The 144,179-nt window shown below is 37.9% G+C and overlaps 7 protein-coding genes, 1 long non-coding RNA gene, 1 other non-coding gene and 1 pseudogene across 14 annotated transcripts; 4 read left to right on the forward strand and 6 right to left on the reverse strand.

Moving 5' to 3' along the window:
* Positions 1–2,262: 2,262 nt before the first annotated feature.
* Positions 2,263–28,643, reverse strand: LOC104597038 (uncharacterized). 5 transcript variants are annotated; one of them, XR_016082365.1, is made up of 10 exons: positions 28,304–28,584; positions 27,113–27,335; positions 26,810–27,025; positions 23,609–26,714; positions 22,309–23,492; positions 21,767–21,954; positions 21,460–21,655; positions 15,490–15,593; positions 7,652–8,155; positions 2,263–2,537 (listed from the first exon to the last, which is right to left on the reverse strand). XR_016082365.1 is itself a non-coding variant. In XM_010258425.2 (7 exons), exons 2-7 carry the CDS (start codon positions 27,317–27,319, stop codon positions 21,574–21,576), a joined length of 4,983 nt encoding a protein of 1,660 aa, XP_010256727.1. In that variant the 5' UTR covers positions 27,320–27,335; positions 28,509–28,643; the 3' UTR covers positions 21,267–21,573. The 5 variants fall into 5 exon arrangements, 2 of the variants coding, with proteins under 2 accessions (XP_010256727.1, XP_088753709.1); XR_016082367.1 differs by lacking the exon at positions 7,652–8,155; XR_016082366.1 differs by lacking the exons at positions 2,263–2,537; positions 7,652–8,155; positions 15,490–15,593 and adding an exon at positions 21,267–21,390.
* On the reverse strand, positions 5,336–5,425 carry LOC148801953 (small nucleolar RNA snoR26). Its single transcript, XR_016083327.1, has one exon. It is a non-coding gene; the product is annotated as a small nucleolar RNA snoR26 (small nucleolar RNA).
* Positions 28,644–38,812: 10,169 nt separating the features above from the next.
* Positions 38,813–43,097, reverse strand: LOC104597037 (uncharacterized). The gene is made up of 2 exons (XM_010258424.2): positions 42,941–43,097; positions 38,813–39,207 (listed from the first exon to the last, which is right to left on the reverse strand). Exon 2 carries the CDS (start codon positions 39,202–39,204, stop codon positions 38,971–38,973), a length of 234 nt encoding a protein of 77 aa, XP_010256726.1. The 5' UTR covers positions 39,205–39,207; positions 42,941–43,097; the 3' UTR covers positions 38,813–38,970.
* Positions 43,098–43,144: 47 nt separating this feature from the next.
* FLN1 (fructokinase-like 1) lies at positions 43,145–45,593 on the forward strand. The gene is made up of 2 exons (XM_010258422.3): positions 43,145–44,315; positions 44,433–45,593. Exons 1-2 carry the CDS (start codon positions 43,383–43,385, stop codon positions 45,123–45,125), a joined length of 1,626 nt encoding a protein of 541 aa, XP_010256724.1. The 5' UTR covers positions 43,145–43,382; the 3' UTR covers positions 45,126–45,593.
* Positions 45,594–60,419: 14,826 nt separating this feature from the next.
* Positions 60,420–64,577, reverse strand: LOC104597034 (O-fucosyltransferase 19-like). Its single transcript, XM_010258421.3, has 8 exons — positions 63,744–64,577; positions 62,878–62,950; positions 62,716–62,786; positions 62,504–62,592; positions 62,288–62,420; positions 61,965–62,197; positions 61,411–61,887; positions 60,420–61,274 (listed from the first exon to the last, which is right to left on the reverse strand). The coding sequence occupies exons 1-8, from the start codon at positions 64,275–64,277 to the stop codon at positions 61,019–61,021; spliced, it is 1,866 nt and encodes a 621-aa protein (XP_010256723.1). The 5' UTR covers positions 64,278–64,577; the 3' UTR covers positions 60,420–61,018.
* A 35,232-nt stretch (positions 64,578–99,809) lies between these two features.
* On the forward strand, positions 99,810–100,624 carry LOC104597033 (uncharacterized). 2 transcript variants are annotated; one of them, XR_735134.3, is made up of 2 exons: positions 99,810–99,935; positions 100,046–100,624. It is a non-coding gene; the product is annotated as an uncharacterized LOC104597033 (long non-coding RNA). The 2 variants fall into 2 exon arrangements; XR_002022634.2 differs by having other exon boundaries at positions 99,819–99,920.
* Positions 100,625–109,323: 8,699 nt separating this feature from the next.
* On the forward strand, positions 109,324–112,099 carry LOC104597032 (large ribosomal subunit protein eL33y-like). The gene is made up of 5 exons (XM_010258420.2): positions 109,324–109,432; positions 109,546–109,581; positions 109,702–109,930; positions 110,036–110,078; positions 111,935–112,099. Exons 1-4 carry the CDS (start codon positions 109,401–109,403, stop codon positions 110,075–110,077), a joined length of 339 nt encoding a protein of 112 aa, XP_010256722.1. The 5' UTR covers positions 109,324–109,400; the 3' UTR covers position 110,078; positions 111,935–112,099.
* A 2,335-nt stretch (positions 112,100–114,434) lies between these two features.
* LOC109114693 (FHA domain-containing protein FHA2-like) lies at positions 114,435–117,124 on the reverse strand (annotated as a pseudogene).
* A 76-nt stretch (positions 117,125–117,200) lies between these two features.
* LOC104597031 (DNA sliding clamp PCNA-like) lies at positions 117,201–118,748 on the forward strand. Its single transcript, XM_010258419.3, has 4 exons — positions 117,201–117,761; positions 117,886–118,038; positions 118,129–118,226; positions 118,369–118,748. The coding sequence occupies exons 1-4, from the start codon at positions 117,443–117,445 to the stop codon at positions 118,597–118,599; spliced, it is 801 nt and encodes a 266-aa protein (XP_010256721.1). The 5' UTR covers positions 117,201–117,442; the 3' UTR covers positions 118,600–118,748.
* Positions 118,749–120,370: 1,622 nt separating this feature from the next.
* Positions 120,371–127,542, reverse strand: LOC104597030 (putative sugar phosphate/phosphate translocator At3g11320). Its single transcript, XM_010258417.3, has 4 exons — positions 126,484–127,542; positions 125,832–125,935; positions 125,495–125,723; positions 120,371–121,090 (listed from the first exon to the last, which is right to left on the reverse strand). Exons 1-4 carry the CDS (start codon positions 126,922–126,924, stop codon positions 120,944–120,946), a joined length of 921 nt encoding a protein of 306 aa, XP_010256719.1. The 5' UTR covers positions 126,925–127,542; the 3' UTR covers positions 120,371–120,943.
* Positions 127,543–144,179: the final 16,637 nt, after the last annotated feature.

The raw sequence follows: 144,179 nt of genomic DNA on the forward strand, positions 1-144,179 counted from the left end.
AAACATAAGATCTCATACTTACATACATGGACAACTATCAAACCATTAAACTATCATTCAAGCTCTGAGACTTGAACCGTGGTCATTTTCTAAAAAAAAATAATAATAACAATAATAACTGATCATTTATGTAAAAAAATAGCACTTCAATCATCCAAACGCCACTTACATTTGAGTAGTAAATTACAAAATTTATTATTTGTACTTCTTGTGCAACCCATGGCCGAAGAGTTTTTTGCCCATGAACCGGAAAACTTCCGGTTCGAGTCTTGAAACACTGTCTCGAATAATGGCAAAGTGATAACAGCAATAAGGTATCCTTTCAACTTTGCAAGGCCCAAAAGAGATCTGAAGCAGAATGGAAGGCCCTACCGCCCTACTAACAGGTTTATAAAAAGCAATGAGAAGGAAGACCAGTGTTATGTCTGATACTCAGTCATAGGCTCATAGCTAATCAATCATGTTTCAACATTTCCCGATTTTTTTACTTGAATATTTCTTAGGATATGCATCTGTATCCTAATTTTTTTACAATACCCAAAGCGTAATCCCATTTAAATCTTAAAATTGCCTACTCAACATTTCAAAGCCATGGATAAAACTAGATGAATTAGAGAAAAACTCACCACAATTGTTGTTCCAAGTCCAGTTGTTGGAATTTTAGCAAATAGAAAATTTACAAAGTCCAGACGAAACAGAATTTGACTAATTAACAGGCTTGCTTCAGTTTTACGAACTCGTTGGCATGAAAATCAAATCGTCCAAACCATCACCCGATAATAATTTCGGCTCAGGTTAAGTTGACCTAGAAATCGTCCAAACCATCACCCGATAATTTCGTCCAAACCGTTGACCTAGAAATCCATGAACACACGGATGCTTCAACCATCAAAAAGGATTATGTGAAGGATTACAACTTAAACTATGTTCTTTTTTTCGAAAATGTATTTTCTTAATCATCTTTTACCCGATACCCTGTTCGAAATGTATTTTCTTGATCATGTTTTCCCTAGGAATTAAGAAGATAAAAGCTTGAAGCAAGAATGAAGCTCTTTTAACTTTTGAAATGATTTCTTGCAAGGCGCCAACCCAATCGTGCCAATTCATTCCAGTTCACAATCTTAAGTTCTATTTTGTTCTTCTTCGCACAAGCACAAAGTTAGCCTCAGAAAATCACACTCTAATCTTCCCCTTGGCCGACAACTGAGATGGGGCTCTTACCGCCAAAGAACAGGAAAGATGACCAAAGAAAACAAGCTGTGACCCTGTACAACCGAGCCTGGATCCCTGCAAGAAATAACTCTGTTTAATCTGTTTATAGGGAACTGATGTGCAGCTGACTTCCTATGCTATCATAAATCATTGTGTACAAGATTTTGCGTTCAGGGAATCTTTGTCGATGCATTGCCTGATTGCCTCCACCCCCTGTCCAACACATACCGACACTTGCACCAAAATACCAATCGCTAAAAAGACTTTGTTTTTCCCTCTCGAGGCTAGGCCGGCTTTCCAACCATTTTTCTCCAGCCCATCCATCTATCAGACACTACATGAGACTCCGGTTTTTATTTTCAAACAGTCATAAGTAGTAATTCAGTAGGTATGTTACTGAAATTGGGAATGCTTTGTTTCATCCTTGGAATATGAAAATAAACAACTTTGGTGAGACATTTGCTAAGGCTGTGTTTGGTTCAATTTTATTTGCACAAGTCCAAAGGCATGGGAGTGGAAATGAAAAAAAAAATTGCAAATTCACCTTTAATTTTATTTTGGATTTTACTTTATTCCGCTTCATGTCTTAATTTACTTCATTTGCACTGCAAAAAAAAAAGTAAAATCTAAAAAAAAAAAATAAGTCGGAATTTACATTCAAATCATTTGCACTGCCAAAGTTTGAATCAGTGCAAATTTATTTGAATTGCAACCAAACACAGCCTGGGAAATACGAACGCATGATATAGGTTTCCCAGAAATAGCGAAACCTTTCAAAGATTTCTCATACATTCAAGAAAAGACAAATGAATGAGAGCTCACACCAACTTCATATATCTTTACCCTTATGGCGAATCTGGATCTTGCTCCTCACACCAACTACACAGGCATCCAGCCACACCAGAAACATGTCCCGTACTTCACATCCATGCGGAACGAGATCTTTGAGGAACAAATCCGATTTCACTGGATCTGGAAGGGATACATTATAACTACTGTTGTTGGGGGCTTACTCGTCACATCAAACGCTTCACAGTAGATAACTTCCAATTATTTTAAAAGCACATATATTCAGCTATCAATCGTATAAAAATCCGGTTATACATTTTAATGTACATTCCAAAGGGCAAACCAACCAAATTAAGACGCGACCTTAAATCTAATAATACAATTTTGATACTACAAGAAACTAAGGACCCGTTAAACCAGAACATGGAAATGAGAGAGAGAAAGAGAAGCCCACACCCTACAGCTATACAAAAGGTTCATGACGTCTTCTACAAAAGCGATTACCTAGGCACGATCTGACATACCTTGCAGGCTTGCTGGAAAAAACGGTAAAAAAACTAGGAAAAATTAGAAAAAAAACACAAGTTCAAACAATGTTAGCCACTTAAGTAATCAATCATCCTGGACTCTATATATCCAAAATAAAGTTGGCTTTGTTACTAAATGACGGTTGTTAAAAGATCAAATCATACTTTAATATTAAGTCACTAAAACCACATATCCTTCAAATATGAAATCATTAGATGTGATTACTTAATATTAAGTCGCTAAAACCATGAGTACACAAGTTTCAGTTAGGCTAATAGTTTAGAAAGAGTGATCCAGTTGTGCTTCTTCAAGTTGAAGCCACCTACGAAAATGTATTTAATACAGGGAACAAGTTGTTCCACCATGGCACCATCCCACCCCCTCAACAGAAGCCCTGTTTTTCTAGAGCAATACTTATATTCTCTAGTCCACTAGGTCTCCACTCCCAAATTACAATTTATAAACTCTAATTCAGTAACAGTCTCCCTTCCACCTATAAACATCATTTTATAAGTAGCTATAAACGCCATTTAACCTTTTTTTTTGATAAATCTTCACATGTATTAGACGTCATTCAACCTTTTGGTAATAACGATATCAAATCTCTCAAATCCCAATAATTCTAGAAGGCAGAAACAAACAAGGATTTGACCCAAAACAACCACATAAGGTTGTTAGCAACCATACCATAATACAAGAATTTAAATTAGCAAGAGATTTAACTTGCGAGCTACCTATACATTCACCTTTCAAAAAAAAAATTAAAAAAAGATACTAATATATTCAATATGCATCATATTAGGTTTCTTCTACCATCTAATCTATTTTTTCAAGTCTCAAAATTGTAACCTGAGGTAGTTAATCCTTAAATAAACAACAAAAAATGTTTATTCATCTTATTAGTATTCATTTCTATTTCTTCACGTCTCATCATCATTTCAGCCTTACACTTGGTGAATTAATTTATTATAAAGAATTATCTAAGATTCCCTGGTTTAACCACATATAATAACCCTAATCTTTATTTAAATATGCCTCCTCCAAAATCATTACAATATCTAAACTTTAAAACCCCGGGTATTGGATCTCCAAAATTAAAGCATCCAATTGCCACTACTACCCTTCAAAATTGGATCTCCAAAATGAAATTCACTACCGTAGAACCTCACAGGAGCCAAGTCTACTTCAAACTCTAAACCTATTATTCCTGACAATAACATCCAATTGCCACTACTATTCAAAATTTCAAGATCATCAATGGATTGGTCTGAAAGCACCCACCAAAACCACTGTTGAGATCACAAGGAAGCTTTCTTAATAATTTAAGAGAAGCAAATTCAATGTCTTATAACTCCATAAACACAAGCGTTATTCACAAGAAACCGCAACAAAAAATATCTTCTCCATAGTTTTCACCTTTATATACTCGTAAAGCAATTGAAAAGAAGGCCAGGGTTAACATCAATCTATCCATTAACTGCCACAAAACGTTGCTCAATCTTGCCAAGAATCAAGAATCAAGAATGAAAGCCCAACTAAATGAATTATTCTGGAGTGTGTGGAATGGTGCAAACAAAAGCCTCACTGCATATGAAAATGTGGACTTCATGGCACCATAAAGGGCACATAAAACATTGCGACTATGGAATGCTTTGCCTCTAGGGGATTCCTTTGACAGAATGGAGAGAAGGGAACTTCAAATACCAAGTTCTGCCCCGACACTAGCACAAAAGGCCATATATGTAGCAGACACCTCTGTGACATTCCTCGTCTTTCTCTTTCAAAAAATGCAATTATTCAATTCAGAAAATTATTTTATTATAATGCTATGTTTCGTTTGAAGAAAAATACATTCCCCATCTTTCCTTTCCATTCCCTACATTTCCTTCAAACTAAACATAGCCTAAAGGAAAGGGTTCGACTATGATATGGAAAAGAAATGATATCGGAAAAATGTCTGACCAATCAACTGGAATCATAACCGTGGTAGCGAATAAGGTGTTATTTATCAAAATTCATGGGTGGGTTTTGATTGGTCAAACCATACCATGTCTTTTCCGCATCATAGATTTTCCCCAAGGCTGTGTTTGGTTTGAAGGAAAGAGCAAGGAAAGGAAGGGAAAGTTAAGAAAGCCTTCATAAATCTTGTATAAGTTTTCCTACCTTTCTCTTCTTTTCCCTACCTTTTCCTCAAACCAAACATAGCCTAAAGGAATTCAATGTTTTTAACCCACAATTGTCTGACCAGGCGAACCATTAGAACTGTCACCCGGTCAAAATTCTGGGTCAAGTTTTGCATGAAACCTGCCATTTGGTCAAAAAACCTTTGACCTGGTCAAAAGCCATTCAACCCAGGCAGTTGAACTGTTTACCCATTCAACCCAGTCACTGGGTCACAATTTTTTAGCATATTTATATATACATACATTACATCAAAAAAATAATTACACATTTTTTATTGACAAAATGCATGTTCATACATACATACACACACATGTTGTCATGGCACAGTCTCACCCATTTTACCCAGACAGTCCAACCGGTGACCCGCAATAAACCTGAGGCAAAAACGGATTGGCCTCTGGGCCATTTTTTAAAACATTGATGGAAATAGAAGAATTTTAGATAAAAATTAAATTATTTTCATGGTTCTCAGCTAATTAATGACTACAAGTATACTGAACCGATTACTGACATTGCAGACATAATAACCCCCATTTATTTTAGGCAAGTTATAATAATTAATAACCACCATTACCTTTAGGCAATTACAGACACAAAGATCATACAAAATGAAGAAAGAAAAGAGCATCTCAGAATGTTTTCCCCATTAGTTTCTTCACTAACAATCAAAGTGCAAGGATAACAAGTGGATGTAACACATCATTGATGCTCCTCACAGAAAAAAAAAAAAAAAAATGAGTTATCAACAAGAAAGAAAATAGACTGGAAGATAAAATAGACTATAAGGCAAGGAAATGTAAAAAGACAAAAAAACGCATCAACTATCTAGGGAGGTTTAAAACAGTCAGCCTACTGCCAAAGCTCTATGAAGGTAGAAAATATTATTCTTGGCAAGATTGAGCAACTATATTGGAAAGTAGATAATATTCGACCAGCTTCTACAATGAAGATCTTCTGGATGTGAGAACCAGGTAAGACTTATCTTTTTTCATGGAAGGCCACCAGTCATGCAGACAGGTGGGGGTTTGGAGGAGAGGAATAATCAAATCTTTGAAGGAAAAGTCTCATCCTCCAAAGCTCTATCAGGAAGGGTTCTTCACATGGCCATCCCATGGGTGCTGACCCATCAAGGAATATCATTAAATTTCCCTCAAACAGAGGTAGCGGAGATCCTTCTCGTATGTTATGCCATTCTATTTGAAGGAGCTTATGCCATCTAATCCTAGAGATAACAATGCTGTCCAAAGGCATTTCCAGGGATTTGAAATCAGTACATGAAAACCTGGTTCGAGCACAATGATGGGACAGATCCTTGTAGCCAATCTCAACTAATAGACTAAGACAACATTTCTAATGTCGAATGAAGGCTCACTAGCTTTTTTTATGAACAAACAAACAAGCATGCATTACAATACATCAGGAAGTATAGAAAAGTTAGCAGGATGCTTCAGGAACCACCAAAGTTCGTTTCTGGGAGGATATCTGGCTTGGGGACATTCCTCTCAAAGACAGATTTCCACCTATTTATTCTTTGTCCCTCAACAAAGGAAAAGTGATTTCTACAGTGCTTGTTAATGAAAACTCTTGGGATCTAAGATTAAGGAGATGGTTAAGGGAACATGAAATGAGCTTAGTAGATGAACTAATCTCCCTTCTTAATACTGCATTCCTGGACCTCTCTTGTCAGGACAGCAGGATCTGGTAAAAGTCCCGCTCTGGCTCCAATACGCCTCTTTTTTCTCCGCCCTCCTTCAATCCTCACACCCAAGAGGCTCCTTTCCTACAAAGGAAGTCCTGGTGTAGTCCTGTACCCCCAAAAATAAGAGCCTTTTTTGGGAGGTGGTGTTCCAGAAAATTAATACTCTTGATAATTTACAAAAAAGATGGCCAAATCATTGCCTCTCCCCTCATGTTTGTTGCCTTTGTATGGGAAATGGTACAGTTACACATCTTTACTTTCTTGTCCTTTTGCTTATTGCATGTGGAATTGGTTTTCTTCCTTATTTGGCTGCAGGTGGACTCCTCCAGATGTGACAAGTCTTTTCAACCCAAGTTTCTTCCTACTATCAATGAAAAGGGGAAGAGTGATGTGGAGGGCAATAAGAGCAACCATTCTTTGGTCCTTATGGGAAGAAAGGAATAACGGAATATTCCAAGGGGCACAAAGATCAATAGAACAAATCATTGATTGTGTAGCCATTGAAGTCATACATTGGCTGAAAGTAAGTGACTTATTTAAAAACTTTTCAATGGATGATATACAAAGGGGTTGGTCAGCAGTGGCAAACTCTTCAACCAGAGAGCCTATCCTTCAACCTTCTTGGACACCTGCAGCACAACAAATGGTGGCACTATACTCTGGTCCCATAGGAGTGGGAGACTATAAGAGCTGAAATTTTGGCTCTCCTACAAGGCCTGAGATTTGCCAAGCAATGGGAATTTCAGAACTTGGAGGTGGGAGGGGAATCTAAATTGTTAATAGGGTGGCTGCAAACAAAGAAGTTGTGTATGGAAGTTTAGACAACAAATAAGGGAAATAATCTGCTTGGCAAGGGAAGTTGGAGTGACATTCAAATGGGTGAGGAGATCAGCAAATTCTGTGGCAGATAGCTTGGCAAAACAGGGGACTTTCAGGGAAAACTTCTTTTGGGCTGTACTGTAATTCTTGATGTTATTTTGGGGTCAACACTCTTTGTCTGAGTGGTTGACAGTGCAAGATGTTTATTTGATATCCTTAATGAAAGTTACTGTTTCAAATCAAAATAAAATAAAATAAAATGCTTTAGGAACCACCCAAAACATGTCTCCACTTTATGTTTAACAAACATGTTAAGAACTCTAGATGGAGTTTCATATTAGTGGAAAATAGCAAAGAGAATAAAGAAAATCAGAACAAAACTCTCATTTATGCAGATCCTAGAAGAGAAAAGAAACGAACCCCTATGTGGCTAGGAAGAACTACATTGTGACTCTTATATTGGAAGGGTTAAATCTGCCTGCCCAAGTTTGGACTTGTATCCTTTTGCTGAACCAGAGGGATACAATTAGTAAAAATTCCTCTTGCAGGATGGAAGACAGCGGAAAATGCAAATTAGAAGGAACACAAATAATCTCGCCAAGAAAAAAAGCAAGAAATAGTTGTACTGCCACAAATGGCACTGACAAAGCAGCCTCTAATGAAACATCAAATAAAGGGTTATAATTTGAGTACAAAGAGATCAAAACTCTAATGAACACAACTATCATGCTCGGCCAATATCCTGCAATGACCAAAGAGATCAAAACTGACAAGAGATGTGTAAAGAACATACCAAATTTCGTAAGGAGTCACCTTTTATTTGAGGATGAAGAAGAGGAGGATTCGTGTGCAACTGTGCATTGAAAGGCCAAAATTCTAACTCTCCCTAGTCCACTTTTGAAGAGCATACTATTTGAAACTTCCCTGTATAAGGAGACAACATGACTGAAAAGAGGTTTTACAGAGCAGAACATGGATGCCAAAATATTGGCATGTATGCTACAAGTATGATATGTAATTGTGTGCGTTTATGACCAGGCCACTTCCTACACATTAGTCATTTTTCCTTATTCTTCTTCAGAAAACATTCCAATTTTAGCTTATAAGTACATAAGACTAAAATCCAGATAGAGGATGTGGCATTAGTACCTTTATTTCAATTTCACTTGCAACTTTATATACACAAGGACCACTAAACTACAATAACAGGAGAAGATATTGGGGAGAAAGGAATCTAAGGAATACATTACTCAAACTCCTAAGAGTACATCAAGAAATCAAATAAAAAATAGACCAAATCTAAATTAAAAAGAAAAAAAGCAGTAGTTTTGCAGAAGACAAGAATCAGAAATTTCAATAAGCTCAAATCTCCTATTCTGACCTTATAGTGAATACTACTGAGTTCTTTGAGGTGGCTACAAAACCAGCAACATTGCATGGAGCTGTATCTTGGACATCTCAAGCAGAACATATTAGAAGGTAGCAAAAAAAAATAGAAATAGAATGACTGGCAGTGGCTAGAAATGGTAGACCTCACAGGGAAACAAGAATGCAGGGAGCAATCATCCATGTGATGGTAAGATCTCAGTATGTCTAACGTTGTGGTATCCTGTCCACTCATACCAAGACCCTTAATAGCCAGGACCAAAATTGGGTAATGGACATGTTCAAGGAAGAATACCTATTTTCACTAGCAAAATAGATTACCAGATATGTTGTATGGAGTAGAATGTTCGGCAGTCAAGAAACATGTCCAAAATATGAGTATTGCAGAAATTTGTATAATGAGATGGATCGGTGGAAAACTAGAATGGATAGGGTCAGAAAAAAAGACATTCAAAAGAAAGTAGGAGTAGCTCCAATAGACAATAAAATGAACTATGATGGTTTTGCTACATGCTGGCCACCTGTCCATCAACAGATCTCGTAAGAAAAAGTAATCTGTTGTAAGTTGAAGGGGATAGAAGGGCTAGTAGTAGACCAAAAAAGACAAGGACAATGTAGTTAGAAATAGTGTAAGTGCACATAATTTAACACTGGATATGGCTTTAAAACAGAACAGAATGGCAGGACAGGATTCATGAAGCCAACTCCATATAGTTGGAATGAGGCTTGGATGATGATGATGAGAGTGCACAGTTACAGACAAAAGCTGGAGGACAAAAATAAAAGGACAGACATTAACTCCATACATGAGATTTTTTTTTTGTTGAGAAGTAACTCCATACATGAGGAGTTGATGATTGAAATTTTAACAAAGGATATGGCCCTTTGGAGGTGGTGTGCAAGAGTGGTCTAGAAATTAATACTTAGGTTGAGAAGGAGGTGGAGTAAATCGTTGGGTCTGTTTTTTGGGGAGGAGAAGGTTTTGCAAGGAGGGCTTTAGAACAGTTTGAAAAGCGAAGAGGAAGGCAAGGTTGAGAGAGAGAGACAGAGGAAAGGCAGTTTTTTCACCAGAACCAATTCAACATGCCTAAAGGATTAGCTTTCAAGGATGGTGTAGTGAGGAGTGGTTGGAACCAGAGGTTTTTCAGGAGGTGTTTTAAATCCTTTGAGGTGCTGGTGGCTTTGCTTGGGCATCGCATCTCCAATTGGAATCTAGCGTCCTCAGAATTTGAATAGAGTTTATGTCCAGTTTTGGGGAAGCCTTGGTGGGCTGTGTTCGTTCTGCATATTTGTATTCAGTATTCAGATTGTTTGTATCGGTGTTATGCTGGTGTTTTGTTGTTTTGTAGTGCTGAGGTGCCTTCTTGTCACCTTCTACTCTGTAACCTATTTTCTTTTTATAAAATCTTTTATTTACTCTTCAAAAAAAGGCCCTTGGTAGAATAATCTTCCTCTAGATTATTGATTGTAGTTGCTAGTTTTCTTCTCCTTCCTAGTCCTAGTTGTGTATTTATACTTGCTTTAATACTCCTTGAGGTGTCAAAATTTTCAGGTTTCCACCATCATTATACACACACAAGCACACTTATTTCCCTAATGTTCAGTGTACCTATGCCCAATACTATGATTTTGCCATATACCCTAACAGTGATTACTTGGCTGTAAATCTGGATTTAACGAACACAATAACCATATTGACGAATTTTTTTACCAATGGGTCCAGTTCTTATCGTGCAATTTTGTTCAATTGATACATCAGTAGTTCAACCAGTAAATGAAGCAGCCCATCCATCTAATAAACAAGAATCTTATTAAATCACCTGCTAATATTCATTTCTTAATGAAGCAACATGTTTCAGACCTTACACTTTGTTGTGGAAGGCAGAATCTTACCATTCAACCAAATACTTGTGAATTTAAGATGAAAGGGAAATTCCTACAATTTAAACGAGTAAATAAAGCGGGACAAAAGCATATTTCCATTCATCCAAAATTAACCACAAAACATAATGTTAATAAAAAGATTGTAACACAGACCCCTGATCTGGTTTACACAATACAAGATTGTACCCTGCAGCAACCCCTGATCTAGCTAAAGAGCCTGTCAGGCTATTAGCAGATCTTGAAAAGGCCACTACTTCTCTAACACAGACCGTAGTGCCTATGGTGTTTCCTCCCTTCACATCATCCAATGAACCACAACTTGACAGTTCCTACTTGCCAATATGTCCATCTTTCAGTTAGTTGGGGCAAACCATAGACCATGTCATATGGCTAAAAGATTTCCTCTCAAAAAGTTTCAATCACCAACAGGCCCTGAGAAGGTACCTCCAAACAGAGCATACCATTATGAAATTTAAAATTTTCCCTAATATCATATTTCTGAAGTTCTTTACACAATGACCAAATTGAGAATGGTAAAAATTATCAATATCAATAGCATACCATATATAATTGGTACCATACAGACATTAATTCACAGTTCAAATCAGGAAGCCATAGCATGACTCGTGCATTTGATATACTTCAACACTGACTAACGCAGTGTTTAAAAGCGCAAGGCGCGGCGCGCCTTTTCAAGAAAGGCGCAAAATTACAAAAAAAAAGATAAAAAAATAAAAAAAGTCAGAAAATTCCAAAAAAAATGCCAATTTTTTTTTAAAAATGCAAAAATATTAAAAATATTAAAACATAATGCTAATAAAAATATAAACTTAAATTTTAAGATAAATGATTTAAAAAGCCTATTACCTAAAATTAAAATACATAAACATAACATGTAAAGTGTATTTAAATGAAAATTTAAAAATAAAAGCAAACATATAAAGCATTTTCAAGCATGTAAAACCCACAATCTCTTTTTTTTCCATAATTGCATTGCTTCAAGTAGTTAATGTGATGTAAAACATATTGCATTCTTGATTCTATGAGTCGCCTTTGTAGCACGCCCCTCAAGGCAAGCCCGAACAAGTCTATGGTAGGGTTTGAAATTCTTACTTCTCACATAAAAAATAAGAATTTCAGACCCTAACATAGACTTGTTTGGGCTTGCCTCGAGGGACGTGGTCGGGGGTTCGAGGGCAGAGCCCCCAACCCAGCCATTAGACTCAAAATTGAGCAAAAGGCGCAAAATTTTAAAAAGGTGCACGCCTAGGCTGAGGCGCAAGGCACATCATTTCTTCAAGTAAAAAACATATATCCTAGGGAAGTTCCCTAGGTCCCATAACCATATTTCCTTAAGGGTAAATTTCTTAAACTACCTTTATGGTTTAGCTAAGTGACTAAGTGTACCCTTACTGTTTGAAAATTGTTCGACGCTACCCCTACTGTTTCTGACAATTGACTATTTCTTCCCTTACCGTTAGCATCCGTTGTTATTCCATCAAAACCAATATACGCGTGGGACCACGTGATGTTTAAAATTCCTTTAAAACCCAATATTGCCCCTCCCTCGTCCCAATTCCCATGGAGCTATAGAAATCAGTGTTCCTGGAGAACTTAGATGTCATTATTGGTGAAAGAATAGAGAATGTTGGAGCCTGAGTTTTTTACAAGGTGGAATCTAGAATTTACCTCTATAATCTAGAGCCATTGCTTAGAACAGAGTCATGCTTTGACCTTCATATTGGGATTAAAAATGAAACCCTAAACCCCTTTTCAGCAACCCACAATCATGAACTGGAATATGTTCTCCTAACAGTCTCCTTAGTTTGCCACTGATGAAAGGGGGCTAAGTGTACACACAGATCTCCCTTGTAAACAAAACCCACAACGTAGGCCTCAAGATCTGGAAATGGAAATTGTAATACACGAGGGTGCGGCCCTGGAAACAGAACTACTTTCTACAAAATCTGGATACCTATCTCTGAAACACTCGCTTTCCTTCATCCCATAGAAGACCGAAAAAAAACAAGATTTTAGAATTTTATTGTTTCCAAAGTTGATTCAAGAAACCCAATTGAAAATTCCTAAAATGTCAACCAATTCCAGGAGCTCCAACAGGGTTTGACGAACCAGCGTTTATTTCCCCTTTTCCCAGTTTTATTTTGAAAATTTGAAGAATAAAGGGTAAAATAGTCCCTTTTGTCTTTCTGTTAATGGGTGCTAACGGTAAGGGATGTATTAGTCAATTGTCAAAAGCTGTAGGAATAGCATTAGTTAATTTTCAAACAGTAAGGGTACACTTAGGTGGCGTTTGATAAATCTGAAAATTCAGATCTGAAAAGTTAAAAAGATATTAAATGTATCTGAAATGTGAAAAGAGGTATAGTTGCTTTTCTACTTCTTAGAAGATCTGAATCCATGAGTTTATTTGTGTTGGATCAACCTTTTACCATCTGAAATTTATTGATTTTACTATTTTAACTCTAGAATATACGATTTGAAAATGTTGGATTCAATTTACATTATCTCATAAAAAATAATTTTCAACCTCAAAATAATATTGAAACAATATAAATAAAAATTTAATAATTACTAATTACTAATTAATAAATGAAACAATTAAATTTAAAAAAAAATAAACAATGATTATAAAAATATTAAAATAATTAATAATTTTCACGAATAAAAATTAAAATAATTTTTAAAAATTAATGAAATAACTAAAATTTTTTAGTTAATAAAAATAATTATTAATTAATAAATAAGACAACTAAATTTAATAAAAAATAATTAATGCTTAATAAGAAATATTAAAATAATTAATAAAAATATTTTATAATTAATAAATACATTGTTATTCACCGAAGTACCGAACCACCACTGTTGCTTGTTGAAGCGGCGGTGGCGGTGGTGAGAAGACATGGAAGGGAGAGAGAGAGAGAGAGAAGATAGTGGCGGTGGAAGTGGTGGGAATACAGGGGAGAGAGAGAGAGAGGGAGAGAAGACGAGAGGGGAGACAGCCGCCACTACAAGTTGCAACGACGGTGGCGAGAATACAGGGGGCGAAGAGAGAGAGCGAGAACGAGAGCGAGAGAGAGAGTGAGAAGACATGGGGAGAGAAAGCCGCCACTGCAAGTTGCAGCGGAGGTGGCAAGAATACAGGGGGCAAAGAGCAAGAGAGAGAGAAGATAGGGGAGAGAGAGCCACCGCTACAACTTGCGAAGAGCAAGAGCGAGCGAGCGAGCGAGCGAGAGAGAGAGAGAGAGAGAGAGAGAGAGAGAGAGAGGTTTGGGGTATCAAGGGTAACTCGGGTCATTTACAAAAAATTGTAAGGATATTTTGGATATTGGACCGGCTTTGAAACGCATCTAAGTGCATTAAGAGCCAGCCCAAGGTCTATGATTTTCAGATCTGAAAATTAGTTTCACACCCAAATTAAGAGGTACAACCAAACAAGGGGTGAGGTCTGAAAAAATAGCATGTTCAGATTCAGACCTCTAAAAAGTGCAATCAAACGGCACCTTAGTCAATTAGCTAAACCATAAGGGTAGTTTAAGAAATTTACCCTTTCCTTAATAATTATTCAGAATTTTAATAAGAAAAGTAAATATTTTATTTTAGAGTATAGAAAATCAACATGTTCATGAGAATAAAAAGAAGAAAGAAAAGAAATTCAAAAAAGAAAATGTGTTGACTAGACAAAGTTTTTTAATTTCTTCCTTACTTATTGGTTCAGGTTTCAAAGTCTTTGAGGGTTCAATACGGCATATAGCAATGTTTGTGTTGATTAAGCCCTACTAAATAAGAAAATAATAAAAAGAAATTAATATATAAAAAACGAAATGAATATTTTAATATAATATTTTATAATTATAATCTCAAAAATTAAGAATATAAAAGTATTTATAACAGTGTACGGAACTCATTGGCGATTAAGCAAGGTGAGCTTCCAAGGGCACCTTGTCGCCTAGGTATCACCTTGACAACAATATTAAGAGCATGTGTGACAAATAATCACAAGTGTAATGAAGACACTTACAAAACAAGAAATGCCTTCAATAAAGTAGAAATTGCTTCAAAGCAGTATTGACAATGTAGTGAAGCAACAAATAGTAGATTTTGCCTCTGTAAGTGAAGCTGAGACCAGTCAGCGCCTAGGTATTGACTAGTTGATAATCTAAATTTAAGATAATGATCTAATATAATAAGTCAATATAAGCTATAAATATACGACAAAAGAATGAAATAGAACATTTTGTTTACACTTTGTGGTTGACTTGACCAACAAGTCATTAGTTGAACTAATTGATATAGTTGATGCTTAGACACCATACCACATCACAAAGTACCAACTGACTAATTAGTAATTCAGTCGTGATGACCCTAAAATAACAAGTAATCACTTTGATAATACCGATTTGAAAATAATAACCTACTTATGACCTAATTTAGACACCATACCACATCACAAAGTACCAACTGACTAATTAGTAATTCAGCCGTGATGACCCTAAAATAACAAGTAATCACTTTGATAATACCGATTTGAAAATAATAACCTACTTATGACCTAATTTAGACACCATACCACATCACAAAGTACAAACTGACTATTTAGTAATTCAGTTGTGATGACCCTAAAATAACTAGTAATCATTTTGATAATACCGATTTGAAAATAATAACCTACTTATGGCTTAATTTAATGCACAACAGATTGATATCATAATTGCACTACTATAACTTCCAAAAACCTATTGTCAGATGGAGTTGAGTTATTAAAATGTGCACATAGTACTGTTAATCCCTGCAGTTTATGTTTATACATCTCATTACATTTTATTGACAGAATAGGAACATTCTCACCAATATTGGTTCAACAACGACAATTGGTTATAACTGAGAACCAAGAACACAAGTAACACAAAAGTCTAGTCTAAGAATTAAAGGTAGCTAAGAAAATAAGGGCAGATTGAACATAATCTTACCAAATTGGTAAAAGGAAAGGAGAGTGAATCCATCAAGCTGAACCTTTAAGCATTTCTAGGCCTGCTTCGCCAACATAAATGCAGGACACAAGGATTGGAGAAATCTAAAATGAAAAGATCAACCAACAACAATCAACTACAAGTCAAATTATCTCCAAGGTTGTAAAGTAACCAGTGATTGCATTGTGTACCAATCCCGAACTTATTGCATAAGAAACAAAAAGTGGAAATAATTTTTCCGGTTTCAAAACTAACTAGCTTCAATTTTTCTAATTTATCCTTGGGATGCTAGAGACAACTTGGATGCAACATAAACTTAGAAATAACTACGTTCATCTGAAAAGACATAAGTAATTTCATCTTTTTTCCTCTCATCAATTTATTTTCCATCTAAAATCTCCTTCTATGTATCATGGAACAGCAAAAAGTGAAACAATCAACATACTCACACAGGGTTGGAGAATAAACTAACGGATCTTAAAATTCAATAAATGCAAAAAAGAGGAAAGAGTCTGGCATTTTGGTTTTAGAAAAGGTCCTGAACTAGTGAGGGTTTGACATAGTTCAATAATTCCCACAAAGATGTTTTCCTTCTCTCTAAGCACCAAGATCTTAGACAGCGAGCACTTATTCACTTATAAGCATTTCTTTCTCCTCGATTTTTTTTAGTTGGATGAAACCCTCCCTCTCATCTCTCTTCCTAATAAAGCCAAGTGATGGCCTTCCAAGTACCACTTTGAAAATTATCAATACCAATGAGAAGCTCTAATGTATGCAAAAAACTTAGTTTCTCTCACACTACATGCATGCATCGTATGTCTTGGAGAAAGCATAATTCACATACTCCTCTCATGCTCCTATTGTTTACCAATAAAAAAAGCCTATGATTTTATTCATACCAAGGTAAAAACTTCCCTCCAAAAGTAAGGTTAGAAAAGACAGTTTACAAAAGACAGCTCACGCTTGGCAGCCAATGTACATGTTTCCAGTGACCTACAAATCCACTGTCCCGGAACACCTCAAACTAATCCAATTCTCACAACACCTTCCCTTACAAGTGAATCAACATTGTCAGTAAGAGCTAAGGGTCCAATTGAGCAAAAAGTTTGTGCTTGTTGCCACTGTCTTTGCCTCTCCTACATATTCCCAAGAATCCAAAGGCTGAAATCGTCAAGACGAACCAAGACAATACCACTTGGCAAATCAACTTCTATGGTAAGATAGTTGTAAATTGAAGAATATGGCAGCCTTAGCCATTACTTGATTGGTTCTTGGTGAACCACTCTTTCTGATGTTTCACGGTAACCACTTGCTGATATTGTGGATAGTTTATGTGTGTCTCTCATAAGATGAAAAATCTCATATGGGATACACACAATGCACTCAAACAGTAGTTCATTTGGATTGTAAAACAAAAGGAATTCTAGAATATTGAATTATGGCATGGAAGTTCAAGCTAGTAATGATTTAATTGGTACTAGGAAAGAGTTCAAGTAGTTCTTATAAAACTCCATATTTTTTAGAAAAAGTTAACAAGATTTCATTAAATAGAACAAGGAGTACATGAGCAGATGTACTGAACCAGATTTCTGCTGTATAAAAATCCATATTGAGAGACTAGCAAGCAGTTGCAGGTTTTGGCCAAAATATACAGATCTCGAGCTAGGACCAGATTGCTCTGGTCTAGGAGGTCAGGAGGTGAGATAAAATTTAACTGTAATGGCTACTCAATAGGCAATCCCAGATCTTCTGGAGAAGGATTCTTCAAGAACCAGAAAGGCAACATCTTGAATTTCTTTACAGCTATCCATGTAGGAAAACTCCCTCAGAACTGAGCAGCTTGCCCTTTTACATGGGCTTAAACTGGTCTATTCTTTTCAGATAGGAATAAACTTGTGATAAAAGGAGACTAATATCATGTAGTTATTGATTGGATGAACAATATGAGATGATTTGGACCCTCGGATTGGATGAAAGATGTTCTTTTTCGCTTATTCAGGATTGGATAAATTGGATTCTCTAGCTAATTCCTTCAAGAGGCAGTGTGGTGATACAGAATTTGGTGGGGGAGTCTAGGGCGATCCAGATAATTCACTGGATTGTATATAATCATGTATTAGGCCAGCTTTGCCATATGTCTTTTGCCTTTTATTCTAGTTTACCGTTTGTGTTGCAACCTCTCAATATTGGTTCTAGTTTACTCTTTGTATTGCAATCCCTTAATATTACTGATGTTTAATGATTAAAAAAAGCGATTAGATTTTACCCATTAGACTATCCATTCACAAAAAAACAACTAATTATGAATATGAGTGTACTGTCCTATCAGCATCACAACTAAGTGCAAAAAAAGCAAAGCACCATGACTCTATCAATCACTATGTCTTTCATGACTACAACATCTAATTTAGGCTCTGCTATTTTTTTGTAACTAGGCTTCGGTATGTTTCACCATTGCTATTTTCTTAAATGTTACAACATATAGGCAACATTTTCTAGATAAAATCATCCCACATTCCACCTATACGGAAACATGCAGTTTTTAAGTGCCAACATATTGCGAACAAAGCTTCACAAGAAAAATAATCTACTTTCAAGACCTAAACTAATGGTTCCTTTACAGTCATGTATATAACCCATAGAGGTAGAATGTGGGATGATTTTATATAGAAAATGTTGCCTATATGTTGTAACATTTAAGAAAATAGCGATGGAAACGTGCAGTTTTTAAGTGCCAACATATTGCGAACAAAGCTTCACAAGAAAATTAATCTACTTTCAAGACCTAAACTAATGGTTCCTTTACAGTCATGTATATAACGAAGGGACCCATTTTCCCAACCCCCCACAAGTCAAAGATCATCCAAGAAGAGAACCTGGTATTCCCAAATCCTAACTCTAAAGCTTCTAAAACCCCAAAATCTTCATCAGATTCAAAACAAAATGGACCCTTTTCCTGCATTATTGCTACCAATGGGAACAATACCAGACCTGGACAAACTTGATACACATCCAATCCTTTATTGAGTTACAAAGAACAGGAAGAAAATTATCTACAGCACCTGCCTATGAACAGAGAATCACTTTGCTCAATTAACACGATAACAAAGAATTGTGATTTCCATGACCTTGAGAACAAAAATACTTTTGGTGGAGGGAGGCGATTTAGGGGGAAGAGGATATCTAACACTAGTATTTCATAATTGTAACTTAAGAATTGAGGCCAATTTGCAACAGCTTTGGTCTTCTCCTCCAACCTCCCTGGGAAGGTAAAGTACACTTTCGTGTCATTAACATTCATATTAAGATCATTGGCTGCACCCAACAATAACTGTTCATCAATCTTATTCAGCTAATGCTGCACCTTCTTAAGCTTGTTCATAACTGTAACACAATCCAGACCAGGTATTTGAATTAGCAAACTGACAAGATATTACCATGTTCATTATTGCAGCATCACCATATTCATTCATTGTCAGGTGAGTGATGTAATTAAACCAATATCCCAATTCAGCTTTCAGCCATTCCCAACCAAGTATTCATGGTTGGAGGTGGTCAACATCACTAAAAGTTTGATGATGGCTATGACAAATGGTCCAAGTCTGCAACCTTTCAGATACTTATTTTTGTCCACATTATATGAGATTGAATGGTGCCAAAATGTAAAAACATGAATTAAAAGTATAGTAGATCTCATAAAAAAAAAAAGAAGAAAAGTGAAAGATGTTTTTTTTTCAAACAGGAAAAGTTAAAGATGTTTCAATGACCTTTTTCCCCTCAACTTTTTATGAATAAACCAAAAAAAAAAGCTATCATATTAAAGTATGAACATGTTAAACAATCCTTTTACAGAGTGGTAATTGAGGCACTAAAATATAGAACTACACATAAAATGGCAAGCTACCTAATACAAAATTCTCTCTCTTGAAATAGCATTAAATCTTTTAAGAGTTCAGGCCTATTGAAGTACTACTAGCATCAGGGCAAACATGTGATAATTCCTGAATTTTCAAATGGGCCAACAAGTGACGCTTAGAACCAGAGCCCTAAGCCCACAAGATAGCACACAAGTTTCAAAAACCACTGCAAGCAACCAAGGATAATTTCTCCAACCAAGTGAAGAGACAGCAACAAGAAACTGAATACAAAGAACTTCCCCCTTTCAATATATAGTTACCATATTCCACTACAACCAAATATCAGCTTCTCCAAAAGTTATCTCCAATCGATATACTGCCCCAGAAAACCCTTATAGACTAGATCATCAAAGTTTATGTTGTATATAATGCTTTCTTTTTTTTTATCAGCTATAAAATGCTGTCTTTTTGAACATTAAATGAAAGTATTTGACACCTTAATTATCAACTTTTATATGATGTATTGGACAAAATTAAATTTTCCATCATTGCCATGATTAGCTACACAAGCTGGAAGTAGGGGTTGTATATTTCTGCCTAAATTTCCACCAAGGGTGGAGGGTAATTCCAGTTTGGATAATGAGATGGCCATAATATCGCAAAAACTTTTTGCATCATTGTAGCAAAATTTCCAGTTTTTTTTTTTTGCAAGAGAGTGAAGGTGAAGATGGGTGGAGAAAACTTGCAACTTTCCACACTTTTTTTATCAGTAGAGCATATTCCCACTTTTTGCTCAGAAGATGACAGAAGAGGAAAGAAAAAAGAGCCCCATGTTCAACCCTTTGCACTGAACAGGAAAGAATAAGCAAAAACAGTGTCTAAACAAAGTAAATAGGACAAATTGAAAAGTAATGGTAATGATTTGAACTTTGAAGCCAAAGTACAAAAATATTTAATAGATTACTAGAATACGATTGACCACAAAGCCAGAGTTTTTAGCTAATATCTTATATACTTATCCAACATTCTTGAAGACATAAGCATGTTTGAGAATATTTACTTATATGAAAGAAAGACGAAGCGAACTGTAATATATATTAAATAAGGAAACAAAAGCTCGCAAATTTGCAACTACGTCGTTACATCACAAAGAACACAGGGTAAAAGACCACATAATGTCACGTGTGGTGATGTACCAGAATGATATGAATAAACAGAATGAGAATATTGGAGCATAATCATAAAAACTCTCATTCCCAAGAAATAACAAGTATGTAACATTTTCTATCTTCAAAAATGGTGTGGCCAATCCAAAATGCAGGATAAACTGACCAAACAAAAGCAACAGAGCTAAGGCACTAATGTGAATGGAGTTTTTTAAGCCAAAAGCCAATAACAATGGGAGTATGAGAAATTGAGAATAGAAATTATGTGAGTAGGGATATCCCCAGGAAATATGGTAAGCACTGAGATCGAACACGGAGCATCAGAAGACATTGGACACTAATGCAAACTGGCGAGACATCAAACGTGGTTCAAACACCTATGGTAGCTGGTCACTCTCATGGAAGAAAGTGAACATGAGAAATTCATTATAATGCAAAACAAAATCATCATTTTTCCAAAGTGGTTACAAATGAGGATTTTATAATATCTGCAAAAATCATTTAAACAAAAATTAAAAGGACTCATTAAAGGGATTCAAGCAACATGTGGACAGATCAATGCCCTCAACAGTGTCTGAACAAAAAGACCGATAGCAATGACACTGAGACAATGACGCTATTGCCAGGGACATCACCAGGTGATATGGCCAAAGTGGTGCACTGAGCCATGAGGTAACTATCAAGGTAAAAGAATGGCATCTAGGCATTAAAATCTAATAAAAACTACATCTTAGTACCATTACCAAGAAAAAGATACAGCATTAATATTAGCCAATTCCATTGAAAGCTAAAGAAGTCGCAGCTATAAACAAGACCAACTTAACTTGCCACAGAAACTTCAGTTCCAAAAATAACCATCTTCATTAAACAGCAACAACCTGAAACACCAAAACTAGCATAAACCACCCTGAAAGTATAAGGCAGACATAAGAGGGTGAATCACCTACATGTCTCCATAACCAACGCAAAATTACTGATGAAATAACATATGAATCACAGTCAGCATCCAATAAACTTCTCTAGCATTGCCAACAATGCATGTTGCAGTAGTCCATATTGCCCTAATGCTTGCTTCCACGACTCTCAAAACTGGCCTTCCTGGACTTGCTTGTGTCATCCACTGAGGCATTGTCATCTGATGCTCTGCACGGATTGCCAATAACATGGAAACAAAAACAATACGTGTTCATACAAGGACAAAAGAATTAAGATGTGGAAAAATAGAAGCCATAAATGAATGAGAAAATGCCCTACGGCTTATGTTTCTTTGCATTGTCCTGTTTGATGCTTAAGACCATGTCCATTGCCATCTTTTGGTGCTCTCTGGTTTGTGAATGGAGGTCAAGACCCTCAACTGTTTCACAGTCAACTTTGCATATGCGACACCATCCCATGCTCCCAGGCTTCCTCTTTCTTGAATGATTGAACAACTCCTTATCTCCCTGAAAAGAATGGAAGAGATAAATACAAATGCACGAGAAAGAAACCTATTAATAAGAATAAAATTATGCACACATTATCTGCTTTCACTAGTCAGAGTATGCATTCTTTTATCCATCTAAAATCTAAATAAAATTTAAAAAAAAAAAGGAATACACCAACATAAATAGCATTTAGAAATATAAGTTTACAGATTCAAAGTGCATGCCCCAAATCCACAAGGCATGACCACAAGTGAAGTATGTTTGGGCACACCATGAGAAAAAATTGCATGCGAACAACTGATGAAGTGAAGTGAGTAGTGTTCCAGCACAAAGAAATGATAAAATAAACAATACTGTCAGACTAATACTTACAGGGTAAAATCCACCATCACTTGGATATCCCTGCATAGAGTAATTGTTGCCAAAACCAGGCTCACCACGCCTTGAATGAGTTGACAAGTTGCCTCCTCCAATTGCTTCACCAATACGGAGACGTGAAGGTAAATTTCCAGGGCCAGCCAATTCTCCCATTCGTAAGTGTGCAGGCAAGGCACCAAAACCAGCTGTCTCCCCCATATGCAAATGACTTGGCAAACCACGAGGGCCTACATGTTCTCCGCTGCGCAAATGACTCAGAGCTCCATGTCCAACAGGCTCACGGCTCCGTAAATGACTAGGAAGGATATCAGAACCCACTAAATCACCACCCCTCAAGTGGGGAGGCAGGGCCCCAGGCAATATCTGCTCACCAGTACGCAAGTTGCCAGGACCATCAGGTTCACCCCGCCGCAAATGGCTGGGCAAAAACCTACGTTCATGAAATGCACTACCAACTGGATCTTGAGGAAGATTGAAGGAATTGGATCTTTCACCAAATGTATGTGATTCCCTCTCTTCAATATTATCCAGATGAGATGCCCCCCCAAATCTACCAGTAGGAATGCCAGGATAATCTCTACCAGGACTTCTCGGAGACAAACCATCAGCACGATGCCGACCAAATTCAGAAACAGGTCTAAGAAAATCTGAGTTAGACCCTGCAGGATCTGGTTTCCTCCCCATGATGTCATCATGAAAACCAATTGGCCTTGATCTTTCTCCCACGTCCAAAGGATGCATTGATGGTCCACCAGGCTGATAAGGAGGCAACAGTCTCAAAGATGAACCACTGGCACTACCATCCAACTTGGATCCAGCATCGAGACCAAACCCAGGTGCCCTATCAAGAGGTTTTGTTGTAGAATCCATGTTAAAACCATGAGGACCCCTGTCAAGAGTCCGTGATGAGGAAAAGTAATTCTCAAACTTTGAGACAGGCTCAGCATCAAGACGAGTGGGTCTAGGAAACTGTTTGAGATCCTCTTCAAATTCTCTTCGATCAATAAGGCATCTACTAGGCTCCATAGCAAAAGGCTTAAAGCATTCCTCTGTCAGTGGATTGAATCCCTCCTCCGGCATATGTTTATACCTCTCCTCTGGCAATCCCTTTCCCGGCACACCATTAATCTTCACCGTATTGTTTTGGATTCCAGAAGTCTGCCCAAATGGTACCTTCTCTGCAGAATCAAGGAGATAAAAATCAGGTTTCAAAATAATCATACCTCTTAATTGAAAAAAAAAAGGAAAAAAACAACATTTATAGGGATAACAGGGTAAGGTTGACTTTCAGTACCATGTGGTGCTCCTGCAACAAATACACCTCCCTGAGGATCAAATGCCCCAGGTGGTGGCCCAACAAATGGTGGTCCTCTTACTGGCTCACCTTGAGGAATTCTTGGGCCACCAGATAGGGGAGGGGGCACATTTCCTAGATTATGATGCCCTTGAATTGCAAAAGGTTGTGATTCAAAATTTCTAGCAGAACCCAAATTAACTGGCCCCCTCCCAAATGAGGATGAGGATCCAGGGCCTGAAAAGCCACTTGGCAGAATTTCTTGATGAAAAGTAACATGAGGCTGCTTTGCCAGTGAAGACTGAAGATGTTCTGGTGGATTTGGAGGCTGCCCTTGCTGAGGTAGATGTCCAATTGGTCCTTGAGGCCTCATCTGGTTTGGAGGTTGCATTTGATGTGGAGGCACTGAAGACTGTAGAATATGATCAGGCACATGAGGCCTTTGCTGGTGAGGAGGACCATAATGCATAGGCAGCTGTTGATCAGGAGCTGGACCTACATGAGGCTGCAGGAGACCCTTACCCTGCATTTGACTAGGTGGAAGCAAGTTCCTGTACTCATCTGCATGGGGTCCTTGCCTAGGATACTGGGCCTGGGGTAAGTTTCTTTCTGGATAACCAGTATGAGATAACATCTGTTCATGATGTGGACCATAATTTTGGAGAGAAGGCCGGAGCAAAGGATCTCTGTTCATTTGAGGAGCCTGCAAAATCCTTCTATCATTTCCACTGGCCTGCCCAGAACCTTGAATACTGGTATTAGATGCTATGCTTGAAGAGTGTGGTGCCCCACCAGCACCTGCAACATCCTTCTGCAACTTCACATCCTGTGCCTCTGAAGTTTCCCTTTTCTGCTCATGAACAGAGACATCCTGAATTTTCTTGTCTTCACTGTCTTCAGCCATAGGATCATTACCACCTTGTGAAGGCTTCATGGAAATTCCAGCATCTTCTTTCACCATTTCCTTAATTACAGGCTCCTCTGACCCATCTTCTGGTACATGGGACTTGGTCTTTGCTTCCAATGTCTCGGAGGAGCCACTTATCTCTTTGACAGTTGCTTCCAGCTTGCTACTCTTATCTTCAGCATTATGGTTTGGCTTCTCCTCATCAACCAAGGACTTCAAATCATTTTCAGATTTCTGGATCTTTGCCTCTGTTGAATCTGCAGTTTCAGAAAGCATGGCCTCCGAGCCATTTGCCTCCTTCCCACCTATATTTCGAGAGACTACTTCAGCCTCAAGTTCAGTTGTACTTTTCTCAGTCAAGGTGTCACCTTGTCTATCAAATACAGTTGGTTTTGTGGTAGCTCTATTAGGTGTTTGTGCATTTGATCCAGGCAGTGGGGCAGGCAAAGCAGGGATAGAAGCATTTTGGTTCCCAGATTGGGCAAGTGGAGGTTGTTGCATGTAACCAAGCTGTTGTTCAGAAGATAATTGCAGTCGGGCATTGGTTGTTGGTGGATAATTTTGATTTAGTAAAGGCTGGTTTGCACTGAGATGTGTTGGCTTAATCTGACCCACTACTGCAGCTCCACCAGGTGACTGAAGGAATGGTGGTTGTTGCACCCCTCCTTGACTTGGCATCATGGGCCTTGCTGCGTTACTTTGAGATAGATGGGGTTGTAGAGGGGCATGAACATGCTGCTGTGTGGATGGTGGACCCTGAGGGCGCAAGTGAGGCTGCATGGACTGCTGCTGCATGAAAACACCTTGCTGATGAGGCTGATTATGAACCAAACCATGTGTTTGTCCTGGAAAAGGCTGAGAATGCTGCAAATGTCCTTGCAACTGTGGTTGTGGCACACTCTGTTGTTGCTGTTGAGGTGGTGGCACACCTGGGTGCTGAAGGACTGGTTGACCTGATTGAGGAGCATGAGGATGCATAGATAGTTGTGCAGGAGCAGCAGCATTTGAATGTTGACCTTGTGGAAGTGGCATGGCTGGCTGTTGCTGATGCTGATACACTGGCATATGAGCTTGGGGTGGTCGCATCTGATGTGGTTGTTGAGGAGGAAATTGATTTTGCATTTGAACAGGATGCTGAGGTGGCTGGTGTGGTATACCGGGTTGCTGCTGAGTGTGCATGTAAGCAGGATGTTGTTGTGGACCAACTGGAGGCATTTGCTGATGAGGCTGAGGTTGCACATAGGACTGGTGACCAGTCACTGCATGGACTGATGGTTGTGGTGGTTGAGGCTGTGTTGGGAGCTGGTGTTGAGTATGAGGCTTGGTCTGAGGTTGTGTCTGCACCTGGGGAAGTTGCTGAGGCTGTGGTTGTTGCTGTGGCTGTGGGTGTGCAGGAGGAACTTGGGGATGGGAGTGATGCTGGGGATGAGAAAGAGACTGGGGTTGAGCATAGGGTTGTGGCTGGAGCTGAGGCTGTTGAATCTGGGGAAAGGTTTGCTGATGTTGCACCTGTGGATTTTGTTGCATATGAGGTTGAGTTGGATAAGTCTGTGTTTGAACCTGAGTTTGGGGATATAGTTGAGGTTGTTGCCCCTGGGTTGGTGGCTGAGTTTGTGGATGGATTTGAGGTTGTGAATGTGCAGTAGGTTGAAGTTGCTGCTGCAAATTAATCTGTGATTGCATTTGGGTTTGCACAGCCACAGGGGCTTGTGGATGTGCAAGGGGGGCTGGAGGTTGGACCTGGGGTTGAGGCTGAGGCTGTAGCTGGGGTTGAGACTGAGAGAGTGGTTGGGGCTGGGGCTGCATGTAGACCTGAGGTTGATGCTGCCCTTGTACATGTTGAGGATGTTGTTGATATTGTTGATAAGCTTGTTGATATGGATCATAATGCTGATACTGTTGTTGATAAGGGTCATACCCAGGATACTGCTGGTAATATTGTTGGTACTGTGATTGCTGCTGATACCACTGTTCTGGTGTTGGAGCAACCTGATTTACAGCTTGTGTCTGAACATTTGTACTTGCTTGATTTTGTTCTTGTCCAGAAGGCAAAGATACAGTAGGCTGGGAAGGCTGGCCTTGAGAAGCAGGAGCCCCTGCTTGAGCAACAGCTTGGACCTGATCAGCACCGGATGATGTACTTGGGGCAGTTGTTGCATCCTGAACACCCTCTGCCTGCTGTGCCTGTGGCTGCACACCCTGTAATTATCAGAAACATAGAAATTATATCAGAAACAAGAACCAACCAAACAAGATTGACCAAAAAAAGCAAGTGTGACTTTTTTTGTGCTCACCGGGCAATTCTGTGCATGTTCCTGCACTTGGCGGTGCACAATTTGGGCCCCACACCTGTTGCATACAACAGGCGAATTACCATAGGGACATCCAGCACAGTGAGAGGTGCAGTCTGAAAATGTGCCCTGCCATGTACACCCACTCCTGTGATAAAGACAGTGAACAGCTATTTTGCCTATAGTTTCTGCAAGTGCCTTGTTTGATTCAATCAGAGGCTGCAAACAAAGGTTATAACACTGATTTATTGTACAGTTTGTAGAAACCTCAAATGGAGGTAAAAAAAGTGGGGATAGGGGGAAAACCTTTGAATCTGCTTCCGTCACCAAGTAACCATCATAGGGGCAGGCATGTGTCGTGCTTACTACGTAGGTTAAGCAGGGTTTACAATATAGATGAGTGCATTGAGATTGTATGGCTTCATTGGGGTAGACAAGAAGACGACAAACAGGACAGAAGTATTCACCAGCAAGTGATTGAATGTTCAGTATACACTCATTATCAAATCCCATGTTGACTTGAAGTGCCCTGTTCAACAAAATGATTCAAAAACTATATACCATTTGCATAAAAACCAACACATTTAATAATTTTTCTGAAACAAATAATATATTCTCCTTTTATTTTCTATTCTTTGTTGGGTCCTTAATATGGGCTTGAGAACAAGACTATTTCAACTAATTAGGTACAGGGGCTCCACTTAAGCAAGTGATCCCTTTTGTTTTACCAGGAAATATTGCTTTCTGCATAGAAATAAGCTAAAGGGACATGTACAACCCATGTAAATATTATTTTGTCTCGGTCTTCCATTTAACCAATAAATTGATCGAAATCATCACCGGACTTTCGTGAATTTAAAAAGAAGAAGAAGAAGAAAAAGAATTAATCTTACATTATCAACTTGTGCATTCAAATGGCATGAAAATCCTAAATTTAATCATATCATTCAAGGCGACCTCCAGAAACACACAAAAAGTTAACCGTACCACAACCAGATTCTAATTTTATTGTAACAATCCGCACAAAATGACTACAGGAGTCAAGCAGCAGCTGGAAAGGATGCGACAAGTTTTAAACTCATGTAGCACGATGAGAAGAAAACACCAACTCTAACACACTAGTCAAATCAATTCCAAGTCGATTAGATTAATGTAGCTGCGGTTTTAGATTCAAGTTAAGGAATAGATAACCTGGACCTGAAACCTAACTGACGAATGGACAGTTGGAGGTAGTCCATCCTGGAAGTAACAGACGCGAACGCCGTAATGGGGGAAACAGAAACGGAAAAGCATCAAATTTTGAAGAATATCCCTTTCGGTGACGAGACATTCGAAGAAAATGCTCAACACAAATCATTGCATAGAGAGCAATGAAGTCGAACAAAATACATTCTTTTATATGTATAATATAATATAACCGAATACATCATTGCTAATAGCAGTATATTGCATTAATGGAGGATGACTGGATATTGAGCTCGTCGAAATAAAACATACCTGAAACTCTGCTGCCACAGCTAAACACGATTTAATCAAAAACGCTTAAACCCTAGACCGACGCCATGGAACACTAACCAATCTAGGGTTTTCACAGATCGAAACAGTTATCGAGGTTGAAAACAGGTTCTAGAACGAAGAACAACGAACTCTGGATATCAGTAATTTAACTTATGCAGGAAGCCATGGATTCAAGTGAGCTTACAAGAGCTTGGAGGTGGAGCGAACGAGAACAGGAATCGATCGAGGCGGTGCGTATATAGAGAGCAATTGCGGGCCTGCAGCCAGTCCATGGTTTTGATTCCTCGATATATGACGGCGTCCGTTGATTTAACCTAACGGCGAATAACGACGGACGTTATGTCTAGCGTGAGAGGCATTTGTCCGGATTTCCAGCCCACACTCTACGGATGAGCAAGAAAAATCGAGCCGAATCGAAAAAACCGACCGAAATTCGGTTCGATTTAGGTTAACTAAAATAGAAAATCGATGGTTAACTGAAATTCGGTTCGTATAAACCCAAATTGCACTATTGTCCTGTGCATTAGGACTTAGGAGTGGGGTTGTTCATGAAACAGACCAATCCAATACAACTCAACCTGAACTGAACAGGTAGGTTTTCAAGTAGTGTTAGTTGATTTCAATTCCTCAATTATGAAAACCCAAGAGGTCAGGTCGGGTTTAGTTTAATCGTATATGGACCAATGAAAACCGAACCGACCCAATTATCATATGGATATATACTTGTGGTAGGTGTTATAAAGAAACCTTAAAAAAAGGTAAAAAAAAAAAACTGACAGAGGCTTATACCAACCTGTCATTCCTTTATACTGTTGATAAAATAAGTGAGATTATAATAATGGCTGACAATATATTTATTGTTGATGCCATAAAAAGATAATAATAATAATAATAATAATATACAAGTAAACAATTGACAAAATGCAGACAATGATGCTTTGATACATGCAGAAAATGAAAAAAAAAAAAAAAAACTTGGATTTATAAAAAGGATAATGTCAATTCGATTTCAAACTAATTAAACCAACTTTAGGCATGTATAAATTTTACTCGGTTTTTTATTAACTCTTGTCAATTTCAGTTGACTTATAAGTCAACCCGAGATAATTGATTTGACTGACAAAAAACATATAAAATCAAACTGATCCAACCCATGAAGTGCTATTTAGGAGGCATTGTTGTGATCATAACATGGTAGGAAGGCATTAGATTTGACAATGTAATTGTCATATGTTCACCATCATCACTTGTAAGTCTTATCCCAACCATGGGTTCAACTACACGAGACTTGTTTTGTTATTCCATGTTATTTAATGTCACGTCTATTGTAAAACTATGAGCACACATGTCATCAAAATTAATTTTGATTGTGGATGCTTACTTATATTCTTACCATTTATTTGCAAAGTAATAGCATTGCCTTTGTACTAATCATATATAAGTCCTAATTATGGGGCTAATAATATAAATATTTTTTAACTATTCCATTGTATTTGATGAAATTATGACACATTCATTGTTAAACCATTAACAATTAAAACAGTTTTAATATGATACTAGTGCAGTAGAGCGTGTAGGTAAGTATTAATCAAACATGTGATTATACGAAATTTGGATTTCACTTATTTTTACTTGTGCAGCACCCAGCGCAAATATTAACTTTTACATTGTACTAGTGTAAGGGTACATATTATTCATGCATGCAAACAAAGAGTGAGGATATAGATTACATTATGTAGTTTAACTTGATTTTTATAACCAGCACCAAATTTAATTTGATATTTAATATTTAATATTTAACATTCAATAAAAAACAATGTTAATATGAGAATATAATTAATATTTTTTGTTTATTTTGTTACTGAATTATCCATATTTATTAATCTATCATCCTATAAAACATTTGGTACATCAAATTAAAACAAATTAAAAGTTAGAACAAATAGTGAATTTAAAATATTTTTATAATATAGTATTTTTTAAGTAAGGTTCAAAATATTGATACACCGGAAGGGGTGTGTCATTATTGTGAACTGCCCAATTTTTGTTTTTTTTAGTTTTTTTTTTTATCTTATTCGGAAGTTCAAAGCTGAGTTATTTTTATGCATTTGGCAATTAGAAAAGAAAAAATATTGGAATCTATAAAAATCAACACACTAGCCATGAAATTTTGAACATTGCTTTTTATTTTTTCATTCTAAGAGAACGTAAAGAGGAATTCAATGATCGAGCTCAAAGATACTACAATGAAACATGGTCATTATTGATACTAATTAGAAGCCACAATGCCAATAATGATTCATCATCCATAGGATAGAGCTGCATGAGGACTTAGCAGTCCAGTTGAAACTATTACAACTACGTGTTATTTTATAAGCAAAACCCCACTAAAACCTACATTAGAAAAGTTAACTCCACTAAACCCATTTGGTATTGGCATCAATTCCTCCTGTAACTGTTTTTCATGAAGTTAGAATTTGTTAAGTGGGTGTAAGTGAAAATTTTATATTTATATGTAATATCGGAACGTGAGTTACACATGAGTTAGGAAGTTTTATATTTATACTTTATAAAGTGAATACTTTTATTGGTTTTGGCAAGGGCCATAGCAAATGCCTTATACCAATGTTTTGAATACAAGAGTTTAGTCAACATAAGCTCTAAATGTGATGTATGGAGTTTTAATTTTGGTATTTGATGGACTTTAAATATGATATCTTAATAGGTTTATAGTTAGGTTTATCGATGATACTTGAAGCCTAATTTGATGTCTGATTTGATTATCTCTGATTTAAAATATGTGTTTATGTAATCAAATCGGATTTGGGTTATGCAATATGCATTTGATAATTTGATCTAAATTGGATTTGACTCAATATGATCAAATTAAAGCCCGGATCTAACTATAATATAATATTTATTGATTTTGATGTATAGATTTTATATAATTATAATTGAAAATACAAAAAAATATATATATATATTTTTCTTTATATTTATACATATAACTTAATATGCTATATTTACATCAATGTATTATATATACAAAGTTGAAAAGTAATTAACTTTTATTATTTGTGTATAAAAAAAATATAGCAGGGTCAAATTAAATTTAAATCAAAATTGAACTTGTTAGGATTATAATTCGGTTTTGGAGTATCAAAATCTGACTGTATTTAGATACAAGGTTTCAATAATTGGATCATATTCACATATTGTTGACCCCGATCCAATTACGTCCCTACTGATAGCATATGAGTTTAAATATGTGATTTTTAGGTATGAATCAACACCTATTGGGTTTAACTCAAACCTGCGTTAACCCAATCCAACCTGTTCAAACCCATTAATCTTATATTTATGGACTTAAAAACAAACTAACTCTCTCTTAACAAGTAAGTTGGTCATAGCTTGGTGGTAAGTGTAGTTACTATTTACACAAGTGGTGAAGGTTTAAATCACATTATATGCATGCAATTTTTACACAAGTGGCGAAGCCATTTGATTATGTTCGGATTTCGGGTTTGACCAAACCACATAGGTTCAAACCGGTTAGACCAACTTAAACCATGTAGGTTCAAGGGTGGTTGACCGTTTAGATCTAAACCAGCCCGGTCGTACTAGTCAATCGAGTAAATGGTGGATTGACTTGGACCGGATCATATCAGGTTTGTGCACAGGTTTGGGACCGGTCTGGCTGACCCGAACCGGACCAATGTAAGTAAATTGGGTCGGTGTGTGTGGATATTAGTTGGACGGACGGTTCAGATTGTGCAATGCACGCGGGGGCCGAATCATCCCACTCGAAAACGTTTCGGATTTGGGTCAAATCGGACTGTGTGGATATTGGCTATATTGGACGACCCAAATTGGACAGAGCAAGCGGCACCAAACCATCCTGCCCGAGGGTCTATTTCAGATTCGGGTGAATACATATCAATATATGCTAGATCGGGTTAGACCGCGTTGAACTGGTCCTGTCAAATTGATTTGGATTTATGTTACGTGAATGTATTAATTCAAGATAAAACTAAATTTAGTCAATAATTAATAGAAATTTAATACATTAATAATAAATTATTTAATTCAAATGAAGAAAATTAAAATAAAAGTTAATAAATTAATACTTATGTCTATAATAATTGACCCAATGGTTATTCACAACCCAATCCATTTAAATGAGCGAGTTAAATGATGCATTGATCATACAACCCGCCAAGTAAATGGACGGGTTAAATATTAGGTGGATTCATCGGTTGGGTTAAAAATTACCACCCCTAGTTATGAAGTTAATGTAACACTGACAAATACAACCAATAATCAATTAATTGGAAATGCATCACACTTTTGTCATATAAAAATTATATGTTATTTCATCTATCAAACGTATTGCATTGACCATTTAAATCTTCAACAAGCATCTATGTGAATGCACATAGCATTGTCCTCGCCTAGAGCTTGCACATGTTAAAACCAAACATACTTTATGAATAAATTTAATCATTGTCTAAAGCCAATATTCATGAGACATTGAGATGGATGAAGGAATTAAGGCAAATAATATAGGTTTATACGAGTACGTGATAAGAAGTTAAACCATTGAACGATTATTGTTGCGAGTGGGATATGCAATATTGCACATGGTGCTATCAAGGACGAGTTACTAGCACTTTAGGGGCTGTTTGGCATTATTGCCATTTCGTAGAGTAATGGTGCCATATCAGCGTCACATCAGAAAAATGATGCTCCAGGAAACGGGCATTTGTTTGGAACTGTTTTTCCATAAAAAATAGTGCTCTAAGCCATGTATCGAAAATCGATAAGTCATGGTTTGGAGCAACGTCAAATTTGGTGTTTCTTGGAGAAGCAACTCGTTACTGCCAACAGGATAGTGATGTGGCATTGGATAATGGGTACCAGTGCTGAAAACGTTTCCTAGAGCAGTGGTATCAAACAGAAAAAATTATTATTGCTCCAAGAACATCTTACCTGGCAGCAATGATTCCAAAAAATAAAATAAACATATACTTATTTTGCCAAACATATACCTATTTTGCATATAATTTTGTATAGAACAACAGATGGAATTATAATTTGGTGTGACGATATTCCTTGCAAGCAAAAACCCTACACTTACTTTGAAAATCCAGCCACATGCTGGGAACATTTCACCATGAGCTTAAAGTACATTTATATGTATGAAATATTTCCTACGTGTGGCTGGATGTTACGTGAGAAGGGGTTTTGTTTGCATGAGATTCAGGTTTTATTTTCGCTAAGATAAAACCTAGCTCTCTTGATTAAATCTTTAAGGGGAGACATTGATAATATTCATAGGGCGTATCCTAATATTTTGGATGGTATTAGTTAATAAGTAAATGTTTTGATTGGAACTGGTTTAAACATCTTGTCTACACCATTAGAAAAGTGAGAATACGTCCAAGGCTTATGGACTATTTTATCGATTAAAAAAGCCATATTATTGAATTTGACCCCTCTATATTGGTAGAATTTATAAGTATTGAATGCTACTTTTTCATTTTATTCTATTCCCTTTTCTTAATTTTCACATTTAAGGTATTAATTCACAATCTCTTGCATTGAATAATCTCTATACATACATACATATATATATATTTATTTATTTATTAAAACAAGTAAGTCTATAAATTTTCTAATTATAAATTCTATTTCCCCCTCCCTCGCTCCCTCCCTCCCCCCCCCCTCTCTCTCTCCTTCTCCCCCACATGTTCCAATAACCTAAATAATATAATATCCTAAAATTTCTCCTAAACAACCTCCCTCACTATCCCTAACTTCTCATAAGTTATCTCTAATATCCCTAAATTCTTATTTATCTGCTCCAACACTTTTATCAACATCTATCTAAAGATGGTTTGAAATAAATATTCTAATAATTATTTAAATATTATAACAAAATTATATAATAATTTTAGAATATTTATTAAAAAGACAATAAATAATTATAATTGATTTAATAATATTCATATTATTAATAATTATATATTTTTACAAAGTTCATGATGAAATTATATACAAACAATATAAATAACAATTTTCTGAATTGTTCAATATAAATGTTATTCAAATAATAAAAATCTAACATTAAAAATGAAATGTTATTTAAATACTTCAATAACAAAAATATTTAATATAACTATATTTTAAATAGTTTAAATAACAGAATTATGTATTAATAGTACTATAATTTTATGGATTATTAAATCCAATAAGTAATTAATATTTTAAAATTTAAATAATGGTATTATTTCAATAAATAAATAATATTGTAAATAACTAATTTCATTTATACAAATTAATAATTATAGAAAATAACTTTCAAAAAAATGTTATTTATTAATAATCTTTTTAAAATCTTAATCTTTATTCATTATATTTATATATACTAAAATTAATATTTATTGTATTTTAGTAATTATTTATTGTTTTTTGTGATGAATATATTTTCAATGATTATGTATAAGTCTATATCTGTTTTTTTATTTAATATAAATTTTTTAATAATTATTGGAGATTAAACTATTGTTCACGGGCTGGTTTGGTTCAGTTGTAGGTTGCTTGGCCAACCAAATTGACCTGGTTAGGTTGAGGGTTGGTCACTCAAGTTATATCGATTTGGGTCAACTTTCAATTTGGTCGGTCGGTTCAAATGATTTAAACTTAAAAATTAAGTTTAAATTTAAAATAGTTATAGACATTATTAAAAAAATTAAATTTATGATATAAACTATTTTATCCTAAGAAATATTGGAAATTTCCCACTTTCCCGCATTAAAAAGATATATTTAAAATATAAAATATTAATTAATATCTATGGTTAGGTCATTTGATTTTAGTCAGTTTACAAATGGACAAAGCAAAATTGACCCAACCTAGTCGGGTTGGGAAATTGTTGAACCAAAGCCAACTGAAAATACTATAAATCAGGTTGGTCAGTTTCATTAGTTTGATTCGGAATGGCAATGGGTCAGGGTGGGGACGAGGAGCCTCTCCCCATCATCGTCCCCATGAAAATCCCCATCCCCGTCTCCATCCCCATCCTCACTAATGGGGACAAAGTTATCCCCATCCTCATCTTCGTGGGGATCCCCGCTCCCCGTCCCCGTCCCCATCCTCGCTAATGGGGACAAAGTTATCCCCATCCTCATCTCCACGGGGGTCCCCACTCCCCGTCCCTGTCCCCATCCTCACTAATGGGGACAAAGTTATCCTCATCCCCGTTTCCATGGGGATCCCCACTCCCCATTATTCTTTATAATATCAACCATTATGCTTTTTGTTTTTTATTTTATCTAAAAATTTAAAATTAAATAAATAAAATTTACAATCCTACTAGAAAAGATTCAAACATATTCAACCATATTTTTAAAAATATTAACATATAGATGTATGTGTACATATATACATATATAAACATATGCATATATATTAGCGTGGATCCTATGGGACGGGGATCGGGGTCCATGTGGGGCAGGGAGTTCTCTCCCCGTCCCCGCACCGTCCCTGCCAATGGGATGAAAATTTCTCCATCTCTGTCTCCACAGGGATCAGGGAAATGGGAAAATTGCCATCCATACATTTGATAAACAACCCTATTTAAAGTTAATTACTACTATTTTTGTATTGTAAAAAATATTAAAAATAGTATAAAAAATACAAATGATTATTAATTATTATATAAAACAATTGTATATTATTACATGTTTTTATTGTTTATCTTTAACTGAACAAATCCTATGCATTGCACGGGTCCCTACTAGTATATAATATGTTTAAGATATATTTATTTCTCACCATTAAATCTTACTAATTAAATACATACACAATAATTTAAAAAAAATTACATTTTTAATTGGCATAAAAAATGTTTTTTGGGTGATAAACAAAAAACATAGAATTTGATAAACAAAATAAAAAATGTTTTCATTTCTAATTGGTGGATTAACAATCTAACCTCCAACATGGAATGGGTCAATCCATAATGTCATATATAAACAATACATATTTCAAAAGAAAGAGAGAAAATACAAAATTTTGTGAGAAGAAATTGGGCACAATTCTAATATCGCATATTTGTGAATATTAACTAAAATTTGCAATTGTTTATTTGCACTCCCATGGGTTTGTACTAGTGCAAATGAAATTGCACCGAAAACGATAAAAATATAAGGTGCATTTGATAAGAGTGTAAACATAGAACCAAAGCAAATCTGTTCCCTAGTTTCAATTAGTATTTGGTAAGAAATGTCAGTATGAAAAGTAAAAGTGAATTTGTTTTTCAACTATTTTTGCATTCAAAATAAGATCACAATTTACTTTGGAACTCAAAATTGGTGAATGAAAAAATAAGATCCATGTTTACAATCTCACATCCAAACAGGAGCCCATGAATTTATGACTACAAAATCAAACTGGGTTTGCATCTTCTATCTGAACAAAATTGCATTCGTATAATGCATTCAATTTTTTCCCTCTCACCATACGCAAACTTGTGTTTCTTTACTAAAGTACTTTCTTGACTTAAAATCTCGAGTAATTATGGTAACACCTATTTATCTAGGGTAACCAACGAATTGGATACATACTTAGATGGAAAAAATATGATTCATTAATATATGGATTCGAATTGAATTCTGATTGCGGTTGGACATTGACGCATAAATTAAACTAAAACTGATCAAAACATTATTTATGAAATGAAATAAAAATGACTTTCGTTAACCTTTGATACCATATACCATGAAATAAATGAGTTCAAAATAACTTCCAAGAAATTTGAAGTAAAAATACAACATCCAAATGAATTTTACTAACCAATACAATAGACATATACACACATATATTGAACTAAATTGGATCAATAAGGGGTGGATCCATAACCGATTTGATTATAAACAAATAGAGTTTGGAGTACCCTCAATTGGGTTGAATTTCAATACGACTTTGGACAAAACAAAACAATACTGTTTTCAGCACCAACTTTATCATGTCTATCATTTGCCATATTGTCATTTTGATCAGAAGCAAATTAAACAGAGATTACAAACACATTAATACAAAAGCTATCTTAGGAGAAAAATAAATTGATTTTAGGGTCTATTTGGTTTGCAATTGAAATCGGAATCAAAATCCTTCAGAATTGAAATTGGAATGGTCTATTCCCATAGTCTGTTTGGTTAAACGGGAATTGTAATGAAAATTGGAATTAGCTATTTAGCTGAAATAAGATTTCATTCCCAAGGGAGAGAGAGGAAATGACCATTCACTCAAATGGAAAAATGTCATTCCACTAGAAATGGGAATGAGATCCCGATTCCACCCGACCAAACAGTTGAAATTAGAATGAGCCATTTTGGATATGATTCTAGACCCCTATTCCCGTTTAAACCAAAATTGACCTTAGTTTTAATAGCATCACAACGTGCCAAGTAAACTAGATGCATCATATTCTTGATGGGTCACTACAAAACAAGACAAATAAAACAAATGGTGCTTGGCATCAATCTTCCGCAGCCATCGGTGTTGCAATCCATGATTCAACATGCCACTTCCTATTTGGTCAGGCTCATCTAAGGGTAGATTCAAGTCGAGCCGAGCTGAATAGTACCAGGCTTGAGCTCGGCTTGAGACTATTCTATAAGCCTCGAGCTCAAGCTCGATTCGAATCAGAACCTTGAGCTCGAGCTCGACTCAGGTCAAGAGTTCATATGCTCGAGCTTGGCTCGGCTCGGCTCGGCTTGTTTTATATTTTATAAAAATAAAAATTATATATAATTTTTTTATTTTATATTTAAAAAATTAAGAATTATAATGATTAATAATTATAATATTTTTATTATATATATTCGAGCTGGCTTATGAGCCTCACGAGCCGAACTCTAATAGGCTCAAGCTCGACTCGTTTAATAATTGAGCCATTGAATTGAGCTTAAGCTTGAGCTCGAGCTTGACTGAAACCGAGCCAAGCCAAGTTCGAGCAACTTGTAAAAAGCTCAGCTTGTTGCCACCCCTAGGCTCATCTAGTCCAATCCTCTTCTACTTAAGAAACGGAAGCTCTTGCCATTATGGAAGGATCATTGATGAAGTTTGGGTTTACAAACTTTACATCTTGAAGAGTGATGCCAAAATTATTGTGGATCTGCTCAATTCCCACATAGATCTTCCTTGGAGATTACACCATATAATTATGTAGCGCAATCTTTGCTGTCTTGTTTTTCTCAAGTTTTAGAGCTCTTTGCATCTCGAGGTTGTAGTAAATTAGCTTACAAACTTGCTACCTGTGCTAATCAGTATCATGTTTCCAAAACTTGGGTATCACCTCCTTCATTTGTAACTTGTAAGGTAGATACTCCATTTTGAGATGTAATCTTGTTGAAAGTTGAATGAATGTGCTTTTAGGCTTAAAAAAACAAGACAAATAAAACGTCCTATGTTAAAGAGTCATACTTTCCAAATCTTCAAATTATTATTATTATTTTAAATTTGCCAAACAAAATACATTTGAAATCATTTTCCTACTAAAATTCAAACAAGAGACCCCTCAAATGAAAAGGAGGCTAGACGCTAATAACATGCTAATGGGTATTCATCTCCCTTTTTGGTTCTCACCCCGATACCAACTTTATAATGATGGTGATGGTATTTAAAGCTATAAGGGGCAATCTCAAGTACTGGGTTGCATAGATTAACCCCATAAGCTGCACCCTGAGTGATTTTGTGCCGTCTCCTGAGACCTCTGAGAAGCTCCACCCTCTAGGGGCAAGGAACCTGTCTTCATTCAGTATTGCCAATGCATTTGCAAGAAGTAGAAAGCCTTCCAGCAACGTCCATAAGCCCATATCCTTCATGATTAAGTATTTATCGTAAGAATATTTTCAAACACATTCAATTAGATACCAATTATTTTGGAAGCAAAATATTGGTTTGGAGGTGATTGTAATTATAACCACTAGGAAGCAGTAAGATTTTTATGTCGCATATAAATGTTCCATACTTACAAAAAATGAAAATTACTGAGATAGCTACTTCTAAAGTCTTGCTTACAATTAGGCATGTGGGCCAAAATCTTAGAAAAAACTTTCTTCTCATCGGAACTTTGCCTATTAGGTCTTCTTACCATTCAGCTTCATTCTAGCTACTCCTAGAGCAGCTTTTAGACACTCGATAATCTATAACCTCTTCTCATCGGAACTTCTGCCTTTGAAATCGGGAAAGGCAACCTCTCACATAAAAAAGCACTTCCCTTCTTTTCTTTCTATCCTTCATATGAGGCATAAATCCCATTAGCCTGATATGAAGTATTGGAATTGGAAAAAAAATCGCTCACCTAAAACATTTAATAGCTTCCATTTATACTCTAAAGTCTAAAACACAATTACTGGAATTTGATTTGCATTTCAAGTCTATCCCAATCTATGAGCACCAAATGCTTGAACTTTGACTCTGATTCTAATTCCACCTCAAATCCAGAAACCAAAGACAGCCTAATACTTTAACTTTACATAAATGAAAACGAAAAAACAAACAAGTAAATGGCAAAAAGCCAATAGCTGAGAGGATAGACTATTCAGTATTGTTGATTTGATTCAACCTTTTTGGACGAGAGAATAAAACAGGAGTTTACAAGAAAGAACAGAGTAATTATGTTTTTTCCCAAAGGAGGAGACCAACAGCTGCTTGTCCTCATCTTGGTGTGTTGCAAAACCAATGGTGAGACTTATTTGGGCAAGATGGCCCTCTCCTGGCAGCATGACAAATTTATTCTCTCCAACCTTCTTTGCTTGGCCTAAGAAAAGAGGAAGGATCTCGTGGACAAGTACTGGGGCTGCACTTATTTGAACAGTTTGGGAAGAGAGAAATGCAAGAATTTTTAAAGATCACGAGAGAAGCAAAGACTCATTGAAGCCAATAACTAATAGGGTGGATCATTAGGTGAAGTCTCTGGAGAGTTTCTTGGTATTCTCAACAGATGACATTATAAGAAAATGGAAAGAAGTGACAGAAACATCTTCAAGAAAGATACCTTGCTTCAGAGAATAGGCTCCACCAGAAGAGGATTCATAAAGCTGAACTTTGACAGTAGTAGGGGAAATCCGTGAGGTTTTCAGAAATGAGAATGGGCATGTTATGGCTTCATTTTTAGGTCCAAAGGGGGGTAGGAGACTAAGGGCTGTAATTCATGGTTGTAGTGGAAGAAACGTAATGGGCTAGAAATCTGAATTTGGAAAATTAATTGTTGAAGGTTATTCAAGGTTGGTTGCAGCAAAGGGAAGCAGCCTCATGGCAATACAGAAATGATTTAGAAAAATTCAGGTGGCTGACTCGAGGTATTTAAGTGAGAGTTAATTGGGCGCAAAGGACTGCCAATAGCTTGGCAGATGAACTAGCAAAGCAAGGGGCGGGGAGAACTCAAATGCTTTGGGATCAATTGTAACTAAAGAGAGAGAGGAGAACTAGTAGAAGGTATCTCTCAAAAGGATCTTGTATATATGCACTTCCTGTGTATCAATTAATAAAATTGAACTGTTATTTATAAAAAAAATGTTTTCACAAATGTTAGATATCAAATTTGTAAAAGGAGAACCAAGGATTATAGGGTTATAATTTGTGTCTTGTGTCACTTTGTACATCTTTCATTAGTCATTACCTCTTTCCCTTCTCTCTTTTCACCTCTTATCCTTTTTTTATAGCACTTTTTCACCTCTTATCCATCTTTGGATTAAAATTATTATGTAAACATACAATATGATAAACATAATTCTCTTACATGTGCTTAATCTTATAATATAATTTTATTGATAAAAAAGTTTATAATATAATTTGTATGAAACTAGGGGTGGGGATGCTTAGCTACACCCACTAAAGTAACCCCACCTCTTTATTCCTTTGCTGGGCAAGGGCTAACTTGGCTGAATGTACTTGTGGTTTTCTCCAAGCCCAGTGAACATTCTCCAATCAAATAAACAACTGCCTTTGGTTCAGAGCAACTCACAACCAACCAAACCCAACCACTTGCCAACCTATAGGCTAGTGGGGCATGAAAACAACTTCCTTTTGAATCACCCATCACTGAGGAAAAGAAACAACAGAGGAACAGAAAAACTATAATAATGTTCATTAGGACATGGCAAACTTGTTCAATACTGGCTTACATGCAGACCCGCCATTTGACAGGAAAGTGGTTTGTGGGAGCTGCAAACTGAACATTTCGTGAATGCAGCTATTTGTAGATTGTAGATAGTGTTTAATACTTTTAATAACATAAGAAACATATTCATTTATTTTTCCTCAAAGCTTTGATATCATCACGTGTTTTTAACTCTCATAACTTTTTTTTTTTGAGAAACTCTCATAACTCTTTTATGCTTGAGTAACTCATTGTTATATTATGTTAGGTAGATTTTTCGTATCCAGGATGGAAAATCAGAGAAAATGTCTCTCATCATACATTTTATACTACTACAGCATCCATCATATCGTTCAGGTAGCAACTTGATTGATCATCTCGTTCAGGTAGGATCCAAGGTGGGCAGCTCCTTAGTCATGTCTAAGGGCATTGTCCATGGGTTTGCTAATTGAGTTGTTCAGAGAAGATTTTTAAAGAACTCTTAAAACTTCCACATGGCAACATGGTTTAGGCTTCCAGCTAAAAATACACTGCAATGTAGTCAAAATAAGCCCTTTTATGAGCTGGCAGGTCAGCGGGTTTGAACGTGTGGCAAATTCAGAGGGTTACCTATCCAATGGAAGGTTTTTATCAGCCATGCCATTGCCATCCCTCTAAATGCAAGAAATAGGATACTCTTTCCCCCCTAAGTGAAAGAAGGTAGAGTGTATAAAGAACACAAAGTGATTTTATTAGAAAACCATTTCGAAGGGATGTTTAAGGACTCATCATCATCCCACTGTCCCACTGTCCCTTTCTCCTTCAATAAAATTTCTCTGTTGCCTGTCAGAGAATAATATATTGTAATAAGCTTGACATAAGCATCATGGCAGGAATAGAACAGAAAAGAGAAATGCAAGTAACTTAGATAGGGCCTCGATTATATGTAATTCATTTCCATCAGAGAACTAATAACTATGGCTAATTGGCTATGAATGCCTCTTCTCCTTCTAGCGGCGAACGCTTAAATGATACTGCGTATGCTAATCTCAAGAAGCTGGAGAATGTGATATAGATAGTTGAGAATTGATACTACGTTATCCTACTGATGATCAGAATTCTGTATTTTTTCCCGTAACAATCGCAACAATTTGTTAACTGAAATCTAGAAAGAAATGTCCTTGTGTATTCACTAGACAACCCTAATCCACATATTTGTGTGAAATTGTGAATACATACAGTAAAGGCTCCATTCTTGGTTTATCTGCATATTATTCCGGACACGCAAGTCGAGCGAAACAAATGATCTTCGAAAACAGAAGTGTAATTTTAAAGAATGTTTGCTTGATTATGCTAACTATCACAAGGGTTAACCAAACGCAAAATAAACCTAGCTGAAGATCGGGGCAATATTTGTTCAAAGCAGCTGTATATCAATGCACAGAAAAAAGAGAAAGGGATGATCAGACCTGGGAATTCTCCTCGATTTACCCTTGAAAGCACTAGTTAATCCAACAAGATCTCAGTGTCAATGGTGGTTTCGATCATAAACCAGGATCGCCTAACTGAACCTTGTTATTCTTCAGATTCCTCTCTTTCTCACTCTCAGCCTTCTTTTTGTGTGGCAAAATCGCGAATAAAGCGAAGTAATGGGCAAATCTGGGAAGTGGGAAATCACGAAAGTGCCACTGTGCCAGCATATCTATCTGGCACTTCATCGAGAGAAAAATTAGGGACAGAAATATCATTACCGGAACAACAAGGGCAACGAGAAACAACTATTTATCAGAGATATTTTCTTTGGGGAAAATTGGCGGGGAGATGGATGGATAATGCTAGAGGAGTAAGAACGAAAAATTGGAGTAGATAGAATAGAACGAGAAAGACGGAAAAACCCTAGCCTTCTCTCTAATGGCAGCATTTCAGCTCCCTTCATCGTTTCTCACCGTCTCTTATATTCGGTCTATAGGTTTCCAGAAAGGCCAAAGCCGATTTGAAGAAGCTAAATTTACTCGGTTGTGTAAACTGAGTTTTATCGGAGCGGAGCCTACTCTGTTCTCTATCCTCAGATATTCGATAATCGGGTGGAAGTCTACTTTGGAAGTACGAAAATCTCTACAGCTAGAGCCAGTAAGAGCATCCGCTGATTGCGACAATGGAGCTCCACCGAAAACGACCCGCAGAGGCAGGAAAAAGGGAACCGCTGCTTCTCCTTCCACCTCTTCTACAAGAAAAACAGAACGTTCGAAGAAACAAGAAGCTGACAATGTGGTAGTCGAAGAAAAGAGTTCGAAAGAAGGACCAAAGGAGGAAAGGGCAGTAGCAGCAGCAGCAGCAGAAGAAGAAGAAGAAGAAGAAGAAGAAGAAGAAGAAGAAGAAGAAGAGGATTATGACGACGGAATTGATTTCCCTTACGAATATCCTCCGTTGATTTGCTGCTTCGGTGCTGCACAGAAAGAGTTCGTTCCGACGGTGAGGGTTTCCGATCGACAGATGCATCCTGACATTTACTCCCAGTGGAAGTCACTCCAGTGGGACCCGCCAGAGTTCGTCAGGGCACCTGGTGGGCCGGCGTCAAATGTTGCCATTTCCCACGTCAGACTCGGCGGTCGAGCGGCGTTCATGGGGAAGGTTGGAGACGATGATTTCGGTGAAGAGTTGGTTTACACAATGAACAAGGAGAAGGTTCAGACAAGGTCTGTCATATTCGATTCGGATGTGAAGACCGCGGCTTCTTATATGAAAATCAAATTCGAGGACGGGAAGATGAGAGCAGAGACCGTGAGAGCGTGTGCGGAGGATTCTCTCCAGAGCTCTGAAGTCGATTTTGCTGTACTAAAAGAGGTAAACGAGAATTTCTTCTCAATACTAGTTCTGAGTGCAGAACTTTTCCCCCTCCCTTTTGAATTGTACTATCTTCGACAAATAAGGTTTACTATGTTTCAATACAATTCCTTGCAGGCCAGAATTTTTCATTTTAATTCAGAAGTTCTTACATCTCCGTCTATGCATTCTGCCCTCTTTAGAGCGATCAGATTGACAAAAAAGTTTGGAGGACTTGTGTTTTTTGATTTGAATTTGCCTTTGCCTCTGTGGAGGTCGCGTGATGAGTCTTGGGAGGTGATTAAGAAAGCCTGGAATGAAGCAAATATCGTTGAGGTATCAAAGCAGGAGCTGGAGTTTCTTTTAGACGAGGAGCATTATGAGAGGAAGCGAAATTACAGACCTCAATACTATGCTGAATCTTTTGAGCAGACAAAGAACCGTCGTGACTATTACCATTATACCCGCGACGAAATCTCTCCGTTGTGGCATGATGGAATAAAGTTCCTTTTCGTGACTGATGGGACATTTCGAATTCACTACTACTCCCCCTCATTTGATGGTGCAGTGGTTGGAACCGAAGATGTACTTATAACCCCCTACACTTGCGATAGGACTGGTTCTGGTGATGCTGTTGTCGCTGGTATTATGAGAAAGCTGACAACTCATCCAGAGATGTTTGAAAACCAAGATGCGTTGGAGAGACAACTTCGCTTTGCAATTGCAGCCGGAATCATATCACAGTGGACAATTGGTGCTGTGAGAGGTTTTCCAACAGAGAGTGCCACGCAGAATCTGAAAGAGCAGGTTTATGTACCTTCAATGTGGTAAGAGTATTTGCTAGGTAACGAGAACCAAAAGTCTCTTTCCGGCAGTAGGTTGGATGTGGGATCGATCCTCATTCTAAAATTGTTGGACTAATTTGGTAGAGACGAGATTCTTGACATCCTTGTAACGATGTTATGCCTTTTCTGATCTTCTTTTTTGAAACAAATGATGGCAATGCTGCATTGTTGTACACAGTTGAATGCCAGGATTCACTGTCAGATTGCCTTTGGGCAATACGTGAAACATAAGTTTACAACTAAATTAGAGAATTGTTCAAATGTCCATCTGAAATGTTTACAGTTTCATGGTTTCTGTTCTTGGGAGCTTTTGTTTTGGTTTAGGATGGGGGATATGACTTTTCACCAAGCTTCTCTAGTTGAGTTTGGAGTTTTGTTTTAAGAAGTTGGTATCAGCATATCATGTGAAATCTTGGTCATCTGAATTATTAAATAGTTCCTTATTATTCATATAGATGTATTGAACAGATAAACAAGCCTGTTCCTGTTGTACTGGGTTTCAAGTCTCTGTTCTATTTCTGCATCCATTCTCTTCTTTTGGCCTACATATGTGATCCTCTTTCTCTTGTTTCCTGGATATCTTTATTGGGGGTGCCCTTTTTTTTGAAGGGTAAGGTAAATCTTTATTAGAAAGATCACACAAATATTACATCAGAAAGCTGCACTTGTAGGTTAAGGGTGTAAGAAGATTATGAAAAGTTTAGTATAATGAGGGAAGTAGAAATGGTTGCATTGAGTAGTAGAAGTGTTGTTCCTACTACTAATTATCCTTGTACTAACCTCTTGCTTACACTTGTTTTTAGTTGATTTTCTTGCTCTCTATTGGATCCATAAACTGAGATTTATGTTTACACCTACACCTGTGGTCATGTTTTATCCATTTCTAGCTCTTGAAGAATTTGTCGCATTTTTACTAAGTAATATTTTCTCATCTTTGCATGCCTCAATAAATTTATCTACATATGTGTAGTCGGTAATACTTCTGAGCCAAGGATGTTGTCAATCTACTCTTGGTACTATGATATCAATAATTTAATGCTTTTTTTTTAACATTAGAACTATACAATTTGTCATAGAACCTGAGCTTGTTCATTGGGTTAACTAGTGAGATAATCTTCCACCATGCAAATTACAATGCTGTGTTGTCATATTTATGTTGTACTTGCTTTATTATTACTCCACAAATTATCTTGGGGGTAAAGAAAGGATGTGCTTCAGAAACTTAGGCTACACTTTTTTCAGTGAAATGTACATAAAAGTTTTCAGGCTGAAATATTTCAATTCTTATTTGTATTCCTTTACAACAAAGTTATATTTTCTGTCCCTTATAATTTGTTTTTGACATACATGCCAGAAAACACAGTTTTGGTTGTAAAAGGAGCAAAAATGTAGCTCAAATATTTCCTCTTGAAAATTTCTATCCATTTTACACTGAAAATATTGTAGCCCTGCTGTCAAAGCATCATGAGTTATCTTCGGCTTCTTAACATGTTCTCCCACACCACTATAACAATACATTGTTTGGTATAGAAAGAGTATAGAAGGTTTCTAGTTAGGTCAATTTGGGAAGCTCTGTAGATGAACTCAGCTCTTAATGCCACTTCTTGCTATTTGAGTTTTCCTGGATCAGATGTGTGTTCAGTCCCCTTGTCCACATCAGTCCTATAGTTCTTTCTTTAGAGAAAGGATTTATTTTTGGAAACATGGCAGCAGGAGGAACATGTGCAGCTCTTTTGGATTCCCAAGCATATAGGCTCATGTAAGATTCATACACCAATTAGACTCCATAAAATACCCAAAACCTGACTAGTAGTTGTGTGTATGGGTATTTGCATAAATATAAATAAGAGAAAGGTAGATTAGATGGGTTAATAATCTTCTTCTCTGGACAACCGTGTGTAGAGTTCCCATGTTAAGAATGATGTGGCCAATCTCAACTGTTCATCAGGTAGGAACTTCCCAAATGTATATATACAAGCAGACATACAAGGAAAGGTTTGAGGGCAAAAATTTCCCCATGAGGCTGTAGGAAGGAATATGTGGAGTAGAGCCCCTTTGGCTTCCAGTCATGTTTCTTTGTCTTCCATTTCTTGAATCCAAATATACGAGTGGGTAATTTTGAGCAGAACTGGTTTGTGGTTGATGCGTGGAGGATTTCTATTTCATCTTCTTTGTTAGATGGGGTAACATCTATGAGTTCATTACTAATTTTACATATGCCACAATTTAGACCAAATCAGATCATGTTGGATAAAACTCTTCAGGTTGGTTTTCTTTAATATGCTAAGTTGATATGTTAAATGCTTAGAATCCAGCAGAGGAATGTCCAGTGAGGTATGCCTTTCCTTTTCCAGTTTTCTTTTCCTTCAAATATTTATTTTGATTTCTTTAGGGGTGGTGGTTACAATGAGGACTTATCAGAATGTGAAAAATGTTATAGGCGATTTTGATTCTTTTGCTGGGAATAAAGACTTGTATTGCTAAGAGGGTGGATTTATGACCCTTAAACTGTCAGAAGTACATTCTGGTGAGACAGCAGCCCAACTTGGACTATATGCAACTTGCTTGAGCTGTATTTATTATTTGCTTACAAGGGACATCACCATCATTGCAAATGTTTCTCTGCATGCTTTTTATGTCATTGAAGGTAAGCTGATTTTTTATTTTAATTCATCTCCTCTCTGCTAAAATCACATCAGCATGAAATTCAAACACAAAAGTGCAAGATTTGTTTATTTTCCAAAATCTGAAGTCAATTCGAGCTTCTGGGGTCATTCTCAAAGTTCTTGTTACAAAGATGAAGAATCCTTAATGGGGGAAAAGCTAATCCTCTTTCACCACTGCTGCATATGCATTTTATAATTTCTCATCTCATTAAATTCCGTTTGGTTATTGAGGAAGGGGAAAACAGTCTACTTGGTTGAAGTAATTAGGGCTGTTCATAAGAATGCCCAACCCGACCAACCCGAGTCGGCCGGGTTTTCATCCGTACTGGTCGGTTTTGGGTTGGGCACATACATAAACCGAAATCTCGGGTCGGTTTCGGTTTTCTTGCGTGAAAACCGAAACCAACCCGACCCGAACCGAACTAGTATTCTACTAGTTTGGTAGTTCCTACTTCCTAGTTTGAGTAGTTTCCTAATTCCTACTAGTCTTCTACTTTTAGACTTCTACTAGAACTAGAACTCTAGAAGGCCCATTAGGCAATTACAATTAGAATTCAATTAGGTGTCCTTTTTTAGTTTTTTACCTAGATTAGAATTTAGAAGGTTTCTAAATTTTTATTTTATTGATTTACCTACCTAGATTTACCTAGTTTTTTACTCTAGAAGGCCCATTATTGACACTTGTTTTTACATGAAGAATTTATTGATTTTATTCTTTACCTGAATTAAATTTAGATTTATCGTGGACTCTTGAATATCAAATTATCAACTAATTCAGATTTTATTTGGCTTTGTACAGGAGCAAAACCGAAACCGACCCAACCCGACTCAAACCGACCAGGTCGGTTTGGCCTGTCAGTGGGTCGGTTTCAGTTCCCACCTTAGCTAACCCGACCAGGTCGGGTCGGTTGGGAAAATCCCAAGAAACCGACCCAACCCGACCCGTGAACACCCCTAGAAGTAATCCTCTTCAACTGAAGCTTAACTTTGATGGCTGCAGCTTGGACAACCCAGACAACACAGGTATTGGAGCAGTCAATGGAAACAGTCAAGGGGCTATTATTAGTTCTCGTTTCAGGCACTGTTACTGTAGGAGATTCCAGAGGAACTGAAAATTTTGCTTTTCTACAAGGACTTAGGTTGGGTTAAAGGGTAAACATGAAGAATACAATGGTAGAAAGAGACTCAAAGGGTGGTAGGCTGGCATAAAAATGACAAAGAACATGGCAACATGGGCATGCAGTGAGGCAGATTAAATCCTACATGGGCATGGCTGATTCACTAGCGAGGCAGGGGATTAATAAGGAACAGCTATTTGGGGGTAGTCAATCTTTGTACCAAAAGAAATGTGGGGTTAAATAGCATTTTGATATGGCCTAGCAAGAATACTAAAGTTCCCTGTACAGAACAGTCTTTTTGTCACTCAGTAAGATTTCAAAGTTTCCAATAAAAGAAGTAATGTAATCCTCATGGACACACAAGCTCTTTGAAGAATCTTAGTAATTGAGAAAACTCCCCTGTTGCTCAAAAACCAAAATTCATAACTGAATTACAATCCATGAACCATCTTATTTTTGTTGTTATTGTTTTGTGAGAATGTAAAATTTTCATCCCATCTTTATTCTATTTTGTAGAATTTAGGGATGCAAACGGATTGTATTATTCGAATCCGACCCGACATTGTTAATGTCGGATCTGATAGGACTCGATTTGAATTAGAATTCTATTGGTAAGTTGGATCTTCGGATCTGACGATTCAACTTGTTTTCTTTAAAAATTAATAAAATATAAAAAGAAAAAATAAAATATACTAATTTAAATAAAGTAAAAACAAAAATACAAGTATTTTTTAATTATTTTCATCATATATATACATGTTTTTTATAAAAAATAATATAACAAATTTATAAAAATATAATGCAAAAAATATATTTATAAATAAATAAATAACATATATATATATATATGCATTATATATTTATAAGTATATAATATATATCGGATCAGATCTTCTCGGGTTGGATTGGATTGGGGGGGGGGTTGATCCGAATCCGATCTGAACAGGGGTGATCCGAATTCGACCAAATAGAATTGGATCTCGGATTGGATCATGATCCAATCCATTTGCACCCCTAGTAGAATTCACGCCCTTCAAAATGTTAAGCAGAAATGCCCAAGATTTTCATGCTCTGATCATGGCTTTATTTGTGGGGAAGAAATCAGAAACTGCTTTTGGAAGGGTACATACTCCTTGGGCTGACATGTGTGGCAACATGGGTTGAGTCCGAGAGTGGCCTCTTTGTAGTTTGTGGCTTTGTGTTAAAAGAAATGCCAAAGATTTACGGGGCGTTTGGCAAATCTTTGTAAGTGGTCTTTCAAGCTTTTTAAAGCTTAGAAGACCTGATTTTGAGCTTTTTCGTTTGGTAACCAAAAGACAGGAAGCCGAAAAGATTGAGAAAGCTCAGATTTGTCTTAAATCTGAAAGCTTCAGGTCTTTTGAGCATATGGATCTTTTTGTTTGAGAAAGGGCATTCAAAAAATCCTTTCAGATCCAAACCTCTACTCGTACCAGGTATGTAGTCCTGGTACCTCGGCTAGGCTAAATGAATCTGCACCAGGTATGTAGTCCTCCTTCCTCTTCTTCCTTTTTTTCCCCTTAAGTTTTTTCTTTCTTCTTTGATCCAAACTTCTACTTGTACCTCGGTTCCTTTCAGATCTGACCCTCCCCTCTCTCTCACTTTCTCTGTCTGAAGCTGGGAAATCCGATTTAAAACCAGGTATGATCTCCATCATTTGATAGCGATGTGATCTCCTGATTTGCTTGTGGAACAATTTTTAGTTTGCTTCTTATTTTTAGTTGAATTTTGTCAAAATGAATGTTTGCAGAATGCAGAAGAGGGCAATTTGTAGAACAATTTCATCAAAATGATCTCCAGATTAACAGGTTAGTTAATAACTAGAATGATGGAATGAATCTTCATATTGAAATTCCTTTTTAAACTTGTTTCCACTGTCCAAAACCAGGTTCCTATTTAAACTTCAAGCGTTAAAATTTTGGTGAAACTTGTTTCTGCCACATCAGACTAGTTCACAGAACATAGTTCCAGCTTTAAAATCTGGTGTAGCCACATCCCTTCAAGAATTTTCTTCTTTGTTTGGGAAGCTTGTCCCTAGAAAGTTAATACTTGTGATCTCCTACAGAAAAAACTTTTGGGAAGACGCTGCTCCATATCTCCTCATGTTTGGATTTTATGCCTCAGCAAGGGTGAATCTGCAGATCACATCCTTCTTCACTGCAGTTTCACCCAAAGGATATGGTCCCACTTCTTGAAAATGGTAGGTTATAGCTGGGCTTTTCCAAAACACATTATGGACACATTGAACCAGTGGCAAGGAACAGGGCTAAGCAAAAGGGATTAAGTCTTTTGGCAATCAATGCTACATGCAGTGTTGTAGGGTGTTTGAGATGAAAGAAACAATTGCCTCTTTGACAATAAAAGCAGAACCTTGGAGGATTAATCTCAGATATTACCTACCTTTGCATCCTTTGGACGGTGAATTCAGTTCTGTTCAAAGGACTTTCAGTCAATGATCTTTTCAGAGATGTTCACCCCTTTCTTTTTCTCCCTCATCCCCAACAAACATCCTTGAGGCATCCCGTACCCATCAGTGAAGGAGTGATAACACTTAACTTTGATGGTTGTGCCTTAGATAATCCTGGTCTTGCTGGTATTGAGGTACAGTAAGGGAAGAAAGGGGCAATATATGCTGGACTTTTAGTGGTCCAATCGGCTGGGCTGACTCCACAAAGGCTGAAGTGATGGCTGCTCTCACCAGAATCAGGATAATAAAAAATTTGGGAATTCAGAATTTGATCATTGCAGGTGATTCAGCAAATACGATATAATGGTTAAGAGACAAAGAGGGGGGGGGGGCTTGGAGACTGAATCATATCTGACTGAAGCTTGGGATTCTTTGGATTGTTTGAATGTTAATTTAGTTTGGATTCCTAGGGAACACAATCATACTGCAGATGGCCTAGCTAAATTTGGTGTGAACACAATCTCCCCTTGTTCCCCCTCTTTTTCTTAGTAAATTCTGGTTAAATTTTCTCAAAAAAAAAATATTGGACCCAGTGTATGTCATTTTGAACGATGTATCAAATGTTTTTCTATTCTACCGAGTATGTAAAATTTTCTTGGAGTTAAAAAACTTCTGAACTGGTATCCATAATAAGAGTTTACATAGCCTATTCTGAAATGAGTCCATGAAGTTGGAGCAATGGATAAACACTTTTACCTGTTATCTCACGGGATTGATTTGAATATTGTTAAAATTTTGGTGGTTTGAAATTTTCAGGAATTTTTGGTTTCCATTAAAGGCTTAAAACTGTTTCTATTTATCTATTTACCTATCACTCTTGGTTAATAGTCAATTCCATGTCTTAATTTTTGAGTCCGTAATGAAACTAATACTTTGTCTAAGAGATTGTAACCATATCTAGGCTTAATACTCATCACCCTTTAAAGCTGGTAAACCTATGGATGTGATAAATTAGAGGCTTCCTATGCAGACAAACTAGAAGAGAGATAATGAAAGTGATGAATCCTTTATATGCTTTTCTCTTACAATTTATAATTGGTGCCTTGTGCATTTCAAAAACTTCAAAACTTGCAGCCTTAACTGTGATTAAACCATGCAAGTTTAAACAAAAGTAAAAATATCAGCGACTATAAATATACAATTAGAAGAAAACTGAAGGAGAAGGAAAGAAATGTTCTTGAATCAAATCTGAATTTTCTCCCATTTTGCTCTGTTATATAGTTTGGGTCTTGCTTTGTTTGCATTTAAGAAGTAGTACTATTAATTGCTTTTCAAATCTGAAATTTCTCATGCAATTCCATCATGAATTTGCTATAAGTTCAAATTTTCAAACCTGAAACCTACCATTTTTGCTCTGTAGAATGACTTATAATTTTTGCTTTGTAGAATGGTGTGAATCTTGCTTTGTTTGCATATGATAGATATATTCTATTGTTTAATTGAGCAATCAAATCTGAAATTTCTCGTGACTCCATCATGAATTTGCTACTATGAGTTAAATTTTCCAGATCTGAAATCTATCATTTTGCTTTGTAGCATGGCCTGAACCTTTGTTTGCATATGATATACTACTATTTATGATTGTCCTATGATATTATTGCTTTGTAAAACTATGGTAGTGCAAATGATTTGGGCGCAAAGTCTGAATAATAATTGTTTAATTCAAATTTTACCTTGTTTCATTTGACTGCAATACAAATGAAGTAAAATAAGACCTAAAGCAATCTGTTATTAGTCATCACTCTTCCATTTCTGCACTCAATAGCTGCAGCGTGAGGAAACCAAACCAAAACATTCAACATTCTTAGTGGCTGCAACATGATTGTGGGACCTCTTGCGCAGTGTTGATTCAATCTAATGATCGTGTTCCAGATTTGGCACTCTTGGCTATCGGCGCTTATGAATTGGTTCCAATTCAATAACCATTTTATTCAATTTTAGTGTTTTTTTCTCAACTTCGGAAAATTTTATGAGTTTATACATTAGGGACAATAATAGGTGGGGGAATCTATCACAATTCAAGGGGGTATTATAGTACAGATGGGGTTTGGGACAATACATTCAAAAAATCAATATTTTTTTGGTGGGGGCGGGGAGCAAACCATAAATTTTTCTTTTTTTTGTAATTACATGAATTGGATTGTTTGTAACGAAGTATTTCTCAAAAGAAGAATTCATATTAAACTAATTTCATGTATTGAAATAATCATTTGTATTTATGTGATGAATAATTATATGGGGCCCATAGGTGATGATCACATATGTCAATGTGTAAAACTGTAGATAGGAGCTACATTGATATGTTGTATAGGAAAATGTACGAGTGCAGCCCACTTTAATATTTTGTATAGTTAAATGTGTTAATTGATTTGAAATCCTTAGAAATTAGAAGGCAGTGTTTTTTTTTCCCTTTTTTGAGATACCTTTATTTAGAGATTTGAAATCCCTTATTGGGAATTTAGAAATCAGTGAAACTCAGTTTTCATTTGTGCACCTTTATCACGATCAAGGTGTTAATAAATACTTCCGTTTGTGGCTTCAGAAAGGCTCTTATTTAGAAGATGCGCACCCCTTCATTTTTACCAGGTTTTTGGCATCTTGATTACCTTGTGTTTTATCATCTATCTTGGCTATCGATTAGGGCTGCAAGTCGGGTTGGGTTAGGTCGGGTTGAGGCCAATCCTAATCCAACCCTAACCCTAATCCAACCTGACCTTTAACCCGATCAACCCAACCCTAATCCTAACTAAATTCCTTCAACCTTAACCCAACCCAAAGTCAATTTCGGGTTGGGTTGGGCCCAACTCAACTTTCTTCCCATCCTTAAAAACCTTAGAATTTCTTGATTTTAGATCTTAACTCAACTTTTATTACATATATTTTAATCCTATGTTTCATTAGTATTTGTTTGTTGATGTTATTTTTTTGTTCTTATAGTACAAAATTCAAAACAAACTAGTGTTAGAAATGATAATAGTTTATTATGAGTTATGACTTATGATAGGTTCTTGGGTGGCAAACAACATAAAGGAGATGAAGAATAAAATTTTTAAAAAACATAAAATAATGTTATTAAGGTTTTAGTCTTTCTAATTAGGATTAAGTGAAATGATTATCTTAAAAGAAAGGGTAAAATACAAAAACCTCCCCTAAAGGTTTTGACAATCATAAAAACCTCTCCTAAAGTTTTTGACAATCATAAAAACCTCCCCTTTAGTTTCTCTTTAACAAAATCCTCCCCTAAATTTTTAAAGAATTCAACGAAAACCTCCCTTTTGTCACAATGATTTTTATGCATTTGATGGTGAAAAAATTTCCTTATTTTTTTCTTGCTTTGGAGAAATTTCTATTTTCCTGGGGAATTATGATGCTGCCTATCCATGGTGCTTGGACTTTCCATTTCCTTAGGCCCGTTTGGCATCAATTCTAAGGATTTTCACTCAGAATTCTTTCAAAAAAGGATGGATTTTGAGAATTTTCATCATGGGAATCAGTAGTCCTGTTTAGCACAGTTGTCAAATTCTTGTTTCTCAAAAATAAAATCACGTTAGGCAGCAACCAATTTCTTTGAATCAATTCTTTGATCTTTGATAGACAAAACCATGCCAATACTAATAATTATAAGTTCAAATGGAGTTACACTGCACTCTATTCGTTTACATCATTGTCAAATACATATAAAAAAGGAGAGAGGTTCACATGTTAACACATTTCATTTTAAAATTAGAATGACACATGATTAATAAAAAAAATGCCCAACAAGGTGTGATCATGCAACACCCACATGATTGCAAAAATCTGATCCCTCCTGGTTTTGTTGCACTTATCATGAATGATGACTTCTTCTTGTGTTTAATGAATTTGAAAACATAATGATGGTAATTTTTAATAGTGATTGATAAAGGAAAATTGTCAGACAATCACCTAGTATGTGGATGACATGTAGAATTGATGGCATCCCAATCATATAAAGAGTCTATATTTACCTTCTTCTAGTCATTGAATCTTCTAGGAAGTTATTGATCAAAAAAATCTTTGAAGAAGTTTGAAATCTAACCTCAAATACAAGCTCCTTTATTTTACTGGTAAAAGCAGAACATTATTATGTAAAAAACATGGAAATGGTGTACAAGATGAATGTGCCTGACACCCCTCCAGATTTAGGCTAGCGCAAACTACCCAACCCCATTGTATAATTTTACAAAAGGTGGTGACCCCCAATACAGGATTAATGCTACGATTAACATGGATTCTAACAAGACCCAGCAAGCTCTTCATCGACAATGATGAAGAATGAGAATTGTTCAGACTACCTAACCCCATTTAAAGAGACGACTGTAATATGAGGAGGGAGACAAATCTGTGTCCTCTGTTATGGATAATATGCCCAGATTTTATGCTGCCGTCTAGTGGTTCAATATCAGAAAACTCATTGTTAACAGATCAAACAGAGCTCGTTGAAGAGGGAAAACGAAGAAGAGGGAGTGTTCGAGCAGATTTCACAAAGAATATTTGTGAGGAAAACAAAGAAGACACCCTTACCTTTCAAACGGAGCTCGTTGCAGAGGGAAACTTTGAGAAGTTCAAATCTACTATCATTTCACAGAGACTGTTTTGGAAAGGAACAAACGAAGAGAAGAAACCTGGTTGAGAAGTACACAAATGTAAGTACTTGTGAGGCCAGATCTCTGGGTAGAAGAAAGACGTTGGAGGCCAGATTTCTAACGCTTTTAGGACTTTGTTCAATGAAATTCATGTATTTGGGGTAAAATGTGCACGTGTTCGTTGTTTCATTAAGGACATAGTGAGAATTGGAGATTGCAAGAATTAGGAATCTCAGAAGTGAAAAAATTTCACTTTGGAGAATCCCGTATTCGGAGCGAATTTCTCATCCAAAAACGAATGAGATTCTGGGGAGCAAATTTCACACTTCTGGAGATTCTAATCTAAAGAATCCCAGAATCAATTTGGGGAGTGATGCCAAACGGGGCCTTATTGTATCACCAATTTCTAGTGAGAGCCAACTAATTTGGGTTCAACTTCATTGAAGAAGCTACTTAAAAGAGGCTTCGAGTGAGAGCCAACTAAACGATTGCATGATCAAATTTGGTTCACAGAGTTTCTAATTAGGGCCCACCTCACAAAAGATTCATAGTGTAAAAGCCCCGAATTTGGACCGGATTTAGTAAGCACATCAAAGTAAACATGTTAAATGAGCATTTGATAAATATTTTGATAACTGTCAAACGTGGGTATTAATCTTTTTTAAAGGTGGGGGAGGATATTTTAAGGGACAAGCGTCAAAAAAAATTTTCAAGTGCTCATTGAATGTACTTATAACTTCGTGTCTACTTCATCCAAATCGGACAAATTTGATTCTCTAAATTTTCAAGTGAACCTATTTGAGAGGACTTCAGCTTTCATTAAACTGCTTTCACTTGACCACTTTGAAGAAGCTACTAAAACAAGCTTCAATGGAAAGCTATTTTCTTGGCTGAATGAAAGCATATTAGTGCTTTTCGGATTTCTAACAAACATAACTTCTAGGCTGTCTGTGCGATACCTACCTCACAAAGCCAGAAGCTACTGTATGAATACCCTCCCAAAAAGGCACTTTATAAGTTTATGTACTAGTTGAGCAAAGATCAGGAGTGAGAGTATATTGGAGAGGAAAACAAATGGAGCAAAATAATGGTGGTCTGAACATGAAACTTAAGCAAATATGGAATTAAATGATAATGCACACGTAATAGATAAGAGGCCGTGTTTGGTTCGATAGGAAATAAGAAAGAAACTGAAAGTTAATGCAGTGCAAATTTATTTGCACTAGTACAATTGTATAGGAGTGTAAATGCAAAAAAATGCAAATTCTTGTTTAATTTTGTTTTGGATTTTACTTTATTTTTCTTTATGTCTTAATTTACTTTATGTACTGTAATAATTTTGCATCAGTGCAAATTTATTTATATTGCAACCAAACACAATCTAAACTATTTCACAAAAATTGTTAAGAAATTTCCCTCCACTTTATGTCTATCCAACCAAACATAACCTAAATAAACCAAGTAGCAATTGTCTCCTAACAGAGGGAAAAAAATACACACACAGTGGTCGAAACATAAATTCAAGGCAAATTATATAGTAATAAAGACACCAAAGTTGCATTATATAAAGGAGAAACCATTCAACGAGAGCTTGACTTGGAAGCCAGAAGCTTGGTTAAATTGCACTAGGCAGTAGGCACCATTGCATTGATCTTAAATGTCTCTCTACCTTTGAATATATTAATTAGCACCTCCGAATCAAAGTTTAGGTTGAAGCAATGCCATTAACATTACATATATATTATAATACTAAAAAAAAAAGAGGATTAACCAAGTCCTAATCAAGAAAATGAGGATGACTTCCTATGTTCTATCCACCAAGTACTCTCCTCCTAACCGGTCCACTAACCAAGTTTTTTTGCCTGAAAGCGACGTCTTAGGCGTTCATGGGTGGTCAATGCTACGAGTTCACATCTGTGCCCCACAATGCCCCATAACACATCCCGATCTTATATTGAAAACATCTCTCAATATCTTATCATCTTCCATACTTGTTATTGGAAGATATTCCTAATATAAGATTGGGATATGAACTCCAATGCTACTAGACCACAATCAAGGAACGGGATCTGCTCCTCACACAGGGGCGCCTCACAGACACATCCACCATGGATTGGAAACATTTCCCGTATATAATAACTTATAAATACGGAAGATATTCCCAATACATAATAGGATGTGCGTGTGAGAAACCCTGTGTAAAGAACAGATCCGGTCTCCACAATCAGTTGGGAGGACTTACGGAGTCCACCAAAACAAAATGGTCAATTACTGGGGCCTCCGGCGTTGGACCAGGTGGCTTATTCAGCTGTGTTGACATATGACAAATTAATTTAGTGGAGCACCAATTAACTGTTGTTGTTGGAAGGCTCCATCTCCAATCTCAAGTCTCATCCTCCAGTCAACCCAACAGTCATCACTCTTGATTAGTCTAAACAGATTCTATATATATAAGCTCTCAATTCAATAGCTTTTTTGGTAGATGGTAGATGAGGTATTATTTATTGCTCACAGTAATCACTAGTAACCCATCAAGCTATGATGGCACGACGAATACTAGTCCACACTTTTTTACAAGCACCAAGAGTGGAAGGTGGAGGTTGGTTTGGTTCAGAGTCAGCGTAGCACAAAAAAGGTCTTTTACCTTCAGTTTAGATTTTACAACTTTCAAGCTTCATAAAATATCATCACACGAGTTAGAAATATAGGGTCATATCTTAGAAATGTCTGAATTCCAAGTCTGATGATTTTGAAATATTATTGAAATTGGAATTTTGAGCCAAGGTCAAGGTTCAAAGTACTGCTTTTTTGCCTATTGCCTGATTCGAAGGATCAATACTCTCCAAGTCTTAGTAGCCTATTCTAAAAATTGATACTTCCTAATAACCTTACAGCCCGTTTGGTTCATGGGAATATAGGTTTGGAATTGGAGTTATTCTGATTTCAATCGTTTGGTTGGGTGGAATTAGAATTCTATTCCCATTCCTGATGGACTGACATCGCATTCTCTCATTTGAGGGACAGACCATTCCCTTTCCCCTCTCTTGGGAATGAGGTCTTATTCCAGTTGATTCTAATTCCAACTCGGATTCTTGTATAAACTAACAAACTATAGGAAGAAATCATTCTGATTTCAACTGTGAACCAAATGGACCCCTAAAACTCCGACATTTATATACTCCCTAGTCCCTAATTACTAGTATTTCATGTATCGGTTATGCAAAAAATTAATACTTATTGTATGATATGTATTAATACTTCGATTCTTGGCCGATACTCATTTTGTTTGCCGTATAAATCCAAAGCAATTTGCATTTAGTTTAAATTTTCATGTGTTCGTTTATGACTATGGTTTAGTTCTTCCATGGCTCAGTTTGGGAAGAGTACAAACACATACACAAATATACTCAGCGTAAAACTTCTTATATATGGTATTTTTAATTCTTGTATTTGCACTCTTCCCAAACTGAGAAAAGATGACAATCTTCATTCTGCTTTCACTCTCTCATTTAAGGTGGAGAACCCTGTCATTTTTTTCCCAATTTTACTATATCAAACAAGCAAAACAAAGTAAGACCTGCAACAATAATAAACCAGAAATATAATTCTGATCCTATACATTTGTGCCAGTGCAAATGAAATTTGTACTGCAGCAAACAAATAGAGCCTTGATGGTTTAACCCATAACCTTTTTGTTTTTACATTGGGAAAACCAAAAGCTAGTTAAAAAATCGTTTGAAAAAAAAGCCAACGGCCTTCATTTAGTTTTTCACGTTTGAAAAAAAAGCCATTTTAATTGAATGTTACAAGCCAAATACTAAAAAAAAAGTTTTTGTTTTTTTTTTTTTTTTCAAAATGTCTGTTTCAAATAATAGCTGAAGCCCGTTTAGGCCGAGAAACACTGTCTAGAGACTCCCGAGTCCCAAGCTCAAAGCTCGAAGAATGAGCATGGCGATTGGTGAAAAATAAATACAACATCACATGAAAACCGGATAAAGGGGCTTAAAAGATAAATGAAAGAAAATGTTTCAAGTATTAGCTCACTAACAATATAAGATTAAAGAAGACAGGGTCGGTACACACACACACGTAAAGATAAAAGACATTTTTGAAGCCTTCTAAATTGAAAAAAAAAAAGAAAAAAAGAAAAGCACCCCTTGAACCTTTTTCATCAGATTTTCAGCAGAAATACCTAACACTTCTAATTGGGAATGGAGTGGCAGACACTAGTCTAATCTGGACTAGGCCCGCCCCACCCACCAATCCACCATCCCACCATCCCACCATCCCATTAGACTTTGGTTAATTAATTCGAGTGAGAAGTTTTGTTGCGACTTGTGAGCATCCAACATGTCTTGTTATACAATTCGATAGTACTTGTGAAGACACAGGACAGAGGCTGAAGTAACTAGCTAGAAGTTAGCTAGGCAAGTTTTCATATATAGGACTCAATAACCAAAGAATAGAAACTTCAATGGACACAAACAGAAAAGAGGGTTCTCGTTCTTCTCTTGATTTTTAGCAGATACTACATTATTTGAATTTTTGAATCAACAATAAAAGCCCAATTAGGCCATTGCATTTCAAAACCAATGGAAGAGAAGTGATCAAAATGAATATAAAGAAGAATGATGATCCCAAGAAAAAAAAAAAAAACTATGACTGCAATAAGATGTATGGAATGATTTTCTTCTATTGTTTCATCATACTGCATGTTTGATGGGAAGATGCTTGTGTGCCTGAGACTGGTCTTTCAAAAAGAACCATGCCATCCTCCCTGCTCAAGGCTTCCTCGCAGAAAGCTATGCTGGTCTTCCTCAGCTTTTAGAGCACAGGGGATAGCTTTAGGAGCCTCAGGGCTCAGGATCCCTATCGTTGAGTGCAAAACTCATCTGCTACCATAATCTGCCGACTGGGCTAAAAACATTTCTTTACATGAGCCCCTGCAGAATGGGTGTCGCATACTTTACAGCACTAATCATCTCCTTCAAGGAAGAAAAAGAGTTCTATCTTTGCACAGCAGATCTTTGTTTTTTTAAATACAACATTTTCTGGTCTCTGATCTGCAACTCTGACTTTTGACAGACACACCCAGGAAAAGGATTTGCGTAGAAGTTCTCCTCAAGTCTGGGGGTCTCCCCCACCTGTCTTGGATATGGTGCTCCAATCCTATTAGAATGCAACCTCTTCACCTCTGAGGAGAACTCTTCCCAAGACATCATACCCATGTCCATTTGATCAATCAGTCTCACAAAATTTTGTCTGAAAGAATGAAATTGATAGAAAACATCAGCCCATCGATCAGGGCTTCATACTTTTAGTGTCTTTTGAAGAAGAGAAGAAAAAAAAATAGTTTTCGTTTTCTGCATCAGACTATTGCGTTAGGTTAGATAGATACCTGTCAGGGTTGATAGTCTTCCGAAATCCTTCAAACCTCCTATGGCCCTGCACTGCCTTGGCCATATTCCCATCATAGGTGTAAACAAAGACATCACTCTCGAGTGCCACAATGTAGTCCAACGCAGCCAGGCGATTCTGAAACTGCTTGAATGGCTCCAGCTCCTCGTCTGTTGCTAGAGTTGTGTGGGAGAAAACATTTGGGAACTCGGAACGGAGTGCAGAAATGCTGTTGCTACCGAAGATCTCCCCTGCAACTATATAGATTTTTGTGGTAGAAGGATAACCCAAGGCCTTGAGGAATAAAGCGGCCTCCCTTGGGGACATGGGGCATCCCCCCTGGAGCCTCCGCTCTTTGCTATTGATCTCCTTTTCCTTCCAATGCTTGACTCTGTGCCTCATAATCCGTAGCTCCTCAGCTTCACTCTCAGTCAGGTTGTGACTGCACCCTGTGAATGCAAGCATGTCTTTTTCATATCTGCAATTAAGTTAACATTAGCTTTGTTAATGGGGATAATTATCTAACAGAGATGATATCCATGGATGGATAGATACCTTAAATGGAGCGCAATATATGGGTTGCTTTCATTCCTAAGCCTCTCCACCAATTTCTTCCCAAGATCCTCAATCTCACTTGCGTACCGGAGTGCCCTGTAATTTGCTCTGCATCGAAGCCTCTGGATTGAACTCGAGAGGCCATTGTTGGCAAGTCTAGAATCAGTGTGTGTGAACTTCATCACTTTGTGCCGCTTCAGCAATGCCACCATATCTCCTCTGTAGTAACCAGGCTGCAGAATTTCAAACAAGCAGTTGTTGCAACGGAGAAAATTGGGAATTGAACATTCTCTTTATAATATTAAAGTGTTTTGACTATTAACCTTAGACCAGGAAACTGGGGCCTTCAGAAGAGGCTTAATAGCTGCATAACGAGGTGGCAGAGATTCTATTATCTGAACGTCATCTTTCAGGACTTCCATGAAGTGCCTCCAATTGAAAATATCTTTGAAACCACTGAGAAGACCAGTAGGAAGAAGTCCTATAAATTCTAGTTTTTTCCGTTCTATGAAAACCAAATTGAAACCCATAATTTCTACCTTGGATCTGTCCAAAAGGAGTCGTGGTCCAGTGAAGGAAGAACCAAAGTGGCATTCATGAGGTTTGCGACTGCGACCATATCGCATATCTGCATTTGGTTGAGACAGAGGAAGGTAAGATGATCTGTGAACAGGAAATGGAACCAGCAAGAATTACAAAGAGAGAAATAAAATATAATTTATCATAAAATCTGTAAAATGAGAATACTTACTCCTGTCCTCATCTGATTCAGACCACCATTGGCGTGAACTAAGATATAGCCATTCGTATGGGGTGAACTCCCTAAATAAAGATTTGCAGAAATGAGATAAGAAACAACTATAGATAGCAGAGCTCGACAATACAGAAGCTTGAGGAACATTAAGAAACGTACTTATTTGATTCTTTGATCGATTAATGCACTGATAATAATTATCACTGTTTGGTTTCATCCAAACTTCAGGAATCTGTACAACAAGAATCCCGGATAAAAATTACAAAAATGTCTTTCAGCACTGCAATCGAAGTTAATGAATAACCAATGCCCCAATTTTATTAGGACCTTACAGGACTTTAAGGAATCCATTAAAGAAAAACCATCCCAGTAAAATTTCAGAGATGTAAAACAGAAACCCAATCATGGAAAAAAAAAAAAAACAGGGAACTACGGGGAGACAAATTTAATCCTATTTCAATAGGCTAAGAACTGTCCGTCCAAACACAGACATAAGGAAAACAGACCAAAGTCAGAAGTTGAGACAGTTAACCAATATAAGATATTGTTGTTCTGAGCTGAGCGTAGTACTTAAGGAAAACAGACATAAGCAGATGGGTGTAACACACAGAAGGGAATAAAAAGAAGATTTATACGGTTGTATATTGTCAAACTTAATCAGATAAACGTAACTGCTTTGCTGGAATTGTTGTCAAATCCCAGAATCAATGTATATTTTACAAATATATAAAAGAGGAAAAACAGAGAAAGAATTCCAAAAGAGAATTGGATCGCAAGTTCTTGATGGTTATAATCACCATTGGAAAACGAGTATAAAGATTAAATCAGGGTGCATTTTAGAAGAAAAAAAGACTCAGAAATCGAAGAAAATCTTAAAAAGTAATGAAAACTTTCAGAATCTACAACCAAAAACAAAGCAAAACAGGTCCCAATACCCCTGAAAAATCCCAATACACCCTTTTTAGCGCCAAGAACAAAAATTCAGTTGCCTGGGAAAAAGAGCAGAACTTGAAATCTTATCTTACCGGATATTGATTCAACGCACGTTTTGAGACACCAGAGTCGCCGGTCTCAATCTCGGCGACGGCCTTCTGGGCCATTGTCCAGTCCTCCTTAACTGTCTGAAGAATCAAAAGCTCATTCTCTGTTCTCTTACTATTCATCTCCATGTGGCTACTCATCAACGAGAACTTCAGAAAAACCGAAAATACCGCCAAACACATCAGCATGAGCAAAACACGACGACCCAAGTTCTTCCCTGATTTGAAATATTGCGCCATCGAAACCATCCATAGAGCCACACTCCCCATGGTAAGCAGCAAAGGTTCCGGCAGAAAAAACAATCCCTGACGAACCAACAAATACCGGATCACAGGGTGGTGGTGGGGGTGGGAGTGGTCGTGGCACCCACCGTTACCAGAATTGGTATTGTCTTCTCCGTCTGGAAATTCCGAAATGTTGGATTTTTCTGCGTCCATGAAATCAGCCACTCTACGTCTCGTCATGGGTCCGTAGATAGTCGGACTTCCATTGCTGGGGTTTCCTCCACCGGTCTCCATGGACCCAAAAGACCGGTAACAACGGGGACAGTGAAGAACAAAATGATAATAACCAGAACAGAGAGAATTGAAGCTTGTAAAATAGCGGTAATGGCGTCTTGAGAACCGTCGTTTCTATTTCTTTTTTCTTTGATTTTTTTTTTGTTCGCTTTGTGAATTTCTAAATACAGGTTCCGAAATCCATGGCCACGAGAGAGGTTTCTTTGCCGTTGCGTGCGAATGATCTCGTTCCCCAGGTGAAAGAGAAGGTATTGATAAAACAAAACAAACAGCACGAAAGAAACGAAACAAAGATTTCTGTTTCTCAAGAAAAACTCCCTCCCTCTCTTCTTATTTATATATTCGCACAGTGGCCTTTGAGTTTTGCATCTTTACCAAAAATATATTTCATTTGACCAAATTGCCCTTAAGACAATAAGACTATCCGTTTTTTAATTTCAAACTTTTTTGGATGTCTTACTGAAAATAGTTTAATTAGGTGCCGTAAACCTTAATTTAAAGAAGAGAACTCATAGTTAGCGTAATTCTCTAATTACTTGAATTTTACTAATACACAACTAAATTGCGTCTGGCACGTTTATTGACTAAATTGTCCTTTTCACAGATGCATTGACGAAAATACCTATACAAATTGGTTTGCCACTCGAGTTTTTGTAGGTTTCGTTTGTCTTTTACAAAGTTGACTAAAATATTTTTTTTCTAGCTATTATTTCTGTGTTTTTCTTTCAAACAAAATAACAGGATGCACGTGAGGCCCACTGGCCATTCCACTCAAGGTCGAACCCCTTGGCATTTTCCATCAAACAGGGATTATGAATCCTTGATATCATGATAAGGAAGTACGTAAAGGGTTGCATCAGCAGGTACGGCCCACCATGGAAGTGGGCCCACAATATAAGTACATCACAGCCGCTTGATGATGACTATAGTATTATTGATCGATGGGTCAGCGTGATAGAGTAAAGTTACTGCCTTAAGCAATAACGGTGACATGACTAAAATGAATATGGACATTATTATAATTTATAAGCTGTCACCCTCCAACGGTCCAAAAGAAAGACAGAAAGGAGAAAAGAAAAACTGAAAAACCCTTTTTCTTGGTTCATTTGCTTTCTTTCCACACAACTTGCGAATAAATGCATTGATAGCCCCCTCCTTGCTACTTAAATGTTGGAGATCTTTTTGAGTTTTGAGATCTTCTGACCACCTTTTCCTTCGGAAACAAAATTGGAAATTATACAATTCTCGGGGGCTTTTCGGTGAACTTCAACCTACTTTTAAAACACGTTTGTCTTTTTCCGGTCCGACGACTCTGACATCATCAGGTTTGTGTCTTGCGTCGATATTCTCCCTTCTCTCTATCTAAAGTGTCGTGGGACACGTGTCCTAGTCTGCGGCAGGTATGTCGACAACATTACTGTAATTGGCAATTATGATGTGTTTGAATGCTATACGGCGACCGGAGGATGCTGGGCCAATCATGATACTTCAAATTATTCTGAAAGCACGTCCCACGTGTACGTACGTGACGTGGTATATCGTAATTGGCCATATTAGAGATTTTACTGATCTTCACCTCGTCAAAATTCATACCCAAAAACCTCGTCGAAACTCTCGATACCGTGCCCACACAGAATTGGCGCGGCCAAATCATAATTTACCACGTAGTACGAATAGCACTGTAGAATAGGGAAATCGCTACCTTACAACTACTGCAACATGTAAGAAACTAGGCAAGACTCCGCAAGAGTGGCATTAGGACCGCTAGATTATTACGGGCCCTATTGTCACTTGTCAGTTGGGTCTATATGATATCAGACCAACTCCTTATCAACAGTATTAACAGGTTGTTTGTTTGTTCAAGAACTCCCATTCGAATTCCTGCATTTTGGTGGGTGTTTGCCGGAGAGTTTGACAAGCGTTCTGTTACAAGTGGACCCGATTTTTAAGTGTTTTATTTGTATTTTTATTTAATACAGAAAAAATTCGGATACAGAATGATTGAGCATTTAAAGTGATTTGACTTAATATTATAATATTTATAAAGTCAATTATGTGACATCTCAAAAGAGATAATCGTTTTTTCGTAAGTTAAATATTTGGGTAAATGTAGTTATCTGTATAAGTTTTTTCTGAAAAATACTTATCCGGACAAGTGCATTTACCTATGTTATTTAATTTCTCATGTAAATGTGATAATGACCATTTTAATCATAAAAATTAATTATTAAAAGGGGCATTTTTATCCCATTCAAGTGTTGACAATTTCCCCCTATCACTTGCCCGTGTAAGTGATCCCCCCATATAAATTTGAAAAAGGAACATGAGATTTTTGATAAGTGAGAACCAAAATCCCATTGACCAACTTTCCCCCCTCTCAAAATCCAAAAAAAGAACAATCCCTCAGATTTTTTTCAAATTTTAATATGCAATGTTACTAAGCGATTCAAGATCACCTAGGTGATTTAAAAAATTTCTACTTTCTCAAACTCTAAATCTAATTATTATAAAAATATTTTTCTTTTTTAAAAAATAAGATTGCCAAATGTGATTTTCTTGTCCATTCCGTTTAAATGCTAATGCAACGTACTTGACACATCCGCAGAAATGGAACGTTCGTGAAATAATCCGGTGCCAAATACATGTTCTTTTTTGTTTTGCTTTATATTTGAGTTCGTATACAGGGCAGAGATTTATGAAATAAATATATTTGGCTCAAACGGCTAATTTTTATTGTTAGGTTAGAATCTGCCTATGTTTCTACTTGGTTGGACGGCGGGGATGAATTCATTAGATTCAATTGTAGTCACAAATCAGCTGGTTACCTTCTGGTATGAGATAATGAGCTAAACACTAGCCTGTAATATTTATGAACTGATTTGGGAAAGGGTGGCCAAGTCAGAGTTCAACGCGGAGAGCATCAGACTATTAGAGCATTACGGAATCTAGGGATTCAAACTGATCGGGTGGAATTCGAATAGAGTATATTCGGATCCAATCTGATACTGTTTATATTGGATTCGATCCAATCCGAAGATTCAGATCTTTACATCTAATCTGATTCAATTTGTTTTTTTTTTAATTAATAACTTATTAAAAAATTAAAATATATTAATTTAAATAAAATAAAACAAAAATATAAATATTTTTTAATTATTTTCATCACACATATACATTTTTTATAAAAAAATAAATAATACAATAAATTTATAAATAAATAATAAATATTATATAACATCAAATCGGATAAGGGATGATCCGAATCCAATCGAAAAATCCAATCAAAGGATGATTTGAATTCGACCAAATCCAATGAGAACTCGAATCGGATCTTCATTTGCACCCCTAACGAAAACTGAAGCCTTACACGTTAATTATGTGGGTGGTGGATGCATATGCTTTTTATTCACCGTTTTGCCATGAAAAATAAAAAAGAAAATAATACTTATAATTTGTCTACATATGATTTTTCTTAGTGGCTTAAGAAAAAAGGGGAAAAACAGAAAAATAAAATATTAAAATCGGATTCAGTCAGTGCAAACAATCATACAATCATCGTAATCTTGCATTGAACATATTTTTCAGGTATGGAGATATTCCCGATGCAAAGCTGTAAAAACTATTAGAAGAGTTTTCGAACCGGTCTTGCACTGAGTGAAGCCGATTTCACAGAAGTTGATAGTTGGATTAACTACAGATACTCATTTGTTCTCTGATAAGTGCCGTACGTGGTCCACGTGGAAGATAAAGGCAATCTGAGACAAGGGTCACGTCCTATTCAATTAGAAGTACTTTCAAAAACACAGAATAGTGACAAAATATTTCTTTTGATTGGAGCTTGAAATGGACATCCAGATCTACGCGCATGTACCGGGTTCGGATCATACAAGGACTTCTCAAACGGGGTTTTCCGAGTTCGATCAAGTTTCAAGTTTATAATTTGAACTCAATTCGAGTTATACTCGACATATTTGGGTACTGAATCGATTTAACTCAACTATAAATAAATCGATATTAAAAATTACAAACAAATTAATACTACAAATGTTATAAACAAAAACATATTAAGAAATTGATTATAAATTTGTTTGTTTATAATATTAATAAATTAATATAAAAATAATATTTATGTATTAAAAATCAATATTGTATTATATATTTGATTAAGCTTACGAGCTGCTTGATCCAGACATTATAAAGCTTGAACCCGACTTGACTCAACTCAAATTTGTCTAGAACTCGATTATCTACCAGCAAAGTTGAGTGTTTAAAGAGGTGAATTGGAGTAGCTTAGAAATAAACTTGACTCGCTTACAGTCTATTGCAATCAATTGGAGAAATCAGATTTGGTCCTCACAATATCATCCTCTCGTCGTCCTTACAGTCTATTGCAATCATGTATGAGAAGATCTCCCTATAACAGAAAAAATATATAAATATGAAATGTTCTCAATGCACAATTGCAAATGGCTATGAAAGAGAGATTAAATCAGCCCCCCACAAGATTGCCTCCCATAATATACCACAACACATCCCTGTCGTATATTGAAAACATCTCTCGATGATGACAACATAATTTTTGATATTATCATCAGTAGATGTTTCCAATACATGGCAGGGATGTGCTGGAAAATTGTAGGGGCTGATTTGAACTCTATGAAAGACAGTATAAGAATGGTTATGTGAGGATCAAATCCGATCTCCCAATTGAAGCAGCGTTGTCACCCCTTGGTGTCAAATATAGAAGGAAAACGAAATTTGTAACTATGATCAGTAATTAAGAATAAGAGAAGTATTAATATACATATCGAGTGTGAAGCCTGTTTGAAATGGTAAGGGTAGTAGTTGTTGTTGAGGTGAAGAATGAAAGTTGTTACTTACTGAGTGACTGTAATAACCCCTTCAATAATATTACATGCATACAGAAGCTGATGAATTAAAATAGTACACTTGCTCTTGAGGCATAGACTTCACCACTCCCTCAATGGCACCTACGTACGTAGCTAATATACGCTGCTGGTTTCTTTTAATAATACTAATTAGGGAAAATTCTTGATCAGTACCCTGTACTTTGGGTCTAATGTCACTTTGGTCTCCAAATTTGAAATTGCAATAATTTAGTATCCGAACTTTTAAAATGTGATGATTCAGTACCTGTCGTTAAGTGTATTTTAAAAAGATATAAATGCCCTTCAAGTGTCATCAGTCCCAAATCCTTTCTTCTTCTATTCAATAAAGTTAGGGTCACATTTAAGTGGGCATTATGGAGACCTCGACTTTCTTGAATAGAAGGGGAAAGGATTTGAGACTTACTTTTTTGTTAATATTTGGATTGTCTATAAAGAAAATTAGATGACAATCGAAGGACATTTGTATCTTTTTCAAATGCCACTTAACAACAGGTTAACATTTGATTAACGGTAGATATTGGATTGTCATGTTTTGAAAGTTTGAGTACTGAATTATTACATTTTAAAATTCAGAGACCAAACTGGCATTAGGCCCAAATTACAGAATTTTCCCTACTAATTATTAATTTACTTTCGAAAATGCATTGGGCAGTTACATGGAAATTGGAATGACAAAGGATTGACAATGTGGGCTACCATAATTCAACTCAACGAGGAGCCCATGATGACGCCATCTAAATCATTTTCATATAAGAAATTTACATAAAACTATGAATAAAGATTTTTATTGGGTAAATTAAAAAAACCTCCCTTGTAGTATGGGGTAAAGGTGTAAAATGGCAACGGGCTGAGCTGGTCTGTGGGCTGAGCCTTGGCCAGGCCAAAGTTATTTATTTTAAAAATTAAAAAAAAACTTAAAATTTTAATTTATATGAATTTTGATGTACATAATTGCTTATCTATAATAATTAAATAAAAATAGTATAATAAAATTGAAAAATATTGTTTATTTTATTAATATATTATATACTATATATATATGCATGGGTCGTGTCGGGCCATGCTAGCCCGTTGACAAAGACAATTATCTATTATGGGGTACCTCTTAACTTTTATTTGCAACAAAGACAATTTCTATTATGGGGTGAGTGACAATTACTCTCTTTTATTTATGACAAAACACCTTTGAATTTTCACTTTGTGACATATATTTTTTATCATTATATTAGATGACGGAATGCATTGCAGTGCAAATGATTTGAGTGTAAATTCTAACCTATTTTTATTAAATTAAGACATAAAACAGAATAAAATAAAATGTAAAACAAAATTGAACAAGAATTTGCATTTTTTATATTTGCACTCCCATACATTTGTACTAATGCAAATAAATTTGCACTGCAACCAGACAGAGCCTAAAGATCAAAGCATACATGATGTACTTCAACCAACGTATGTTACTCCATTGTGCAAGTTGTGTATGGGTGAACAGGTCATCTTGAAAAATATTTGTTGCCAAGAACATGTGACATCACTGTGGTAACTCGGTTTAACACGATGGTGTGACTGAACCAGCCGGATCTACTGATCTGGTGCCACCTTTAGTACTGCTCCATATTCAAAGTCAGTTTCTTCTACGGCTAAATTGGAATTTTCATGGCGCAATAGTCCCCATTTTAACACTACAGTATTATAATCCATGTGCAAGTTATAATAGCAGCCTGTCTCGGTGTCAATAATGAAAGTAAATGATTTATCTTATTTTTCTTTTTTGTTAAAGATTTCAACGTGGTTTCAATTTTTAGAGCACAAGTTCACCATTTGTATAAAGAAACCGTTTCACATTCTTAAATCTTAAAATCTATTAGATTTATTTTCACAAGGCTCATTTTGAAAAGACTATAAATACAAATATGTATAATGCAAATGCATATAAAATACAAGGTTTTGTATTTTATAAATTTGTATTTATACTCTTTTTAAACTGAGCTTTACTTTGGAAGGAATACAAATACAAATATGTAGAATGCAAAACCTTATATTTTATATTATTTTATATGTATTTATACTATACGTATTTGTATTTATAGTATTCTTTTCAAACTGAACCTTAAGCTTAGTTTGGAAGGAGTACAAATGCAAATTCGTAGAGTGCAAAACTTTGTATTTTGTATATATTTGCACTGTACATATTTGTATTTATACTCCTTCCAAACTGAGCCTTAGTTTCAATTTATCGTACAAACAACTAGAAATGAACACAGAATCCACATATCTTCAAATTAATATACAGTGTGGGTTCAAATAATTAATGCTAAGGTATTGCAAATTCAATCAACAACTACATCACTCAAGTACATAGAATGCATATAGATGCATTCAGGACGATAGAAATAAAGCCAAAAAAAAAAGTGAATAGAGATAGGTACCGGAAGATCTTTTCAGTCGGTAAATCAAGTATTTTCCTACTGAATTGATTTCCACACGATTTGATCATTGTCCTTGCTTAGCTGAAAGAGGAAAAATAATAAAAGAACAGTTAAAGATCTAATAAACTTACAAGGAAAAGTGGCAAAATTGCTATGCATTAATATTTTATTGGCCAAGGTGCCAATTAGCTGGATGGTAAGGTCTCCTGCTAGTTATAGTTAAGATTTAGAATGGAATTTCCATTGTATAGCCCTTCAGAAGATATCAAGAGAAAAAAAATATTTTATTGGGTAAATTACAGGAAACTACTTTGTACTTAATGGGTTGGGGTGGTAAAACTTATTCACAAACAGATATGGAGTCAGGAATCCGGGCCGATGGGTTTATTACTTATTTTTTTAAGAAAACATAAACTTTTTTTTTTTATTTTAAGAGTTGGAAGGGGGGGGGGGGGGGGCCAAGGACCCCCACTAATATACTTAGTTCCACTCCTGTTCATAGGAACTTTGTTTTGTGCAAGGTGCCAACTAATAGACAATAGTAAATGGAACTTTAATTTGTTTTATCACATCATTCTCAAGGTATTCTTAAGATAAAATTTGTTGAATAGGTGCGAGAAACATGTGAGAATTATAATTTAAGGGGAAAAGTTAAATTGATAAAATTGTTTCATAAAATAACATAAAGTGCAAAACAAAAATAACATAAAATTGCTTAAGGACACTAACATAATCCTTTCCAAGAAGGATCAAGCTGATGATAGGTGTTGCTACTAAATCTGGAGCTGAGGGCAGCTTCCATCTGCAATGCTGGAGCTGAGGGCAGTTTGATAATATCTGAGGTCAAGTGGTTGAGGATTCCACCTGCAATGAGTGAAAGAAACATCAGAGGCCCCGAATATATTTTTTATGGATAGGAACTCCAACTATCAAATTAGTCGAAAACTGATGAAAAGCCGAGGTCATAAGAATTAGTAATGGATAGTAAATAACTTAGGCTTTGGTGCCCTTTTATAATTGCAGTCGCCTAGGAGTTAGTAATGGATAGTAAATAACTTCTTATGAATTTTGATCATGAATGCGACTATTACAGGGGCGAGATCCCATCGGCCAAGCGTTACCACATCGTAAGCGTGCGGAGAGAGAGTTCAGCTGAGATCGTAACGCCTATAGTAAATACTTCCACAATAATAACATAAAAAAATCACGGCATTGCCCCTAATCGAGGTCGAGGTGATAAGATTATCCTTGAATAATGCCACATGTCATCATATGGCAAAGCGGCCAATTATACCACATCAATAGGAAGTTAAGCACTGGTAAAATTAAAGCTGTTCTTGACTGGCCAAGTAAAAGCTAAAGCTTAACGATAATTTATACGACAATTTTTCTGAATAAATACAGAAAGATAAATGTTGACGGAGATGATGAATACCAACAACTGCTTTAATATATGTAAAGTAACTACTTGCTTGCATGGCTTCTAAATTTCCATGCAATTTAAAATATTTTATTCATTTTATGTTCTATAAGTTGGGGAAAGCGTGGGGCGGTGAAGTATATTAATTAACTCTTCACTTTGATTAGACATGCCCCCCGGACGGGTTTGAATACGCAAATGGGCCCGCGGGTTTAATCTCGGGCCAAAAAGCCCAGTCTACAATAAATTTGAAACGGGGTTGGGATTTGTCGAAATAGTCCGGTCTGGTTCGGCCTATAATTAAAGTTAAAAATCTTAGTCGAATACTTTTCTTTCTTTCACCTCTTTGGCTCTTTCACCTCTTTTTCTAGTCGAACCTTTCTTCTCCACATCCTTCACAGTTCTCAATCCTCACACTCTCAGGCAACCACACAACCAGCAAAGCGGCGAACATTCATCGGCGCAACAACTCTCTCTCTCTCTCTCTCTCTCTCTCGTTCATCTTCTCAAATCTCACTTCTCTTTCAAATCTCAGACATCGACGACTGCGAGGCGACGAATATAGGCATTGGCGGCGGCAGTGAGTTCTCTCTCTCTCTCTCTCTCTCGCTCAGACGTGAACTGATCACTGTTAAAATCATAGGTCGCAGCTCGCAGTCATCGCAAACTCAACTCCGACGAACACAATCACTGATGATGAGTCCGCGGGCTTTTTATCAGGGCCGGGCTTGGGCCCAAATTGTAGGCCCGTTGGTTGGGCCGAGCTCGGGCTCGGGCTCGGGCCTAACAAATTTTCATTAATAAAGAGTAAAAACCCACCCGAACCCAGCCCAGCCGGACCCATGAATAGGTCTAACTGCGATTGGACAACTCTAAGTACTCTACTAAGTCACCATCGTTTTCTAACAACCTCTATAGAATAAATCTTTTATAAATTATTACACCCAAAGTTAATAATGATGACGATACATATCATGCATGCAGATGATCTAAGCTTCACTACCTCAGTATGGCGATGCTCCTCTAATAGGTACATGAACCAACAAATTAAATTGATTTAAGGATATGCAAAGCACAACGACGAATAGAATCAATATATTAGAAAAAGTTTGTTTTGGTTCCAAGTAGCTAGGCTGGAACATGTTTATTTAAGAAGAAATTTATGAGTTATAAACACATGATAACCGAAGAGTTTTGATCAATTAAACCCACCCATGAATTTTGATAAATATTATATGATTGATTGATACATTTATGATATCGGTTGATTGATTACAAGTTTTTCATACATGATATCTTTCTGATGCCATATTTAAATCCTCATTTAAGGGATGTTCTATGGTTGGTTTGAAAAACAATTTTTACATTGATAAAAACACCTCCAAAAGGTGGTTTTGACAACTGTTGTATGTCACCATAATCCAACCAACAATCTTTTCGATGGGTATTCACCAATGTGAATGGGTTTTTGTTTTAAAATTGCTTTAGAAAACAAATCCATTCACATTGGCAAACTAATTCGGATTATTTAGATACAATAACTTTTCACTGATTACACAGCCCCCTGAAGAGACGTCACATTCAGCTGACCTTGCTCTTGACAAACACCCCTTTAATCACCAATACGCCAGGGCTGCGAATAATTGTATGGTGGGGACATTATGTGAAAATTAGAAAAAAAAAAAAAAGTCTAAGTTAGAATATACCAGTCCACATCGTCCCTTTTATACTTCCACCCTGACTCAATCCATTGAGAGTCTGTCAATGAATTCAGAAAGAAGCATTTATAAACTGAAGTCAACCACCCCGTAGGAGGACATAAGAAGACTGCTTGAATGACATCTACAGAGCCAACACGCAACTGTTTTCCCTAGTAAGGTGCGAGCCTAAGAATTGAAGAAGTCAAATTGGGGGAGGAGGTTTTGATGTTTTTTGTTGATGTGATAATTGTTTTTTCGAAAATAAAACGAATTATATTGTCAGAATACCTTTTAACATACGTTAGGCTGAAGAAGTCAAATTGGGGGAGGAGGTTTTGATGTTTTTTGTTGATGTGATAATTGTTTTTTCGAAAATAAAACGAATTATATTGTCAGAATACCTTTTAACATACGTTAGGCCATGTTTAGTTCATGAAAATAGGGGTTTGGAATGGGTTATTCTAATTCCAACTGTTTGATTCGTTAGAATCAGAATCCTATTCTCATTTCTATTGGAATGACATTCTCCCATTTGAGAGAATGGGGGAATGGCCATTCCCTGCCTCTTCCTGTGGATTGAAATCTCAATCCTACTATTTTAATTCCCATTCTCATCATTCTTATTTCTGTTTACGGACCCTTAATTTTATGGATGTATCTTCCAAAAAGTGTTTTTTTTTGTTAATTTGACATACCTTAACACAAATCTATGATTCTTGAACCAATCAAAAACCCCTGTTCACCACTTTTGCTGGTTGATTGACTACTTGTGTTTACAGGATCATCGTCAAACCCCTAGTAACATCCAAAATAACTCAACTACTTGCTATACCCCATGTGATCTGAAATATTCTCTAGCCTCTCTCACCCCACGATTCTCCAACCCCACGAAAAAAAAAAGACAACAACAGCAACAACAGCAACAACAAAACTCCCCACAGCAATCATGTGGTATTCATCAAAACACACGGGGTCTTTGATTGGTCCAATCTCTCTCAATGTCATATCTATATATATATAGGTCATTTACTAAAATACCTCTACATTTCATAGATTTATTACCATCTAAAACAGTAGTAAAACATTAAACACCTCCTATAGTGTCATCTAAAAATGGTCATGTGGCCATGTAAACTGACTTTGAAAATGTTTAAAGGCATAGGGATATTGTTATCTATTTCAAAAGTGCCCCTAGCACTTCATATCAAGCTTAAAAAGAATGTTTTGATTTTAATAAAAATGATAAATAGAGAATGGCGGTGGTGTCCTGTGTCCACGTCTGCAACAGTGTATTTTAAATTATCACATATTATTTAATATAATGTATTTAGTGATATAGACCTAAAACCCAGCCCAACTTGAACTGGGCTACAACAGATTATGATAAGAGCTCCGTCTGGCCCATTATCATTCATATCCTTCAGTTTCCAAGAGAGCGTGGCGGCTTTTATATCAACTATTTTGCTTGCGTGAACAAAAGTTATTTGACTCCGGATTATGAGTGAAAAGTGCTATTTTATGGAAGGCAATGATATCCAAGCAGCCATCATCCAATCCTGCATATATTTGTAATTGGAGCCGCCCCCCCCCCACCCCCCCCCCCCCCCTTTTTATTTATCATATTATTTTTGTTTAAGATGATAAATATATAATATTATAAGCATGTATAGGTTTTTTAATGAATTTTTTATGATAAATATATAATATTATTTTTGAAAATTTGTAAGCACTTAGCACTTGTTTTAAATTTAAGTACTCCCAAACATGCCCTTAATATTTTTGTTATTGTAAACAAAACTTAAAATATTAGAGACTTCTTGTAAACTTGTTGCAATTTATTACACATGTTACTAGATGTTGAAGAAAAATTGAAAGAGTTCGACTATGATATGGAAAAGATATGATATCTGAAAACTTCTGACTAGCCAATCGGTGTTTTTTATCAAAATTCAAGGGTGGGTTTTGATTGGTCAAAACTCTTCCCATACCATATCTTTTCCTCATCATAGATTTTCCCAAAGGGAAATTCCCAATTAATACCCTGTACTTTGGGTCTAATGCCACTTCGGTCCCCGAATTTTAAAATGCGATAATTCAGTACCCAAACTTTTAAAACATGACAATCTAATACCAGCCATTAAGTGGTATTTGAAAAAGACACAAATGCCCTTTAAGTGTGTTATTTAATTTTCTTTATCAACCATCTAAACGTTGATAAAAAATTAACAGTCTCAAATCCTTGTGTTTTCCATTCAAGAAAGTTTGGGGTCATGTTTGAGTGGGCATTCTGGTGACCCCAACTTTCTTGAATAGAAGAGGCAAGGATTTGAGATTGTTAATTTTTTGTCAACGTTTGGATGGTTGATAAAGAAAATTAAATAACACTTGAAGGGCATTTGTGTCTTTTTCAAATGCCAGTTAACGGTTGGTTAACAACTAGTTAACAATAGTAGAGGTGTAAATCGGGTTTGGCCGCTCGTGGCTCGGCATGGCCCAGCCTGCCCCAAATATAGCCCCCCCCCCCTCCAAGGGGCCCAATGGCTAGTTTTAGCTTTTGGGGGGGTTTACAGAAATACCCCTCCAACAGTTATAAATAGCCATATTAGGGAGGTATTTGTGTATCTTGCTTTTGGGGGTTGAAAAAATGACATAAATGCCCCTAACAACTATATAACAACTAGTTTAGGGGGCTTTTTAGGTAAAGTTATAAATAACTTTATAATGACCAAAATACCCCTCCCAACAACTAAATAACAACTAGTTTTTTGGGCAATTGAATTATGTTCAATTCCTATAAATAGTCCTATCCTCCATAATCATACAATTCTCTTAATCTCTTCTCTTCTCTCTCTCTCTCTCATAATCATACATTCTCAATTCTTTGCAATCTGAGTAATTCTGATTAGTTGATTGTTTGATTCTGCATTCTCCAATTCTCAAGTCTCAACTTTATTGAAGTTTCAACTTTCAACAAGAAGAAGGCTTGCTCAACCAGCTCAAGTATCTCAATTTGGGAGGCTTGGACATTGAAAGGTTTCAACCAATGAAATCAAGTTGGGATTTTGAATTGGCAATCAGGGTAAGTCAAATTAGATTAATTTTTATCTTTTTAGAATTAAAAAAAAATGGTCGGCTCTTCTGAAAACCAATTCCCCAACATATTCACCATTGATGATATTCAATCGCATCATGATAGTGTTAACACTAATGCGATTGATGTCGATGGAAGTGGAACTTTCACCCCCAGTACTGATACTAGGGGAAAAAGGAGGGCCTCTAAGTTGAGTAGCCCGGTTTGGAAAATTTTCAAAGTAGAGGAAATTGAGGGGAAAGAGAAAATGGACGTTTGTCAAAAATGTAGGAAGGACTTTAGTTATTGTAGCAATGGTAGTATGGGTCATTTGAGCAGACATCCGCTCACACATGAGAAAGAAGAAGATGAAGGGAGAGAAACAACCCAAACACAGATTGAGAGGGGGAGTAGTTTTGGTACTTATAAATATTCACAAGAAAATATGAGACAAGAACATGCTAAGTATATTATACATGCAGAACAATCATTTATATTAGCTGAAGATCCAAAGTTAAAAAATGGTTGCGTAGTTTTGCAAACCCACAATATAAAAAGTTTATAGGAATACTATAAGAATTGGTGCTTTAAAAATTTTTTTATTCATATAAACAAAATTTAATTTCTTTGTTAGAAAATCTTAATTCTAAAGTTACAATTACTTCGGATGTTTGGACATCCAAATTTAATATTAATTATATTTGTCCGGCCATTTCATTGATGAAAATTGGCTTTTGAATAAAAGAATTTTAAGTTTTACTAGGCTTGAATGGCCACATAGTGGCCCAGCTATTGCTGCAAGTATTTTAAATACTTTGCATGCTTATGGAATAGAAAATAAATTATTTTCTATTAGTTTTGATAATACCAGAAATAATGATTCTGCAATAAATATTTTAAAATCTCAATTAAGATTATGCTTAAATGGTAAATTATTTCATATTAGATGTGCGTCACATCTTAAATTTATGTATCCAAGATGCCTTGAATATTATTTCTACTCATATTTCAAAAATTAGAAATTGTATTATATATATATATATATATATATATGTAAAGTTCAGAGGCAATAGGTAAGAAAACAATAATTTAAATATTTATGTCAAATTATGGCTTAAAATATAAGCATTTTATATTAGATGTAAAGCATAGGTGGAATTCTACCTATGCTATGTTAGAAAATTGTATATCTCATAAACAAATTCTTTCTGATTTTTATAATTCAAAATTGCCTAATGATATGATATTTGAGGAAGACTGAGAAATCAAAGTCTGTATAAGAGATTTTTTAAAACATTTTTATTATGCAACTAATGAATTATCTGGAATTTATTATCCAACTAGTTGTAATTTACCTTATCAATTAATGTCAATTAGTGATTGTTTTGCAAAATATAGAAATAATCTAAATTTTCAATGTATTGTTGAAATAATGGAAAATAAATTTAAAAAATATTGGGAGAAATGTTCCCCCCTTTTTTGTTTAGCTACAACATTAGACCCTAGGATTAGGAAAGATGATTTAGATATTTTACTTGAATCATATTGTGAAAATACGAATATTGATATAGGAAATAAAAAATAATAAATTAATAATTTATTATTTGAAATGTACAGTTTGTATGAATCTGAAGTTATAGGAAATATTCCTACAACTTGTTCATCATCTTCTTCTACTTCTGACCTTGAGGCTAATAGTAGAAGAGAAAAACTTTTTTATTTAATAAGTAGAAGGCTGAAATTTGCTAGTTCTACAGCAAGTTCATTTACTGAACTTAATTTTTATTTACAAGTAATTTTTTCTAATTTAGGTGAATGATCAAATAATTTTGATATTTTAGCCTGATGGAGTGAACATTCGAAAAATTATCTAGTTTTCGCCGCCATGGCACGTGATCTACTAACCCTTCCAGTGTCTACAGTTCCATCGGAGTTTTGTTTTATTGCAAATACTAGGTTGCTCGATGACAAAAGAAGTTGCATGAACAATGAAAGCATAGAGATATGCATCTGCTTCATGGATTGGCTAGATGCAGAAGATAGATTACAAGACAAATGAGGGCATGATACTACACTAGATATTTCACCCGAAGTAGATGATGAAAGTCATGAATGATGTGATTCATGAATTTGACTACTTGTATAGAATTTTTTATTTTTTCAAATTATTGTAATTTTATTTAATTTATTTTATATTTTTTTTAATTTTTTAACAATGTAATTTTGTATTTTCAATTTGTAACCATATTGTATTTTTTTATTTTATTAATTTATTCTATTTTCATATTTCATTCATCAAAGTATCTAATGATCTAATCATTGTATTTGTAATTTGTACCATTCAAATTCAAATGAAATAAAATTCTTATTTTTCTTCCAATTTGTTATTCCATCATTCTTATTTCAATTTGGTTAAGTATTTTTTTTTCATTTATGTGTTAGATAACTTAGATTTTTCATTTCTTAATTTTTAGTTTCCAATTCCCAGAGTTCAAAAGAAAGTTAAATATTTTAGTTTTACAATTTTACTTAGAAAAGAAATCAAAATTTTCAAAAAAAAAACAAAAGAAAAATTGAAAAAAAAAACAATACAGCTCGGTTTGGCCCAGGCCCTTGGCCCGCCCTGTGACCCAGCCCAGCCCCCAAAATTTCCACCAAGGAGGGTGGCACGACCCATAACGGTCTGTAGGCCAACACGACACGGCCTGCCTTTTGAACGGAGCCACCTACGAGCTGTACTGTGCCGGCCCGGCATGGCCCACTTTACACCTTTATACAACAGGTACTGAATTGTCATGTTTTGAAAATTCAGGTACTGAGTTGTTACATTTTAAAGTTCGAGACCAAAGTAGCACTAAGCCCAAAGTAAATCAGGAGTGCTTTTTGATGTCTATGACTTTTAGCCTTGTAAATGAAGGAGCCTTTTGGTCCATCAATTGCCAAACAGAAATAAACCCTTTTTTTTATTTTCGGTGGGCTTACCAGAAAACCGTTCAATATTAAGCTTCTAAAAGATATTTTCTAGAAGACATACCAGTTTCCTATAAAAGCTTTTGAAAGAGGTATCTATATGAGGTTAACGGTGTCAATCCGGTCCAAAATTTTTATTAGATTGGATTGGACCTGGTCCGTCCGTAACAAGTTTATATTGGATTGGGTTGGATTAAGCTAATATCTGGTCCATTGATATAAGATAAGAATATATATGTCAATGGACCCGGGTTTGGGTTGAAACCAATCTAAATAAAAAATGAATTTGAACAGATTGGACTGTCCAGACATTAAATTTGACTGGTCCAAATTGATCCAAAATATTCATTGGATTGGATTGGACCTGATCTATTTATAATGAACTCACATTGACTGGATCGAATTGGACCAAATCCAGTCCAATTGACACCCCTATATGAGGTGAAACTGATGTGAGGTAAGATACAAGCACATTATGACTGTATTTGGTTCCGTTGAAAAGAAGAGAGAAACAAAATGTTGATGGAAAGGTCTTCAGCAAGGTCACAAATTTTGTTATCAACTTTCCCTCAATTTTATGTTTACCTCTTATTTTCTATCAAGCCAAACATGGCATAATAATCAATGGATTGGTAAAAAAATTGTAGATATAAGGATGAATGCCCAAATACTTGAGCTTAGATTTGTAGTAGAAGGGAAGACTGAGAAGCAAGAGTAGTAGAGGTGGAAGATCTGGGGTGTAGGATGTAGTTGAGAACTTGAGATAGTTGTTACTGCTCAGTGAACACTCTATAACATCTTTTGTGGGTTTTTATTTATTGTTTTTTTTTTCCACTCCAATTGGTTAATTATAATATGAGGAACAAAGTTGCTAATTATAAAACTATAAAAGTAATGGGAAGTAAATAAACCATCATCTAGTGATTGCAATTTCCCCCGTAAAATTGGGGCCTCGCCCCGCCCCGCCCCGTGTCAAACGGGGTGGGTTTTTCTTAACCCTAAATAAGGACGGGGTGGGGATGAAAAAAATAATTTTTTCCTGAATTGGGTACAGGTCGGAGACAGGTTTTGTATATAATTTCCCGAACCCGCCCCAAATCCAAAGGTAAATTAGTAAAATATGTATAGGTTTAATATTGACCTTTAAAATATTTCTAAGTTTTCCCTAAAATTTTAAAATCGTAATATCCCATAATTTTATTTTTGAATTACCCCTAAAGTATTATAATTCAATTATAAAATACCCCAAAATTCCTATGTCCTATGTATAAATTGTCCATAAAATAGATAATTTTTAAATAATTGCCTTAGAGCGGGAAGAATTCAGAAATTCTCCATCCTCGATGAGAAATGGATGCCCCGCCGCCAGAGACGGGACAGATACGAGGCAAGATATCGTGACTTTGAGGTGGAGACAAGGAGGGGGTGCCCCACCCCAAACCAGCCCCGTTGCCATTCTTACCATCATCATTCTACCTCTTCTTTGCATTCAACATTCACCCAATTAGAGGTACGAGAAAGTTGCCCGATTTGTTACATTTCAATTACATTTACATTGGGCCTTGGCCCATCAAAAACTTAGGAAATTTATGCTCCAATCAATCCATATTGCACTCCTATACCAACTACTTAAAAGTAGGCTTTTCATCATCTAGTGACCTTTATATTGACTGTTGATTTTGTTGAGGACGGGAATGTTAATTTAATGGGGTCGGGTTCGATATGGGTCTGGGTCAATTCAGACCAACCCACATCAACTCTGTTATGAAACCAACCGTCCCGATTTAACAATGATAGGATACCAAATCCGACCCAACCCATACATGGAGCATCTATACACAATTAAGGCTACTTCTGCAAGTGATTTATTGTTGCGATGTCAATGGGTCAGATCGACACAGATTCATCTTAACCCAACTCTAACCTGATAGAGTCCTGTCCGGTCAATGTGGATTTACCACTTAACTTGACCTACTGACTTGAAAAGTGGCAAAATTGATCCACCATGAAGTAATTGATTTTCCTTTTGTTTTTTACTACTACTAGTAGGGGATCCGTACGATGCATGGGAAAACCCAATGTCGGCTGCTGGTAAATTTCTATATATATATATTAAATTATTATTGTTTTAAATATATTAAATAATTTATTTCTTTTTAAATATATTATTTACAAAATTATACTAATTTATCTTTTATTTTTCAATATAAATTAATTAATAATTTCTTTTTCTAAAATTTTCTAATATTATACTAATTTATATTATTGCAGAAATAATTTGTGTAATTATTGGTTCAAATTACCGTTTTCCTTTACCAATACTAATTTATCTTTAATAATATAAAATGAAACTCACACAATTTTTAAATAATTTTCCAAAATCCATCAAATGTAATAAAATTTCTCAAATTTCTAAAATATTCCAATAATTTTCAATAATTATTTACTACATTTTAAAGAAATTTTCCAAAATTATATTAATAATTATTATTGGAATTTTTGTATTTCAAAATTACTGTAATTACAGTAATTTCAAATAACAGATTTTATTGTAATTTATAATTCTGTAGTAATTATTATTTTTAAATAATGGAAATTTGTGTAATTTAATAATTACATTATTGGAATTGATAAAAAATGGAAAGTTGTTAATTATGTATCAATAATTATTACTATTAATTTCCTTTATTTTAAATCAAGATTCACAGTTTTTCTATTATTAATTTTTCAAAAAGTATTAGATAATGGGAATTACTATTTGAGATTATGAAAAAAGGAATTAGTTAAACTACACTAACAATTATTTTAGTGTAATAATTATAATTACATTGATAAGAATGATAATTTAAAAAATTATAAATTATGATAAGATAATTATAAATTTTCAATAATTACAATATATTTCCATAATATTCCAAAAATTAAAAAAATGTCATAAAATTCCAAAGTTGCACTAATTTATCTGTTATTTTCAATTAAAATTAATCAATAACTTTCTGAAAATGCAATAATGCGAATTATGCTAATTTTATGAATAATCAGTTATTAATTTTCAGTAATTATTTATTGATTGAATTATCAATAAATTTTCAATAATTTCAGTAATCTATTGAATAATCAATAAATTATCCATAATTTCCAAAAACTACACCAAACTATCTTTCATTTTCGAATGAAATTAATCAATAATTTGTAACTATCTGAAATCATAATTATAATTTTTAGAAATGTAATTATTTCAATATCTTTTACCAACAATCAATTACTAAAATTTTTAGGAATTATTGATAATGATTTATCAATAAATATAATAGTAATTTATTAATAAATTAATTATTTGTATTTATTTTCAGAAATTACTATTATTATTTTTGTAAATTTAAATGAATATTATTGATTAATAATTATAAATAATAAATTTATTAATAATAGTAATGCTTTAATAGTTAATAGTATTTTCATTAACATTATTAATTACCAGTTTTTTCAATAATTAACAGCATTTTAATAAAAACAGTATTTAATGATTATAGTATTTATTAAAAATATAGTATTTTAATACTTTTAATTAATTACAGTATTTAATAATTAGGGTATTTTTAAATAGTTAAAAATGCTCTTTGGCTATTTCCAATTTGTTGTTGCAATTTTATGATAATTATCTCATTAGCTTTTTATTATCCTAATTGGATTAGCTTATTAGCTAATAGGAATATATACACTTTATGCCTACAAGGAAACCACAACAATATTACTGTTAATAAGCTCAATATGGAAGTCATATGCACATATGTTTAATATTATTATACAATATTTAAATAACACATTTTATAATAATATATACAAAAATGTAAAAAAACATTTGTTTTAATTTATAAAAAAATCATAATTTTATAAATAACACAGGCAAACCTGTAGGCCTAGACAATATTATTACAATTAAGGTGTGGTTGGGCTAGGCCATGCAACCTTAAAAACTACTAATGCACAATCAAAATTTAGCCCGAGATTTTTAATTTTTTGGTTCATTATTAAAAATTAACCTATTTATTAACTAACATTATTTTCAACAAATAAAGTATTTAGTTAATTAACACTATTTATTAATTAATAATAAATACATTATTTATTAATTAATTATATTTCTAATTAATATAGTACTTTTAATAATTAATTTTTTTAATAATTATAGTATTTTAATTAATTAACATTATTTATTAAAAATAATGTATTATATATATACCTCAAAGCTTCTCTTCTTTGAAAAAAGCTATTTATCTATTTTTTCCATATTTTTATTTTCTTTTTTTAATATAAAACAATAATCATTGCTTATTTTGATTAGATTAATAAAATTGCACATTATTAGAGTGAGACCTTTTGCGTTTTCCAAAACATCTTATTTTAATGCATGTTATTATTATTATATATATATATATATATATATATATATAATAGATAGATAGATAGTGATGGTGCGCAATCCGGCCACTCCTAACTGGCACTCGTGTGGCTTCCCAAGAGGTACCTGAAATGTGGAAGAAGAAGAATCCCTGGGGGGGGTTTGCCCGGCGGGAACGCTCTGACGATTAAGTCAGTATTATGTGCAAGAAGCAAAGAGAGGATAAAGGCTAAGAGTGAGATAGCGCAAGAGATTTCAAGATACCAGTTTTCTGAGAATAGGCTCCTTATAACAGAGTTCTGTTGCATCAGGCCTACTGGCCTCTGACAGGGCAGGTATAACCGCCACTGTCAGCCTGCCACAGCCGTTATAGACAGGGCTGAGGTGGCACGCGCGGGATCGTCACAGCAGGGTACGTACCTGTCAGGCACAAGACACCTTCTAGAGGTGGCAGGCATGACACTATCTGACAAGGGACATGGCGGTTGTCCCAGATCTGTCGGGTATGGTGGTCGAGTAGGAATCCTTCATGTGGTATGCTGAGCTACCCTTCCACGAATTACCTTCCGCCGAGCTGTCTCTTGAGTGACGAGTTGCTTGTAGCAAGTTATGCCGAGTTGGCTGACCCGATATGCTCGGGGTGTCCAGAGATGGATCGGTGCGTTCCTGTCTGGGAGTGGCCCGAGGTCCATTGGGAGGAGCTCGGGCCTCAAGAGAGGTCAGGGTACCCCGAACTCGAGGCGCCCCGAAGTGCCTTAACCCTGGGGAGGAGGTGCAGGTAAGGTGGCTTCCGGCGAGTAGTTTATCCGCCCAGTTGCCGAGCTGAACTCGGTGGTGCCTTCCCTCCGAGTTGTGGTTGCATCCGTTGCACTGTCACGCTGAGTCACTGTTTGGGCAAGGTCACGCCTACGTGTACCCGTGCTGCGAGGTCGGGCCAAATCACCCTCCATCAATTGCCCCCCACTCCCTGCGCTGGCAGCGGTGACCCAGCGCGGGGAGGTCATGACGCGCCGGGTGGATTTGGCGTCGGTACTTATGCCACTCCATTGCGCGCTCCTTCCAGCTAGACCGGTCTGGTGCCCGGTTCGATCAAGAGAGACTCGAGTCGCGTCCACTTTACGCATAGACCTCACGCGATTTGGACTTCGTAGACGTCAAAAACGCGCTAAACTATTTTCGCCTCGAGGAGCCCGCTGCCGCTATAAATAGGGGGGACCCTTGGCCATTTCTTTGCCGCAAAGCTTTTGTTGTTGGTGCTTGAGCTCGCGCTAGAGGTCTCTTAGCTCGGGTCTTCCAGTTCGTCCCGTTCTCCCGGTCCGGTCACGTTCCTTTGGTGAGTTCTCCCGAGCTTCCTTTTTCCCTCCAGTTCATTGCTTTCCTTTCTGCCTGTCATGTCGTCTAGCGTAGGTAGCCTAGCCGATGAGCCCGGGGTGGGTACCTCGACCCAGGGTGGCGCTTCGGTCGCTCCGCCACCCGATGCACAGGGTGGCTTCGGGTAATCTGGCATCTACCTCCAATGGAGGTTGGGTGTCGGACCAGTTCGGCCCTTCCACCATGACCTTGGAGAGGCTCTAGGACCTCATACAGAGGTTCCACCTTCCCGGGGAGTAGTCATACAGTCTCCCTACCGGCAACTTCCCATGGGAGCACGATCCTGATGAGATTGTGGCCTTCAGGGAGCAGTTAGTAGCCGGACTCCGACTCCCTCTTCACCACTTGATTACCGAGGTGCTGGTGCACTTCAACGTTACTTTGGACCAACTTCACCCGAACTCCATACGGAATATAGTTGGGACCATTTTTTTGTTTTGACCGATCTCTCCCTATCGACTTGGATGTTCTTAGCACCATTTTGGCCATAAAGAAGAGTGCTTCGGGCACTCTCCTCAGGCACAGATGGTCTTATTACCTGTCTCCCCGCCTGGGTTTCAAGCTTATGCATAGACTCCCGAGTAAAGTCCCGGCCTGGAAGTGGGACTACTTCGTAGTTCAGTGCAGCATGGGGTGGCCCTTCTCTACTGACTGGAGGGTGATTGTTCAAGACCCCGAAGTCATGCTAGATGGGAAGACCAAGAAGGAGCTCCAGTCGCTGGCCCAGCTCGGGTTAAATTATAAGGAGTTCACATCCGAGGAGAAGTTCATCCAGGCCGGCTTGAGCTCGAGTAGGTTTTGCCTTACTTCGGCCCTTTGTTTGTATGTTTACTTCAGTATTGCTAACGTTGAGCTCCACTGTAGGTCCCATGGAGGCAGAGAAGGTTGACAATCAAAGACTCTTCCGCCAGATGAAGAGGAAGAAGCGTGTGGCCAAGAAGGCACGCGTTGAGTCTCCGCAAGCCTCAGCCAAGATTCAACCTCCGCAGGCTTCAGCTCCGGAGCCCGAGCTCCCAGGCATTCCACCTGTCATCGACCTGGAAGGAGACGCGACGCCTCAGGGGCCCGAGGTGGTAACAGAGCCTTCTGCTAAGCCCATCAAACCTGCTGCTGAGAGCGCTGTCGAGGCTTGGGCTACAGAGGCTGCTACCGGGGCTCATCCTGCTGAGGCTTCTGAGGAGTCCACTCGTGATGTAGAGATGACGGCGTCCAGCTCGGAGGGTCAGGGAGCCAAACCGTCTTGAATCCCCAATGCAGCCTAGAGAAGAGCAAGCTGGCAGCATACCCTGGGGAGGTCACCGAGTGGGCTGATCTCACTCCTGGTCAGCTCGGTGATCGAGCTGCCACCCATACTATGGTGGTGAGTTTTTTTTTTTTACTGGTTTCCCTTTGGCAGGTGAACTCCGCCGTTCGCAGCCAGGTCCACCGCTTGGAGAGTGACGCCTTGGCTCATAAGAGCTTCATCAAGGTGCTAATGGCGGAGAAGGGCGAGCTTGCCCGAGACAAGGACTGGTTGAGGGCCGAGGTGAATGGGCTCAAGGTCGACCAAGAGGCCTTGGGGCTCGAGGTGGACAGCCTTAAGGTTGGGCGGGACACCCTGAAGCTCGAGATGCAGGGCCTCAAGGAGGCAAAGGGGAAGCTGGAGCGCGAGGTGGAGTACCTCCAAGAAGATATTAAAGATAAGACTGCGATCTTCGAGGATGCTCTCAAGGAGGCCAAAGCTCAGGCCGTCGTTGACTATGTCATCTCTTCAAGGTTTGACGATGTGATGACCGAGGCCTACCGCAAGGGCTTCAACCTCAGTCGGTGGATAATCAGGCACCTCTACCCCGACTTGGATTTGAGCGCCATCACCACTTCGCGGATCACTAACGACATCGTGCATCAGTCAAAGGATGATCCAGATTCTGAGGATGAAGGCGCTGAAGATGAAGCAGAGGATGCTGGCCCAGTTACTGCCCCCAAGAGGTCTCTGGCAAAGACAGCAAGCCTCCAAAATAGCTCGGGCTCTGTACTTACGTGCTTAGTCTTCTCTCTGTTTTTCTTGTAACAGAATTTTGTAACGGCATTTACGCGTAGCGGGAGTTCCTCAACCGCTGTGTTCCCGAACTGTACTCCATTACTTAGTAGGGGTAGCCTTGTGTACACCGAGGTGAGCGTCATAGTAGGGTGTATGCCCGACCTGTCTGCACCCGGGGTAGGTTGCCATCAGTTGTCCTTAACGGGTTGAACTCGTTGTGTGCCAGGGCGGGCTATTCACTACAAGGTTCGTGCCCAAGCCGCCCGCACCTTGGGCGCTGCAAGTACTTAGTTCATGCTGATGGAGCGACTAAGTCTTGTATGCTGTCGAGGTTTCTTTATTAGCTCGGCATTTCAGCCCTTAGGCTGGAGGAGTGGCTCGTGGCCCACTCTCGGAGTCTGCCCATGTCATAAAGGCGATTGGGTCCTTTTGTGCCGAGGTCATGTTAGCTCAGTATTCTGGCCCTTAGGCTTTGGGAATGGCTCGTGGCCTATCCGATTCTTACAGATAGTATTGTCTTAAGTTGACAATATTCCATGCCCGAGGTACTTGTTTCCCTTCGAGGGTCTCTAGCTCATACGTTCCTTCCCCGAGCACTCGTTTCACTCGGTAAGGACCTTCCCAATTGGACCCGAGCTTGCCAGCGCCGGGCTTCGGTACCATAACTTTACGAAGGACCAGGTCACCCATGCGGAGGTTCCACTTCTTGACGCTAGCGTTATAGTACCGAGCTACTCTCTGTTGGTAGACTGCGGTCCTAACGTACGCGAGGTCCCTTACTTCGTTGAGTAGATCGAGGTTGGTACGTAGCTCATCTTCGTTTGTCTGATCACTGTATGCTTCTAGTCGCAGCGTAGGTACTTCGATCTCTGCAGGGATCATTGCTTCGGTGCCGTAGGTGAGATTGAAGGGTGTTTCTCCCGTGGCGGTCTTCTCTGTGGTCCGGTAGGCCCATAGAACACTAGGTAGTTCATCTACCCATAATCCTTTAGCTCGGTCCAGTCGTGCCTTTAGTCCGCGGAGGATGGCTCTGTTCGTGACTTCTGCCTGGCCGTTTGCTTGAGAGTGTGCGACTGAAGTAAAATTCTGTCGGATTCCCATGTCTTGGCACCAGTCTTGAAATTTGATGTCCTCGAACTGCTTGTCGTTGTCAGAAATCAATACCCGAGGTAATCCGAAGGGGCATACGATGTTCCTCCAAAAGAAGTTTTGAACATTACGGGTTGTGATCGTTACAAGGGGTTCGACTTCTACCCACTTGGTAAAGTAGTCCACTGCTACTACTAAGAACTTTCTCCCACCCGTTGCTGGTGGAAATGGCCCGAGTAGATCGATGCCCCACTGTGCAAAGGGCCACGGGCTGGTGAGATACTTGAGGTCGGCCGCGGGTTGGTGGTGAATATTGGCATGTCTCTAGCATTTGCCACATTTTCTAACGAGCTCAATAGCGTCTGTCTTCATTGTTGGCCAATAATATCCCTATTGGAGTGCCTTTTGGGCGAGGGCCCTGTCCCCCAAGTGCCCGCTGCACAACCCCTAATGAGTGCCGCAGAGTACGAGCTCGGCTTCGATAGGTTGCAAGCAACGCAGGTAGGGGAGTGTGTAGGATCTCCGATACAACCGTTTGTCTATCATGACGAATTTGGCGGTCTGGCGTTGCACCCTTATGGCTGCATTGCGATCTGCAGGGAGGGTCCCATGTAGCAAGAAGCTCGCGAGCAGGTCAATCCAGCTTAGCTCTGCTTGAACGACGGGAGCGACCTCCTCTGCCCCCTGGAGAATGCTAGGCTGTGGCAAGTCCTCTATGTACACGGTTCTCATGGTGATGTCATTGGCACTGGCTAATCTGGACAGGGCGTCGGCCTCAACGTTCTCCGACCTTGGGATTTGCCTGATAAAGTGTGACTGGAAGTTGAGCAGGGCCTCTCTGACTTTGGCTAAGTAGGCGATCATGGTTGACTCGCGAGCTTCGTACTCTCCGGTGACCTGGTTGACCACGAGCTAGGAGTTGCTGCAGATAACGATGTGCTTGACTTTTACTTCTCTGGCTAGAGCTAGTCCAGCTATCAACTTTTCGTACTCCGCTTCATTGTTAGATTCCGCAAACTCGAAGCGTAGCGCGTACTCCAGTTTCGTGCCACTTGGGCCGTGCAGAACTATTCCGGCTCCGCTACCCTGTTGGTTCGAGGAGCCATCTACGTGAAGGATCTAGGGTTCCTCATCCCAGCTCGTGCTTGGCCGAACTAGGAGAGATGCCACACTAGCTGCTACCTCACGAGGCTCGGACTCGACTGGCCTGGGAGCTTCGGGCTCACCCGAGCTGGGAGCCTCGTGCTCAACTGGCCTAGGGACTTCGGAGCTGAATGTGCACTCGGCGCCGAAATTTGCTAAGGCTTGGGTCTTAATGGCAGTTCGCGGCTTGTACTGGAGGTCGTACTCATTGAGCTCAACGGCCCACTTCGTCAACCGGCTAGAGACCTCGGGCTTAAGTAAAACTTGCCTCAGAGGTTTGTCGGTGAGGACGATAACAGTGTGAGCCTGGAAGTACGGGCGGAGCTTCCGAGCTGCAATTACCAGGGCATATGCTAGCTTTTCTATCTCTAGATATCTCGTCTCTACTCCTTGGAAGTACAGGTGGAGCTTCTGACCACTTCGTTGCTCGCCAAGAGGTACAGTTCCAAAACATCGCCCTCCTCGGGACGGGTTAAGATCGACACACTAGCGAGGTATTTTTTGAACTCGTCGAACATGAGCTGGCAATCTTGGGTCCACTCGAACCCTTTGCTCTTAATTGCCTTAAAGAATGGCAGACATCGGTCCGTCGATTTGGACATGAAGCGGCTCAGGGCGGCTATGCGGCCATTCAACCTTTGAACCTCCTTCAACTTCTGGGGTGGTCTCATATCCAAGATGGCCTTAATCTTATCTGGGCCACACCTCTATCCGCCCAGGGCAGTTCAGGCCACACCTCTATCCGAACTCAAGACTTCACCACACACACCACTTCAGTACTTCGTCTCCAGGACGCTGAACTGAACAACCATACCGTACCTGACACCAAAGGAGTCTGTATCCTGAGGCGGCGCACCTGACTGACTTCACCTACACTACGACTAGAAGCATATGACGATCAGACAAACGGAGACGAGTTACGTACCAACCTCGACCTACTGGATGAGGTAAGAGACCTCGCGTACATTCGGACCGCAGCTTACCAGCAAAGGGTAGCTCAGTACTACAATGCCAGAGTAAAAAAGCAGAACTTCCGCGTCGGTGACCTGGTTCTCCGTAAGATCATGGCACTCGAGCCCGGCGTGGGCAAACTTGGACCGAATTGGGAAGGGCCCTACCGAGTAAAGAAAGCGCTCGGGGGAGCATACGAGCTCGAAACTTTAGGGGGCAAACAAGTACCCCAAGCGTGGAACGTCGTTAACTTGAGACAATACTACCTATAGATCACCAAGCGAAGTGGACTAAGCATGGGCAAGCTTAGCAAGCAAAGGTAAAAAATGGGCTAGCAAAGGCAAAAAATGCTAACCAAAAGCTCAGACAAAGTGCTAACAACAAACTAATAAGGACATCGACATCTCAGAGACCAAGTGCTAACACCAAAATAGGCCGCACGAGTGCAGTAACCCGGGCATACAGTCTGTTCGGCAATACGGTCAGTTCGGAAGAAAGAGTGACCAACACTTAACCAAAAGAAAATCATTCCATTGCAAAATACTTTGTTTACATTCAAAAAAAAAACAACATAAGCAAGCTCACAGGCCCGGAGGTACTTCTTCACCATCAGAAAGCACTTCAACGATACCCGAAGGTCCTACCTCGTCCTTAGAATCCGGTTCACCATCAGCAGCGTTGCCATCTCCGGAGTAATACGCGAAGTGGTTATGGCGCTAATATCGAGCTCGGGGTACGTATTCTGGATCATCCACCGGCTCAGTTTAAAGCCCCTTCTGTACGATCCCACCATCAGGTCGTCAAAACGTGGCGAGGCGATATAGTCATCAACAACCTTCTTCTTGGCATCCTCGATGCCCTGAGAAAAGATCTTTGTCCTCTCCCTAATATCCTCTCGAAGGTATTCGACCTAATGCTGCAAGTCCAGCCTCAGGTCCGCCATATGCTTCACCACCACTCCCATGGCCTCGATGTCTCTCTGAGACCTCGCCAGCCTGGCCTGTGCAGCACGAGAAGCCGCTTCAGCAGCACAAGAACCGCTTCAGCAGCCCGAGAAGCCGCCTCGGCAGCGCGGGAAGCCTCTTCGGCAACTCGTGCCCGCCTCGAGCTCCTTTCCGCTTGGGCCGCTAAGGCATGGATGGAGGAGTTCACCTACCAAAAGGAAAAATAACGAGTGTTCAAAGAGTAATAGCAAGAAAGGTAATGACAAGGAGCCCGACAAAAAGTCATTGACTTACCACCATGGCATAAGAGGCAGCACGACAGGCTACATGGTTCAAAGGAAGCTCGGTCCACTCCGCGACCTCCTCAGGGTAAACGGCCTCCCTACTTTTTTGAAGAGCGTGGTTCGGCGACAACACACTCCTGGACTCGCCTTGGCCTCCCGTGCCTGAAGGCCCAGCTCGCGTATAAGCAGACTCAATGTAAGCAGGAGCCCCCGTATAAGCAGCCTCGGCGTAAGGGGCCCCTGCCGCTTCTTGTACTGGAGGGGCCATCTCGGGCTCCCTGGGCGGATCCACTAACGGGCAGCCCGGTACCTCGGGCTCCGCATCTCGGGGCAGCTCGACACAAGTCCATTTGGCGACTCGCTTCCTCCTCTGCGTCCATCGAACCTACAAAAAGAGCTCGGCATCAGGAAAATGAAAGAACGGAAAGCAAAACAAAAGGCAAGCCTCTGAGCAAGGAACCTACTCGAACTCAGACCGGCCTCGATGATCTTGGCCTCCGTCAGATAATGGTGGCATTTTAGCCCAAGTTTTGCCCATTCCCGGAGGCCCTTCGCCGTCTCCCTATCAAGCGTAACACCGACATCGGGGGCAACCATCCCCCACCCGGTTTGGAACGGCCACCCCATTGCACTTTGCACCCCGAAGTAGTCCCGTTTCCACGTCGGGACCTTGTTGGGACTGTAAAAGCTTAAACCCCGGGCGAGGAGACAGGTAGTATGCTCGCCTACACCCGGGAAGGGGACCCGTTTGCTTCTTAAGCATTCGAATGGAAGAAAAGATCTTCAGGTCTAAAGGCAATATCTGTTCACAAAAGAGGGAGATAGTCCCCACCAGGTTACAAATAGAATTCGGGTGAAGCTGGCTGACGGTAACGCCGAAGTGGTTCATAACCTCGACGATGAGGGGGTGGAAAGATAGGCGCAACCCAGCGATGAGCTGCTCCCGGAATATCACGATCTCATCGGGACCGTGTTCCCAAGGGAAGTCGCCCGAGGGTATAAAGTAAGTGTACTCCCTAGGCAAATTGAACTGGGTGATAAGGGAGTAAAGCCCCTCAGGCGTCATGGTCGAGGGCCCAAACTTGTCTAACATCCGACCTTGACGGGAGTAGGACGCCAAACTACCCGAGGCGACTCGGCCCACGGGTTTGAACTCTTCCTCGAGCTCTACCTCGGGTTCACTAAGGTTGTCGGGGGATGCAGCTTGGTTCGTAGGACTTGCATCTGACCCCCTCGAAGAACTGTCTGAGCTATCCGAACTAGACATCGGGAGGAAAAGGATACCAGGAAGAAAGTACTCACCCGGAAAAAGCAAACGGACTACAGAAACTTGGACGCGAGCTAAAACTTGGACGCGAGCTCAAGAAGCAAAACGCAGGAGAATGGCAATGAAAAGCGACTGGGATCCCCCACTATTTATACCCACAGTAACCGAAAACCAACGGTTCTGATCGAGGCAAATCCAACGGCCCACGATCGCGCTGACCGCACGTCTCCTAAGACCGAGACGTGACTGGCCGCACATCTTTTGAAACTGAAGGAGCGTCGACACACGTCTCCCTGCATTAAAGGTGGTAGTGGCACGTTTTTCAAATTTGAAATAACACCTGCTGTCACGTCTCCCAGTGGCGCATTTTTTAAATTTTGAAATAAATGCGCGCTGTCACGTCTTTCAGCATTTATAGACGGATTGGCACGTTTCCTGACTTTTTGGCACTCAAGAAACCCGGAAAACTCCTGACGAACGCGCACTTCGCGCTATCAGTCAAAACTAGTTCGAAGTATGGGTCAAATCCACCCGCCACCTCGCGAACTCCCCGCGCCAGGGCAAGCCCCTTAGCGCGAGGAGTGGGGGGCAATTGATGAAGGAAGATTTTGCCCGACCTCGTAACCACTCAACACGTGGCAGAGGCAACAGCTCGGCACGACAGTACGCCCAGGGCGCGAGCTCCGAAAGGAGGAACCAGCGGTCTGAGCTCCCCGAAAGGTGCCCGAACTCTCCTTTGACCCCGAGCCTTACGAGGAGTGAAAAGGGCAACAACCCGAACTGGCCCGCCCTATGGCAGTTCGGGCCACACCTCTATTCGAACTCAAGACTTCACCTCGCACACCACTCCAGCACTTCGTCTCCAGGACGCCGAACTGAGCAACCGTACCGTACCTAACACCAAAGGAGTTCGTATCCTGAGGTGGCGCACCTGACTGACTTTGGATCTGACGCTTGACAGCCGCACTTCACCGGCCACCTCCAGTTATAGAGACGGCTCCGACAAGGAGAGTAGTGGTGGTTCTGCCCCTGTAGAGGTGATGACACCTGAACTGGCAGAAGTGCAGAGGTAATGATACCCGACCTAACAGGAGCTTGGGAGTGAGTGCGCGAAGTGATTATAAAAGCCCCCCTTCCCTCCAAGAAGAGAGGTATGTGATAACTTTGCGCCATCTGGTTTTTTATCTTGCCTTTGAGGAAATACTAACTTGAGCTTCAGAGCACTATCATCGGGTTATTCCCCGGAGATTACTCTTTTTCTCCTCCGTTTCAGGCACCTTTTGCTCCAGCCAGAGGCAGGATCATTGACAGCTAGGACCGGCTGGATTGCGCACCATCAATTACTTTTGTTGTTATTATTTTGTACAAAGTTTCTCAAATATCCGCGACGGATGAGCTCCTCTATCTCGTCGCGGAGGTTTTTACAACTTTCGGTACTGTGACCGTGATCTCTGTGAAAACTGCAATACAGATTCTTATTTCTCTCATTGGATTCCCCCTTAGACAGGGTGGCCATTTCACGTACGGGGCGCCCTTGATCGGCATCAGGATTTCGGCCCGCTTCGCGTTCATTGGGGTGTAATCAGTTCGATCCGCCACAGGAGCTCGGAGTGACTGACCCGGCTTTGCCCCCCGAACTGCATCTTTTTTCTTTCGACTGTCCCCTTGGCTGGAGCGCTCTCCTTCTCTTTTCCTCTTCTCGAGCGCGCCCTTGCCCTTCTGGTTGATCTCTTCCTCCGTGGCTATAAATCTGTCCGCGAGCTTAAGAAACTCGGTTATGGTCGCCGGTTGGTTGACGACCATGTGCCATTTGAACTCTTTATGCGTCACGTCTTTCTTGGCTGCTGCAAGGCGCACGGCGGAGTCCAGGCGCGGTATCTGCATGCATGCATCGTTGAACCGCTTGATATAGCCCCGGATGGACTCTCCCTCTCTCTGCACTATGTTGAGGAGGCTTTGTTCAGTTCGCGGGCACCGCTTGCTGGTGACGAAGTGGGATGCAAAGGCTTGCGCGAACTGCGCCCAGCTTCTTATCGATCCAGGTGTCTAGTTCCGGTACCATGTACGAGCTACTCCTCTGAAAGTGGTGGAGAAGGCCACGGACATGCACGACTCACTGGCTCTTGCCAGGTGCATCTGCGACTTGAAGGCATCTATGTGATCATTTGGGTCAAACAACCCGTCATACTTATCATGAGGGGGGAGTTTGAAGTCTTTAGGCATTGGGACTGCTAGGAGTTCGGAAGACAGGGGGGATGGAACAGAGAGGAGAGGAGCTTTGACTTCGGCCAAGCTTACCTCTTCTTTGCCCCCGAGCTCGGGAAAATCGCGGGTGACAGATCGGCGAGCTTGGCGGCGGCATCTCTGCTTCTTGGTGAGCTTGGCATTTGTGCTGCTCACCTCTGTGTTGTCCGAAATGGTTTGTGCAGGAAGTAGCTCGGGCCGCTGGTGATGACTGTGGACAGAGGGATCCTGCTTGGAGTCTGCAGCCAGGATCTCGAACTGGTTCTCAAGGAGCGGGGTTTCAAATTTTGACTGCCGAGGTGGTGTAGACCTAGCGAGTTGGGGTCCTCCCGACCTGACCGCCCGCGGTGAGACTGGTGTAGCCGGTCTCTCTTGTCTACTGCGGGAGGAGGCCTGGCTTTTAGGAGGGTTTTGGGGGGCTTCTCCTTGGCAAGAGGGGCGTTCGTCTTAGCGGCGAGACCTAGCTCGCTATGAGGTTGGGTGCCGAGGTGGGAGTTGCGGCTACTGAAGCTGAGGTTGAGGTAGCTAGGGGAACTGCTGCTGGTAGTGGTACTGGGAGACGTGGTGCAACACTTGCTACTGATAGAGCTGGTGTTGCCGGAGCTGCTGCAGTTGGGCTTGCATGGCCCGCATGCATTGCATCAGGTCATCGAGTTGGCTCTGGCCGGTTGCCAGAGGAACGACGGTCGGTTCAGCAAAGGTCGTTTCTTCAGAGGAAGGAAGGGGAACACCCACAAGCACCGTTGCTCGCCGCGTGTTCAGGCTGGGGACTTCGTCCACCGAGAGAGGATTGGTGAACTGCCCTGGGGTTGTTCCCTGGAGTTATCCATCTCCATGCTTTGTCCAACGTTGCTTGAGGAACCCATGAGTGTTGAGTTTTTTCAAGTAAGAAAGAACTATGAAGGTTTAGAGAAAGGCCTTTTGAAGCATTTCCCACAGACAGCACCAAATGATGGTGCGCAATCCGGTCACTCCTAGCTGGAACTCGCATGGCTTCCCAAGAGGTACCTGAAATGAGGAAGAAGAAGAATCCCCAGGGGGGGTTTGCCCGGCGGGAACGCTCCGACGATTAAGTCAGTATTCTGTGCAAGAAGCAAAGAGAGGATAAAGGCTAAGAGTGAGATAGCGCAAGAGATTTCAAGATACCCGTTTTCTGAGAATAGGCTCCTTATAACAGAGTTCTGTTGCACCAGGCCTCCTGGCCTCTGACAGGGCAGGTATAACCGCCACTGTCAGCCTGCCACAGTCGTTACAGACAGGGCTGAGGTGGCACGCGCGGGATCGTCACTGCAGGGTACGTACCTATCAGGTACAAGACACCTTCTAGAGGTGGCAGGCACGACACTATCTGACAAGGGACATGGCGGTTGTCCCAGATCTGTCGGGTACGGTGGTCGAGCAGGAAGCCTTCCTGTGGTATGCTGAGCTACCCTTCCACGAATTACCTTCCGTCGGGCTGTCTCTTGAGTGACGAGTTGCTTGTAGCAAGTTATGCCGAGCTGGCTAACCCGAGGTGTCTATGCCTCGGGGTGTCCAGAGATGGATCAGTGCGTTCCTGTCTGGGAATGGCCCGAGGTCCATTGGGAGGAGCTCGGGCCTCAAGAGAGGTCAGGGTACCCTGAACTCGGGGCGCCCCGAAGTGCCTTAACCCTGGGGAGGAGGTGCAGGTAAGGCGGTTCCGGCGAGTAGTTTATCCGCCCAGTTGCCGAGCTGAACTCGGTGGGGCCTTCCCTCCGAGTTGTGGTTGCATCGGTTGCGTTGTCACGCTGAGTCACTGTTTGGGCAAGGTCACGCTTACGTGTACTCGTGCTGCGTGGTCGGGCCAAATCACCCTCCATTAGATAGATAGATAGATAGAGAGAGAGAATAGTAGTAATATAAATCAAGGTTTTTAACACTGAATTAGATAACAGACTGATCAGAGGTTTGGTTCCCGAGTCAAACGGTCCAACTGTTCGAACCGAACGAACGACCCGTTGTGACAAAAAAAAGTAAAAAATAAAAATAAATAAAAATTGCCAAAAATGTTATACGGTTCAAATGGTTAGCGGTTTGCTGACAAAATCAATAGTTTTTGTTGAAATAACGGTTTTGGGGTAAAACGGAACCAGTCACCTGATCGGTTCCCAGTTTTTCCGATCCGGTCCGATTTTGAAAACCATGATATAAATCAAATAATATAAATATTTTGAGGTTAACAAAACTTAGTAAATATGTTTCAATTCCACTTAAAAATCCAACTTAATAAACGCTAATAAAAATAAGAAATTTAAATATAAAAATATTAATTGATAGCTATAAAATACCAACAATTAATTAAAAATCCAACATATTCTGAAAAACCTAAACATAATTAATATACTAAAAATAATAATGGTATTTACTAAAAATAATTAAAAACAATAATTAATAGTGTTTTATTATTAAAACTAACAAAATTATTAAAAAAAATACATAAGCCATAAATTATTGAAAATTAGCTATATTTTTTATTAGCTATGGTATTTATTCAATTACTTAATTTATTTTTACTGAAAGTAGATGCGAATTAATTTTGTAGTGACTAATATGCACAACTAAATGATAATAATACTGAATATTATTGAGCCTGACCAATACTGAGGATAGGGCAGGGAAATTCAAAGATTCCCCATTTTTGATGAGGAGCGGGGTGCCTTTCTCCTGAAATCACTCGACATTGAGGAGTGGTTGCCTTGCCTTGAACCCACCTGACACTAGGGACACGACGGGGGATGGGTTAGAGTGTCTTGACTATGGGGTAGGAGCAGAGATGGGGTGCCTTGCCCTAAACCCACCCTGTTGTCATTCCTATATATTTGTTAATTATGAGTGAATTTAATAAAAATGTAAGATTTTATAATTATTTTTATTTATTTAAAGTTAATCAAAATCTCATTTAAAAATAATAATAAATATTAAAATTACTATAAATTATTAATAAAATTAAATTTATTAAAAAATATTTGTTCATATTAAATTAAAAGTAGTTATTTTCTATAAATCAACATTAAAAGAAAATAACAATTATTAAAATTTTAGATATTAACAATAACTTTGAATATTTTTAGTTAATTAACAACAAATTTTGATTATTAATTTAATATTAATTAATAATAAATAAAATTATTAAATCTTTCATATTTTATCGTGCATCTCACAGCTCCCCGCTAGTAATAATAAAAACTAGTCCTGCCATGTCAGCAATAGCTCTCCTTGCAGAAAAATCCCTTCCTAATTTTCTGTTTTTTTTTTTTCTTATTTTTTTAATTTACGTAATTTGCAAAAGAACCAATGAAACGCAGAGACGTTTAGACTTCCAAAACGTCTCCCGCCCTATCTTTCCTTTTGTTTTTCACCAAGTCTCGAGGGAAAAGACCTGGAACGAGATCCCTCTCTCTCTCCTCCTCCGTGTGTCTCTCTTCGGTCTATCTCCCTATCCTCTTCTTTCTCTCTCTGTGTTTCGTTTATATGGATTTCTTCTCTTCAAGGTTCTCTTAGGGTTTGAGTACTTATTTGGATTGTGCTTCATTCAGGGATTGTCTAAATTGTCCAAACGACATGCAGAGCTATTGGTTTTTTGAAAAGTATCTTTGGCCATCTGGTGGGTACATGAATGTTTTCGTTTTCTTGTTTGCCTTTATTTTGTTTAATTTCATTCTGTTTTCTCTTACAAGGAAAGAGGATTTACTGATGACAGAGATGCTAAGGATTGCACGAAAATGGAGGATTATTCAGTTTTGTATGTATTTGCCTTGGAGATGTCGATTATTATTATTTTTTTCTTTTTTGGATGCTTTTGCATCTTTTTTTCTCTAACGAGGTTGTCTCTATTGTCATGGTTGTGGTTTTTCTTGGATTTGATGGGATTGGCTTGCATGTATAGTACTTGGTTTATGTGTGTTAGGGTTAGTCATATTAATTACCTTTTTTGTTTTTCTCAAGGGTTTAATTAGCAGGTTTTCAATGACGAGGTTATTCCCTGCTGTTGTCTTGGTTGTGACTTCTGGTGTTCAATAGGGTTTGGAGACTTTGGTTGTTCCTATTCGGCTTAGAGATGTTGATTTTACCCTTTTTTCTGGTATTTTATTACTGATCTTTTGTTTGATTGTTCATGGTCTCTTTTTTTTTTGTTTGCAAGATGAGTTTTGTTCATGGTTCAACTATTGATCAAGCAGACATGGATGTTTTTTGATGCTATCAATTTGATGTTTGTGTTGGGGTTTAGCAGTGGCTTTGTTGGTTTCAGTGGTGCTTTTTATTGCACGGTTGTGGATATCCAACCCAGAGGGGGGGATATGGGTTTGGAATCGCTATCTAAATTTTTGGAATTGAGAATTTAGGAAAATTCAGGATTTTTCAAGAAAAATATTTTGTTTTCTTGGTGATTCGTTGCCCAATAGAGATGAAATTCTTAGGGTTCGAAGACTAAGGTATGGTGTGAGAAGGTGTTAGGCACCCCACACACGCCCGGTTGAACAGGCCTCTACTTCACCAATGTTTCAAGGAAACTTTCATAATTTTTGGGCTTTGAAATAAAATACACTAAACAAGCAATTGAGGAATGACAATTCTATCTACCCATTTTATTAACTAAGAAAAGGAGTATGTACTATCAAAATGACAATAACACTAAAGAGAGAATGATCGCATGCTATTTATCATGAATACATCAAAAAAAAAAATTAAAGAAATTGCATGATGAATATCCTATAGATCAAAACTCTGGAACAGAATTCCATAAAAAACATGAATGATTAATCTAACAATGGAAATGTAAAATATTGACCTACCACGATGACACAACTTCTTATTAATAATTTCTAGTAGAATGCATTCTATTAAAATGGAGATGTAAAACTAAATCAAATAGGCAAATAAGTGAATGACATGAACTAAAAAAACGGCTACGGAAACCAACTAAAATAATGACTCCTATTATATACTAATGGAAAATTGGTGAAGATAAAGCAAACCGGAAGATAAAAAAAAAAAGAAGACTACGAGAGCATAAAGTTAAATGGTTGTAAGACTAGACACTAAAAACAAAAGAAAATGACTAGTTGAAATTAATTGACAAAAGCTACTATGTGACGAATGCAATTAACAAAAGCTACTATGTGACTCTAAAACAAAAGTTGTGACGAATTTAATTGACTAGAGAATGCCAAATGCAATTAACAAAAGCTACTATGTGGCATGATCAAATCCAACGATTCTAACTATTCTACCAATTGTAAGGTTGAAATTAAAAAATCTAAATGCAAGAAGCGATGCCAATTAAGCAAGTGAGATGATGCTAATAAGAGTAGAAAAAAAAATGACGGCGACAACAAAGAAATTCTATCAATTAGGCGGAATGTCAATCCTAACTATTTGGTCAGAAACTAAGAAACATGAAAATAGCAAGCCTACAATATGAAAAGGAATAAAAAAAGGGAACGTCTAACCTTATGGGTCATGAAGCAGGAGTCACCTCTTGTCAGTCTTTCTATCATCAATATGACCTTCATAGTTGCCCTTTATATGCATCTTCACGAGGCCTTTGAAATCCTTGTAAAATTCCTTGGGTTCGAGATGAATTCCCGGTTATTTGGGAGGTCAAAGACATCGGTTATGTAGCCCAAGATGTGTGGAAACACTGCTAGATCGAGTATCATTTCCGTTGCATAATTGTTACTTCTAGGATGCTTTCAACTTCTTCTCTTGGATGTATGCATGACTTGGGAAGCTCTTAGAGGGACGTGAGAGATGGTGGAGAAAGAGTGTAGGACATGGGTTAGGGAAGCTTAGGACTGCTTGGGACGTGAAGGGGGGTATTCTCTGTATTAGTGAGTATAGAATAATTGCTCTAGGCTTTTTTGTGTGTCAAGGATGTGAGGAAGGGGTGGTATTTATAGATTTTTTGAAAGGGGAATGGAGGGCTGAGATGGGAGATCAATGACTGATGTTTAAATGGTTTTTGGAAGGAGATTGATTGAGAAAATAAGCTGTCAAGACAGCTTTGTGAGAGATTCTCTCAATCAATCAAGACAAAGAGAGAGATTTCACCAATTTAACTAAATTGGACATTCCAAGTTTAGGTGATTGGCTTGATTGATTGGAAGTTATAGCTGGTCAAATCTTAGATTTTTAAGATGTTTTTAGTGGCTGAGGGGAAGTTTTGGTCGTGGAATGCCCTAAGTTCAAAGTTATTATGAAAAAGATTCTAAACGGAGGGCTCGTATCGAGTCTAGCTTCGGGTCTCAAGATGGAGGGGCTAACGGTATCGGAATTGGACGATCTTGGTACCGTTGGATTCGGACTTCCGAGACCTATCCATCTACAGGGTTGGATTTCATATTTTTTGGGGTTTAGGATTTAGGATCAGAGATGATCCCGACCGGACGATCGAAATCAGTTTTGACTTCGGGTCTTGAGATGAAGGGGTAAGCAGTGTCGGATTTGGGTGACCTTGGTGTTGTTGGATTTGGATTTTTGGGCTGTACGTACCTATGATTTCAAATTTTGGATTTGATGTGAAATGAGGATTATGATCAAAATGACTCCGATCGAACAATCAGAATCGGTTCCGGTTTCGGGTCTTAAGATTATGGGGTAAACGGTGTTGGACTCGGGTGATCTTTGTGTCATTAGATTCGGATTTTTGGGCTCTACGTACCTATGGTCTCAGATTTTGGATTTGACGTGAAATGAGGATTATGATCAAAATGACTTTGATCGAACAATTGGAATAAATTCTAGTTTCGGGTCTTAGGATGATGGGCTAAACGGTGTCGGACTCGGGTGATCTTGGTGTCATTGGATTCAAATTTTTGGGCTCTAGGTACCTATGGTCTTAGATTTTGGATTTGATGTGAAATGAGGATTAGGATTAAAATGACTCCAATTGGACGATCAGAATTGGTTCTGGCTTTGGGTCTTAGGATGATGGGGTAAATGGTGTCGGACTCGGGTGATCTTGGTGTCGTTGGATTTGGATTTTTGGGCTCTACGTACCTATGGTCTCAGATTTTGGATTTGATGTGAATGAGGATTATGATTAAAATGACTCCGATTGGACGATCAGAATCGGTTTCAGCTTCGGGTCTCAGGATGCAGGGGTAAACGGTATCGGACTTTGGCGATCTTGGTGTCGTTGGGTTTGGTTTTTCGGGCTCTACGTACCTATGGTTTTGGATACTTGAGGCCCTAACTTTTGTAAAATTCCAAAAATACCCCCAGGTCAACCGTTGGGTTAGCTAAATCATGCTTAAAGGTCAAAGTGCTGCAAAAATACTGAAAAGCGCAAAAATGGAATATCTACAACAATGAAAATTATGTTTTATGGGTGGTGGTTATGTAAGTTATCCAAATGCTGATTGGATTAGCTATTTTGCGGTGTGAGAGTGGAGGTTCTATGGTGGATTATGTGATTTGTTGTTGTTGTTTGTGAGTGGTTTGATGGATTGTTGACCAAAATGACTATTTTTTGTGTGGGAGTGGAAGTTCTTTGGTTGATTTGATGATTTTCTACAAATATTTGGGAGTGGAAAGCGATTACCAGAGTCTGGTCTGTTCAGAGCTTGGTGGTTGGTGTTTGGTTTGAATCCTGTGGTGGTTGTGGGGGCTACCGATGTTTGGTTTGGTTAGATTTTAAAACCAATGTTTGTTTCGTTGTATTTAAAGTGTCACCATTTTTGTGATGTTGTGTTTATTAGATTTATGAATTTTTATTTTCTTTTTTATTACGATAGGAGTTTAGTCTGTTGTTATTTTTTTATTATCTTCTTTTTTGTGTTGTTGTCATGCTTACCAAGTTAGTTTTGTATATTTTGGTTTCTATTGTTCTTATTTCTTTTTGCCAATGTTTCTTTTTGTGGTTCAGGTATGTGGCTTTGCTATTTGATCTTTATTTGGTTAGGATATTCTTTTTGTTGCACTGGTTAGGATATTAAGACATTTCTTTGTTTCCCTATCTTTATGTTTGGTAAATAAGTACAATAATCATCAATTGTAGTTTACACTAGATTTGTTACTTCCATGGACTTCAGTAAATCAATAAAATTGCTCCCATAGGTAAAGAAGCACTTCCCATGCTCATATAATACAAAATCTGTGCCTTAACTTAGAAAGGTGTTTTTTTTTTTTAAATCAAATATGTTGCTTCCTTTGCAAATTTGACAAAGGACCCAACCTATATAGGACACCCAATATTGAATTCCTGTCTCCAATTTTTTAAATCAATGGTTAATTCTTTGCTATATATGCAATATAAGTTTCATCAATGGCAGACACACAACAAGTTGGTTGGGTTTTTGGAAGTTTTAAAGGAATATATAACACCTCTTTATGTTGTTAGTGTTCAGTAAATTGGTTAGTATTTTGTTGGTTTCTAATTTTTCTTAGTTGTGTAATTGGATTCATATTAGTGTCTTTGAAGCTCCCTACCTGGCCCAATATGAGTGTTTTTTTTTTTTTTTTCTTTTTTGCATTTATTCTATTTTCTTTGAAATGTGGCGTGCTATTATTGGGGATGTTTTTGAAAATGTCTTATTTTGGGTATTTCTATCTTTACTTATTTGTCCATAATAAATTAGAAAAAATGAAAAACAAAAATGAAACACGAGGTAGCTAGACTTACCCGTAATAGTTCCAAATGGACAAGACAAAATAGAGCACATTTTGGTTTAAAAATTTCTATGATAAACCAATAACCAGGTGAACACTTGCAGAGTTAGAATCTCAAATTGACGATAACTTCTATAATAAACCAATAACCAGCTCCCTTAAGCTTATGAGAAGCAGGAGTCTTATATTTATATCATTTTCCTTATCACATTTATTTGTAGATATTTAATGGTAATTTACAGTTTTAGTCATTTTTCTTTCATGGCATAGATTTGCGGTGAGCAATATGTAGAATGTTTGGATGCTTCATTATTATTGCCATTCAAATGCTTTATGGTTTGTATGTATTGCAATTAGCTTTCAGTAGAAGATAACCATAGACCTATCAGAGCTTAGGTACTTGGAAGATGAGGAGAAGATAATTAAAGGTGCAACCATGGGTTAAGTTGTAGGTACCATTTGGGAAACCATGCACTTGGTATTATTTTCCAGGTGTTGAGAGAACCATTGCATTACCTAGATTGAAGATCATGAAGATGACGGATAGCTATGGGCTGACCTTTGCTTCAACTGGAGGAGTTTATATAGATTTGGAGCAATTGGTACAGAATTACGGGATGAAGAGACTTTGATAAGGAGCAGAGATGGTGGTTTTGATGTTGGAGTTTCTACTTTGCGTCAAATATAATCATTTATTCCCTCCACAATTGGTGTGTAGTCTCCAATTTGTAATGTACAATAAAACAGTATAATCCAAATTAAGTTGCTCTAATACTAACCTTACATTTTCTCTTAATCCCTTGCGACATGATATTGGATATTGGGCTTTTCCGTGCATTGCACGGGGCCCCGCTATTAAAATATAATTGCAAAGCAGGATTTATATAGCCAGCCAATCCCATAGGATAGGGTTTTGACGATGATAATGACTTTTGAGTTTTGAATAACCATTTAACCATTTAGGTTTTGACAAAATGGGTGTCCATTGTGGAGGATTTTCCTTAGGTTTCGGCTTTGTAAAGTGGGCCTCATCCAAGGCTGGCCCAAACCTTAACCCAATAAGATAGGATCAATGTGGTTTCTACCTCTAAACCTAAACGCCCTTGATATGTGTCTTTAGGAAAGAAAAAAAAAAAAAACAGGCATTTAGCTTTGTATGGTGGGCCAATCCAAATTATAAGCAATTTCGAAAGCCTAAATTTATGAATCCAGATTTGCTCCTCACAGTTCACAGAGTATCTGACACCAACCTTATAGCATGTTGCAACCATGTATTGAGAACATTTCTCTATGAATAATAGCTTACGAGATGTTTCAGATGTACGTTTTCAAGTGCTTGTGACTTGTGAGGTTGGTGTGAGGAGAGCTTTGTGAGGATCAAATATGAACTCTAAAGCTATGTTTGATTTGAAGGAAAAGGTAGGAAAAGGAAGGGAAAGATAGAGAAACCAATACAAGGATTGTAAGGGTTTCCTTACCTTTTCCTACATTTCTTTCAAACCAAATATAGCCTAAATTTATTGTTTTTAGTGACAAAAAAACAACTTTCTAAGTTAGGCTTGCAACTTGGGCTGACCCAACTCCACTCATCTTGAGTTCTTGCATTGATTGGGCCTATGCAAGAAAACTTGAGCCTAACCTACATGTTGTTTGGTTTTGTAGCTGTTTATTCGAAAAATGGTGTTAGATCATCACCATGTAGGCATTGGAAAAAACACCATTGTTTGGTAACACTATTTATTAAATAAACATTTTCTTGATTTGTGTGAGAACCAAAGAAAAAATTACCATTTTTAATATTTCTCCAATGAGTCTGACTTTAGTAGGGACACCGTTCGTGCAGCGTAATAACACACCATGTGTTCTTAAAATGTACACGTCTTTGATACGTGCGAGGTGAATTAAACTCCTCATTCCTTCTATAGTTTCATTCCATCCTGCTCCTCTCTCGCCCCTGATTCCATCAACCATTAAATCTCTCGCCCACTGAACTGCCAGAATCTGACGGACAGGGACCAAAGCAGCCATTATTTGGACCACATAGTCTAAGGCTACCAGCGGAGCAATCATTATAACCTTCCAGCGCAAGAGATTGCGGTATGCATCCCGTTAACCTGTTGTGTGACACATTGAAAAGGCTAAGCCTAAGAAAAGATAGACTCCTGGGAATTGATCTCGTTAGCTGGTTGTTCAATAGGTTTAATGAGTTAAGGGAGGGCAATACCCCCGGTGTCGATGGAATTTGACACGTGAGTGAGTTGTCGACGAAATTTATGACGTTCAGAGAAATGCATGAACCTAACAAATTGGGTATGCTGCCAGGAAACATGTTATCCTGCTGCTGAATAATGTTGAGCTTCTTTAATTTTTCGATACTAAGCGCAATGTCACCTGAGAACTTGTTGGAGCTCAAGTCAATAGAAACTAGAGCCATCGCTTATGAGATTTCCGACGACAATTCACCTGAAAATCTATTATTTGTGATGTATAACTGCCAGAGTGTTTTGGCATTCGCGATGTCAAACATAATGGCTCCTTCAAGGTGATTCATAGCGAAATCGATGATGTTGAGGTTAGGCAAACCCCAGATCCCAGCAAGGGCGCTACCATAAAGGGAATTATTGCTTATGCGGAAACGAGTTAGAGTCAAACAATTCGCGTAAGTGGTTGGAATTTCTCCAGTAAACTTGTTCTACAGCATGAAAGGCTTTCAATTTGCCATTATTGCACATTTCAAGTGGAATCGGACCCATCAAATAATTCTCAGAGACATCGATGATATCGAAGTCCATCCAATAACCAAGCCTCTGAGGGAGAGTACCACTTAGGTTGTTCCGGTAAAGCATCAAATTCACGAAAGATTATTCTCAAAGAGTTGTAGAGTGATGAATTGCATCAAGGACCTGAATTCCGAGAGATCTCCTTAGATTGTTAGTTGAAGCGTCGAAGTTACGGAGACTGGTGAGCTTTCTGAACCCAACTCGAATGTTTCCGGTCAATCCATTGACATATAACTAAAGCTGCGTGAGATTTCTAAGATTCACTATATCGGCGAGAATATATTCGATATGGGCGAGAGAGTGGTGAGAAGAGTGCGTTTAATTCACCTCACACGTATCAAACATGCACACATTTTAAGTTTAATTCACCTCACACGTATCGAACACGCACACATTTTAAGAACAAGTGGTGCGTTATTATGCTGCACGAATGGTGCCCTGATTGAAAGTCGAACTCTTTCCCAATACCCAACCATTTATTTATCGTTGAGCTTATATAGTACCTAATGGCTTGTACCTAATTAAACAACACTGAATACAGATTTATCACCCATTTTTTCATTTTTCAATATATAAAAGTACAAAGAATTTATTAAAATAAATGGCCACGGTACTGACCATTGCCCTAATGTTGCATTGCGACCTGAGTTATAGCAAAAAAAAGAATAGATATACACATGAATTTATTTATATAATTTTTTTAATTATATATATGGCATACTAATATACATATTTATATATGAAAATCATACATACTTTAATCTATTGTACTTCTAAATTGGACCATAAAACCCAACAACAGATGGCAATGCAACTTATAACCAATCAACTTCATCATAAACGTGATAATTAATTAGGTGAATTTGTATCAAAATTCATGGAAGGTTTTAATTGGTCAACGCCTTTCCAATAAGCCTAATTTGAAACTAGCCCTAATTGTTTTAGGTTAAGCACGGATAAGGCTAGGTTGATAAGCCTGAACTTGACCTTTGATTGGTCCACTCCCGAGCTTGTGATTTGCAGTTTAGGATTGGCTTGGGTTTACCTTAAACCCAACCCAACGCACCCACGTTACAACACTATTTCTAATTAAAATCAGAATAAGAGGGAGAAAAATATAATTGATATTCACCTTTTTTGTTAATTAGTTTAATGGTTGAACAATTCAAGTAACAAAAATTAGGCTTTGTATTAGGTTTAGAAGGTAGTATAGATCACTTTTAACAGTCTCATATGCTATCCTAAGTCCTAACTCCTAAATTCAGATAAAAAAATAAAATCAGGTATATTATTCTCAAATAAAATTTGAAAAACGAAAGACAACGTAACATCCGTTCATCAAGATGAAAAGTGTTTGCGTGTATCGGAGTTTCCATAGGTCTGCTGCATGGAATAACTTCCTCTTCTATTTATAAATGTTATCTTCGCTAGAGAATTAGGTTTTCGCTTTCCCTTCGCAGGTTCTTCGTTCCGCCGCTTGTGTGAAGAACTCTCAACGAAAATGGTGAAGGGACGCCAAGGGGAGCGAGTCAGGTCTTAAATCCACCCCTTTCTTCCTCTCGATTCAGCTATCTAACTCTGCCTGTGATCCTCTCGTCCTTGTTAAATGATTTTTCTGATTTATGCTATTTACTTTTCTGTTTCAGACTCTATGTGAGAGGAACTGTCCTTGGATACAAGAGGTATTGAAACTAGTCTCACTTGGCAAATTCCTTGTTTGCATCATTTTCTTACAGTTTGTTTTCAGTTTTAGTTAGAACCAGCTTATTGAATGATAATCAATTTTTGGTTTCGTGTTCAAGGTCAAAATCCAATCAGTACCCAAACACGTCACTGATTCAGATTGAGGGCGTGAACACCAAGGAGGAGGTCGGATGGTACTGCGGCAAGCGGTTGGCCTACATTTACAAGGGCAAGGTCAAGAAGAACGGAACTCACTACCGTTGCATTTGGGGAAAGGTTACCAGGCCGCATGGTAACAGCGGAATTGTCCGAGCCAAGTTCAAGTCCAACTTGCCCCCTAGATCTATGGTATTTTTTTTTCTTTTTTCTTATTTATTTCAAGCTGGCTTCAACCATTTCTTATTTCTTTTATGGTTATTGCAAATCGATATTAATATTCTGTGGTCTTTGCAGGGTTCGAAGGTCCGGGTATTCATGTATCCGAGCAACATTTGAGGTACCATTGCTATCTCTATGTACTGATTTCTTTGATTGGTGATTTGTTGATTTAGTTTTTTTTTTTTCTCTTGTTATTTGCCTATCTGCTTGACTAGTGCGGTGTGGCCAATGGATTAGCTGGGAAGTGTTTGTTATAGATTTGTGGTTTCTTGGAAAATGGATAGACAAAAAATTTTTCCTGACAACATTTTATTCAGTTAAACTTATTTCTATGAAAGCATGTAGCCCATTTGATTGGTTATTTAGAAAGCTATTGTTCATACTCTAGAAGTCGTATGAAGGATGAGACTTGTTCTTTCATTACGCCAGAAGACAAACTTACTGAAAGTTCGATGAAAGGTTTGGAAAGGAAAGATGTTGGTGAGTAATTTTAACTTTAACATTGACGAGAAAGGGTTAGATTCGACAGTTTTCAGTGGAAAGATATTTAGAAGTGAAGAAATTACATTAGAAGATAAGATGGGAAACGGGGGCAAAATTTCAACTTCCAGACTAAGCCATGGTTGAATTTCCATTAGACAGGCATATAACTGTCATTCGTAGCTGAAACAAAGGGACGTTGAAGAGAACATACAAATGGGCGAAATTTTCAAGTTAGTCTCATTTTGGAAAGAGCACACATACAAATATTTGGAGTGCAAGACTTTGTTTTTCATGTTATTTTGTATGTAGTTGTACTGTAAATATTTGTATTTGTACTCCTTCCAAACTGAGCCTAAGTACAAATACAAATATGTAGAGTGCAAAACCTTGTATTTTGTATCTATTTCCACTGTACATATTTGAATTTGTTTTCTTTTCAAACCGAGCCCTAGGAAAGAATCAGATATGAGATAAGTGGTTAAAGAGGAAGTGCAGATGGAATAAAGCCTTTGATCTTCTATAGACGATGGTACTTTGTTTTACTAATAAAAATCTAGAAAGAGGTAGAAGAAAACGCCTCTTCTGAAGAAGGAACATTGAGGGCTACTTGTTGAAGCCCTACTATAATGAAGATGCTACTACCCATTACTATTACATCCACTTTACACCTTTTTTGCCTTCATTAATACCAGATTACATGGAAACTACACTATAACTAAAACATTACACTATTACCGTGAGGCACAAGGTGATCTAAGGAAAATGTCCTATGGTACCCAGATATGGCAAGAACATAACAGGTCAATGTCTTGGATACAGAATAAACACTAAAATTTGAAGCAAACCACATGCTTTTCTCTGCACTACAGGCGTCTGGATATAGCCCCTTGAAGCTAGAAGAAAAGGCCCACACATCTCACCTAGACAAGTATGGATTTTCCAAAATGTTAAATCTTGAATCTATTGATTTAGAATGAGAAGTGGCTGTTAGATGCTTTTTATATTTGATATTATACTATTAATAAATATCATTAATTTCTTTACTATTGCCTAAGCAAATAGTGCTTTATTGAGAGGGACCATCCTTAAATAAATAACTTGATTTGATAAATGGTTTTTTATTAAGCTGAATTGGTAATCTAGAAAAGTTGAGAGGCCCACACACCTCACCTATGATTACCAATTTGCAGTTAAACTGGTAATCTAGAAAAAGTTGAGGACCATCCTTGAATAAATAGTTCTTTATTAGGCTGAATGACATTGTTTCCTAATAACTTGATTTGATAATTCTAACACTATAATCCTTTTTAACCTTCATTTGTTCTGGGAGATATCCCATTTCTCAGATAGAAATTTCATTTGGAGTTCAAGATGTGAATGTGGGTGTTGCTTATAGAGATGGTGTTATAAACTTGTAATGAACTGCGAATTCCATTATTGACCACGGATTATTTCCCACATTTTCTGATCGTCACTTTTTATTTGGTGCAGTGTTGCAGCACATGAATATGTCGATTAAGGATGCAGTGGATTAGTTTTTAGTTCTCATCTATGACCTATCTACTGGTTAAAAAGAATTTTGTATGAAGGAGCTCTATCCAGTTGTTTTGGAACTTATTTTTGGTAGTTTTGAATGGAGAATGATTGATTTCTAAATGATTCATGTGGCTAGTAGTTTTCTGGTCGATTCACGATTGATGGTACAAATTTCAGTACACAACTCGACGGCTTTTTGTTGAATTTATTTCGGAGTTGTTAAATATTACGCGGTTAATACGGGTTTTAAACCAGGCTTCGTTCTGTACATGAGGGTTGGGCTTGTGCTTCGACGTGGACATTTTCTATTAACAAAGAGACAAAGCATAAACCGGTGGCTTCCTGATTCTCTCCCACAGGGGGTGTATCGGGGTTTTGACCGGTTTTGGGGGTGGAGGAGACCTAAACCGGCCCCCTGAACTGATTTTGAAAAAAAAAAAGCTTCAGGTGTATCGTTTGAGACAATCTTTTCCAAACCCGATTCCGCATTGCCCATAATCAGGTCTAATTATGTTGGAGAAGGGTTTTGTATGGAAAAGGTTGATATCAGAATTAGTAGGGGTATTTTCGAAATAAAAAAACATTGACTCGTGCTACTTCACATTTTCTATGGAAGGTTGAGGTGTTTTTAGTAATACACAAAGTAGAGGGTAGTTTTTGTTAGAAATGACCCTTGAATTACGAACGAAACTATATATGATTTTGTTTGAGATTCATTACTTATCTATAATATATAATTTAAGTTGTTTGATTTAGAAAATTAAATCAGGTTTAATTTGTAATGATGTGGTATTCATTGAAAATTTTCAGTCTTTTATTTGAATTAGAAAGATTAATATGAGCACCATATCTTTTGAAGTGTGTTTATTTTCATACTTAGTCATGTGTCTAAAGTTGGTATTCTTTAATTGCTAAATTAATTTCCGTTTGAAATAATTTTAATATTTTAAATTAGGAATCAAGGTTGCCAACTAAAAAAGAGAAGGTCATACTATTTGAATTTAACGCAAGACCATGGATATAGTATAGCCATGTCTGGGCAATGTAGTCCATATAAACTCCACCACTCCTAAGACCTTGGATAAATAAGACCAGCTATGGATAATGGCCTGCTTTTATTGTCAAAGTTTAATAGTTAATCCAAAGTTTCAGGTGAAACAAATATAAGAAAGCCTTTGATTTTAGGAATGATTATTAAAATTTTGCCCCCAAATAGTTAATCCAATTCGTATTTCTACCAAAAAAGGCAGGTACATAACTTCAAAGGGGTTTACTACTCTTACAAGAAGGCAATCCATAACCATCTTTGAATGGCCTTAAATTCACATTTTTTTACCTGCTAGCCACTACGGATCTCCATAAACTTTTCCCTCATCCACTACCCCCATGTATTGTGACATATTCCCAATGCAATGCATAAGATTTTCTATATATTTGGTTCGGTGTTTATAGATGGGCCGTTTGTTTGTACTTTTTTATTTTAAATGTTTTTTGTTTTTGTTATTTGGTTGGACATCATTTTAAATATTTTTTCATTTCCTACTTCAGATTAATACCCATTAAAGTGTATCACATCAGCATTTATCTTTAAAAAATACTTGGGCATTGGGGAAGTAAGAATTTGACATTTCCCCAAATGCCCCATGCACAAAAACCAAATGCCCCAAATACCCATTAAAGTGTGTCACCCAGGTCGAATGGGTCAATGGTTGAACCGACCAAGTCAAATGATTGTTGACCAAGTCAATGGTTTTTTTACCACCTGATGAGTTTTGACTGAACTGGACCTAGAATCCTGATCGGGTAACGGTTTGAACAGTTCAACCAGTCGGGTCAACAATGGGTTGAAAACACTGGTTTTGAATATATAGTCTAGACAATGCTATATTCTTACAGATTTTTATTGATGGATGTAAACACCTCGGGTCGGGTTGGGATAAGGTTTACCTCAAGTCGACCCAACCCGGCCTGAGTTGCACTTGCCCGCTGGCTGACTAGAGCTAGTCAATCGGTTTCATATGTATTTGTCTGATCTTACTACTATTGGATCAAAACCCGACCCATTAACAGCCCTAGTTGCTGAGTTAACCTTGGCTGTTGGGGGCAATCAATAGACTATGCTATTGAGAGCGTGTTTAGGCTGGACACGTTCAGCCATTCATGCCCATGTCTTTTTAATTGTTTATGATAAAAAAGGAAATAGGGGCAATTATTATTTTACCCCACTCTATGCTAACGTGGAATTTCCAAAAATGTTCTTAGGGTCAAACAGCTAAGGTTTTTTTACTAGTGGGTAAAATACAAAAAGTTCTCTTAAAGTTTTTAACAATGATAAAAACCTCCCCTGTAGTTTTACTTTAGGAAAAGCCTCCCCTAGATTTAGAAAAAACATGATAAAAACCTCCCTTCTGTCAATAACCAAGAGTAAAAATATTAAACCGGTGAATCAATTTTCTCCAAATACCTATTTTACCCTTTTGGAAATGGTTTGCATATGTTTTTACTGAAATACCTATGCCGACATGTAATCCTCTTCTCCTCCCATGTCGACCTCTTCACCCTCTTTTCCTATCCCAATTTATCCAGTACGAGGAGGCACGGAGGATGCAATATCTCATCCAAATTCCATCCATTCAAGGAGGAACCTCTTTATCATCTTTTCCTTGCCATTTTTTCATAATATTTCTTTGTCGGTTTCTTCCTCTTCTGTCAATCTTCCATCCTTGATTGCTGAGTCAATCCATCAAACTTTAACAATTTGCTGTTCGAGATCTGAGATGTGGGTTACATACAACTTTGTAATGAACTGTGTGGCTTTCTCGTCTATATCTGGTTCACCCACCCAATGCCCTCTGTCTTCATCACTATGATGTAGCCGTCCCTTGTTTCTTGCTTCAACACCTACATCGTCCCTATTGTGCGGCTTCTAACACTTGAAGATGCTCAAGATGGAGAACAGGGAATTAGGTATGATGATTTCTTACTCTCATTATCACATGTGGTTTTGCTACCCATCATAATTAATTACACTTTTTTTTTTTGAAGATGAGAGTTTTCCTTTAAGCAACCCATAAATTAAGAATACCAGTTATTGAAAAATCAAAGAAAAGGGGTTCAGGGTCACTCGTGCCATGCCTCAAGAAGAATCACATTGGAAATACTCGACCGTGCAAGTTAACTCATCAAAGCAAGGACACCAAGGAGACAAACTCAAATGTTACACGCCCCTTGGACGGTGTGTTGATGACAAAATGTTTTGGATATTCCTCAACAATGAAGCAGTCCAAACCATGGCCTTCCCTTGGATTCATTGAGAGGCTAGTCCTTTGATGCCAGATATTTCCATATTGCTCTACTAGCTCAAAATGAAGCTTTGCCATACAAAGATCAAAGAGCACAGTAGCTCTTGACTTGATTTCTGACTTTTTTCTCTAGTTGTCTAGATGACCCTATCTTTCCTCTCGATCCATCATATCCAAACATCTCATGCTCTTCTCTCCGTAATTTCTTGCTAGCACTTGCAGTAACAATGTTGTTCTTGTCTTCCTCGTCATCGTCCAAATAATCACTCGACGCCCAACCCCACCCCTTCTTGGAAGAGTGATGCGGCGGTGGAGGTAGCGCAACCCATGCAGAGGGCAGATGTGTAGCGGACGACGGAAGGGGTGGAGGAGCGTGAGGGATGTGACAGGCAGAGAACCTCCAAGGATGTTGCAAACATTAAGGAGGAGGTAGAATTTCTTGTCGCCAATTTGGAGAAGAAGGTCTTGGGAGTCAAGCTTGACGGGAGGGTTCATGTTGCTGCCGAGGCTGGCGAGGTCGACGTCGACAGTTGATTTCTTGTTGTTCCGACCAAGGATTATGGAATAGATTTGCATGTAGTATTCGAAGTCTTCGCGTTGGAGCTTGGTGAGGCTGGCCTCAACATCAGTCTCAAAAAATAGAGAAGGAAGAAGGTCGAAAGAAGGAGGGACACCGCCACATGAGGAACTTGCATTGCACGTGCTTTTGTCTATTGGTGCTATTGCCTATAGTCTACATACTTCAAATCTTTAATTTGTGGGAATGACGTTTTCATGTCATGCGAGAATGATAACTGGGCTCGAGAATCTTTGTAAGGGTAGGATGGTCATTTTGAAAAAATTAATGCATCTCGGGCTCAGTTGGAAGGGAGGTATGTATTATGTGTAGAATTTTCTAAAAATTCAGGGTAAGTTTTTATTAAAGTAAAACTTGAGGAAAAGTTTATATGATTGTCAGAAATCATAAAGGGAGGTTTTTATATTTTACCCTAGGTTCCTAGTTGCTAGTCACACGTCGCCATTTGTGCAGAAAATTTTCTGCACCAGATTAATACCTATCGGCCACGTCAGCCTATTATTCTTTTTTTTTTTTTTTTTTTTCCCCCCAAAAAACTCAGAAAGCAACTTCATTTACTACTACGTATCCATATTCCGGTTACTCTCAATACATAATATCCTATTATATTTACATGCATTGTAGGCCAGGTTATGAGCAACCACATTCCTGTGATGCAGAAAATTTTCTAAACCCGATTGCCCATCGGCCAACGGGCAAAGTGCAATTCAGGTTGGCGTGGCGGTGGTAGCCAAGCCACCTGACTATGTTAATTGTGTCGTAAAATGCCATTAATATGATTATACGATTAAGCTGTTCTCTATCATTGTTAAGATTTTGCCTAAATATTCATGAATTTGCCATGGATGAATTGTGATCTTTTGATTCTTTTCCTCACGTACAATTACAATTGAAAATTTGTTGATGCATGGAGTAATATGAAATTCAGTTTTTTTTTTAGATGAACCTGAACTATAGCGCTTTCATTTTTTTCACCTTCAATCATCCTACTTCTTTGTTCTTTTCGAAGAAAAAGCCATTAGACTGCTCCTCACTTGGCGCTCCTTACACCGTCCTCACGGTCACAGCCACATCATAACATAATTACGGGAGATGTTTCCTTTTCGTTTCCGATATGCGACCGGTATATACTGTGACTCCGTGAGGTCGGTGTGAGGAGCGACCAGTGAGAACATATCCGGACTCCTTCAAACCTCGTACCCCTTTCAGGAAAAAAAAAGTTCATTAGGTACCGGATACCGCCAAATCGGGTAGCCCATTCTCCATAGCCCCCAAATGTGGCGGGAAAGAATAGTTAAGTTTCCCGCCAAATAGCAGATTTAGGTTTCGATACTCGCAGACCTGACCCGCCACATAAATAGAAAACGCCTTCACTCCCCGCTTTCCCTCGTTCTTCTTCCTCTTCTTTCTGATTAGAGTGTGTCCTTATTTTTTCTCTTCACACTTGCATTCATTTCCTTCCCTCGCAAACTCCTGGGAACCCTAGGTTTTTTGCCCTTCGTTTTCTCTTATATTATCTCGTTTCCTATCCTTCTTTTCTTCATTAGAGAAGAGGTAAGATTGAGAGAGAGAGATACAGAGAAGATGTTGGAGCTCAGGCTGGTACAGGGGAGTTTGTTGAAGAAAGTCTTGGAAGCGATCAAAGACCTGGTGAACGATGCCAACTTCGACTGCTCGGCCACCGGGTTCTCACTCCAGGCCATGGATTCCAGTCATGTGGCTCTGGTGGCCCTCCTCCTTAGATCGGAGGGCTTCGAGCATTACCGCTGCGACCGGAATCTCTCCATGGGCATGAACCTCAACAACATGTCCAAGATGCTAAAGTGCGCCGGTAATGACGACATCATCACCATCAAGGCCGATGATGGCAGCGACACTGTCACCTTCATGTTCGAAAGCCCTAGTAAGTTTTCAATTCTTTTACCTTTTCTTGCTATTTTATCAAGATCTTGAGGGAGAAAATCTGAGAGAAGGGCGCATCAATTCCATTTATTGATCTCAGCTTCTTGCTTTTGTTTGCATCATAGATCAAGATAAGATTGCTGATTTTGAGATGAAACTGATGGACATCGATAGCGAGCATCTTGGAATTCCCGAAGCAGAATACCAAGCCATCGTTCGTATGCCGTCATCTGAGTTTGCAAGGATTTGCAGGGATCTCAGTAGCATTGGGGATACCGGTAAAAACTCCAGTTTCCATTACCACTATAATTTTCCCCTTTTTCATTTTCTTGTTCAAAATTCAATTTTGGGGTTGTGGGTGGTGTCAGTTGTGATTTCGGCGACAAAAGAAGGCGTGAGGTTCTCCACACGAGGTGACATCGGAGCTGCAAATATTATCTGCCGGCAGAATACAACCGTGGATAAGGTGTGTTTGTGTTTCTTTTATAGTTTAAATTTCAAGAACTCTCCATCAACGACTGTAAATCATGGAAACTTGGGTGCTAAATTTATAATTGACTAATGGGTCGTTTCTGTGGATTATATTCGTTTGGGATGAAATGTAACAGCCGGAGGAAGCTACCATCATAGAGATGCAGGAACCAGTGTCATTGACGTTTGCTCTAAGGTACATGAACTCCTTCACCAAGGCGACCCCATTATCAAACACAGTGACCATCAGCTTGTCTTCGGATCTCCCTGTTGTGGTCGAGTACAAGATTGCTGAGATGGGTTATATCAGGTTCTATTTGGCGCCTAAGATCGAAGACGAGGAAGAAGAGACCAAGCCTCAAACCTGATGAATTTCTGGATTGAATGTTACCCTAATTAATAGTTAGAGGGGCTCTAACATTTTTACTGGTGTATGCTTTTGTTTATCATTTTTGTAAGTTCTGCTGTTGGTTACCTGAAACTTTGGTTAATCAAATATTATCGGTTATTGAGCCCAGGATTCCTCCCAACCTATTTGATATAATCACTACTTCACTGTTATACAAGAGCTCATAAAAACGTCTGTGTTGACATCTCTGTGTTAATCCTTGGGAAGAGATGTCAAACTCGTTGATGGGTAATTTTAGATTTTATTGCTGAATATCCATCTTTTTTGATGAGTGCTCTACCAACATAATTTGCCTAAAGAAGCCTGCACAAGTTTACCTGCATTGATAGAGTAGCAAAGAAATTTATCCATTGAATTCTGAGCGCAAAATTTATTCATTCCATTGAGGCATTTGTATCATTTTCTAATTAGCATTTTTCTTAATGTTTGAAAGTTTAGATTGATTTATTCGTTAAAATACCTAGGGAAACTAATGGAAGGAAGGACTATTAAGTTTGAAGTACCTACAACTGAAGTCATCGGTGTATTGTTAGTAAACCTAATTATTTTTTTAACCCTAGAGCAATTAGTGCAACACTGTAACCTGCTGGATCCTTGTATCTCGTTCATGCCTAGAATTAGTACCATGCAGGGTGTGTTTCCATCATGAAGCATGCAATATTCCTATCCAATTTTATTTTTTGTAAATACTGAAAAAAATCCAATTGTTTTTGATTCATGCCATCCTTTTACGAAATCGGATTGGATTTGAGTTTTGGAATTTGCATCTATTTAATAATTGGATTGAATGTGGATTTAACTCTTATAGATCAACATGCAAGCCCAATTAAATTTTACATATTTATATTTATATGAATTTGTCCTACAGGTGTTGCCTAATGCCTAATGGGATGTGATTTTCTTGAATTGATGCATGGAAAAGCAATGTTTTAAAAAATGGAAACGGAACTGTTTTGGTCACTGGTCTGACAGTCTGATTTGAATGGATGGTTCGTTCTGACAAGAAAATTTAAAAAATAAAAAAATGGTCAAAAACCGTTGAACAGGTTGATGCTTCAACGGTTCAACTGCCTGAGTCAATGTTTTGTTGACTTTTTCGACAGTTTTTAACCAGATTCTGGGTTTATGTAAAAACGGAACCAGTTGTCTGGATGATTCCTGGGCCGAACGGTCCAACCATCTGGGTCAATGGCAGTTCAAAAACAGTGGAAAAGAATCAGTTAATCCGTAAATCTGACCAATCTCTAGCATCTTTAACCATTCAATTATGCTTTGCTAGGAAGCTGAGTTTCGCATGTTTAAAACCAAGAGCATGTTCTGGTTGATGATCCTCGGGGTCAATTCAGCATTACTTAGAATTTATTGTCATTGCTTCAATTAGGTAAGAACAATTTTTCTTGACTAGTCAAAGGTTTTAGAAATACCAAAGGCACCGAAAAAAGGGTCTCCTATCAGATTCGAGTTTAATTTAAGTAAAGAGAAAAATGTTTTCACCTCTTTGATTCTTCATTCTTGGAGTTGGAGACGCAAAATATGGAAATGTTATCAACCTAAATGTATGACAAATGCCAATTGTATAGCGAGAAACTTTAGTGGAACTCTGAAAGCTTTGTAATTGGTTCACAAAAAAATTCAGCCATTCCACATTTGATAACCATTCCCTTTCATTCAGCTAGTAGATGCCTTTTTTTTTTTTGTTTCTCTCAACTAATAGGATACTACAACTCATGTTTAAACAGAACAGTGAAAATGTAACTGCATATATCAGAACCTCCAAAGAACAAAAGTATTCTCTCCTATACATATTTAGAAACATTTTACAGCACCTATACCACATGACTGAGTTTTCAATACCTGAGCAAAAGGATAAAAAATAAGAAATAAAAATTAATAATAAAAATTATCGCAACATCTTTCATTAATTAATGAAGGGATGATAGACTAAAAACACACTGATCGGGCTGCAACTTAATTCCGCACCCCAAAGAATAGCATTCTTCCATTACCCCAAGATGGGAAGAAATGACAGACCAATCAGTCGTTTTATTGAGAATTCCCTACGTTTGTCTAAGCTGGTGGTTGCTGTTTTTTTTTTTTGGTAAGCAGTGGTTTCTGTTGATACAGGCGGAAACCCTCTTCCTGGCTTCCCCCGAAAAACAAGAAAAGAAGAAAGAATTTGGAGGGCACAATGTATGGCCTGCAAGAACTTGTGTCCCAATCTCCCGCTAAGAATGTCGCTGCTCTCTCAAAAAAAGACAAAAAGGAAGGAAAACGTGCTTGCACGGTGTTCCTGGATAAATGTTTCACTTGTTCCTTTTCTTCGCTTCACTGTAAAGGACTACACCAAATACTGTGAGAGTGTAACCAAGCATTCCAGTCACTGAGACGGGATTTCTGAAGATTAGAATTGATACTACCACAGCCACAGCCCCTTTTGCATTCCCCAGCACCTGGAAAAGATGATAATCTCAAAATCAACACCAAAATCCAACAAAAGAATTTCTCAAGAAATGTAAATTGGCAGAAGAGAACAGACATTTTCTTTTATGATATTTTGGCTCAGTATTAACAGAGTGTTGACAACTGTAGTTTCATCACAAACCCTTAAAGTGACAAAGTAAAACCATATGCTCTATCATTTTAAATAATCAGAAATGTTGATCCGTTTTTATCAAAGAAACATTTTAAATAATTAGATAGAAACACAAACAAATAAAACTTTAAAATAACTTTATGATTGACTAGTTGTTTATTGATTAGTTGACCAGACCTAGTCGATGCTTAGTCATCCCAGGTGCATTTTGAGAATCGAATAACTAGTTAGTGGTGCAGTCAGTCTGGCCCTCAACTGACTAGCTGGATAACAAGTTGACACTTTGATAACAATACTCATGCCAGCACAAACCTATACTAGTGACTTTGATGCTCAACCAAGTAGATGTAATGAGGGAAGCTTCCTAGAAGGGTGACTAATGACACAAGTGTTGAATCTGTTGATATAGAGCTAAGGCCATCCTCCACCATGATCTTGGGATTTGCTACCAATTGAATGAGCATTAGTAGGACCCTACCTAGAAAAACAAATAAAAGTAAAAATAATGACTCTTGCCTGTCTGCAAACCAGAGAGAGTAACTCTGTTGGCTTTCTTGGAAGGGATTAAGCACCCTGGATGCCCCTGCTTGCAAGGTTGCCTTAGTTGAATTTAGGTGGTGGATTGAATACCAAGGGGAAAAAAAAAGAAAACAAAATGAGTCAAGGAAAAAGAAGTCAAAATTAAGGAAAACAAAAAAAAAAGAAAAGACAGATTGACTGATGCTTGAGATGAGCTTAAACAGGACTGTTTCAGTTTCCTTTTCTGTCAAATAGCTCAATGTAGGATACCTGGCATTACCTTTTCCCTGCATCCCTTTGAGCCATTAGGACCTACTAAGAGTTCAATAGGTGTGTTTATGCATAGACCCAAGCACTACAGGCCTCGCCTGGGAGGGATTAAGCTTTGGTTGAGTTGCTTTTGCAGAGCTGCTTAGGAGAAACTAAAAGAAGCTTCAATGGAGAGTTGTGTAAGTGGTAAAAAAAAGTCAATTTGGGCTTTCTGGAATTTTTACCAAACACTACTTTAGGCTTTTGAGTGGACCCAGCCTCAAAGCCAAAAGAAGCAATATGAAGGCCCTCCAAAATGGGCATACAGTCACAGGCAGCTATTAGAAAACAACAGACCTACAAAACTAATTGCAGTTTTCTTAAGAGTAAGGCTGCACCTCAAGCCTCTAATTGGGCTTACTTGTAACAGTTCTACCCTTTGATTAATGAATTAATTTTCAATTACCAAAAAAAAAAAAAAAAGAAGAGGCTGGGAGGAGCAATACCTCCAATGTTAGGCCTGAAGCCTGATAGCAGGGGAGTAAGGTTCTTTGTAATGGAGAACGGTTTGAACACAAAATATGAAAGGAAGTAAGCTTTTGAGATTTCCCTTCATATTAGGCTTATAATCCAAAACAAAGAACAGATATCACAAATTTTGGCAATGCTAAGCTAAAGTGACAGTGAGATTGGAGTCTCCCTCAAGATCATGATGCCTCCTCATACCCTCTCTTGCATTGTTCTTTCCTCTTTTCTCTTCTTTTTCTCTCTATGCCTCAAACCTTCTACCATGTTCTGAAGGGTAAAAAAACTAAAGAAATTGATGACTATAAATTATGGTATACAAGAGAGGTGAATAATAGAAATGGTGTAGCGATAATAGTAGATATGGATTTAAAAAATGAAATTGTAAATGTCAAAAGAATTAGGGATAGAATAATTTTAATTAGACTTGTTTTTAGGTGAGGAAATCATTAACATTGATACTTATGCACGTCAAGTGGGTTTAGAAGAAAACATGAAAAGACAATTTTGGAAAAACTTACAACGATTAATCCAAGACATTCCAAACAAGAAGAAGATTTTCATAGGAGACTTAAATGGTCATGTAGGGAAATAATGTAGGATATGATATGGTACATAGAGGATTTGGATTTGGGGAAAGGAATGAATCAGGAGGCGCAATATTAGTTTTTGTAGTAGCTTATGATATGACAATTTTAAACACCTTTTTTCCAAAAGAAGGATGAATGCTTAATAACATTTAAAAGTGGGATCAAACATAAGTCAAATACATTTTTCCTTACTATGGGAAAATCAATATTTTGGAAAACTTGTAGAAAAAATGACATTTTCTTTGTCTTTCCCCGAATTGGTGTTCCTTGTGTAAGGTCCATAATGAGGACTGTTTCCATTTGCTGATTTCATGTTCCTTTTCTACAGCCTTATGGAGTTGGAGCCTTAGTTTATTTGGAGGTAGTTCACCACTCTTGTCTTCAATCAACATTTAAATGTCTTTCAATTGTTGAGTTCTCAGTTGATTTGGTGTTTGTAATTGGGGTTGATCCCAGTCTTGTCCTTTCCATGGCAGGAAATAACAAAATTACCTTACCAGTCTTGTCCTTTGTAATTGGTGTTTGTATCTTCAATTTTCCTAATAAAATTACCTTACCATTTCCAAAAAAAAGAGGTGTCCACATCAACAAGTTGTTAGAGACTCTCATGAGGCGGGAAATAACAAACATTGTAACTATTTGAATCGAATCACTACTCTATACATATATAAGGCTAGTCTAATCTTTAGAAAGATTTTGAATAGTGAATTTTCCAAGAACTCTCTTATTCTTCCCTAGTTCCCCTTCTTTAATTTCTTTGACATCACTTGAAACCTTGTGAAGTTTGACCTCGATCTGATCAATTCTGGATTCAACCAACATCGATCTCATAGTTATCATGTTTGTAGTAGACCTGGATCCACGCTCAGAAACCAGCTGATAGGTCACTGCCTATCTTAGGGCTTCCAGAGAGAGAGAGAGAGAGTTGTTTGTTGAAGTGGAAACAAAGAAGAATAAGAGAGTTTTTGGATAATTCACTGTTCAAAATCTTTCTACAAATTAGGCCAGCTGATAGGTCACTGCCTATCTTAGGGCTTCCTTCAAGGGGAAACCAACCTCAGAGAGAGAGAGAGAGATTGGAAAATTCACTGTTCGAAATCTTTCTACAAATTAGGCCAGCCTAATATATGTATAAAGTAGTGATTTGAATAAGATAGTTACAATATGTTTGTTATTTCCCTCTTCCTGAGAGTCTCTAACAACTTGTTGAAGTGGTCACCTTTTGTAAACTTGCTTGATAGAGAGAATGCCACATACAATAGGTTGGTGTAGTCCCTGGCTCGAGCTGGGCCTGATATTCTTGGGCTCTTGGCATTCCTTAACACATCCTAACTGGAGTGTAGTGTTGAGTGGGCAAGGGTTTGCTAGGATGGTCCCCATAAGGAAGGACCAAACCAACGAGTACAAGATAGCACATATAAAGAATCTCCATAAAGAGGATCTCCAAAGGAGGTATTATTCTTGCCATGTACAAATGTAAAAGAGGATTCTTTGCTCACGATTTGAGAAATCTAATAAAATAAAAATATTCAAAAAGAGCAACTTTCTACAGGGGTGTTGGTAGGAACTCAAAACCCAAATCTACTAGACTAAAAAACTTTTTGAACACAAAAGAAAATCTCTAAAATGGCCGGATGTATAACATTTAAAACCTGACAGAAATTAACTTTAAGACTGCAATACTAGTCTTGAGTCTTGACTATCATACAGACAAACTAGTTCTTCTACCTGTAGTGATGACTAAACAGTCTAAACTACCTCTACATCACACTAGAAACACAATTATTAAATATATGGAACTTTTTTTATGCCTAAAAGAACGGATCTTGCCAAGATATAGCAAATCCACTTTGAGATATTCTAGAAGTTTTCCATTGTGTATGGTTTACTTCATTGGATATGATGCAAGACATTTCTAAAGTCTGATGTTCATCATAAGAAAACCGTTTGCTTCTTTCCCCACCAATAACATGAATTCATGTGTACGAAGTAACTATCTTAGAGCTGAGTGTGTTCAAAGAAACACAACCGCTCAAGGTCAAAGATAAAGAAGACAAAAAAGATCATTACCCCATGTATCAGATCATAATACAAACCAACACTGTGTTCATGATAACAACTAAAGCATGACAAGTGCTGATCACCTAGAAAACACACATGGAAGGCATTGATAGGAAATGTTTCATGCAACACTGTAGCGAGGTCCACCATGCATATAACCAATCAGATAATGATCAGAATTCCATAAGATCCCACAACAAAAAAGTGATACATTAAATGTTCTATTCTCTTGTTAAGGGAAAATAATAATAAGTTTGGTGGGAATATTATAATATAGAAAGAAGCATGCATCTGAAAGATGGAGGCACGGGGTATACCTGAAGAGTTAAAGCGCTGGTGTGTTTAGTGACCAAGAAATTGGTCAAGTTTACAAAATATGCCAGTGCAGAATTGAAGAGAAGATACCAAATGATCTTGACATCATCCCTTGCAAGCGCTAGTGTGATTCCAACCACATTTTCCTCCATAAAAAGTGTTGCAGGAAGAAGGAATAAAACAGCTATTGGAGCCATGTAGAGAAGGAGGTTCATAGAATTCAGCTTTTCCCTAGACAATGTGAATAACATTTCAGTAAAGCTACCCAGTTTCAGAATATTTTCAAATGAAACGCAAAATCTCATGCCACAACTTTAGATTAGAATGACAAAACATTACCCTTCAGAAGAGAGCAAAATCCCTTGAAGAACTGATTTGAGTGCCCTTGCAGCCGTAGCACCAACGCACATTATAAACCCAAATAGATGGAAACTTGGTTCACCCTATAGTCATGATGATTAACAATTTTCGAGTTTTAAAAAAGAATCCGTTTAAAAAGAAAAAAAATAAGAAAATAGCCAAGAAGCAGTATCTATGACCAATCGATTGATGGAGAAAATGTGTCAGTAACAAGATGGAAAAGAACTGAAGTAGTAATTAAAGGCTCCTCAACCAAATTAAGACATAAACTTTATTTGACAAGGCCTACCCATGCCCATGTTCAATTGCAGAAATCCTAATACGACTTAATAAATTGGTAGCAAGAAATACATCGTGAAATGCGAAGAAAACGCAATTTACTTTCATATTTTAGCATCGTGCGTTTTTATCTCCTCTATCTTTCCCTTTTCTTTGGTTGGTAAGATGGACTAAGACACCATTATTCTTCAGTAACCAAAACAAATAATTTAAATCCATAATAGAAAAATACAACTATAACAACTCAAATTCATCAAACCAAAATCATTTTTCTATTCAGACGGCCAATCCGTCCTCAGGGATCATCAAGATGAATTAAAAGATATATCGAAAAAAAAGGAGGAGCTCTCACCCCGCTGGCGATGATCACCCCAGTAACGACAGGAATGAGGGTGACATAAGTGATCCAAGCCTCCCTCTTCACCGTCATGATGTAGGCGAATACGGCTGTAAAGAATGGCGTAGTAGCACCAATTGCTTGGTTGAATGACACTGGAAGGAATCTAAGCGAGATATTTCCACTTACAACGGAGGCGCAGAAAATAAGACTAAGGGCAGCGATCTTCATGAACTGGACGCGGGATCGGATGGTCTGCATGGGAACCATCTTCATCCAAGCAATTGCAACGTAGCTGAGCAACGAACAAGCTGTCATGTGGCACATTGTAAGGAAGATCGGATACTTGAAGCCATAGTTGCTGAGGAGGTACTTGTTAAGCAACAAAACCCCGATGTTCGACGAGTACCACGCCGTCACGAGCCCGATCGTGAACCAACGGTTCGAGGCCTTCATTGGATAAGAGATTGAACTCTAGGGTTGGGTTTCCCTATTTTTTTCTCTCAAATATGTAAGAAGGGAGCTCGTGGCAGAGGAGACGTCGCCGAACCTCCTATAGGAAGAGCATGGATCTGCGGGGTTCAGGGTTAGGTTTTCTGAGGATGAATGGAGGGAGGACGGTGAGAGAAGACGAACAGAGATCTGGAAATGGAAATGAGCATTCGTGATTCTAATGACAATAGGAGATCAAGAAACGACGGGGAATTATCGTCCATCGATCCGAGTAGAGTCTCATGAGAGATTGTCTGAAATTAAAGGTCTGAAAGATTGAACACAACGACAGAAACTCCTTCTGCTGGACAGACAGAGATAATGAATAGATAGAGATAGAAAAAGGAGGGAACAGGGAAGAGAACTATCAACCAGCTTGAAACAGAAACAGTGGAGGTAAACGCGGATGGGAGTTTTCTTTTTCCTTTTTTTATAATAAAATATGTAATTTTGTTGTGTTTATTTATTTTTTCTACGTAAAAGGATGTATTTAACAACGATGGATAGAAATTAGAATGGAGAAAACGAAGAGCAGAGATGTTATGAAAATAGTTCTAAGTAAAAGAAATCCGTGGGACGTTCAGGCCATGGTAGGTTAGGAGAAGCCTGTTTTAAACAGTAACAGAGAAACACAAATTATTTACAATACGCGCCTTACACCGATTTTACAAGCATGTCTTGACCGCACATCGAGAACATCTTCCGTCTTTAAATTTATTATTAATGAGAGATGCTCTTATTTTAGAAATCGGTATGAGACGCGCTTTGTTGAAGAGCAGATCCCAATTTCTCCACTTAGCACCGTTTCGACTTTCGTTGGACCTACTGAGGTGATTTCCTTCGCGTGGGTCCCTTGTTCTCGTGACTCGTTAGTAACGACTGATGTCACGATCTTTCTACTGGAATGGGACCCATTAAACGGAGGGTTATAACTATATAACCACTCCGAGATCGGCTTCTATCATATGATAAAACTGTGTTCATACCCTTCTAACAGTCTTTTCATTCTTACGTTGAGAATATTTACACATGAAATAGAAATAGAGCACACAAATACTACGAGAATATTCTATATGTAAAGTAATAAAGGGTGCTAGAACCGGCATTACCCGACTGAAGCCGAATTCAACCATGTATCACCCCTTGTCTTTATGGAGAAATGATAATGTGTTACCAGGAGCATGGTGTTCATTTCTGGATTCTCTCACCGACAGCTAGTTTGTCCGAATTCAGAATGAAAATCTTTGTATAAACTAATGCTTCTTTTTTTTTGTATAGTATAAATATAATATGTATTATCTATTTCAATCAATCTATGGTCCATGGATTTGAAAACAGTTAACAAATAACAGTTGCTTGTGTATGGTCTATTAAAGTGTGTAGTAATTTGTGCAGTGCCTATCTCTATTAGTGCTTCGCTGTGATTATGAACCCAACATAAAAACACTATTATTGTTGTCAGGAATTCACTAATTCAGGACAATGTACACAGTACGGGATACACTGCTACAGAGATCCACCGAAAGCATTTAACGTTTACAGTCTTCCATCTGTCTCGTAAGTCGTAATTTATAATTGCCTTCACCTGTCTCATGCTCTTTATGACTTTTTTTTATTAAATTGTTTTTTATGGCAGGTTTCATTTATTTCTACAAATTGAATCTGCTCCTCACGCCGATCTCACAGCCACATCTCATCGTGTATTTAGGAAGATGTTCAATGTGTGTGATATATGCTGTAAAGTCGGTATAAGGAATGGTCTATGAAGAGCATCCGGACTTTATTTTTATCATAGAAAATGATTTGCAGGATGCCATTATTGGTTAACTATAATAATAATAAGGATAAATTATAAAGACGCTCCTATATTTTGGGGTCTGTGACAAAGACCCCCTGTACTTTGTTTTGCAATAAATACGTTCTTTGTATTATGACTGTGAGACAAAGACCCTCGTCCATTAGTTTTTCCTTTAAAAAAACCGTTATAATATTTTTTAATCCCAATATTATCCTTGAACAAACAAACACTGTTCATCTTCCCCGGCCTCATACACTAATACTAGCGGCACTAATTTCATCTGTCAAATTTCTCTCTCCTTCTCTTTCTCTCCCAAATTTTTTCAAATCCAGAGTGCTATGTTCATGATACACTAACAGATCTGGAGGATAAAAATCTGGAGTGCACTGGCGTGAATCCTACGGGGATTGCGTTCTATAACAGTATCATAGACAAGCTGCACCTTCTTCATAAATGATAAATCATGTGCACCTTCTTCACAAATGATAAATCCCATTTAACTAAGCTGCTAGTATGCTGTAGGAGGGAGGTTTGGAGACGTTAATCCTACGGGGATCGCGTTCTATAACAGTATCTTAAGCAACCTCTTATGAGAGGTGAGTCAGAGACTTGGAATTTAATTCTAACCAAATCTGCTCTGATAGACAATCTCCTAGACTCCTGTGTTCCTCTTATCGTCTGTAACAAATTTAGGCTTGTGTCAGCAGGGACCGAACCGTTTGTGACCTTGTATCAGTACGACCTGCCACAAGAACTGGAGGACAGATATGGGGATGGCTGAGCCCTCTAATACAGTAAGCCCATGAACATTTGTTTCTCTAATTATCTGAATCTAGTTTAGATTTTATGAATTATAAAACACAAATTTCTGGGGAAGTCTGCGTTTGTGTCTCACTGTCATAAATCTTGTGATGAAATCGTAAAGAGAGCTTGACTGGAAATAGAAAATGGGACTTTGATTTTGTTGGTGCTTATTGTTGTAGGGAAGATTTTGTGTATTTTGCAGAAATCTGTTTTAGGAGCTTCGGGGATCGGGTGAAGTTGTGGAGTAGCTTGAATGAGCCCAACGCGTATGCTGTTTATGCGTTTCTTAGGGGAGTGTATCCACCAGGCCATAGTTCGAAATTGAACTTGTGACTATACTTCACACCACAAGGCCGCTAATTTGTACCGGATTTTTATCCTCCAGATCTGTTAGTGTATCATGAATAGTGCACTCTGGATTTGAAAAAATCTGGGAGAGAGAAATTTGAAAAAAATCGAGGTAGATGAGATTAGTGCACTGTCCGAGGATAATATAGAGATTAAAAAATATTGTAACGGCCTTTTTGGATGAAAGACTAACAGAAGGGGGTCTTTGTCTCACGGGGTATTTGCTGCAAAACAAAGTAAGGGGGTCTTTATAATTTACCCTAATAATAATAATAATAATAATGATGATGATGATGATGATGATGATGATGATGATGATGATTTTCCAAGCAAAATGGGAAAGATTTTGATATATGGTAAAACTTTTAGGAGCAATATTATCAGCGGAATGCCTATTTTTTATCCTTTTGCAAATGCGTAGGTGGTGAGCTTCTAAACTGTTGTATTACTAAAAAAAAAGCTTATGAACCGTTGAAGTGGACATTTTTATATTTAACAATTGTTTTTTTTTTTTCTTTTTGCATTCTGCTTTCTAAGGGTTTTAACTATATTAAAAAAACCGATTTTTCGAATTCGAGATTCGACATAATCAAATCAAATTCAAATAATTCAAATATTGAATCGGTCAAATTCGAATATGACCTTATTCAATTCGACATATATAATAATAATAATAATAATAATAATAATAATAATAATAATAATAATAATAATAATAATAATAATAATAATAGTTTAAAATTTAGGTTGTATTTTCCCATGGGTAAAATAGGTTTCCCAAGCAAAATGGGAAAGATTTTGATATACGGTAAAACTTACTGTTGAAGTGGACATTTTTATATTTGAAAATTGTTTTTTTTTTCTTTTTGCATTTTGCTTTCTAAGGGTTTTAACTATATTCAAAAAACTGATTTTCGAATTTGAGATTCGATATAATCGAATCAAATTCGAATAATTCAAATATTGAGGTAGGAGGCAAGGTGTGTAAATTTTACATCAGTTTTGGAGATGCAAAATTTGCACTGCCAATGAATACATCAAAGAAAAATCCAAATTTTGTATCAGGTAGGGCTGGGCACAAATCAAGCTATTTGTGAGTCATTCACACTCGGTTTTTGAACAGCTTGATTTGATTCAGTCTAAATAGAGGTTCAAGCTGAGCTTGAGACCAATATATAGACTTAATTCCTAATTGAGCTGATCTCAAATAACATGAAACTCAGCTTATGGAGGTCTTGTGCTTGACTCAGTTTGGAAAGAGTAAAAATGTAAATATATACAATATAAATACAAATAAAATAGTTTAAAATATAAGATTTTGCACTGTATATATTCGTATTTGTAATCCTTCCAAACTGAACCTGAGTTGCGAGTTCAAACATAACACCCCAGCTGGCCAACTGGTTGGCACATATAAACTGATTATATATATAAGCTTCTCGACTATTCGAGTTTAGCTCGATAGAAATAACTTTTTACATGTATAATTTTAAATTTTCATATGAAGCTAGACTCACTGTTGAATTCAAGCCTAAATTCAAACAAAAAAACTTTTGAGATGAACCGAATTTGATCTAATATTTCTACTTGAGTACTCAAGCTTGAACCTGAACTTGAGCCGTATGCTTTTCTGTCATGCCGATTTCAAATATGTTGATGTTCAGCTCAGCTTGGCTTGGTTCAACTCGCACCCACCCTTGTCTAGGCCTACAAATCATAGTTACAAACTGAACAAGTTACAAAATTTATATTAATTCAAATTTGCATTGCAAATTCGAGGAATTTTACGCCCTCAACTTTCTTTATCTCTTTTGTTTTCTATCAAACCAAAAACAGCCTTAGTAAGCAGTGCAGTAAGAAGATCCCTTTGTCCACTTATATTGTGATATCACCACAAGATTTTCAAATCATTTTCCAGCTCCATGTGCAAGATTTTCAAATCATACATTTAGGACCTTTTAGATCATTTATAATTGTCAATGAAGAGCCCTTTCCGGCTCCTCTTATGCTGTCATGTCTAAGATTTTCACGCCTTGTAGGACCTTTCAGAACCTCAAGTGTCTCTGTAGAGCCTTTTACAGCTGCACTGCACCTAACGCCTCATTTGTTTGCGGTGCAATTTCATTTGTATTAATTGGAGTAGAAGTATAGGAGTAAAAATGAGTTTAGTGCAAATTTTCTTCTACTACTTATTTAGGCTTCACAGCTTCACTTCATTTTGTTTGTTTGAAATGCAGATAAAGCAAAATAAAACCTGAAACAAATGCTAGTTTGTTTGCAGCGCAATTCCATTTGCACCGATGTAAAAGTATAGGAAGTGCAAATGATTTTCATTTTTTTTAGTAATTCTTATTTTTGTTCAGCCTTTGCCTTATTTTGTTTGTTTGTTTGCATTTCAGAAGAAAATCAAACCTGAATTGAAGTGAAATCCAAAGTAAAAGTGAACTAGAATTTGCATTCTTCTCATTTGCAGTGTCATGCATTAGTATAAATATAAATGAAATTGCACTGCAAACAAATGATGCCAAAAGAAAATATAAATTGAAGCAAAAATGAAACAGAATTTGCACTCCAATGCATTTGTATAAATGGAGCATAAATTGCTTTCGGTTCGAACATTTAGAACATTAACTGTTAATGTGACCATAACTAATTAAGCTGCCACATATAAGATTTTCATGTTATGTAATACAAAACTTATTTTGAAAGCCATATTTTGATTGAGATGCCCCTAATAACCAGCAAACTGCATGTGCTTTTTCTTGTATAGATCCTATTTCAATTGGAATTTGATGAATTGATTCGCTTAGATAGTAGATTTGTTTCTTTCTTTTGTTGAATCTTTTTCACATATTATTTCAATTGCATTGATTTTGGTAGTTTTTCTTCTATCTCAATGTGATATGAGTGTAGGAACTTGGATAAGCGTGAATTCTTTATGCAATTTACATGTTTAATATTTTCAGATAAAGTAAATTTTTTTTCGTTAAATGTAAAGGGGAAAGAAAGAATATTGGTTATATGTGAAAGCCCAGATTAGCTGAACGTAGGCGCCACATCAGAGAAAGCGGTTTCAAACAACGCCTTCTTGGTTGGTACCGTTTTTCCAGAAAAAAATGTTATTCCAGACCATGTCTTGAAAATCTAGAAAGTGTGGTATGAAGCAACACCAAATTCAATGTTTTATGAGAAAACGGTATGTTGCTGTCAGTGGTGCAATGATGTGGTATCATCTTAGACATTGGATAATATAGATCAATATTGAAAATGTTGCTACCAGCATTGGTACCAAACAAAACCAATGCTGTTTTCTCAGAAAACGCCTATGTGATAGCATCGATTACGAACAAAAAATAAGCACCATTTTCAGAAAACGATACTTACAACACTTACAACTCCACATGCCCAACGCCGTTTTTATAAAAAACTGGTACAATATTCCCAGCACCGATGTCAAACACCCACTATGTTAGGAGCCCAGGACAGGCCAGGCCTTATAAGGGTGATCGTAGGCAGGGCCGGACAGGACTTAGCAACTTAGCACCTGTGATAAGGGCTAAGACCTGGGCCAATTTAGGCCCGGCCCACATTCTGAGCCTGATTATGGGCTTATGACTTTTATGCATAAAATAAAGTATTATATATAATATGTATCATAGGTATCATATTGTAATATTCATAAAGAAATACAATATTAATTTATTCATGCAATTTTTATGATATCCATGGTCTTCAATGGCTTCCTGCCTACCTTTCAATTCTTAAACAACCTGTCAACGAGGAGGAAGTAGTCAAAATCTTGGATAGCAGTGGCAGAAAATGTGTATGTGCAGCTGCCCACAGGAGGAAAGAACAGTGTTGCTTATCATACATGGATCCAAGTCATAACCCAAGTAAGAACTGAAGTGATTAATTAGCTAGTGATGTTCAACGCCAAGTGACTCTTAATAAATCGATCTGCACCAACTTCTATGATATTAAACACATGGGGTAAGAAGCAAATCACCACAGAACCGGGATTCAATATTTAGTATTGAATCAATCCCTTTGTCTAATTGTGGATTTGTGGATTAGTGGTGTTAATGGATTCTCAAAGTTCGATATCCCATTCAATTTCAAATCTGATTATCCTAGATTTACATTTTTTTTTATTGTTCTTAGATTTAGATGTTAGAATTGTGCATTTGATAAATGGGATCGGATGGGGTGCCGATAAAAACCATTATTTTATGTATATATTTAGGGTACATATAGTTTATAATTGATAATTTTAATATATATGTTATATTTATACACATTTATTATATATAAATATGTTAAAGATAATTAAAATTTAAAACTTTTTTTTATTTTTTTTGTCATTTTAAACATATTGAGATGGTTCCAGATTAAATCTAACATGCTAACTGGATGCAGATGCAGATCTATAAATTTGATGATCGAATGTAGATGCGGATGCAATTGGATCCAATCTGATTATAGCCCTATTATGGATCCCATCTTGACGGCTGTTATGAATGGAACGGTGCTTTCATGCAGTAACAAAATCAATATTGCAATAATAACCCACTGGAAACCGGAAATTGTAGGTTTCCAAAAGGTCAAATTTAATCACACAGGGTCTTTTTTTTAAAGAAAGTTCAAAGTATTAGAAATGCAAAGAGTATAAAAACACAATTTTAAAAGACAATGAAAACTTAATATACATTTTAAAAAAGCATGAATATGATAAAAAATTAAATGGATATGCCAGAAAAGTTTAAATAACTTCCAAAACATATATCAATGATACTGAATATTAATTTTAGAGATTATGAATAAGTTATACATACATAAGATGATAAGAAACCCATATTTTAATGGTAAAATAAAAAGAAGAAACATATACTTTTAATGGTTTATTTGAAGTATGAAGTATTGAGACATGATTGGTAGACTCTCTCTCTCTCTGACCACTAGACAAGGGACTTGGTCTACACCAAATTCATTACTGATATGAAAACCCAAATTTGCCAACCCAAACATAATTAAATTTATATTCAATCCAAACCATTTGCATATGACTTGCTGGTATAAATATAGAAAACACATTAATGTAGATCTTAATTGTTAGAAAAATAATATACTTATTGTTGATAAAATCCTTAGATTACAATATCAAGGAATTCAAACAACAAGAAAAGTGAGATAAATTCACACATTAAAAAACAGACTAAACTTGTTGAGCAAGTAACCATTGACCATTGAGAGCATGGTTTTGAAAACTGTATCAGATTGGATGATCAAACCAGTTGACCTGAGAACTAGTCATGAGTCTGGATTCAGTTTTGGACCCCAAAACCATCCAACAAAGCTTTAGATTGGACGGTCGAACCATTTGACCCAAGAACCAATGGTCAAAACAGTTCCATTTCCGGTCTGGTTTTCAAAACATGTGTTGGAGGGAGATTCAAAAATTCAAGAATCTCTCTCCTCCCTCTCTTGTTTTTGTCTTTTCCTCTTTCCACCCTTGAGTGCATGGGAAGACTCATTGTCCCACATTGTTTGGAAAAGGAGTGGAAGTTGAGTATTGTTTCTACTGTAGCTACAGTAGTCCGAACCAGTAAGGAGAAGAAGAAAGAGAAGGAGTAGAAGAAGAAGAAGAGAAGAAGAAGAAGAAGATGAAAGAATTGTCGAACCTGATAGCTAAACCTTATCAGTCGACCTCTTAATAGTGATTAGGCTTCTAATTAAATGTACAAGGACTAAACTGCCCCTACTTAAGTATGGGACAGAGAACCTCTAATAAGACTGTCACATAAGTTCATAACTTAACCAAGGTGAGTTTACTAATCTACCCTTATTCGGCTAACTCTAACACTCTCCCTCAAGTTGGAGAATATATGTCATATAATCCCAGCTTATTACATATATAGTTCACTCTCCCTGAGCTTAAGGCTTTTGTAAACAAATCTGCCCACGGATCATCTGAGCTTACATGTTCTGTGCTTATCTCTCCAATAAGAACCTTCTCCCTCACAAAGTGGCAATCAATCTCTATGTGCTTTGTTCTCTCATGAAAAACAGGGTTGGATGAGATATGGAGCACAACTTGATTGTCACAGTACAACTTCATAGGTTTATCCATGTGGAACCCGATTTCTTGTAGGAGATTCCTCAACCACACTAATTCACATGTAGTGTGTGCCATGGCTCTGTACTCGGCTTCAACACTGCTTTTAGCCACAACCGTCTGCTTTTTACTCTTCCACGTCACAAGATTTCCTCCAAGAAATGTGCAGTAACCTGTAGTAGATCTTCTATCAGACACAGAGCCCGCCCAATCTGCATCTGTGTACCCAACTACTTCAAGTTTTCCTCCTGGTTTATACAATAGCCCACGGCCCGGAGCTCCTTTCAAATATCTTACAATTCTAAGAACTGCATCCCAATGAGATATACGAGGGTTCTGCATAAATTGGCTCACCACACTGACTGCAAAGGAGATGTCTGGTCTCGTGATAGTCAAATAGTTCAGCTTCCCCACTAGTCGTCTATACCTTATAGGATCATCAAATATTTCCCCTATATCACTGCTCAACTTAACATTTGGTTCCATAGGAGTCTTAGTCGGTTTTGCACCTAACAGTCTTGTTTCGTCCAATAGATCGAGAACATATTTTCTTTAGCACAGGTTTACACCTTGTCTTGATTTAGCAACTTCTATACCCAAGAAATACTTCAATGTCCCAAGGTCTTTTGTTTGAAAATGATTTGGCAGAAAGACCTTGAGTTTGTCGATCCCCAATTTGTCACTGCCAGTTATGACAATATCATCCACATAGACCACTAATAAAATCTTTCCAGCTTTTGAGTCATAACTGAACACTGAGTGATCAACCTGGCATTGTTTCATTCCAAAATTCTTCACCACTTCACTAAACTTCCCAAACCAAGCACGAGGCGATTGTTTCAACCCATAAATTGCCTTTTTCAGTCTGCACACCTTACCAGCCTCCCCCTGAGCAACAAACCCAGGTGGTTGCACCATATATACCTCCTCTATAAGGTCACCATGAGGGAAGGCATTTTTTATGTCAAGTTGAAATAAGGGCCAATCATACATAACTGCCAGGGAAATTAACACACGGACAGAGCTAATATTAGCCACTGGAGAGAAGGTCTCCATATAGTCCACTCCATACAACTCTGGATACCCTTTAGCAACAAGTCTGGCTTTCAGACGCTCCACACTACCATTTGGCAAGTATTTAACAATATACACCCATTTACAACCCACAACATGCTTACCAGGAGGAAGAGTAGTGAGCTTCCACGTGTGAGTATGCTGAAGAGCAGAGAGTTCCTCCTCCATTGCCTGCCTCCACCCAGGTGAACTAAGAGCCTCTTGGACATTGTTAGGTATGGAAATAGATGACAATAGTGAAACAAACTGGCGATGTGAGGCGGAAAGGCGAGATACTGAAACAAAATTGGAAATGTGATGGAGAGTAGAACTACGTTTACCTTTCCGTAAGGCAATGGGTAGGTCAAGTCCTGAAGGTTCAGCAACAGGAGCAACGACAAGATCCGCACACAAGGTAGAAGCTGGAGGAGGGGCCGGTGTCGTTCGACGTGTATACACTTGCCGAATTGGTGGTCATTCAGTAGGGATCTGCACTGGATGAGGTGACGAGTCAACTCCAACAGGAACACCCGGAATGGGATCACTGACCGGAAGAGGAAGAGGAAGAGGAAGTAAAGGTGGAGACGAAGATGCTTCAGTTCCTGAGAAGAAGGGAACAAACTCAAAAAACGTGACATCAGGACAGACATAGCACTTCCGAGTAATGGGATTGTAACACTTGTACCCTTTTTTAGTCCGAGAGTAGCCAAGAAAGACACACTTAATGGAGCGTGCATCCAACTTGTCTATTCCAGGACTCAGATTGTGAACAAAGCACACACAACCAAAGATACGAGGTGTTAATGGAAAGGGAGATAAGGTGGGGAACAAGATAGAGAAGGGAGACCGACCATGAAGAATAAAGGAGGGCATCCGATTAATGAGGAAACACGCAGTAAGTACAACATCACTCCAAAACCGTTTAGGAACACTCATATGATGAAGAATAGACCGAGCTGTTTCAAGGAGATGACGGTTCTTCCGTTCAGCCACCCCATTTTGTTGAGGAGTAGATGCACAAGAAGTTTGATGAATGATGCCATGTTGTTCTAAATACTGTTGAAAGGAAGTTAGAAAATATTCACGACCATTATCTGAACGAAGAACTTTGATTGGAACACCAAATTGTGTACGTATTTCAGCATGGAATTTTTGAAAAATGAAAAATAATTCACTCATTTCTTTCATTAAATAAATCCATGTCATTCTTGAACAATCATCAATAAAAGTGACAAAATACTTGTAACCATTATGACTCTATTTTAATCGGGCCCCAAACATCTGAATGAACCAAAGAAAAAGGACTCAACATACGACTTTCAACTCTAGGACTGAAGGAAACACGACGATGTTTCCCAAACTGACACGACTCACACTGTAACACTGACAAATGACTCAAAGATGGAACTAGTATCTTGAGTGCCTTGAGAGAAGGATGTCCCAGTTGACAATGCCACTGTATAGAAGTGAGTGAAGTCTGAAGTGCAACTGACGATCCACCACCGTCAAGGTAATACAATCCACTAGCTTCATGCCCCCCACCAATCTTCTTCCTCGTCTTGAGATCCTGAAAAACACAAGAGGAAGGGAAAAAAGTAACAGAGCAGTTAAGATTCTTGGTTAATTTACTAACAGACATAAGATTGAATGGAAACTTAGGGACATTTAGAACATATGATAAAGAAAGAGAAGCCATGTCAACATTGCAACACCACAGATGGGAGAGGAGGAACCATTGGCAAGGGTAACAGTTTGAGATGTGGAAGTTTCAGAGAGAGAAGAGAACACACCTGGAGTCCCGGTCATGTGATTAGAGGCTCCAGAGTCAATAATCCAAGGAGAGGTTTTAGATGACATGCAAGCTATACCTGAGTGGGCAAGAGTAGCAGTAGTGTGCTGTGAAGTGGACTGAAGGAACCGCTCATACTCATCACGCGGTACACTCACCATCTCCCTTCCGGAAACAAATGTAGATGTGGAAGGAGTTAGGTCTGCCTGTTGATTATCACTGACATCAACCCCACCAGCAACAGCATGATTGGCCCATTTAGAGGGAGGGCGGCCATGAAGATCATAACAGAAATTTACGGAATGTCCTTCCCTACCACAGTGGGTACACTTCCTTGTAGAGCTGCCTTTTTCTTTGCCACGGCCTCCCCCTGAGTCACGACCACCACCACAGCCAAATATGGAACCACCACGACCTCATCGGGAGGCATGTCCTCCCCCTTTCGTACCACGTCCACCTCCTCTGGCTGTCACAAAAGCTGATCTATCAGACTGTGTGGGATTCTCTGTCTGTCCCAAAGAAATCCTGCGAAGCCGAGCAAACACTTCCTCAAGTGTAGGAAGGGTAGAGCCCCCCAATATTTGGGCCCTAACTGGTTCATACTCTGATTTCAACCCCACTAAGAACCTTGTGACATCTAGTTGTTCCCTCTGTTGTTGCTGAACCTTAACATCTGGAGTGAGAGGATGATAGACATTGAGTTCATTTATGAGGTTCTTCATACTGGCATAGTACTCTTCTAGTGTTTTATTTCCTTGTTGCAGACCAAAGTACTCGTGATAGAGCTGATATACCCTTGTAGTATTATCTTGCCCAGAATACAGCTTCTTGGCATGTTTCCATATGTCCTTAGCTATATCTAAGAACATGAAGTTGGCACTTATTTTGGGTTCTATACTGTTCCATAGCCATGTCATGATTTGAGCATCCTCCTGTTCCCAATCATCAAACCCTAGAGAGTCAGCCGGTGGTTTATCTTCTTTCACATGCTTCACTTTTCTCTTTGCCTTGAGAAAAACTTCCACCGACTTGACCCATGGAACATAGTTCTCACCATTCAGTTTAATTGAGGTCATCTGTACACCTAGATAGTCAGAGGAAACCACCACACTAGGTTTCTGATCACTACAGTCATCTCCCATTGCTGCCATGATACTCTTTCAATGTTGCCTCTAATCTGAATTCCCAATCACCAACTAAGTGATGCTGTCAAGAGTTTGATGTTCCAGAACCTACAGCAGTCCCTAAACACAATGATAGATACACACGGCTTTGTTCTTATCCACACCACTACTGATTTCACAAAAAAAAACACAGACTACACCGACATTAATTCAGCACTTACTAACCACATGCAAGCTCTCTTACAACTACTCAACAGAGTTTGTGCATCACAAGCACCACCACACAGTCATAGCTGTCACACACAATACATTGCATTACACCTTGCACCATTCGGCCACCTACAGTAGCAGCCCTTACACCATTTGGTCACTGTAAACACAGCCTGTTCTTGGAAGTTTTCCAAGAACCAGGGCAACAACCAACCTAGTTCTCTAGGTTCTGATCAGTCCTCTCAAGTTCTTGAAGATTTTCAACCCAGAAATACCAACAACACACATAGGAGAGATAACCAACCTTCGTTTGAGAGCTTCAGCCAACCATTCACTGCTGAAGTTGTTTTCTTAGGAAAGGAGGTTCTGTGCACCAGAAAAAATAAGAGTTGTGATGTTTCAGGCCTGGGATGAACCACTTTTCTCCATTGACAGCCCAGAGAAGAAAAGGAGAGAACTGAAGCACGAACTGAAGTTATCACGAACTGAAGTTGTCACGCTCTGATACCATGTTTCTACTGTAGCTACAGTAGTCCGAACCAGTAAGGAGAAGAAGAAAGAGAAGGAGAAGAAGAAGAAGATGAAAGAACTGTCGAACCTGATAGCTAAACCTTATCAGTCGACCTCTTAATAGTGATTAGGCTTCTAATTAAATGTACAATGACTAAACTGCCCCTACTTAAGTATGGGACAAAGAACCTCTAATAAGACTGCCACATAAGCTCATAACTTAACCAAGGTGAGTTGACTAATCTACCATTATTCGGATAACTCTAACAAGTATATTTGTAGTTTTGCTCTCTCTATGGGTAGGGACCAATAGGAGGAGAGCACTATAGATATTCCATGCATGTAAGGGAGGGGGGGGAGGGGGGGTTGGGGGTGCTTTTTACACGCGCCGAGCCAGGTCGGAGTATGGGCGCGTGTGCGTGTGCGCACGCACGATGCATCAAAACATTTTTTGCTTTTAATCGGTTTTGAATTTCGAATAAAACATTTTGTCTCTTCGAATTTGAATTTATTTTTTAAATTAAAACGGTTTCTTCCTCCCTGTGCCTCTTCGAATAGGTGCACTATTTTGAAGAGGCTCCTGTCTGAACGGACACCTCTGTGCCCATTCGGGTCTAAGAGCACTCTATAAGAGGAGTCTTGACTGACCCAATCTACATACAACAATTTTCGACTCTCTGTCTTCTCTGTAAATATGAGCATCAAACTTTTGTGGTTCGCGGAGGTCTAGTGAGTGTACGCCTACTAGAAGCCTGTGGGTTGTTTTATCTTGGCGACCGATTTGCTATCACCTGACCGCACCGTAGGGGGCAAATGCGGTTTTAAGGAGAGTGACAAGTGGCACGACTCAGCCCTCCTTCTCCCTGCAATTCCCAGTTTCAAGATTCTGCAACATCACATCACTACAACTTCGGTTTGGAAAGCGATTACCAATAAGTTTCATTCTGCCTTATTTATTATTTTTACAATAATCTTAAAACCACATTTATGGAACCCATCCCTGCTAACCCCTTCATGAGGAACCAAATACTGTCAATAGTTCCTGACTTCTCTAAGATTGAACATTTCAATGGAACCAACTACAAGCATTGGAGACAACACCTGCTATTTGCCTTAGAGCAGTTAGGGGTAACCTTTGCTTTGACCGAACCAACCCACTAAACATGGAGGAATCAACCCGTTTTGTTGTTGTAGAACACTGGACTACAGCCGACCACCTCTGCACCAACCATATCCTCAACTGTTTGTCCAATGAGCTTTATAATGTCTACTCTTATTGCCAACTTCCTGCACTTCACCATGAAAGAAGACATGGACGTGTTTGCCCAAATAGATGAGTTTCAGGTTCTTGTGGGGGAACTAGCAAAATAAGGCATGATATTGCCAAATGAATTTATTGTTGGTTCTCTCATAGAGAAACTACAACATACATGAAATGCTTTCAAGACTAGTATGAAGCATAAGAGGAAGGACATTACTTTGGACCAAGTAGTGGTCTGATAGAAGAAAAGAACAGAAAGAAAGATGAGGATTAGTTTTTCAAAACCAATATAGTTGAGGAAAAGACTGCAAAATTCAAAAAGAACTTGAATGTGAAAAATGATCAGAAATTCAAGAAGCAACAAAAGAAAGGAAATTGCTATGTATGTGGCAAACCCGGGCATTACAAGAAGGACTGTCGGTACCGAAAGGACTTTGGGAAACCGAAAGTCAATTTGACTAAGGATGTTATTGCAGCCATGGTAACTGAGGCAAACTTAGTTGATAAGCCGAAGGAGCGGGTATTGAATTTTGGTGCTACCAAGCACATATGTGGGGACGCAATTCCTTCTATGAGTATACAATTCAGTCTGAAGGAGAGCAAGTCTTCATGGGAAACTCACAAACTTCGAAGGTCACCGACAAAGGAAATGTGCTCCTGAAACTGACTTCAGGAAAAATTCTAATGTTGAATGATGTGCTGCATGTGCCAGAGATCCAATGAAACTTGGTATCGAGAGCACTCCTCAGCAAATTAGGACTGAATCTCACATTTGGGGTAGACAAGGTTGTGTTAACAAAAAATAATGTTTTTATTGGAAAAGGATACAATGTTGGAGGATTGATTGTACTGAATATTTCTGATATTGTTATGAATAAAAATGCTTTTTCTTCTGCTTATATTGTTGAATCTTTTAATATTTGGCATGCTAGACTAGGACATCGTAGTACTCCTTATTTAAAATGATTATGTAAATTAGGGGTTTCAAATGTTCCAATTAACTTTACAAATGAAAATTGCCAAGTATGTGTAGAAGCAAAATTCACTAAGAAACTGAATTATTACACCTTATACATAGTGATCTAGGAGACCTTAAATGTCATGAAGCTAGAGGAGGAAAAATATACTATATAACATTTACAGATGACTTCTCTAGATATGCAAAAGCAGATCTACTTAGATCAAAAGATGAGGCTGATCAAGCTTTTGTAAACTACAAAACTGAAGTAGAAAACCAGTTTGGAAAGAAAATAAAAAGACTTAGAACAGATAGAGGGACTGAATATGATGGACAAACCATTAGAAAATTCTTTGAAGAAAATGGAATTATACATGAAACTACAACCCCTTATCAACCTGAATCTAGTAGAGTTGTAGAAAGACTGAACAAAACACTAAAAGAGATGATGAATGCAATGCTAATTAGTTCAGGTGCACCTCTGAATTTGTGGGGGGAAGCAATCCTAATGACTTGTCACTTATATAATAGAATACCACCCAAGAAGAAAGGACAAATACCTTTTGATGTGACGGGTTCCGGTCACGTATCATTTTTTCATGATGTGTCAATTTTTTGGCTGTGACTCAGAGGCTGAAGTGGAGCTCTCTGGTGGCGAATTGTCTGGTGGTGAACTACCTTGATGAGCTGCTTGGAGGTGAGCTACCTTGATGAGCTGCCTGGAGGTGAGCTACCTTGATGAGTTGCTTGGAGGTGAGCTACCTTGATGAGCTGCTTGGAGGTGAGCTACCTTGATGACGAGCTCCCTAGTGTAGTGACCCCCGACTGCTACCGGCAAGAGGTGATCTGGCTACCAGTAACGATGAAAACTGAACTGTCTACTCCCTGCTAGCGATGATCTGCTCATCTTTGTAAGTGGCGGGAGCTAAGGGACTTGCGAGAACTAAATCAGAGAACCCGGGGGTGTTTTCCCGGTGAGGTCACTCTGATGGCTAAGTTAGCGCAATATAGTAGTAGAGAGCTTGAAGATGATAAGAGAATGAGAAAGCTAGAGAGTAGAGGTTACCCATCCCTTTTCGCATCATCCTCACATACCTTTATGCATTTTTGCCTCATACCTTCGCCCCTGGGGGGGTGAGGTCCTTATATACTGAAGTCCTTGTGGGTTAGGTGGAGCAGTTCCTGGATTCCAGCTGTGATGGGACTGGCTTGCATGTTAGGTGGGTGAAATGCCATCAAACGGTAAAGTTGT

This window comes from Nelumbo nucifera, chromosome 2, assembly GCF_055504915.1.
Source record: "Nelumbo nucifera cultivar China Antique chromosome 2, China Antique-T2T, whole genome shotgun sequence".
In the NCBI taxonomy this organism is placed as follows: domain Eukaryota; kingdom Viridiplantae; phylum Streptophyta; class Magnoliopsida; order Proteales; family Nelumbonaceae; genus Nelumbo; species Nelumbo nucifera.

What these genes read in the sequence shown, in the direction of transcription:
- LOC104597038 (XM_010258425.2), bottom strand. Translation starts at nt 27,319, where the DNA reads ATGGGATTTGATAATGAGTGTATACTGAACATTCAATCACTTGCTGGT. An exon ending in TGACGGAAGCAGATTCAAAG is followed by an intron (nt 27,026 to 27,112) that starts GTTTTCCCCCTA and finishes CTTTGTTTGCAG; the next exon opens with CCTCTGATTGAATCAAACAA. An exon ending in TGTTGCAGGAGCACCACATG is followed by an intron (nt 23,493 to 23,608) that starts GTACTGAAAGTC and finishes TTGATTCTGCAG; the next exon opens with AGAAGGTACCATTTGGGCAG.
- LOC104597037 (XM_010258424.2), bottom strand. Translation starts at nt 39,204, where the DNA reads ATGGGCTTATGGACGTTGCTGGAAGGCTTTCTACTTCTTGCAAATGCA.
- FLN1 (XM_010258422.3), top strand. Translation starts at nt 43,383, where the DNA reads ATGGCAGCATTTCAGCTCCCTTCATCGTTTCTCACCGTCTCTTATATT. An exon ending in ATTTTGCTGTACTAAAAGAG is followed by an intron (nt 44,316 to 44,432) that starts GTAAACGAGAAT and finishes AATTCCTTGCAG; the next exon opens with GCCAGAATTTTTCATTTTAA.
- LOC104597034 (XM_010258421.3), bottom strand. Translation starts at nt 64,277, where the DNA reads ATGGAGACCGGTGGAGGAAACCCCAGCAATGGAAGTCCGACTATCTAC. An exon ending in TCGATCAAAGAATCAAATAA is followed by an intron (nt 62,787 to 62,877) that starts GTACGTTTCTTA and finishes ATCTTTATTTAG; the next exon opens with GGAGTTCACCCCATACGAAT. An exon ending in TATATTGCGCTCCATTTAAG is followed by an intron (nt 61,888 to 61,964) that starts GTATCTATCCAT and finishes ACTTAATTGCAG; the next exon opens with ATATGAAAAAGACATGCTTG.
- LOC104597032 (XM_010258420.2), top strand. Translation starts at nt 109,401, where the DNA reads ATGGTGAAGGGACGCCAAGGGGAGCGAGTCAG. An exon ending in CGCCAAGGGGAGCGAGTCAG is followed by an intron (nt 109,433 to 109,545) that starts GTCTTAAATCCA and finishes TTTCTGTTTCAG; the next exon opens with ACTCTATGTGAGAGGAACTG. An exon ending in ACTTGCCCCCTAGATCTATG is followed by an intron (nt 109,931 to 110,035) that starts GTATTTTTTTTT and finishes TGGTCTTTGCAG; the next exon opens with GGTTCGAAGGTCCGGGTATT.
- LOC104597031 (XM_010258419.3), top strand. Translation starts at nt 117,443, where the DNA reads ATGTTGGAGCTCAGGCTGGTACAGGGGAGTTTGTTGAAGAAAGTCTTG. An exon ending in CTTCATGTTCGAAAGCCCTA is followed by an intron (nt 117,762 to 117,885) that starts GTAAGTTTTCAA and finishes TTTGCATCATAG; the next exon opens with ATCAAGATAAGATTGCTGAT. An exon ending in CAGTAGCATTGGGGATACCG is followed by an intron (nt 118,039 to 118,128) that starts GTAAAAACTCCA and finishes GGGTGGTGTCAG; the next exon opens with TTGTGATTTCGGCGACAAAA.
- LOC104597030 (XM_010258417.3), bottom strand. Translation starts at nt 126,924, where the DNA reads ATGAAGGCCTCGAACCGTTGGTTCACGATCGGGCTCGTGACGGCGTGG. An exon ending in GGGTGATCATCGCCAGCGGG is followed by an intron (nt 125,936 to 126,483) that starts GTGAGAGCTCCT and finishes TCATGACTATAG; the next exon opens with GGTGAACCAAGTTTCCATCT. An exon ending in CCAGCGCTTTAACTCTTCAG is followed by an intron (nt 121,091 to 125,494) that starts GTATACCCCGTG and finishes CATCTTTTCCAG; the next exon opens with GTGCTGGGGAATGCAAAAGG.